Here is a 143,074-nt window from a genome sequence, read left to right as displayed (position 1 = left end):
AATCGTCGTTCCCAGTTCTTGGGTTTTGATGTCAAAAACCAAAAAAACGTCGTCAACAGCAGGGTTCGAACCTGCGCGGGCAAAGCCCAATAGATTTCAAGTCTATCTCCTTAACCACTCGGACATATTGACTAATGTGATAATTAGCAGGGTATAAATTATATATTTGCATACATAAACCTATAGTGGGCTATTACAAACGAAAGACAAATTTTTTTTTGATAAAACAAACGAAAGACAATTAGACATGACACATGAGTGCCAAACATAGTTTTAACATAACACTAGTTTTCGGGATCAGTCAATGCCCCGAGTAATTGTAACGGTAACATTTATGATCTTATGTATGAATATATCATGGTCCAATCTTTTTCATTTATTTATACTCCCTCTGTATTTATTTAAGAGATACACTTGTCTTTTCCGGCCATATTTATTTAAGAGATACACTTGCCATTTTTAGTAACTTATCAACCCCACCATCTAATTAAATAATATATCTACACCCCACCCCCAACCCCCCACTCCCTAAAATAACATGGTCCCCACTTGTTTTTCTTATTAAAATATCTACTCAACCCCACTTGTTTTATTACTTTATTTCATTCAATTATTTTTCTTAATACTCGTGCCCGACCAAGTGTATCTATTAAATAAATATGAAGGGAGTATCTCTTTTAAAAAGAATAACATGTAACTATGACATAACTTACTGGTAAATATTTTAACGTTTAAACCCGCTGAGAAAAAAGAGAGTCACGTGAAACATAAAATTGTTCATCAACGCTTTTCATATACTTCGTATATTGTAAGATAAAAGACAATAAATTAGCAAAATTAGGAGGTCAAATATTATGATATGGCATATAATGCTTACACGGTGATAATCGGACTACTAAAACAGAAAGGAATGAAATACAAAATCAGCTATAATCATATTAGTATATCTATCTATATTATTAAAGCGGAGTGGTGAGGAATGAAATACAAAATCAGCTATAGTCATATTAGAAATGTCATCTCGCCACATGTCGCCACCATTAGATGGCAAGTGACATGGCATAGCCACATCGACAAATAATATTTTCTTACAAGATGAAGAAATGCAAACATCAATCCTTGAACCCATGACATCATGTTCATAAGTTAGAACTTTAACCATTAATCCAATAATACAACCTATGATATTTAAGAAATTCAAACTATATAAGTTATGTTTATTAATACCCTATATTAAAACTTTAATGCCTACCATAATTATACATTTTAATAATTTTCTAATGAAACTAAACTATACTTAATTTTTCTTTTTCCATTTACATTTTCATTTAGGTTTATTTATGATTACGTTTTTTTAGCAGGCTAGTTCATGTAAGTTTACCTAGATCTAGCAATAAAAAAAGAGTATTAGAGCAAGATTAGCGCTGAAGTATAAGCTAAGACTTCCACATCATCTTTTTATTAATCAGATTCTTGTCGAGACCTCAGATTTACTTAATTTTTCCACTTCACCCCTCGTACTCATTCAAGACTCCTAAAATTTATGAAAATAAAAAAATAAAAAAAAATAATAATTAAGATTGAATTTACAATTTAAACGTCTTAAGTAGAGTCTTGGAATTCCAGGACTCTTGCTCAGACTTTTGTCATACTCTTCCACTTAAATGGGAGGTCTTAAGTTAATACTCAATAAGACTATTGCTCAGACTATTGCTCAAACCAGCGGTAATCTTGCTCTTACACATAACAAAAGACTACTCCATTTTAAATTTAAATTTAGTTTACTAAGATGTTTAACCAAATTTTATATTGAATCACCCTTACATAAATAAATTATAAAAATAAATTATGCACAAATATTTATCTCATATTATATTCAAGTATTTAATATCAAACTATTGTAATTATTTTTATTTAACTCAAATTTTAACAAGATTAGTTCTCAAATTACATACAGTCAACTGAGTCGAGTATATCAGTTCAAGATAATGTCACACAGTTCTTTTGCATCACAAATGGAGAATATAAGTGAAAAAAAAAAAAGTAATTTGTTATGACTTATTATTACGTTATTCTCAGGCGATGTGGGACTTAAATTTTTTGTATTATTAAACTTAAAATAAATTAGTCACTTACACTTTCTGACTTCCACATATTGTTATTCTCAGGCGATGAGGTACGATTACTATAATGCAAAAAATACGTCAACAGCAGGGTTCGAATCTGCGCGGGCAAAGCCCAACAGATTTCAAGTCTGTCTCCTTAACCACTCGGACATATTGACATTAGTTGTTTATTTAACTTGCTTAATTTGTTTTAACGGTAATATCCTCAGACCTAAACGAATACTTTAAAACAGGAAAACTTGCATGTCACATTTTTCTTTTTTAAAACAGGAAGACATATTGACATTAATTGATTGTTCTTAATTTTATTTAACTAAAAAAAATTATACTTATTCATAATGTACATTCATCTGCATCATATTTTAAAACAAGAAACTTGTCATATTTTTTAAAACTATAGCCTCTCCTAAATATTAGTTTAAAAAAAAGGGAAATTTGTTAGAAAATACATTTTATATCACATTTTTTGTGAGAAAAGACCTTATATGCTTATTTTACTTTATTTTATTAACACACCTTAAAAGTCGAATTTTGGCCAAAAAAATCAACTTTTTGGGCGTTGAATTCTACTTTTTTCTTTCAAATATATACGTTTATTACACTATTGACAATTATCATAGGAAACGGTGCACATAGTTAAAAGGAACAAATGAAAATCATTGCCCAAAAACTTAGACTTTTTGGTTGGAATAATGCCGCCTCAAGGTGTGTATGTAACATGCCTTAAGGTGTGTTTATGTAACAATATTAACATATACGAAGTATGTGTTTTTTCACAAAAAGTTTTAAACGGTGTTTCTTCACAAAAATGCAACCTAAAAGGTATTTTTTTCTCAAAATTTCCTTACAAAAACACTTAGTATCCATAACATCTATTTATTCATCAATATATGTATCTATTTAACTTTCATTTTATTTTTCCTCCAACTTCTCCATCAACATCTTTATTATCGCGGCCCTATAAAAAAAGATATAATCACTTTTTTCGTCTTGAATAATATAACAAGTAATTTATTAGATAAATTGGCTTTTGAATATCAAATCTATATGAATATAATAGTAAAAAAAATATGCAACTCAGTGCATCGCATGGGCTAAAAACTAGTGAGTAGAATGACTAACCCATATCACAATTCTCCCTAAAATACATTGCAACCGAAGTTGTCCATCAAAGATTATCAAGGACCAAACCTAGCATGATCTAAATTCTACTCAGTAAAATTGTAATCAAGTAAGAACCAATTGATTCTAGATTCTAAAAGAAGGCAAAATTCTAGAGCTTTGCCAGTAATTCTGTATTTTCAACATCAATATCTTGAAAGTTTATGCAACGGGACAACGCATCAGCAAGCTTCTTTACATCCTTCCTTGTATGTGCAGCGCTCAAAGTTATTCTCAGTCTACAAATAAACAACACAACACAACTTACTGGTGAGCCAACTCGAACTAAAAAATTACCCAGAAACTCAGAATGTAGAACAGAATGTCAGTAATAAAGGAAAAAAACTGAAAACCTGCATGAATTAGGAGGGACAGTTGGTGGTCTAATTGCAGTAACATGGAACCCAGATTTCAGCATATGCCTGCAGGATGACAAGGTTGAATAGTCAAGAGCTGCTTGTAATTTGCTGGAAAACAGAAGGGCAAAAGGGTACTTACCGACTGGCTAGCAAGGACTTCTCTTCACTTCCCACTATAATAGAGACTATATGACTTGTTATTGGGATTCCGGTGAGATCTCGGAAGTCTTGCACCCGTTCTTGGATTGCTTTTCTACGCCAGCCTTCTTTTTCAGCAACAAAAGTGGCAGCTGCGATGTAATGTCATTAGATTTCCTTACACTGTAGAGAGAATGCTATGCATTTGAAATACATAAACACCATATATACCCATATTTTTATACACTTTGCAAACACCTTGAAAGTACTCCCTTTTCTCCAGAAAACAAGTTATCTTCCATTTTGGAATGTTCCACAAAGATGTTAACATTAGCTTGTAAGTTTTTCTTCTCTACATTTTCTCTAAAGTTGGAATCCCCCGCATCCACGGTCCACTGACCACAATTCTAACTCTCCCCTTCGGCTCCGTTTCTTTCAACAAAAAACATTTTTTGAAGGAAATTTGTTTTCCTTTGTTTGTTTCCTTATAAAAAAAAATTGTAAAGAGAAAGAACATAGAAGTGAGAATGAGAAGAGAGAAAAGGAAATGTAAATGATTAGAGTGGAAATGTGACATTTCTTCTTTTCAAAGGGAAAGTTGGTTTTACCCTAAAAAAATAGTTTTCCACCCTTAACAAAACAACAACAACAACAACAACAACAACAATAACAAAGCCTTAGTCCAAAATGATTTGGGGTCGGCTAACGTGAATCGTCATAGGAGATCGTCATTGTGACCAATCAAACCAGAAAGGAGCGGGGAAATTAAAAGAATAAACAAGGAAAAGGGAGAAAGTGGAATTAATGAAAGTAAGATAAGAGGAAAATATTTATATTACAAGGGATAATAAAAATAAGTAAAGTTAAAATAAATAAAATAAGTACATTTCAAAATAGCTTTTAGAAAAAACGCAAGAAGTAAAAGTAAGAGAGTCAAAATGGAAGATGTATAAGTCAAATGAAGTGACACCAGCGACACATCCTTAACAAAACAAACAAAGGAAAATGGGAAAATCATTTTTTTGGGAAAATTGTTTCCATCAAAACAAAAGGAGCTTTACTCCATGCAAAAAGTAGATGTTAATTTGTTTAAAGGGAGGAGAGAATATATGTTTTGTATTGAATTATATTATGAAATTAAACTGTAATGGTGATACTAGAAGACCATTATGTGCATTCAAGATTCAGATAGAATAGTGTATCCTTAGCTACTATACCTCAAGAAAAATCTACTCGTGTACAGCAGGTAGGCAGCTGCGAATCAAACTAATAAAACAAACTGTTTTTTTTACAACAAAATCCTAAACTTGCATAAACAACTAGCACCATCATTTTCAGGTGGGTTTCAACACAAAAGATGGCCAGAGAAATAAGGTCGGCAGCTGCGAATGAAACTAATAAACTAAACTGCTTATTTTACCATGAAATCCCTAAATTTGCATAAATAACTGACACCATCATTTTCGGTTGGATTTCAACACACAAGATAGCAAGAGAAATAAGAGTAAAGTCACTTTACCATGGGCAGCGGCTGCCATTGGTATAGGCATAGCAGTGGAAAATATAAAAGATCGACCCCTGGACATAACAAGTTGTTTCCACCTTTTGCTGTCATTAAAAAAATTATGTGATGCATAAGTAACTCACAAAAGGCAATGGACAGAAGAAAAAGAGAGGAAATAACAGTATGGCTTTTGAAAAGTTGCCAAGGGTACATAATATCAAAAGAAGCTAACTTTTGCAAGTAAATGGAATTACTACAAAGAGAATTGACTCTTGACTGCTAAATAAATAAAATGACGGGCCAAATCCCTATGATGACAAAACTTTCATCAGCCAACGAGAGGTGTCAAGTTGCAGGAAAATGGAAGAAGCCTCTTATGGGTCAACAAGTTTTCCATTTCTATAACAGGAATACAGGATATCTCTACAGGGAAAAGTCTCTAACTGGCCAAAACTAGATACTTTGTTATTCAAGCCCACCAATTACCTTGCTATGCTAATTTCTAATACACACCCAACAACTCTAATTAATACAGATACTTGGTTTGATCCTTGAAATACACTCTGTCAGATTTGTTGGATACTTTTTACGAGTTTAACACTTCCAAAAAGTCTGAGTAACATAGACTTGTTTTAATAAGGATATGGCATATATCAAATTATAAGTCTCTTTTTACGATGCCAACAGCACAACACACACTCAGTGGTGGTCGTTTTTGTTTTTTCTTCTATGAGTGAGCAGCATCTTCACTTTCTATTTAAGTAGCCAAAAAACTTATACTTTTGAAGTTGATACCTGCATGCTATGAAACCTCCAGTGCAACCTGCTGCCTTACTTAAAGTGCCAATACATATATCAACATCACTTTCACAATCAAACTCTTGAGCCACTCCCCCACCACCTTCGCCACAAGTAAATGTTCCATGAGCCTGAAGTTGCAGATTTGCAACAGCGTTAAAGAAAGTTTATGTATCATTCATTGTATGTACATTTCCTGAATGCTGTTGCAAAAACAAAAAGTGTGCACTTACATCATCAATAACCAATAAAAAACTATGCTTCTTACGAAGTTTTGCTAGCTCAGTCATTGGTGCGAAATCTCCATCCATGCTAAACAAGCTGCCATTGCACCATAATCAGCCATCACTCATGAGAGAAGTAAAATACAGATGCATGAAATCCTTCAGGCATTTACTTTTAAACTCAAAGTAATCGACTAATATCTACCAAAGGAAGATAAAAAGGGAAAAGCATATAGGACTGACCTATCTGTCACAACCACCTTTTTAGAAATTGTACAATCTGATCTGAGAGACAACAGCTGGGAAGTCAAATCATATGAACTACACAGGCTTTTTTAGTTGCAATCCAACATAGATAGAGTTGGAAAGGACATACAGAAGTGCATCAAGATGGGACATATCACAATGTCGGTAGACAAACGTCTCTATACAATGTAGTCGTTCACCAAGGCGGAGGCCATCAATGATTGATGCATGATTAAGGGCATCAGAGAAGACAGCAACTTTTTCTGCTCTAGCAGGTATTCTGCCAGAAGCCGATAGAGAGGCAATGCTTCCTACTGCAACAATGAAGGCCATATTCGCAGCAAAACCAGTAGGACAAAGGAGACAATCCTACATCAATGTATCATACATAAAGCAAAGTGGACAATTCTCCAACCTAACATCTAAGTTCATGTATAATAGTCAGTCATAAGAAAACAGAATTCCATTAGCCTAGCATCCTAAATACCAGTATCGACAATGAATCGAACTTACATTACATGACTGTCATGAGACTTCCATGGTTATTACTTATTAGGTTCACATGCAATCAAACTCTAAGGACTCAGTGTTAGTAAATCTAGCTTAAAAGCTACTAAAAATTGACTAGACATAAATACTAACTGAGGAGCATGAACAAACACACCTCTTTCTTCTTCAACTCTGCTAAACTTGCCTCCAAATGCCCATGATAATCTGTGTAACCACATATCAAGGCAGAGCCTCTTGGACCCATCCCGTGCTCTTGAGCTGCCTAAGAAAAACGGTTCAAAATATCACCTCTAATGTCAAAAGTTAAGGACTCCAAATTATATGAAAAATAATAATCAAAAGCACCTTAGCAGCAGCCATTCTAATCGTGGGATGTGCACTCAAGCCCAAATAATCATTTCCAGAGAACAGCAGTAGCTTTTTGCCACTGCGAGAGCATGATTTTCCTACTACATTACCCTCTTCACCTTTAGGCACTTCAATAGCTCCTGAGCAATTCAATAATAATAACAAGTCAATAAGGTGTTAGTCTAATTGTTAACATTTAACACTGAAGTTTCCATAGATTATGTTCCGCGTTCTAATCCCCCCTCGGCCCCTCCTCTAACCAACGTACAGCTATTGTACTCCTCTTTAGTGACTGCCTCCTATGAAGCAACTGAATAAGTATGTTTCCAAAGTCCCTCCTATTGCTTCAACTTCAGTAATCTTTTGAAAGATCGATAACTCCTTCAATAATGCAATCCCCAAACAAACTACATTTAAGCTCAATGTGTTCGATTTTAAAAACCTACTAACGAGATTACTCTTTAATCAATTTCGAACGGGCACCTCGAAGTCCATCTTTTTTATACCATTCAATCACATTGTTTTTTCTCATACAAATTGAAACTTCCCAAGTAATGCAATTCATCCACTACACCACATACAAGCACAATGTGCTCAATTTTCAATCACAAAATTGTACAATTAATTCGAACAACTAACAGGAAAAATCAATTCTTGAAATACCCACAAAAGTTTGAGCAATAAAATAGAAAAAACCCAAGAACAAAAAAAAGGGAAGATAGAAAATACCGCAACTAGGAATATCATTGAGCCAATTTCGGAAAGTTGAATCAGAAATCGTGACTTCTACAGAAGTTCGATCCCATTGGCGCAAACTGTCGAACACATGGTATGCATGGCCATCAAAATTGGAGGAATTGTTGGAGACATTGATGGGTCTAAGAGAACGTAACAGTTTCAAAGATTCTAACTTGGAAAGCGCTGCTTCAACCCACTCATCCCAGTTCGCGCTCATCTTCTCTCTCAAAGATGAGGAGAGAGAGTGGAAAAGGTAGGGGAAGCTGAAGGTGGGAAATCACAAGTTTTGTTTTTACAAGCACTTCAATGGCGGGCGTTACTTCCCAAAATTAATTGGGACTCCTGTCCTGGTACTCTGGTAGATGGGTAGTTAGATACTTAGATTTACGCACTTTGGTAAAGTCAAAGGCTAAAAAGTCAAAGGTGAGATAAAGTTAGAGAAACGTTAAGTTTTGTTTGGTTCACTGTTCGGAGGCGTTTGGTTGGGGAAAAGATGGCTGTGGGGCGGGCTGGGCCGTGCTTCGTGTCGAGCCCACAGGTTGTGGGCCTAACCGTGCCGGGCCCATGTTGTTTCGTGCCGGGCCGAAAAGTTAAAAATAAGGCCCAGGCCTGGCCCAAGCCCACGTGCTTTCGTGCAGGGCTGGGCCGGCCCGTCGTGCCTAAGGCTAATTTCACTAAATTTAACATGCTTTGTCGTGCCGGGTCGAGTCGTGCCGTGCCATGTAGTGCTTTTTCCAAAAAAGTAAGGCCCACGGCCCACGACTTCGTGCCCGTGTCGAGCCGTGCTTTTTGCGTGCTCGTGCCGGGCCGTGTTTTTTCGTGTCGGGTCGGGCTTCGGGCCGGCCCGGCCCACAGCCATCTTTAGTTGGGGCTCTTTGGGAAAAGGAAAGGGAATCAACACCTCTCATTTCCTTTGTTGTCGTTTGTTTGTCTATTTCAATCATTCCCTTCACCCTATTATTCCCCAATTTTTCTCTACCATGATTCCCCATCCTCCTAGGGTATCAACCTTACCTCCAAAATCCTCTTCAATTCATCTTCCTTGACCAACATTGACCAACTTATACACCACACCACCACCCAACTCAAACACCACAACCGCTACCCTCAGCTCGCAACCACCACCACCACCCTCAAAACACTTCGAAACCAACCAGGCAACCACCACCTGCAATCACAATAGAAGAACGGCGGAACGATTCAGCCCCGGCCCAAACTAAATGGAGGCCCTGTGCTCATGTAAAAATAGGCCCTTAATTTTTTTTCCAACATCAACCGTTAGAAAATTTAAAGCACAATTGTTTTTGAAAATTGTGGTAAATTAAAAAAAAACAGTAAAAGTAGACAGTAATAAAGAAATTAAACACAAAAAGGAGCTCTACTCTGCAAGTTTTTCTGAGTCTCTGACTACAAAAAAAGTGACTGACTGCAAACAGTGCCAAGGAATTGGGAAAGACAAACGCAAAGGGGAGAAAGTAGTGAAGGGCCCCATAAAGTCATGGGCTGATCGCATTTTTTTATGGCCTTCAGCAAGTTTTATCACAAATTTGGGCCCCTTTAAATGTGAGGCCCTGTTCTGTGTCCCACCTTGGACATGTTCAAGGCCGGGCCTGGAACGATTACACGAGGAGGGAGAAGGAGAGGAAGGAGAGCAAAGGGCGGCAACGGGAGGAGGGACAAGGAGCTAGAGGAAGGAGAGCGAAGGGCGGCAGCGGGAGGAGGGAGAAGGAGAGGAAGGAGAGAGAAGGAAATGAACAGAGACACGATGAGGTAGAAGGAGAGGAAGGAGAGCAAAGGGCGGCGACAAGAGGAGGGAGAAGGAGAGGAAGGAAAGAGAAGAAAAGGGAACGACCAAGGCGATAGGAGGGAGAAGGACAAGAAGGAGAGAGGAGAGGAATGGCGGCGGCGGCGGGAGGAGGGAGGAGAGGAAGAAGGAGAGGAAGGAGGGAGAAGGGAATAGAAATACCACCCAAACAACCTACCAAATCAAAGGGATTTTCTTTCCTTTCCCCCTCTTTCCATTTGTTGATTCCATTCCCTTTACCCCGTTCGAACCAAACACCCCCTTAACTTATTTTGTTTGGAATTATTTATCCGGAATTATGTGAGTATAAGGAGTATCATATTCGGGTATAATTTATCTGGAAAAAAAACACTATCTTGTCAAAATTCTTGTTCTATTCGATTTATTTTGAATTTTTACTTAAATAAGATAAGTTCAAGAAAAATAAATTAAGTCAAGATAACTTTTCAGACAATTTTACAATAAATAGGATGAGTTCAAATAAATTCATATAACATATGCTCAGACAAAAATAGTCGAATCGAAAAGAGACTTAGGGCGCGTTCTCTTCGCCAGATGAAAGTTGAACTTATTAAAACTGATTAGAGTAAACTTGAGAGAATATGCATCAAATATCTTATAAGACCTAAATGCAATTTATCTGAGCTTGTTGGACCTGAAACTTACTTTTTCTATGGTGAAAAAAATGCACACTTTATTGATATTGTTTAGAGGGATAAGAAGGATAAGGGAGTAGGCTGGGATAAAATAATCTAACTAGTTTTTAGGATCGGGCGATGTCTCAAGTCACTACGTGAACAATTGGAATTATACAAACTTTTAGGAAAGACGGTCTAACGGTTAGACCACTTTTATGCTTGCACTTTAACTAATTAGTTAACCGCTGAAACCAAATAGTTAAGTTTGAAATTCAATTAGTTAAGCAACGAAACCAATTAGTTATGCAACCGAATCAATTAGTTAAACATTGAACCAATTAGTTAAACAATGAAACTGATTAGTTAAGATTTTATGAGTTTTAGTTATTAATAAGTTTGTTCGAAAATAATAACTATTCGACTCAAAATTTTAACTATTTGTCTTTATGCCTTAACTATTTTGTTATTCAATTAGTTATGATTTTATTACTTATAGTTATGTTTTACACTAGTTTAGTTAGTACCAAAAAAGTGGTCTAACAGTTAGACGGTCTTACACAAAAGCTTTTGAATTAATTATGCCTTTTGCAAAAATAACCATTATTTTTTTTATTAAAACAACTATTCTTTATTTATTGTCATTTACTATTTTTCCGTTTGCAAAAGATAACATCTGACATGATGATAGTCAATTGAATAAGTCATTAGTGCACAAATCATAAGGTATTGGGTTCAAATCCTTTAATAAATACATTACATAATTCTAATTTTGAATTACATGTGGATGATATGGAATGACATGTGTCAAATCAAAGGAGGAGAGCGCTACACTGTATGACATAATATTTTCTTTAAAACGTCTTTTAATACTTCGGAGTGGTGGTATAACGAAGAGATAAGAATTATAAGTGGTAAAAAGACAATCTTGTCATTCATGAAACAAGGAATAAAACTTATATTTTATTTTTATCTTTATCCCAATCTCCATTTCCCATCCTTATCCCACCCTTAAAATCCTTATCCCTCTTACCAAACACCCCTTTTATTTATATGTAAATACTTCGTATATAAGAAAATGTGTGTTTAGTTGGAAATTTTGGGATGAAGTTCCACTGCAATGTTTGGTTGAGCTCTTTTGCTATAGAATGTCGTACCAGTTTAACTCTATTTCAACCCCCTAAAATCTTATCCCCAGATGATTCTAACTCCATTCCTCCAAATTTTAATTATTGGCTAACTACGAGTGTAAGAGCTCTAGGTATATCTAGATGCACAACCACGAGTGTTATAAGACCATGAGTAAAATCACCACTTAGTTCTACCCCTTTATTAACAACATTACCAATGAGATCTTCGTATAGAGATTGAGGGCCTTGTGTATGATATATATTAGGTTCGAATCTCACGCCTTCATTTGTAATTTAAATTGACCTTGTGACTCATTCGCAATAAAGTTTTTTTTTTAAAAAGTTTTGGATTCTCTAGATGTCTAAAATAACTCTACAAGGTACAATTTGAGTAATATCAACCATTGAATGGAAAATCAATGGCTCATATATATCTTTCCAAAATCCCTTTCTCATTAATATCTACCCCGTGATTTCCGGATCCTCTAGAGTTTTAATAAAACTTTACAAGGTAGAGTTATATATAAACCATACATTTTATAACCAACTAGCTCTTAAGCCCGTTTCAAGAACGGACAATTAGTGGTTGTTCAACTGTCTTTTAAAATTCAATTTTTTTGAGGGCTAGCTTGTATTTGAGTAGGAATATATGATTTAAAAGAGGTGAGAAATTTGAAGGTTAAAAGAATATACTTCATAAAATTAAATTAAATGATGAAATTAATATTAAGTGTTAAAGAAAGAGATGAAGTGGAAAAGATTGAATAATGATCGATATATGAATTAAAATGGTAAATCGATGTTGAATGGAGAATATGAAGCGGAAAAAGGTGCTATAGTGGTAAATATAAGAAACAATTGGAAAAAAAATGATGAATTAAAAAAGGGGATGCCACATGTCAAAAAATGATGCATGAAAAAAGGGGATGCCACATGTCATCTATAGATTTATGGTTTTGCTTTTTAAATAATACAGGTATAGATAGATGACCCATATCAGTGGAAAGCCAAAATCAGTAGGTGGATATTAATGAGAAAAAATAAGGGGGTTTTGGAAAGATAATATATGAGCCATTGATTCTTCATCCAATAGTCGATATTGCTCAAACTCTACGAGTTATTTTAGAACTCTACAGGATCCAAAACCTTTCAATTAATATGAGCCATTGATTTTAAAATGTATGATTTAGATACAACTCTACTTTATAGAGTTTTTTTTATTAAAACTCTAAAAATTCCGGATTCAGAAAAAATTCAACATTTGTCGCCCTAACTTTGATAACAAATTCTTATTTATAAGGGGTGTACAATCAATATTGTACACCGAAATAAAAGTTAATTCAAAATGCTTAAAAGTTAAGGTTATATATGTAAAAGTTATCTATTTTTTAGTGATAATTTTTTTTATTTTAGTAAAACTTATTTTTTCAAAATCACTAATAATGTATAAAATTAATCATTTAACCCTTTAAAATATTTATCTATCAACTTTTTTTTACTAATATAAAAGTTAATCAAAACTAGGTTAAAGTTACAAATAAATAGGTAAAAGTTATCTTGGTGTACGATAAATTTATTGTACACCTTGTGCGCGCAAGACCTTTTGAACTTTGATATGGGCAACCGAAGCTAATTCTGTGGCCCGATAAGATACGGGCAACCGAAGCTAATTTCGTGGCCCAATAAGTTATTTGGGGCAACGAGGCCCCCCATTATTCTTCCTTCCAATTTTGGGCAATGAAAATAAATACTCCGTAACAACTTGTCGACCAGATCTTCTCTTCTTGTAGTGTGCGCTATCTGCCTACTCGCTAAATTAGTGTGACAACTGACAAGGGAGTATTACAGATGATGACAAAAATGTCAGAAAGAATATTTTGGAGAGAAGGGAAAGAACTCATTCACATTGATTGATTTGCATAATACCACATGAGTCCATACAAATAGTGCCCAGAAACAGAAGAAGACAAAATAACGTTAACATAAGGGGAGAAGTAATCAGGTGCAACGCAATACACTGTTACATAGAAATAGACAGCTAGATAAAGATCAAAAAACAATACAACTTCCCTCATCACTCCCCCTCAAGCTTGGTGTGGAGGATCTGTAACACCTAGCTTGGACATTAGGTATTGATGTTGAGAGATAGGCAGAATTTTGGTGAGGATGTCAGCCAGCTGCTCTGTGCTTGAAACATAGGAAGGCACAATTTGTCCTGCTTGAACTTTCTCCCTGACAAAGTGATGGTCAATTTCTACATGCTTAGTTTTCTCATGCAATACCGGATTTGCAGCGATGGAGAGAGCAACCTTGTTATCACATTTGAGAATAGCAGGTCCAAGATCTTTCAAACCTAGATCCTTTAGGAGAGAAGTCAGCCACGTAACTTCACAAGTGGTGAGAGCCATCGCTCTGTATTCAGCTTCAGCAGATGATCTGGCCACCACTTGTTGTTTCTTGGCTTTCCAAGATATAGGCGAGTCACCCAGCAGTATGCAGAATCCACTTGTGGACTTTCTTGTGATTGGGCAGCCAGCCCAATCGCTGTCACAATAAGCAGTGAGAGTGGCAGCTGAGTCACTTGCTAGGAGAATGCCTTGGCTTGGTGAGTTGAGAAGATACCTGAGCACACGTTTTGCAGCTTGCATATGTGCAGTAGTTGGACTTTGCATAAATTGTGCCAAAACTTGAACTGTAAAGTTTATGTCAGGTCTGGTGATGGTCAAGTACAACAGCTTGCCCACCAGCCTCTGGTATACATCAGGTGACGGTAATGGATCATCTAGAGTAGGCGTCAACTTGATGTGAGTGTCCATGGGTTGCTGCAATGGTCTGGACTTGGTCATTCCATACTCATTGAGAAGATCCATGACATATTTTTTCTGTGATATGAATATACCAGCAGAAGAGTGTTCTATCTCAAGCCCAAGAAAATATCTAAGGACTCCCATATCCTTCATCTTGAAAGTCTTGGATAGAAGTTGCTTTAGTTTATTAATTGCATGCTCATTGTTACCAGAAATCAGCAGATCATCCACATATATGAGGATAGCTACAAAAGCATTTGCTTCTTGTCTTGTGAATAGAGAATAGTCTGCTTTTGATTGAGTATAACCAAAGGACTTCAGTGCTTCAGTCAGTTTAGCGAACCATTGACGAGGGGCCTGTTTTAGTCCATACAAGGACTTATTTAGTTTGCATACTTTAGTAGATGTCAACTCCCCCTGTTCAAGACTAATTGGAAGGCCTGGTCCCACATAGCCTTGTGGAAACTTCATATAAACATCCTCAATTAAGTCTCCATGAAGAAACGCATTCTTCACATCCATTTGGCACGTGATCCACTTCTGCATAGCAGCCACAGCCAAGAGATACCTGACTGTTGTCATTTTGGCCACGGGAGCAAATGTTTGATCAAAATCAAGTCCTGGGATTTGTCTACATCCCAAGATGACCAACCTAGCTTTGTGCCTTTCAAATGAGCCATCTGAATGGTTTTTGGTCCTGTACAACCATTTAGTTCCTATTGCTTTCTTACCAGGTGGCAGATCTGTTATGTGCCAAGTATTATTATCCTCCAATGCATCTAATTCCTCATTCATGGCGGTCACCCAACAAGGTTGTGTGATAGCATCTCTGAAAGATGTAGGGTCTTTCAAATGAGACAGTGAGGCAAGGAAGCAATAGAAGTCAGCAGAGATGGATGTAAAGGCAAGGTTGGCAATAGGTACTGGGTTTTTGGCTGCTTGACGGGATTGATTTTCATAATCTTTCATCCAAACAGGTGGTTGAGTAGGTCTAGTGGACTTTCTGATTGGGGGAGGTGTGTTTAGTTTAGGTATATTTGAGGTAGGTGTAGAAGGTGAGGGTGGCAATGGATTGTCAGAGGAGAGATAAGGGTAAGGGTAGTAGTCTTCATATTGAAGATGAGTTGGTATTTGTGGGGTAGTGGTAGGAATTGGTTGAAGGATAGAATGTAAAGTTGCATTGTTGTATGGGAATATGCTTTCATAAAATTTGACATCCCTGGATACGAATCTGGTTTGGGTTAGAAGGTTCATGAGAGTGTATCCCTTGGTATTGTGAGGGTATCCCAGAAAAATACAAGGCACACCCCTGGGGCTTAACTTATCAGGGTGAGTAGCCGGGTTGTATGCAAAGGCTAGACAACCAATTGCTCGAAGATTGTCATAGACAGGAGGTTTTTTGTGGAGCTTTTCATAGGGAGTTATATTGCCAAGTATGGGTGTAGGCAATCTGTTTATCAAGTATGCAGCAACCAGTACACAATCTCCCCAGAAAGCCAAAGGTAAGCCCGCTTGGAACCTTAAGGCTCTAGTAACTTCCAGCAGATGTTTATGTTTTCTCTCTGCTCTGCCATTTTGTTGGGGTCTATTGACACACGAGGTTTGGTGTACAATCCCATACGTGGCAAAGAGAGGCTGAGCTTTAGTGTCATCCAACTCAAGAGCATTATCGGACCGAATGGTCTTTACTATTTTGCCAAATTGAGTTTTGGCATACTTCACAAATGTCTCAAGTATGCACAAGGCTTGAGACTTTTGTTCAATGAGATACACCCAAGTGGTCCTGCTAAAATCATCCACTATAGTCAAGAAGAACCGATATTTTCCTTTAGACGACACCTTATATGGCCCCCATATATCTGTGTGAATCATTTCAAAGGCATAGGTTGCTATTGATTTACTTAAGGTATATGGTTGCTTCACAAACCGTGCCATGGGACAAGTGATACAAGTGCAATCATAGACACCTATTTCAGCAGCAATAGAAGGTATCAATTTGAGCTTAGGTGTGGGAGCATGCCCAAGTCTGTTGTGCCAAAGTGTGTAAGATTCTACACTGGCCACGTTGCTACTGTAGCTAGAGTTACTGCCAGGTCCTCCAAATGCAGTAGTCAAAGTGTTGATATCTATGGAATTAACTGGAACATCGAGAAGGTAATACAAACCATTATGTTGTCTGCCTATACCTTTGATTTCATGGGTAATGTTGTCTTTAATGACACAAAATGCAGGTTGAAAAATGACATGACAATTGTTGTCCTTGCTCAACTTTGTCACCGACAGCAAGTTGTGTTTAAAAGACGGTACACACAGAACATTTTTGAGCAATAAAGCATTAGGCAAAGTAGCATTTCCTATGTGAGAAATGCTAGACACAGCTCCATTAGGCAAGTTAATGCTAGGAATATTATTCACCATCACAGGATTATGCAACATACTAACATGTGTAGTCATGTGATCAGATGCACCAGAATCAATAATCCAATTTGTCAAATCAGATGTCACATTACAACACGTAACCATACCACTAAAAGATTGATCCAGTTCATCGTCAGTTTCTGAGTGAGATATAGAGGATTGAGACATACCAGGCAACCCTTTCAAAAATTCTTTGAATTGTTGAGCTGTAAATGTGATTGAGCCAGCCTCTGTGTCTGCATTCCCTTGAGCCATAGCAACTGTTTTCGCTTCTGTTTTTCCCTTATTTTTGACCCATCTTTGACCTCCTTCCATGGGTTTGGATTGTCCTCCATTACCATTGCGTTGTTGTTGTCTGTATTTTGGATGCCATTTAGGATACCCAATTACTGTGAAGCACCTTTCTGTGTAGTGGCCCTTTCCGCCACAAGCATTGCAGGTAACATCTGATGCTTTGCTATACATGGCAGCCGTCTCCATTTCTGGTTTTATAGGTTTCAAAATTTCTCTCTGCGATTCCTCCTGCTGAATAGCAGAACAAGCTGTTTCAACACTAGGTAAAGGGCTCAAGAGAAGGAGTTGGCTGCGTTGAGGTCCATACTCCTCATCCAGCCCATTAAGGAACTGAAAGAGGTATTGTTCCTCTTGTTGTCTTTCAAGAGCTCTCAGAAAAGATGTTATATCTGTACCAGTTGTGGTGATTGTTGGCAAAGAGTTCATGGACTCCAACTCTTGCCATAAAGCTCGCAAAGCTGTGTAGTAGTCATGCACAGCAGCTCCATTTTGTCTAAGACCATACAAATCTCGACTGAGCTTATATTTACGAGACCCATTTGTTAACGAAAAACGCTTCTCTAAATGAACCCAAGTTTCCCGAGCAGTATTCAGAAATATAATCGAACCTTTAATGATGTCTGAAACAGAGGCATGGATCCACCCAATCACGGTGGAGTTGCAAGTGTCCCAAAGCTCCGCCTGTGTTGCATCATCAGAAGCGCGCAAAACAGTACCATTAACGAACCCAAACTTTCGCTTAGATTGCAGGGCTATTTACATCGAACGACGCCATGTTCGATAATCTGCAGCTCCGGTGAGTTTAGAGATGGAGATGGTATGAGAACCATCTGAAGGGTGGAGGTATAGAGGATTCGTTACCTCTATGATAGATCCTCCAGTCATGTTAACCAAGGGAGGAGAATCAATGGAAAAACGATTTTGCGATTTAGGTTAAAATTGATTTGGGGAAAAATCAATTTGGGGAAGAACAATTTTTGAATAAATCTGCAAAATAGGGTTTTCGAATAAAGTTACTCTTTGTACTCTCTTTCAAGGATTTTAGAGCCTTGGCTCTGATACCATGATGACAAAAATGTCAGAAAGAATATTTTGGAGAGAAGGGAAAGAACTCATTCACATTGATTGATTTGCATAATACCACATGAGTCCATACAAATAGTGCCCAGAAACAGAAGAAGACAAAATAACGTTAACATAAGGGGAGAAGTAATCAGGTGCAACGCAATACACTATTACATAGAAATAGACAGCTAGATAAAGATCAAAAAACAATACAGCTTCCCTCATCAACAGATGTTACAGAAACTATCTAGCCGATCTATATCAATTACTACGTATAATTTATCATATATTAGCTGGCTTATGTAGTCAAGGTAGAGCTGTCAAAACGGTTACTCGAGTCGAGTATGAGTCTGGTCACCTCGGGTCTCGGATTATGATCTGGTCGGGTCGTGTCGGGTTATCTTATCACCCAGGTACAGGTCGGGTTCAGGTCGGGTTCGGTCAGGTTGAAAATTTGTCGGGTCATGTCGGGTTATTTTTCATTTCGGTTTAGGTCGGGTTCGGGTCGGGTGTTTGTCTAGTCGGGTACAATTACGGGTTCGGGTCTTAACGAGTCGGGTCAAGTTCCGATCGGATAATTAGCGGGTCGGTTAAAATTCAGGTCGGGTTCACTATCGGACACGGGTTAAGACCGGGTACGATAGCTATCAGGTCTACTCAAGTTTTAACCTTATAATTAACTTTTATAAATTTGGTTAAATTTGTTTAACGCGTTTCACTTGTTCTAGATTAGGTAATTATAAAAAATAATATTAACTTGATTTAAGTTATTATTTAGTTAGGTCAATAACAATTCGGGTTGTCAACATGTCGCGTAAAATCAGGTAATGGATTGTCACGAATTGAGTCAATAACATGTTTCATCGGGTTATAATCGGTTTCGGCTTGACATCGAGACGGGTGTTGAATCGGGTTCGGGTCATTTTCCGGTCGGGTAAGCTGACTCCGTTTTAATTATCAAAAAAAAAAAAAAAAGCTTACTCAGTTTTGTTATCGGTTATATTTCGGTCGGGTGCCAGGTTCGGGTTCGGGTCATGTATTAACGGGTCGAAATCGGTTGTCGGTTTTAACGGGTGGATACGGTCGGGTTACAGGTTTCCTATTTTAACAAAATTTCACGTCTCGGGTCAGGTCCGGATCCTAAAAAATAAAGCTCGGTGCCTCGGTTTAGGTTGGTTTCTCAGATCGGGTCAATTTTTAACAGCTCTAAGTCAAGGTCTCGTGGAGATTATGGAATGAGGTGTTTAAGCATGCTGATGCAATAATGTTAATCCATATTGCAAGTCCCTTAGATCAAGTAGCTAGTTTAATTTGGTCTAATGGTAAATCTCGTATCAAACTACATCAAACAGGTTTAGACTTTGGAGAATAGACATTCCCTTGCCCTTCCCCATATCCCAAGAAGCCTTGCTCGCTAATTTGGGTTGATGTGATCGATATGAGGTTTCAACTAGAGAGATCACGGTTTTTGCAGGTCAAAATTATTGAAACTGAAGGAGTAATAAGGGATTCACACCTGACATTAGTGAGGTTTGATCTTATGATAATTAATAAGGTCAAAATATTACCACTATGCCAAATCTGATCATATACGTTTGTATAGTAAATATAAATTTCTTAACCATGTATGTACATTGTACAACAATACAACATACTATCACATGACCAACTAATTAATATGCACCGCCCACAAATCTATACCTAGTATTTAAAAAGGAACACCATATATTATTAGAAGTCATGTGGCATCTCTCCTTTCATCCATCATTTTGTTTTTTTGTTTTGTTTTTCAAATTTTCTTTATTGTTTCTATGATTTACAACTTCTAATGTCTCTTCCACTCCATTTTCCTTATTCAACATCAAGTTATTAATAGTCTAATATACTCATTAGTCTCTTCCACTTCACCCCTTTAACATCCAATATTTATTCAACATATAATTTTTGTATTTTTCCAACCTTCAAATTACAACTCTATTTAATTACCAAAAATCAGAAGTACTCACTAATTAAAACTTTAAAAGACATCTGAACAACCACTATGCAACCGCCCGTTCATAGAACGGGCTCAAAAGCTAGTTTAATCAATAAAAGGGAAAAACAAAGAGAAAGATCTATCAATCATTGATGAACATTCGAATTACCTCATTGACAACAAACATGAGTAGAATTGAAACTCAAAAACAACATACATGATACATGTCTAAAACAACATATACATTATACTACGTACATAACATAACATAACATAACATAACATGGATTGTTACTATCATAGGTAGGTCGGTCGGTCGATTTAAGAACAAGAAACTTGAGAAGAAAGTAGCCTGAACTGAAGTGGTAAAGTAGAAGCATAGGTAAATCCAACTGAAGTATATGGATAAATTGGATCCCCATTTTTCACAACTCCTTTACCCTTTGCCATCTTCACAATTGAGGGATCCACATTTTCTTTCAAGGTTCGAATCCCCGTACAAGCAATTTTAACATTTGATTGAGAGCAATAGCAATTATTCGTGATTGTCACATTCCAAACTCGCCCCATAACTGTATCATTATTCTTTACTAATTCCACCTTGCTTTGATTTATGCTCATATCCTTCACTGAGCACTGCCCCATGCCTGCATGTAAAACCCAATGTTTTCACTATTATAAATTTATAACTATCATCGTTAATTAATGAGTACACAGCGTTGTGAATAAGTTGTTGCGTAGTTGACATACACGATCACACACTCATGTAATATGATCATGACATCAAGAAATCACCTTTTATGTTTTTTTTAAACCAAAGTTGATTTATATGTTAGTCGTTACTTTTGTTTATCCTATATTAAAATTTTGAAATATAGGTAAATGTTACATAAACATATTAGCTTTACAAATCAATATAACTACCATAAACAATAGATTAATAAATTAATTGGTAAATGGGACAACAACATTAGTCAAATGAAATAAATGGAGTATAATATTTTGCTATAGATCTAATAGAAAGTATTATCTAGGCTCTAAACAACCCATATAATTTAATAAAACTTATAGTTTACAAAATATAAGAATATAACGTAAAAAGGGTAAAGTCTATACACGACAATTTGTAATTTCATAACAACTTAAGTATCATGTGTTACGAATTTACGATAGAGTTATGATATCTGTTTAATGCTTTATATCATAACTATACTAAGACTCTTAGCATAATAACGCATTACTCCATAATAAAGAGAAGCTAGCGAGTATTAAAGTAATAAATCGAACATACCTTGGACCGCGAAGCTGAAAAAGATAACAATGAAGAGCAAGTTGATTTTCCCTAGCGCCATGTTTGTTTGTAGTAAATTGAGTGTTATACAAATTGATGAGTTATGAGTTTATAACATTTTTAGTACCAAATATAAGTAAAAATAGATAGACAAACTTAATGAGAATTTATTGAAACAAACAAGAAGTGGGGCTCTTGTGAATTGTGCTTTTAATTTGAAGGTTCTTTACAAGGCCACTTGGCTTTTGATCCTGGATTTGCCAAAAGAGCAAAGTCGATAGATGTTAATTATGAAAGCAACTCTACTATTCTACTATTCTACTATTCTACTATAGTACTACTTCACTACTAACAAAAGTGACAAATTATAAGGACAATGGAGATATCTAGATACTTCCCTACATTATTGTATTTCACTGTTCCTCTTCTCTTTTCGAAATTACTCTATCCGTGACCAATTGACCGATCTAGGACGACATAAAATTAAACGTAATCTCCTTTATAAATGTGTTGCAAAATGCTTGGTTAATAGGATGAAAATAGTTCTACCTTCCCTAATCTCGGATTACCAGCATGCTTTCATTTCAAGATGATACATGGAAGATAATGTGCTAATTAGTCACGAATTACTACATGTCATAAACGCAAAAAAGAATTTGAGTTTGGCTGCAATAAAAGTGGATATGTCAAAGGCATATGACAGGGTCAATTGGTTATTTCTTTTAAAGGTTCTACATGCTTATGGCTTCCCTCGTCATTGGATTATGTTAATATCCCAATGTATTTCGACGGTGTCCTATAAAGCTCTTATCAACGGTAAAATGACAGATCAACTTCTTCCTAGGTGTGGTCTACTACAAGGTGATCCACTCTCGCCTTATCTTTTTCTCTTTTGCATGGACATTCTCTCTCGAATGTTATCATTGGCCGAAAGTATTAATCTAATTAGTGGGATTAAAGTGCATCGAAGGGCTCCTTCGATAACTCATTTGTTCTTTGCGGATGATGTTATGCTTTTCTTTAAAGCAAGTGAGTCATATAAAGGAAACAATAGCAAACTTTGGGATGATTTCAGGACAACAACTAAACCTTGCTAAATCTTTTGTTAAATTCTCGCCAAGAATGGATCCTATTTTAGTTGGAAAATGTAAGGATGTATTAGCAATGCAACCAGTTGAGACAATGGGAAAGCACCTTGGAGTGCCGATTGATCTAGGGAGGAAAAAGAACTCGAGTTTTAATTATCTAGTTGATGGAATAGCGGGGAAAATTTTAGCTTGGGCTAGTTTGAATTTGTCTCAACCTACAAAACTGAATTTAATTCAGAGTATTCTTCATAGTACTTGTTATCATGTGATGAAGTGCCTCAAACTACCGCTCTCGATTTCGAATAAAATAGACTCAATGGTGATTCGGTTTTTCTGGGCTTCAAATGGGACAAAAGGAATACATTGGGTAAAAAGAACTACAGTTGATCAACAACCAAAGGGGATGGGAGGACTAGGTGTGCGTGCTTTGGGGACTTTAAATAATACCATGCTTTTCAAACAGGCCGATCGCCTTCACCAAAATCCCATGCTTCTAGCATCAAAGATCATTCTAAACGCTACAGGTTGTTGGGTCTGTAAACCTCTGAATAGACTAAGAGATGGGGCTTCTTGGGGATCGAGACTTCTGAACATGGAAAGTAAGCTTTTCAAGAATGGGATGGCATGGAAAGTAGGAAATGGCTCTAGCATTATGGCCTCAAGTATGGCTTGGGTGAATGGGAAAGTGTCGGAGGTTAGGTCTAATCAGACGCTTGGTTCTTCTTTGTCTTGGAGAGTGGATGAATTCATTAACCATAGTACGTTAGAATGGAAAGCATACCTCATTAGACAAAGATTTGAATGGAAGGACGCAATGGAAATCATTGGGATGGAACTTCCCAAAGAAGAGAAGCAGGATTTCATATACTGGAAACATACATCCTCTGGCAGATTCTCTATCAAATCAGGGTATGCTTTCTTATTACAAAATCAAGACCTGGAGGATCAACCTTCTGACCCTAATGATTCAGAATACTATAAACTTCTTTGGAAATTAAAAATATTACCGAAATGGAAAATGTTCCTATGGAAATTAAGTTACAATGGTTTAGCTGCCAAGGACAACCTGGCATATAGAGGGATTGATGTGGATGCCTCTTATAATAATTATTGTGGTTGTGACGAAGAGACTATGCAACATCTCTTTAGATTCTGCTCGGTTTCTAGGTTGGCATGGCACCATAGCCCGTTGGTAATATGCTCAACAAAAAATAAAATGTATCCCTTGTAAAAATGGGTACGTAGCTATATCCTACTCTTTAATAGCGAGGATGGAGGAGAAACACAAAGACTTGAAATGTTTATAGCGATGCTTTGGGGTCTTTGGACTACTCGGAATGAAAGGGAATTCCGGGGTACTGGAGGACATGCTAGAGAGGTTTTGTGGAATGCTGATTTGAGCTACAAAAAAGAAGAGACTTTTAAAGGAGTTTGGCCAAAGGAAAACCATGATGGGCCAAACCAACCACCTGGTTTTCAGCTCATCCACTTGGGAATTGAAAAGATTGTTTGTACTAACTTTGTTTTGCAGGTTAATGGTTCATGGGAAAAAAAGACGAGACGTGCTGGGAGCGGATGGGCTTTCAAGGAAGGGGACGATCACCATGTAAAGGACGGGGAGGAAACTATGAGATTTGTGGTTCTGCGCTTCATTCAGAGTTAATTGCGGTTAGATCGGCACTTCTTTGGGCTAGGGACAAGAATATACAAGACATTAGAATTGATTCTGATTGTTCTAATGCGATAATTTGTCTTGAAACACCGGAGAAGGCGACAGCTGAGATAACTTGGAGCATACATGAAATTCGGAGGATCGCCTCCTCTTTCAGAAGATGCACGATCCTAAAAGTGGACCGTGACAAGGTTACAAGGGCACATGAAATTGCAAACATGTGCAGACGAACAGGAACGACCTTTAATAATTAGTGTTTTATTTTTCTATTTAGCTTTTGTCAAAAAAAATAAAAAAAAATTAAACGTAATAGAAAGCTTTGATTTTTTATAAGGGTATTTGAACTTGTGAACTATCATTTATAGTAGGAGTAGGCACGAATAGAGCTCGTAATTGTCCGTCTTAGGTTCGGTAAAGTTCGGCTTGATCATCTCGATTTACTTGATACTAAACCTAGCTTGAGCTTAAATTTGTAGTTCGATAACTAAATGAACCAAACTCGCTCAAATTAAATGTTGTTCGACTCGAAATCTCTTATCTCGTTAATTTAAGAACTATAATGCATATTTATGAGACTGTTATATGTATTCTTTAATTAGATTATGTCCAGTACACACACAGATGTTCGAAAACATAATTTATATATATATATTTTTTCTTTTTTACCATAATTTTTAGAAAACATAATTTTTTTAGAAACAACTGCTAACTGAAATAGTGGTTTACATATTTAAACAAATAATCCAGTTGACAATTTCGTGCTGACTGGTAAACAAAAAAAATTAGACCGGGTTGCTTGATTGCGTGGACAGTAGTATGAGAATAAACATAACATTGGGCATATTTTGGGAATTTTCGCATCTTCCAGAACAAAAAATTGTACCATTAACGGCGGGAAATCCCGTCACTAAAGGCCAATAATCATTGATTAATGACGGGATATATTTTCTATCGCGAATCCGTCATAAAAGGGGGCCGTCGTTAATGGAAAATCTCGTCGTTAACCCGTCGTAAAAGACATTTGCGACGGTTGTTCCCGTCTTTATTTAGACCCGTCGCAGAAAACTTTTGCGACGGGATTTTTGACCCGTCAAAATTAGATTGTCGTTAAAGATACAAATTCTTGTAGTGTTCTAACATTATTGCTGGAAATCGCTCGAACTTAACGGTACCAAAGATCATTTCTATTAAAATGAAATCATATCTATATATTTTACTAAAAGGGAGGAAATCAATGTGGTGATGACAAATGTAACTCATTGATTGACCTCTCTTATAGATATAAAAAAAATTAAACAAAAAAGTATTTTGTTAACTTTCACCTTGTAAAGTATTTGATTCTATTTTCCTAAAATAAAAAGATGTCATTCTATACATGGGAAATATTTTGTAAAATATTTTCTATATTTTGTTAACAAATATAACCAATATGATTATCTTTTTATAAAAAAAATAGTCCATTATACGGAGTACGTAGTAGGATATTTTATTTTTTTTAAAGTTAGTAATCTACCAATTTGTACTTACATAATATATTAGAATACAAATAAATTAGAAAATTAATACAATATGAATAAGAGTGTATAATAAAAAGTTATTGTAGTACTCTATATCTATATAATATACTAAAAGAGAGGAAATTAATGTGGTGATGACAAATGTCACTCATTGACTGACCTCTCTTATAGATATTAAAAAAAATTAAAAAATAAATAAAATACTTGATGCTATAATTATTTTGTTAGATTTTACCTTGAAAAAAATATTTGATTCCCTTTAACTTAAAATAAAAAAGATTACAATTTGTACATATAGAATATTTTTTAAAATTATAAATCTTTTTTATATTTGGTAACATCTTTTTATAAAAAATTAATCCATTGTACGGAGTACATAGTATAACTTTTACAAAAATTTAAAAGTAGTCTATTTATTTGTATTTCGTACTTACATAATTCGAATACAAATAACTTAAAAAATCAATCAAGTGGGAGTAAGAATGTATTAAAAAAATTACAATAGTACTCTACAATATTTTAACAACCAAATGCGATAATTATAACCGTCAATGATTGTACTATTTTATACGTAGTATATTTAGCAACTAAATTCGATAATTATCACCACTGTTAATAGTAATATTGTACTACTTTCAAAAAAAAATTGTAACGTCTTTAAACATGAGAAAAATTAATTGTATAACCTAATCTATCTACTATTTTACTACATAATTCCTAAATTTTTTAGATGTAACTATTTGATTTTTACATTAGCTGTTATATTCACACATACCTCTATTTTTTCTGTTTTTTTGTGATTATTAATATTTTATGTTGAACATAGTCATGTACTCCGTAACATTTTGTTGCATTTTTCTAAATACTTACATAATACTACTGTTTTTTAAAATAAGTTTTACTAAATGATAATTTAAGATATTAATAGTTGAATTTATTTTTAACAACCGTGAAAATAAAGTGGTTTATCCAAAAAAAGATGGAAGAAGTCGTACAGAAGAAAAATGATGCGCAACTAACACGTAATACTCTCTACTTAAAAAAACTTCGTCAAATATTTTAGGCTGACAAATGACTTATATTTTAGTCAATTTTTAACAAACATATGTATATGGAGTACTATACTAAAAGAGAGGCAATGTGGAGCTAACAAATGCCGCTCTGATTTGCCTCTTTTATAATATTGGTGAATGATGACTAACATATGATAAAGTATTTATATAATTTGTATATATTTTACCTAAAATCTTATATTTACTTATGGTAATAGTTGATTAAACGAATTACTTATTTACTCATGTCCATAAATTTCTTAATTTAAATCTATATACTCTGTACTATGCTAAAAGAGAGGCAAATCGATGTATGATTTCTCTCTCTTATAACATATATAATGACTAATTGTAAGTGCTATCAAGTTTTGTTTAGATATTGTGCCATATACTTAGTACGGACATGTTCGAACGTTCCTTTAATATAGAAAATCTTATAATAATTTAACTTGGACTATCAATTATATTATTATAATACTATCAATATTTTAATAATTTGTGTCATATAATGAATACTGGTATGCATAATAAAAGTTAACTATTGATTTAATGTATTTAATAAGGTTGTCTCAAACATTTTATAGGTCTCATTATCGTAATATTTTTATACGGAGCACGAATAATAATTTATTCGCTTATATTATTGAAGTCTTAAGAGTATGTTGATTGAAGTTTTGAATAATATATCGAAATCAACTATGTCCAAAGTCATAATATTTAGATGATTAAACTTCCATATTATTAATATGTTTGCAATAACAAAATAAGTTTTATGTATTAATGTAAATGGTTGCAGTATCACTAAATTTTGTGCAAAAAAATATTAATATATGTAACTGGTGAATCACACTTGATGATGGGGCGAGTTTGGATTTTAGATTGGTCGGACGACAAAGTTAAACATAGATGATTGACTAATGTTGACTAACAAAAAAATATATTTAGTGGATGGGTATCAGAATAACATGTAACCACCTTGGTGATGGGGCGAGTTTGGATTTTAGATTGGTCGGACGACAAAGTTAAACATAGATGATTGACTAATATTGACTAACAAAAAGTGATATTTAGTTGATGGGTATAAGAATAACATGTAACCACCTTGGTGATAGGGTGAGTTTGAATTGATCGAATTTAAGAACACTCACCAATCCTAATTATGTATGTCACTTTTAAATACAATTTTTTCATTTTTTTTTTCAATATTATAACTAATACAATAAATTTTAAAACTTCGTAATAAACTTAAGTCAATATATTTAAAATTTAGTTGAAAGGAAATTTGGATTAATTTATCGAATATAGGGATGTCTGATTGTCAGTGGGGAGGGTCTTTTGGGAGATCTCTATGTGCATCCGCCTTAATTGGGCGGCAATGGACGAAAGTTTATTGTTTAATGGGGTCAACAAATGTATTCGTGGCGGACGAAGGAGAGATGATGGATTTTAGATTGTACCCGTCTGAGTCGTTAATCTTTCATCTAACTTACATATTATAATGTTTTGTTTATTTGCTCAGTAACTCTAATCAGACAGACGAATTTTCAGAGGCTCCATAATAGAGTTTTAAAATTCAAACTCTCTTACCAAAAAAAAGTCGAGTTTAGGGGTGGGTGTGGATACACGGGGATGGGGGTGATGAAAAAGGTGATGGATTTTATTTTGTACCTCTCGAGACGGGGGTTGAGAGGGGTGGGTATCCTTCTTATCGTGGATGGGAGGATGAAGATGAGAATTGTAGGTGGGTGCGGGTGTGCAAGTCTTCTCCCGCCTCAAAGTCATCTCTAGCTCAATAAAGTACATGGTGATCTAGATAGATGTTAAGTGGCCGGGTAATCAGGTTGGCGAGTGACTGTGCGAGTATTAAGTGAGAATTAATAACGAAGTGAAAGACGGGTAAGATAACTTACGCTTGACACAAGTGGTGAATGAGAATGGAATAATTTTATCTATGTACCTTTATTTGTTTTAATTGTTTTAATAAGCAAGACACCGAATGAGTAATAACAATTTATCCATTATTAATCATTTTTTATTTGAAGAATATTTATAAACTCTATATTGATCATAATTATCTACCAAATTTCATAATAATTTATGTTTAGATTATAAATCGTGCATCGCACGGGTATTATACTAGTTTTATTACAAAAGAAGATATCATATGCAAATACAACCGTCCTAGAATTAAATCCTCCAATTTTTTTTAAGACAAAATTACCCCTAAAATAAAGAGAAAGATATCCTCCGATCATTTCTTTTTATAGAGAAATCCTCCAGATTTTTTTTACTTAGAAATAAATCCTCAATATCTTTTTTTCCGATGGTTTATTTTCATATTCTCAAGCACATAAGGAATATATATTCAAAAATTTAAAAAAAAATCAAACAAATAAAGAAAGTAAAATATTGTCAACCTAAGATCAGTTCTTCCTCCACTATAAATAGGTCAATAGCATCATTGGTAAAATCATCAAAGTCTTTCATATACAAAGAAAAATAAAATACGAAGGGATTTATCTAATTCCTCCCAACTATTGCAATGGCGGTACTTGTCAAATCCCTCGTTGCACTTTTCTTTTTCATTTGTGTAGTTCATGGAGGTAAGATTCATTTACGTTTGTTTTTCTCGCAAAATATTAAATATTTACGTAGGCATTGTTCTTTTCACCTCATTTGGTCTGACTTTTTTAATTTATGATATGGTCCGATATATCTGAATGTTTTATGTGAGTATTTTTTACTTCTTTGATCTGATATGATCTGATCTGGTCTGATCTAATTAGCAATAATAACAAGGTGAAGAACACAAAGTCATAGTCGTACATGGTATAACGAACATGATTTTATTTAATTATTTATTTTACAGGAAGTAGTATATGCACAAATGAGGACTTGAAAATCAATCAAGTGTCAACCGGAACACAAGTAGGAGGGAAGGCTGAGTACGAAGTTAGCATTGAAAATACATGTTCATGTGTGTTTGTGGATATAATTTTATCATGCGATGGATTTCAAACACAAGAACCAATCGATCATTCCATTTTAAACAAAGATGGCTCGGATTGTACCATCAACAACGGAAATGCTATTGCTCCAAGTTCTACCTTTAAATTCAAATATTCATGGGATCAAATGTACAACTTCTCTTTGAAGAATTCTCAAATTGCTTGTTCTTAATTAGTTCCGAGGAATATACGAACTAGTTTTTCGTATGATCCTATGCATTCGTGTATTTTCGGAATCGTTTTCACGTTTTGAATTAAAATTTACGAACAATCACACAGAGTTAAATTTGAAATGTTCCTATTCGATCCCTATTTTTGTCTAATTAAGTCATCATATCTTATCAATTTTTTTCGTAGATATTTTTTTTATTGATCTTCAGGAAATTGCAATTTACAGCATACTACTTCGTAAAATATAGTTTAGGTTAGGTTATTCCCTCAAAAAAAAACAAAAAAAAAAGGCTACACAAATTTCTCTCGTAGGCCCGCTTTTGTTTGAAACTTCTAGTTTGAGCACCGCTAACGAGCATGTAAACAACCTAAAGCTCGAAGTTGAGCTTAAGCGAAGCACATGGGGTGTACGATAATTATCGTACATCGAAGTTAAAGTTAACGTAAAATGCCTAAAAGTTACCACTACAAAATAATCATTTTATAGAGACGAGGAATTTCGTCTCTATATAGTCCAAATCCGTCTCAAAATGATGCTTAGAGACGGATTTGAGACGAAAATAAGGCGTCTCTATATAGAGCGTCTCAAAACAATTTGAGACGGAATTCTTGCAAATCCATTACAAATTTGAGACGGAATTTTTGAAACTCCCTATACAATTTCATCTCAATTTTAATTTAGAGACGAAATTTAGTAATCCGTCTCTATTTTGAGACGTTTGTTGTATCCGTCTCAAAATCCATCTCTAATTGATGCATAATTTTGTAGTGTACCCTTATATATGCAAAAGTTATTAACTTTTTTTAGTGATAAAATTTTTTAATTTAATAAAAAATATTTCTTTGAAATTAATAATAATGTATAAAATTAATCATTTAACCCTTTAAAATGTTTATCTATCAACTTTTTTAATAATATAAAAGTTGGAGAAAATTGAGTAAAAGTTAGAGAAAACTGGATACAAATTTGTTGGTGTACAATAAATTTATTGTACACTTTGTGCATACAAGACCTTTTGAAAAGGTTATGACCTAAGTTTACTACTCCGTATAGTAATCCTACATAATTACCGCGAGGTCAGTGTGTTATTTCTACTTCTACATTGTTTCTTTTACTAGCTTGATTTCCTGCAATTTCTAAATACTATTGAACTAATAGATCTTATGAAACCAACACCTTTACAATTTCTAGCAATAATAAAGTTCAATTATCTCGATGAGGGCAGTACTAGCTTATTTGTACATGAATTATTGTTGGAAATTCTCATTGGGAAACACAAAGGGAAAAAAGTGAGTGAAAATAAAAGAGTCCCACATGGAAAAAACTCTTCATATTCTCTTTGTTTATTAATTGGGGAATGAGTGTAACTCTTGTTTAAGAAAGCGTGAGAATGGTATGGGTGGACACATCACACACGCGCGCGCGCCGGGCCGGGCTCGGGCCGTGGGCCTTGGGCCTTGGGCCCTTGGGAATGCGGGCGTGGGGTGGGTTTTGTGGGTCAACCCTATTCTTTTTGGTAACTGGACTGTTTTGGTTAAGTCATTGTTACGGGAATCTGTATTGATTACGTAACCGTTGGATTAATTACCATTAATTACGTCCGTTACTACATTCAATGTTTCTGCCGGTTTTTGGCTGTTGCAATATTCATTCCCTCAGCCGTTTTTGTCTGTTGAGTTGCTCTCCTTCTGATTACTTAAATCAGAGTTTCAGTTTCCTTCAAACACAGAAAATCATTCACACAAATACGAAAACACATTCTTTCTCTCACACAAAATTGCTCTCAGTTTTGGGCATATGTTCTGACTCCATCCGGCTTTGTGAGTGCACACAACGTCGGAGTTGCGCTAATCCTGGAGGGCGACCGCATTCTGTTCTACTGCACCGGGAGGTAGCGCGGAATCGTCTTTTAGGACAGTGGGTGTCCACGACGCAACAATTGTTCTTCGTTCAGTTCATCGAATCAGATAAGTTTGTTCTAATTTTTGGTTTAGTCTCAACAATCTAAAAGACGATTCTTATGGCTTTGACTTCGAAATTCATGATTCCTGATATGTCTAAGTTAGAACCTCTTGATGGCAAGAATTATAAACGTTGGGCTGTTAGGATGCGATTTTATTTAGAACAAATTGAGATTGCTTATGTGCTTGATGATGTTGTCGAACCTGATGATGAAACTGAATTGCATGCTTTTGAGTTGAAATTTGCTAAAGATGATAGGACATGTAAGGGCATGTTGCTGCATCATATGTCGAATGCATTTCTTGATATCTATATGGGGTTTGGTCATGCTAGGGATATTTGGGATGCATTAGAAAAGAAGTATGGAACTGATGATGCTGGTACTAAGCGTTATTGTGTCAGTAAGTGGTTAGGTTTTCAAGTTCAAGATGATAAACCAATTATTGATCAGATTCATGCTTATGAAAATATTTGCATTGCTATGGCTGCCGAGGGTTTGGGTATTTGTGATATTACTCTTGTTATAGTTTTAATTGAGAAACTCCCACCCTCTTGGAAAGATTTTCGTAATCAGTTGATGCATAAAAAGAAGGACCTTACCTTAGAGGAGCTTGTAGGTCACCTGAAAATTGAGGAGGAAAATCGTATTAAGGATAAGGGTCAATCTGTGTTTTCCGGTTCCGCTAAGGCTACCCTTGTAGAACCTAAGCCTAATGCATATTCTGATAGGTTTAAGGGAAAGGGAAGTCCTTTCAAACCTCAAGGGAAACCAATGAAGTATAAGTTCAAGGGAAAATGCTTTGAATGTGGGAAAACTGGTCACAAGTCTGTAGATTGCAGATCCAAGAAGAAGCCTGATCAGAACCAAGCCAACCTTGCTGAAGCTAATGAAGTTTCTGATCCTAACCATTTTATTGCTGTTGTTTCAGAAGCTAACTTGACAGGTAATGTTGCTGAATGGATCGTTGATACTGGAGCAACGAGACACATCTGCACCAACAAAGACATGTTCACTACCTACGAAAAAATTGATGGTGAAAATGTCTTCATGGGTAATTCAGCTTCTGCAACTGTTCAAGGCAAAGGGAAGATCGTTCTCACTCTTACCTCTGGAAAACTTATTACTCTTACCAATGTCTTGCATGTTCCGGAAATGCGTAGGAATCTAATTTCTGGTAGCTTGCTAATGAAGGCTGGATTGAAGCTTTCATTTGATTCTGATAGGCTTGTTATTACTCACAATGGGGAATTTGTGGGAAAGGGTTTCTGTAATGGGGGTTTATTTACTCTTGATGTCAAACTTGAAATTATGAATAAGAATGCTAGTACTTCTTCTGTTTATATTGCCGAGTCTATTGATTTATGGCATGCAAGGTTGGGTCATCTCAACATTGCTTCAATTAAAAAGCTTAAACAACTTAACTTGATTCCCAGCTTTTCTAAAACTGATTTTGCAAAATGTGAAGTATGTGTTGAAGCCAAGTTTGCAAAGAAGCCATTTAAATCAATAGATAGACAAACTGAAGTACTAGAGCTTGTTCATAGTGACTTGGAGGATTTTAAAAATTATGAGAGCAGGGGTGGTAAAAGGTATTATATTACTTTTGTTGATGACTGCTCAAGATTTACCATGGTTTATCTTCTCAGGTCAAAAGATGAGGCTGAGGAAATGTTCCTCAAATACAAGGCCGAAGTGGAGAACCAACTTGATAGGAAGATCAAGAGACTTAGGAGTGATAGGGGTGGTGAGTATGACCCTAACACTCTTAAGGCATTTTGTGAGCAGAATGGGATCATACATGAGACAACGGCTCCCTACACACCCGAGCAGAATGGGATTGCTGAAAGGAAGAACAGAACATTGAAGAACATGATGAATTCTATGCTTATAAGTTCTGGGTTTTCTGATAACATGTGGGGGGAAGCTATATTATCTGCTTGTCATGTTTTGAACAGGGTACCTCACAAGAAGCTAGACAAGACTCCATACGAAAATATGGAAGGGTCGTGCACCTAACCTAAGTTACTTGAAAGTGTGGGAGTGTCTAGCAAAGGTGGCTATACCCAGCTTCAAAAGGGACAAGATTGGTCCTAAAACTGCTGATTGTATTTTTATTGGTTATGCTTACCAAAGTGCTGCATATCGTTTTCTTGTTAAGGGTGCTAACAATTCTTATGCAGGTGGTAACATCATTGAGGCAAGAGATGCCGAGTTTTTTGAAACTGCATTTCCTTTGAAAATATCTTGTATCAATGATGTGCCTTCTTCTAACACTTCTTCCAGTATGTCTGTTGCTGCTCCTCCCACCTCTAATGTGAATTCTGAATTGGAGCCAAGGAGGAGCAAGAGGGCAAGAAAGGAAACCAGTTATGGTGATGATTTTATTACTGCTTTCTTAACTGAACCTTACCTGATTGATGATGACTTTGTTTATGTCTTTATTTTGGAAGATGATCCTAGAACCTATGAAGAGGCTATGAAATCTGTTGATGCAGTGTTTTGGAAAGAGGCAATAGATAGTGAACTTCAGTCAATCCTAAGTAACAATACTTGGGAGTTGGTTGATTTGCCTAGGGGTTGCAAGCCCATTACTTGTAAATGGATCTTTAGGAAAAAATTGAAATCCACTGGATCCATTGACAAGTATAAGGCTAGAATTGTGGTAAGGGGATTCACCCAAAGGTATGGTGTTGATTATTTTGATACTTACTCTCCTGTCACTAAAATTGCTACTATTAGAACTTTGATTGCTCTTGCTTGCATTCATGATCTTGTTGTGCATCAAATGGATGTTAAAACTGCATTTTTAAATGGTGATTTGGATGAGGAAATTTACATGGTTCAACCAGAAGGGTTTGTTGTTCCTGGTCAAGAGAATAAGGTTTGTAAATTATTCAAGTCTTTGTATGGGCTTAAGAAAGCTCCAAAACAATGGCATGACAAATTTGACAAGACTATAACAAGTAATGGGTTCCATGTAAATGAAGGTGATTCTTGTGTTTACTCTAAGCATGATTCTGATGGTTGTGTGATTATTTGTCTTTATGTGGATGATATGTTAATTTTTGGGACTAACTTGGATCGTGTAAGTGAGACAAAAAGTTTTCTAAGTTCTAAATTTGAAATGAAAGATATGGGTGAGGCATATGTGATTTTAGGAGTAAAAATCAAGAGAACTCCAAATGGCATTTCTCTTAGCCAAGCTCACTATGTTGAAAAATTACTTAAAAAGTTTAACTCTTTTGACGTCGAGCCAGTTAGGACTCCCTATGATCCAAGCATCCACTTAAAGAAAAATAATGGTGATCCTGTTAGCCACTCTGAATATGCTAAGATTATTGGTAGTGTTATGTTTCTAATGAACTACACTAGACCTGACATTGCTTATTCTGTGAGTAGATTGAGCAGGTACACTCATAACCCAAGTCATGAACATTGGGATGCTTTGAAGAGATTGCTTAGGTACCTTAAGGGTACCATGGATTGGAGTTTGCACTACTCCAAGTTTCCAGGAGTTTTGGAAGGCTATTGTGATGCCAACTGGGTTTCTGGAAATGATGAAATTAACTCTACCAGTGGTTATGTTTTCACCCTAGGGGGTGGAGCTGTGTCTTGGAAATCTTGTAAACAATCTTGTACTGCTATGTCTACTATGGAATCTGAGTTTATTGCTCTTGAATTGGCAGGTCATGAGGCAGAATGGTTGAGAAATGTGCTTGCAGATATTCCGCTGTGGGGGAAGCCAGCTCCTTCAGTTGCACTTCATTGTGATTCGCAAGCGGCTATTGCTGTGGCAAACAACCATGCCTACAATGGGAAGAAAAGGCACATTCGCTTGAGGCACAAGGCCGTCAAAGAATTGTTGTCAAGTGGGGTGATATCACTAGACTATGTAAAGTCTGAAATGAACATTGCGGATCCGTTAACGAAAGGCCTATGTAGAAAACTAGTTTTGGAAACATCGGAAGGGATGGGCTTGAAGCCCATTGAATGAATTGTAAAATAATGAACTCCTACTCACAGAGTTCAAAGGACGACATTATGTTATAATTCGAAAGCACAAAATTTTATTTTTTGTCCATCCCCTAGATGTTATAATGTGCTTGCTACAATCGGAAAGAGGTTGAGCATACGGCTCTTAATGAACCCATACCATATGTTTGGTGGTGTGAAGGTAGCTCACGCTTGATGGGATTCACCTACGTAGGTGTGGAAGTGTGGCCGCTTCCTATGAGAATTGCGATGTGGGCTATTATCTAGAGCACCTATGAGCATATCCAGGTCGGACGTATGGCCTGTATAAGGCGTCACTTTATTCGCGGAGTCAGAATGTCATACATATTCAGTTGCGTGCTTTAAGTGACGGGTTTCTAACTCCCTATCAAGTTCAATACGAAAGTCACTTGGTAGGAAAGAGATCATAGCTTAATTGTCACTAAGTGTTAATTCAAGTCGAAAGACATTGGCACCTATTCAATTGTCTTGTTTTGCCCAAAACCAATATCCTTCTCCTTTTTCCTTTCTTTTCCGCATATTCGAACCTGTGGGGGATTGTTGGAAATTCTCATTGGGAAACACAAAGGGAAAAAGTGAGTGAAAATAAAAGAGTCCCACATGGAAAAAACTCTTCATATTCTCCTTGTTTATTAATTGGGGAATGAGTGTAACTCTTGTTTAAGAAAGCGTGAGAGTGGTATGGGTGGACACATCACACACGCGCGTGCGCCGGGCCGGGCTCGGGCCTCGGACCGTGGGCCATGGGCCTTGGGCCTTGGGCTCTTGGGAATGCGGGCGTGGGGTGGGTTTTGTGGGTCAACCCTATTCTTTTTGGTAACTGGACCGTTTTGGTTAAGTCATTGTTACGGGAATCTGTATTGATTACGTAACCGTTGGATTAATTACCATTAATTATGTCCGTTACTACATTCAATGTTTCTGACCGTTTTTTGCTGTTGCAATATTCATTCCCTCAGCCGTTTTTGTCAGTTGAGTTGCTCTCCTTCTGATTACTTAAATAAGAGTTTCAGTTTCCTTCAAACACAGAAAATCATTCACACAAATACGAAAACACATTCTTTCTCTCACACAAAATTGCTCTCGGTTTTGGGCATATGTTCTGACTCCATCCGGCTTTGTGAGTGCACACAACGTCGGAGTTGCGCTAATCCTGGAGGGCGACCGCATTCTGTTCTACTACACCGGGAGGTAGCGCGGAATCGTCTTTTAGGACAGTGGGTGTCCACGACGCAACAATTGTTCTTCGTTCAGTTCATCGAATCAGATAAGTTTGTTCTAATTTTTGGTTTAGTCTCAACAATTATGAGTATTAGTCAAGCTATATATTTCATTAACATGTAACAATAGGGCATGTTACGCAGTTCCAGACTGTTAATTCTTGAAATTACTACGGAGTATGTAGAATTTATTCAATTCCCGCCACAAAAATAATGTCACTAGACTGAAAAAATTAAAAAGAATTCAAACACCGTGGAAGGAATTGGAAATTGTAAAACCGAATACATAAACTTAATTAGAACTAAAAACAAACATTAGCTAAACTAGTGGTTCGACAATTAGGGCAAGATTGATTATTTGGAAGCCATTTGAACAAACAAGCTCCATGAAACACATGCTTACAACGAACCATCTTTTTGTTTTCCACTTCACTTGACATCTTCTCTAGACAAATCGAGCAAATACTATCTTCACTCAATTCCTCTTGTTTTGCTAATACTATTGTTGGTTTGATCTTCGATAAACTCTTTAGTAATTCTGTATCATCTTGCATAACCTTAGCGCGTTTGGATGCTCGTTGTACACTCTCATCTTTATCATCATGCTCTTCTTTTCGTCGATCCCACGACCTCAGAATGCCAAGAACATAGTTGAATTCTTCTAAATTGTTATCCTCAACACCTTCTAAGTCTGAACTCTCGTCACTAATTTCCGGTATACTAAAATCCATAAAGTTAGGGTTAAAATTTAAGTTTAGAAGATTAAGATTATGAGTAAAAGTAGGTAGTCCACGAAGCAACTCAAGCAAATGATCCCGTTCTTGTCGAAAATACAAAAAAGTAGCATCCTCTTCTTCATTCCTAGAAACTTCAAAATCGGCATTACTACTATCCACTCCTATAACATCATTGTTATTGTTGTTGTTGTTGTTGTTTTCTGCTATACTAAAATCCAAAAAATCACGATTGTTTAACTCAAAATCCAAAGCTTCCTCCCGGGCACCATTGTTACTATGATTATGTTGTTGTTGAAATTGAACCAAATCAGTAAACAAACTATTAATAGTATCAAAATTAACATAATCATTAGATTCCTCCTTTAGTATATCATTAACAAGAATATCCGCCACGAAAACAAGCCTGGGACGATCAAGAACAAGCGCAGTCGCCAACTTGGGACGAAAATTGAAGCAACTGATAATATAAGTGGCAACTTGTTGAGCAAGTTGTTCCGTTGTTTCAAGATCAAAAACTTTAGTTTTCGAAATTAATTGTTTAGCAAAAACATTATGGAATGGTTTATGGATATTACGGAGGGAATTGAGTTCGAAAGAAACTACGATAGGAGCGGGATCACGGTCTATTGAGGATGGATTTTCTTTCTGATTTGACGGGTTTAAGATGAACAGACCTTGATCAGGTGATACAACGTTGTGTTTTGTGTCGTCGTTCCAAAGAAAAACTCTAAGATTTGCGAGCTTTGCGTTGTTGTATGTCTCCATGTTTTTTTTTGTTTTTCGTGGGCAAAACTTACCAGCTATAATCAATGAGAGTTCAATGATGATTATATATAATTGTGAAGAATATAAACCAAGTTTAATTTTCTTAATTCGGATTATAACACATCTATAATCCGAATTGAATTCGGTGTTGGTCACTTGGTTCCCTACACGGAGTACCGTCACCTATATAAAGTTAATTTTATAATTTTAGTCCCATGTAAATGTAATCTATTGTCTATAATATATCTATACCTCGTATTTAAAAAGAATAATCATATATGATTAGATGACACGTGTCACCTCCTTCTTTCATTTATGAATTTTTTTTGTTAGATGACACGTGCCACCTCCTTCTTTCATCCATGAATTTTTGATTTTTTTATTTAATTTTTCATGTTGTTTGTTATACGAAACATTTTACAACTTCAACCCATCTTCCGCTTCATTTCCCTCATCCAACATCAATTCACCATTGAATTCATATTCAACATCTACTAGTGCATCTCCCTCTTTAACACTTAATATTTATCCACCATATAATTTATATATTTTTTCAACTTAGAAATTTGATCACCTCTATATAAATCATATACTCTAACTAAAATCACAAACCCTCAATAAAATCTATACTAATATATTAAAAGGCGTTAAGAAAAATGTCTATGTGGCACGTAGTACTCTTCCTTTTGCGCCACATCATCCACTCACCAAATGAGATGTTTACCATCTTAACCAACAACCATTTGTCGTTTATCTCTTCACATTAATTTATAAATGAATGTTAACCTGAAGTTTACAACAACTAAACTTTTAAGTGACTTTTTATTTTCTATTGACTATTTTGAAAAATAAAATAAAATAAAGAATTAGGACAAACATGAATAAACATGATGTCATAAGTCTCATACATCGACTACAAAAATGTCTTGCATGACTGCATATGTCTAATTTGGTGTTTGTTGATTTTGAATCACTTATTTCCACTAGAAAACAAATTATACAAATTGTAAGATGATGTAGTTGAAAAATTATTTCTCATGATAAATGACTTAGTGTGTTTGTGTAGTTGATGAACTTGATGAATGCTTTCACTTAATGCTATACATGTATCTTATCAAATATTTTGCTCAAGAAAAATCTAAAATTTTAACTATTCAATGTAGCAATCGGGGCATCACCCGAGCCACACACTAGTTAACACTTTAAAAAAACGGCTTGACAAACACTATATTGTTCGTTCTTTGAACGGGCTACAAAGCTAGTTCTATTTAAAAAGCAAGACCATAGCTAATTAAAAAATATGTGCCATCCTCTCCTCTCCTCTCATCCATCAATGTTTTTTTTTTACTTTATATAGTTTTCTACTCTCTCCGTCTCTTTTTGTTCTTTACGTTTTCCTTTTTGGGTGTTTCAAAATGTTCTTTACATTTCCTTTTATATTATCACATCAATGCTTAAATATTCTATCAAAATTTGTATTTAGTGATTATTTTAACCAATTAAATTCATTGGATCATTTAATCTCTCACACTTTTCCATTAGAACATTATTTTTTTTGTTCTCATTTTTCTAATATCAGAATTTTGATAAAAGTGAAAACATTATAAAGAAGCGTAATTTGCCTTGTATAAATAAAAAAAATAAAGGAATCTCAAAGCCCATTAATTAGTCGTTAATTAAAACACGTGCGAAATCCCAAACGTAAAGAACAAAAAGATATGAGGGGGTAAAGAAAAATCAAACTTGAATACCAAATGTAATTTTTATATTGCTCCATTTTCTTATATATTACTCCGTATAAAATTTTAGTCTGCCTTTTCACACACACATCCAATTCAAAAATTGGGCGTACATTAATTCACCAAATGACGACTCTCTCTTTTCTACTCCTTTGTTTTATCTTCAGCCTCTTCCATTCTCACCCTAATATATGATTTGAAATCTGAACTAATTCTAAAGAAGTTACGACAACGAGGGAGTAAGAAAAATCAAACTTGAATTTCGTCAGATTCATTGAGAAAATAATGGTAACTTTTAAATCTTGTTAGGGTATTTTAATAATTTTAGAGATTTATTGAGAAGACGAGTCCTCAAGAGTTTTAATAAGGTAGAGTTGTATCTAAATCATACATTTTAAAATCGATGGCTCATATTGATGAGGAAAATTAGGGGGAATTTCGGAAAGATAATATATGAACCATTGATTTTTCATTCAATGGTTGATATGTTCAAACTCTACCTCGTAGAGGATCTAACACCAAGAGAAGAAAAAGGGTAATTGTTTAATTTATGCCTAATAAGTCGCACAGTAATATTATTGTAAATCGGAGCACGGAAGTTTTTATTCAACATACAATCAAATTGTCCGCTAACTCCACTTTATACGTTCTAGAAGGTAGCTAGTGGTTTCAAATTTCCATCGTCCAAATTTCCAATGTCAAGACTCAAGACCCTTCTAGGCCAATTCTTCTTAAGACTATAGAATTCCTCATAATAACTTACCTTGTTTTGCCTTTGGTGACAAGGAAATTAAACCAACAATATTTTTAGTTATTTTATTTTTATAACAATGTTGAATTGGATTTTCTTAAACCATTCACCACCATTCACCTACATGGCAAAATTCTTCCCCCTCCCATAAAAAAAATAAATAAAAATCTTCTTAAAAAAAACCTATATGGTAAAAGCTTATCAATTTACAACCCCTTATAATATACTCCATCAGAATTTAATTAACAACCTTATCTAATTAGCTAAATTCAATATACAAGAAATTTAAGCATCATCAATGTACATTATCTCTTTCTTTGTTATGTTTTCATTCTTCTTACATTCTTCATCAAACGCTACAAACATCATCCCGGATACTTGCAAAGAAATTTCAAAGGATGATCCAGACGTAACATATGGTTTCTGCTTACGGGCACTCGGGTCAAATCCAAGGAACTCCGAATCAAAAACAACCTTAACAACAATTGATCAACTAGGGTCTATTTCCTTTAAATTGGGCATATCAAAAGCCATTGCTACAAAATCTAGGATAGAAAATCTCCTAAAGGATCCACATACCGACCCACGTAATACCCGGGTTTTAAAGCTTTTCTTGGAGCAATATTTGGATGCCCTAATGGATTTAGAAGGAGGGATTAAAGCCTTGCGTGTGAAGGATTACTTAGAAGCTAATAATAGGGCAACTTCTGCCACGATTTCGGCTTTAACGTGTAAAGATGATAGAAAGGCAAAGAAAAGAATTCCTGGTTTGTATAAGGAGAATGATGACTTCTTTCAATTGAATTCCATTTCCATTTCTATTACCAACATGTTGTTTGAAAGAGATCATGGAAAGATGACCTTTTGAAGATATTCCTTAATTAGCTTGTGTTGGTTTCATTTTTCTTGATTCTCGCATGGTTTGAGCTTTTTCTCGAACATCCAAACTTCAACATTTTTTTTTAAAGGTAAGACAGGAATGAAAAGTAATAGGAGACCCTCTTTACGAGGGAACATTTAGTACATGTTTCAAATCTAATTGGCTAATTAGATGAAGGGAATGAACCAGAAATTTTTTTAAAAAAAGTTACACGGCAAAGGTATTGTTTTTAATATATAAATCATATAGGAATAACAAAATTTCCATAGTTGGTATTCGGATGGAACACTACAAGATGAGGATGACTTGTATTTTGGAATTGTTGAAACTTAAAAGAAAATGTAGAAAATAATGTAAGAGAGAATTAGCATGGAAATCTTTTTGAAAATTATCAAAAAAAGATAAAAATTACGACCTCGTGGGATTTTAACGACTAGCTCTATTCATCCAGATAACAACCTTGTTACAACATAAGAAACTCTATCAACCTAAGTTTTCCATGAAATTAGGTTCCTAAACAATGAATATACCTTTCACGCTCAGTTGTGTTTCAAAACTTCACTTTCAAATACAACATGAACTCGCTCGAGTTCCTATCCCAAACTTGTTACAATATGTGAAGCGTAGAAGAACATAAGGAACTGAAATTTTAGTGGAACATGAAACTTTCAATGGAACTGACTCGTAAACGTAGAACAAATATATTTGTTTAAAAACCTTCCACGTGAATCAGACCCAATGGAAAGATACAAGTCATACACTTTCAAATGAATGAAACTCTTTGCTTTTAAAGCCTTAAAGAATGCTTTGGTCACTATTCCATGGTTTTAACCACTACATGTTATACATCCTAGTTTCTAAGCACGATCTTCACTATAACCAACCCACTTATATGCCAGTTATATATAACGTGTTGTTGATTATGGCTCATTGGATTCCCAAGTTAAATTATTTTAGTTATATACAACCCACTTATATGTCACTTATATATAACGTGATATATAGGAACCTAACTAATTAATTTACTAGTTATGTATATTATAAGCCTTGACCACCTAACATAGGATTCTCAAATTTATATGGCTCTGATTAACTAATTAACTAATTAACTAGTTTGTGCCCCGAGTGTTTCTCCGGGTTTTACTTTTAGTGGGATTTTCTTTTTGCAAACATGTGCTTATATAGGTGGTGCCGTTATCGGATTTCCACGCAAGATCAATGGCCAGTCAACAAACTTCCTTCCCTTATCCGTATATCAAAACAAAGTCGAGTCATCTTCATCATGATTAATTGATTATTATACCTCTGTTAATGTTTTCCTCTTTCGTACGATAATTACACTCCATTACACTACAATTTTTGTTGTTTAAGCTTAAGATGAAAAGAGAAGAATTGTACATTTATAAGTTAAGTAATTAATTCCCTTTTGTTTTTTTTTCGGTTTTTTTCTTTAATTCATTATTATTCATTTATATTTTATATTTATATGGAAAGATATAACATCATTGTGGTCAGCTAAGATGATAAGAAGTGTAACTTTTGATTCAAAAGGTCTAGTGTTCGATTCTTGCTACATATTTTTTTGGTTGTCAATGACATGTCATAATACTTATTAGTGGTGATGTGGCGTAATAAGGAGTAATCTACGTGGAACATGTACGTTATTATAAACGCCTTTTTAATATATTAGTATAGATATAATTAATCTATCCCAAACTATAAATCTGATTTTATCTTATAAGAATCCAAGACTTACTCAATTACCTATTTATTATAAGACTTTTAATCAAATTAAAACTCTTAAATAAACTAACCTAAATGCACGTTTATATCATAAACTAAATGACAACTAGATGAATAAATACTGACGTTTTAACACTTAGATTGTAGGATTCAGGCCAAATTTCTAGACTGATTTTCTCATACACGAGTTCCTGTTTTCTGAGATTGAAGTCTAGAATGTAAACTCAAGACCTTTTCTCTTCGAGTTCCCCATGATGAACTGCGGCTTCTCTTTCGGGTTCCTCCAGCTCGTCTGGAGTTCCAGTTCTTCCGCATGAACTATGTATCTTCCAACTTGTCTAAAGTTCATCCTTAGTAACTACTCTGCATTTCCAGCTCTGGAATTTATGTTCTTTGCTGTAAGAATCTACAATCATCAACCTCCAGTAAACTTTATATTTGATGATGTTAGCATAACCCTTCATTAATGATCATTGCACACATATAACTAGAAAACCACGTTTAGGGAGTTAAAGGTATCCAATGACATACGTCGATCAAGTCGTTATCAAAGATATTGTAAATAATATTTATTTACAATAATTTACGAATGCTAATATCAATATTTGAAGTCTTGAACCCATGTCTTCATGTTTATAAAGTAAAATTCCAACCATTACTTCAATGACACTCCTCATGATAATAATGTTAATGAAATGAAAAAGGCAGAGTACTTTTTTTAAAACTTCAATGTTCAACTTATACAAATTAATTACTCCCTCCGTTCTTTAATGTTATTCGCGGATGGAATTGTGGAGGTGATTAAGAAAAATGAAATTTTGTATAATTGAGTGTAAGATTAATGATTGGGTATAAGAGATTTTACTTTTTGGAATAAATGATTTGAAAGAAAGAGAAAATAATAAAGAAAGAAATGAAAGAGGTATATTTTATTAAAAACTCATAAAATGGATTCGGGACGAGTTCTGTGTGGATCGGTTTCATTCCCCTCCCAATTGTTGCAGCGGAGTCCTCTCTATCAAGTTCAGCCATAATCAACACTGAACCAACAGAAAATTAGTATCCTCGACACCTTGAGTAGTAAAGTAAGTACTCCGTACTAGGGAGTGTTACATTATACTCCCTCCGTCCCGGAATACTCGACCCGGTTTGACCGGCACAGAGTTTAAGGGACTTGAATTGACTTATTTAATTTAATAGGTAGTAGTTGATAGTGGGGTATTATTTTAATGTAATTAGTGGGGGGTGGGTTAAGAGGTGGGGTTGGGGGAGAGTAAGGGTTGAATTTTTAATTATTTTTTGTATGGAGTAGGGGGTAGGTGGGTTAATAGGGGTGGAGTGAGAAATAATATAATATTGTTAGAATATTTCCCTTTTTAGAAACAGGTCAAGTATTAAGGGACGGCCCGATAAGGAAAATAGGTCAAGTATTCCGGGACGGAGGGAGTAACATTAAAAGCGTAGGTAATCCAAAGGATTTTCTTATAGTGGGAACACGATCTCCTGGCTTTTCTACTTTTCAACGTTACATTATAAAGCCAAGTTTCTCTTGTAATTTTAGTTCTTACCCAACAAATTAAACTTTGTGGAAACATCCCCTTAATTAAAAAAAATCAATGGCAAAAGGTAATACAAGTATTACTTTCTGGTTTTTCGTAATTGTCGTTTTGGGTCTCCTACATACAGGTAACAGTTCTTATACCACCGTGTCTTGGTTTTTAACATAGCAGTTTTCGAGGGAGTGTTCTTCTAATGTTTGCTTATTTCCTTTTTAGGGAGTTTTGGTTCACGATAGCGTAAAGGGAAATTTTTAAAAGTAAAGACCTTTTACAGTCTAAATTTTACGAGAAATGACCTTATATAAAAAAATTTGTAAAAATATACCTTAATCTTAATTTTTTTTTGCGAAAGACAGCCAAAAGAAAGTTTTCGGCATTTGCCGACACTACAAGAAATTGTACTATTAACGGGGAAATCCCGTCACGAAAGGCCAATAATCGTTGATTAACGACGGGATTTCCTGTCGCGAACCCGTCATAAAAGGGGGCCGTCGTTAATAAAAAATCTCGTCGTAAATCCGTCGTAAACCCGTCGTAAAAGACATTTGCGACGGTTATTCCCGTCATTGTTTGGTTGTTAGCCCCGTCGCAAAAGCCTTTTGCGACGGGATTTTTGACCCGTCGTAATTAGGTTGTCATTAAAGATACAAATTCTTGTAGTGAATGAGCTTTTCCGACCATTGATTTACACGTGAGCAGCACACGTGGCTTCATTTTACATGTTAACTTTTGAAAACGAGCATATTTAGTGGAAACGAAACAACTTCCCTAAACGCGACACACTATATCAAAATTGAGCACTACCAAAATAAACATCACTTTAACAATGTGTTTTGTTGAAAATGTAACAAAATGAAGTCACACGTGCAAGTCAATTGCTGGAAAAGCTCAGTCAATGTCGGAAACTTCCCTCATGTTGTCTTTCGCAAAAAAGATTTACATTAATGTGTGATTTCGCAAAAAAAAACTATATAAGGTCCTTTCTCACAAATTTTAGGTTATAAAATGTCCTTTTTGGCAAATTTGCCTAGCGTAAATATTTTTTCTTCTTGGAGAGAGCCCATCAAAATGGAGATTATTCGATAGTGTAATTTGAACAATTAGTTATGTCACAAATCGGAAGCTATTTTGGGACAGAGGGATATAAAAAATAAATTTTGTAACTTTTAATCAAGATTTCTTTTCGAACTAAGTGGTGTTCTGGTGTATCCTCTCCATTTCCTAAAGTATGTGGATATCTGGATGGTATGTTTTCAAAATCAACGGTTGTGATTGCATGAAAGGACAATATGGGGGAGGGAGGGATTGGGAATTGTTCTTTTTACTAGCTTAAGTGCGCAAAATCTTAAGATAAGAAATGGAGAGAATCCCAACACCAAATCGATCCGTTTCACTGATAGTCATTTAGGATTCACATAACATGTTAGCAATATGTAATTATGTACATGGTCCTTGAACTACACTAGTGGGGGAAATAAGTGCATTGTCCATAATTGAACATGGTTAGATCCTAAGTGCATCAAATGATTTGTCCATTACATAGGAGTGAGAGAATAGTGAAAGGGAAGCAAGAATGGAATGTGACAATGTTACACACCTGCAAAGAATGTTCAATGGGAAACATAAGTTTTACAAACTGCAAAGATTGGCAAACTGTAGAATATGTTGATCCTGCTATTTTCTCTAAAAATGGGAATACTTGCCTTCTCAAAAACGGTCAGTTTTTGAAGCCAGGTGAACATGTCGACTTCTCTTATGCTTGGGATTCTGCTGTTTATTGGGTCCCATCACATGCTGATGTCTTATGCTCATAAATGGGGATAATTTTCTATCTTTAATTCTTTAAACTTTACTTTTTATTTTGTTGAGAATAAAATGTCTAGTGCTTCACTGTCTTTTACAAGAATATATGATGAGTACGCGCGGTTGTGAACTCTTACCCTTAAAGTATCATTATTTTATTCCCTTCGCTAATTCTCACCTCAAAACAAAACGTATCCATTTGTGGATAGCGGGATTAGATCTCGCCTACATCATTTGCAATACAGAAGAACACTAATTTTGGACCAAGATAATACAGATCCGGCATTATGAAGAAACAGGGGGAAAAGACTGAAAGAGTAATGTATTATTGTTGCTAATAGCATAAAGTGGAACTAAAAAGGTAATTTATTTTCTAAAATTGTTAACATCACATCAGTTAATACATCAACACTTCAATGTTCTTTTTTTCTACATTCGTGACAAGCTTAATCCTCACATTTGAACAAAGGCTACCCCCAACATTCTTCACCCATTGAAAAGACATAATTTAGAAAGGAAAAGAAAAGAAAAGAACAAAGGTTAAAAAGGGGGATTCTCTATTAAGCCCCTTTCCTCTTCTTAGATGGTGGCTCCTCTTGCTCTTCATCATCCTCTTCTTCCTCTTCTTCTTCTTCCTCTTCATCTCCACCATCCTCGTCATCATCATCATCGTCGTCATCTTCATCTTCCTCATCTTCATCATCATCTTCTTCTTCCTCCCCTTCAGCTCCTTCCCCGTTGGCCTCTGGCTCATCCTCCGCATCCCCTTCCTCGTCGTTCACCTCCTCACCTTCCTCATCTTCACCACCTTCAACGCCAGCCTTTTCATCATCACCTTCATCGTCGTCGTCATCGTCAGCATCATCTTCATCCGCATCTTTATTCTCTGAATCAGGTTTTTTTGTATTGTGGAATTCAGATCGTGGAAGCCTGCATAGACAGACATTGATATTCCAGTTATATGAACGTACAGCCTCATAGTGACAGAAATAAAAATGAATTAAGGGTTTAACTGACCATTTGAATGAATTAGGCTGCTGTGGCAGCACAATATCACCTCGTGGCAAAGATCCTAGCTGAATCGGACAAGATTACCAAGGATGTGCGTGTCAGTTCAGGAAAATAAAAATACAATGATAATACATGAAGATAGACAATAGTTGGACACTATATCAAGAATCAAGATTAGCTAGGATTTGAAGAATTCATTCAAAGTAGCATAACTTGAATCAGGCCCAGCACAGTGTAGACCTGATCTGCTAACCTATTGTTCTATTGACAATCGGCCAACTTCTCATCAGGTAGTCTCGGGCAAATTCCTCTTTGGATTATCGCACATATGACAGTTGCGGAGCATTTGGGCCAACGAATCCTCAATTCAGGTTATCAGAATAAAAAGATTACATAACTGAATTGCCTAGATTTTCCAATCAAAGCTAATGGAAATCGACTTCACCTGACACTGTAATTTTATCCCATGGTATGGATCGTCTTCACTCATTAATAACCTATTGTTCTGTTTGGCCATCGTCCAATTTCTCATCAGGTAGACTCAGGCAAAATCCTCTTTCGATTATCAGTTATCACATTTGTGACAGTTACAAAACATTGGGACCAATGTATCCAGATTTAGGTTATCAGATTAAAAAGATTACATAACTGAATTGCCTAAATTTTCCAATCTAATCAAAAGCCAATGGAAATCGACTACACCTGGCATTATAACTTTATCACATGGTGTGGATCCGCTTTACTCATTGGTAAACTAATTGAAAAGACTTGTGTGGATCCGAACTCAATATTAAACCCAAAAAAAGAACAGCAAACAATGAAACAAGGATGCTACTGGAAGCGTTCAGAACTTCAGCTCTAAGAAAATTCAGTTCCATTAGCATAATTACATAAAGACCAATTCCAAGAATCACCATCTTCATCATTCCAAATTTCTCAGATAAAATTGGCTTGGCTGCAACTCTAATCAATACAATCTCAAACCAAGGCTAGGGCCTAGGGGCTTCATGTCACATCAATTTAACATCACAGAAGCAGTGACATATCCATCCAAGGGAAATCAGGGAGATCACAGATCTCCTCATCCATACATCATTACTCCACAACTTAATAGCCTGCCCTCCCTCTATATCACAAATCACAAAGCTAACCAAGACTAATCCGATCAAGTACTGCATAGTGACCATGCTTACCCTAATGTTTGCTTAATGGTTGTACAACTTCCAAGAAATTGTCACTTATCAAATAGGAGCTCACCACCTATATTTTGACTAGATATGAAAGCAGGTAGGCAATCCTATCTCCATAAATTGCTCGTTGTTGGCAATCTTGCATGCAATTTTGTCACGCAACCAAAAATAGAAATGATAAGAACAACAAAACTTGATGAAGGTTCTTTCTGTCTAAGTCCTAAAGTAAACCCTTACTAAACTGAGTAGACTAAAGGAAACTTTAGATCTTCAACTTTCATCCTCTAAGAGGTTAAGTGCAGGACAACCTTCGAATAATCCAGCCAAAGATACAGCTGCAATTACCAGACAATGCTACAAACTTTTGCTAAAGAAGTAAACATATCACAACATGACTTCAAGTCTACCCGCAAGTGTGGTAATGCAACCTAAGTGCATCAAAATATTGACTACCGTTCTTGTCATTGTCAAAATATAAGTTTGGGTCCAATAAGCTTAAATTAGCTCAGATAAGGATTAACGAATTCAAACAAGTTAACAATAACACTAATATTTTTAAAAACAATTCATGTAAAAATTTAGTTCACAACAAATAATCTCATATCAAAGAGATAAGAAACAATGATAAGTTCATGAGTTTCATGACTGTTTTCATGGCTGCTTGAGTTCTGACTCTGACCGCGTGTGCACGTCACCCCTACCCTAAAATAAAGAAACAATACCCAAAAGGATAAACTCCTCTTGGTACAACAAAAAGAAAGAGAATATACAGAACCCCCCAGCGAGCACGAGTCAATTGAGCTTCAAACATGATTGAAACCCAGAAAAAATCTCAGCCTGTGATTACTTAAGACCCTAAAATCTTGTTGATAATCCTCATAAATATAACCCATTCTCCATTTACTCCCACAGCTGAAACATAACACGGGGAATAAATATATACTGGTCCACTGGATGACAGCTCAACTAACAAAAGGAAGAACATCTATTTGAGAAACCATTAATCAGTTTGTAGCTTGTACACCCATATACTCAAAAATAGAACAGATACTACACACCCCTTTCATGAATGGTTAAATTCTTTCATTAACGACTAAGAAACAAGAAGGATTTTCCTCTAAGAAACTATGCCAAGACCAAAATAAAACACCATCCATTAGCTCGAGTATGTCATTATCTACACATCCATTAGCTCGAGTATGTCTATATCTACAGGATGCTTCACCTTACTAGCTCACTTTGAGACCTCCACTGTTCCCCCAGTATGTCATTATCTACACATCCATTAGCTCGAGTATGTATACCTAGAGGGAGCTTCACCTTATTAGCTCACTATGAGAGTATGAGACCTCCACTATTCCTCTTCGCAATTTCTTACAGACTATAAGGAGCCAAACCAATTGTCTGACACAAGTTTTAATGACAACAAAAACCCAAACTTTTAGCGACCTGCATAGAACTCAGTTGTTACCGAAAATAGCCAACTCAGCGGCTCCAGTAACCTATAGGCTACATCAAACCTCAAAACCACTAAATTTTCAGGTATTTATCAAACCTTCATGAAAACTACTTGTACCGCAAACATAGACAAGAAGCAAAACTCCATGACCCAAGAATCAAGAAACCCCGTTTAGAGGAGCTCAAGTCCTGATCCCATTTTTCCAAAAACAATCTCCTTCAACTGTCTACAAAACAGGGCACAAGGAAACTTTGACCAACACAAGGCCAATCAGTTCCATCTTCCTTCCTCAAAACAATAACATTCTAAACCAAACAAAAACCTCAAAAATATTTACATGCTATCCACAAATGTTAAAATTCCCACAAATTTTCTTACTAACAATACCCGTAGACTAAATTAAAGTTAAAACATAAAATTTGAAGACTTTTGGCATGTAAATCATAATACTATTGCTCAGATCTGCACCCAAATATTACAAAACAAATACCCACGTTATTAAATTCCCTTCAAGTTTATATTTATAAAAACAACAAAATAATTGAATAATTCTACCGGCTAAATTTATAAAATTAAACAAAATTGCAGGAAAAAAAATTATATTAAAACACACAAAACCCAGCTTGAGTTAGCAGGAGCTAGAAATGTCACTAAATTAAAGCAAAAAAGTACTGAATTTTGCAATTAATTATGCCCAAAATTAGCACATAAAACATGAATTTATGCAAACAAAATAAATACATTAACAAGCAAATTAAGCTAAAATTGAGGTGGAAAGGAGTGAGGAGTGAGGAGAGAGAAATGATACCATAGCTAGGACAAAGGAGAGAGAGTGAACAGCAACTGCAGCAACAGTCTCCAGCACAAAACTCCGTAAAACGACATCGTTTGAGCTCGGCATCATCTCCATTGCAAATTCCTAAGAAGCTGGAAAATTCGAAGAGAGAGAAAATGTTGGAGAAAGAGAGAGAAGGAAAGCTCGAAGGAATAAATTCTTGGACAGAATTATTAAACCCTAACTAAAGGGGAATCGTATCAGGGACGAACAAAAAGGGGGTGAAATTAGGGTTTTTGAGATCTTTCTATTTTAAGTTTTTTAACCCCTTTTTTATTTTTGTTAATGTTACAACTTACTAGTACGTTTATTAATTACTGTAATTTGCTCATTTTAGAAACTTATCAAGCATGGATTACGAAGTTCTCGATATTATTTTCAGTCGAAATAAAACATTCGGAGTATTAACACAGTCATGGATTAAAAATATTTATATTATATTGAATTGTACCATCTTTTATGTTGGTTTTGATTATTGTCGAATATGAAATACCCTAAATTTCTTCTTAATAAATTAATCAAAACTTGATATTTGAAAACTATTGCATACATATTAGTGACTAATATGAACCTAACAAGATATTATTTGATTAAAAAAATAAATTATTATAGATTATTGGGTGCTCGTATATTAAAGTTTTGTTAAATTGAAAGATCAAACCAGACAACCGATCTGATCATATCGTATAAAATCCAAATCACAATGTATACCTTATTTATGAGAAAGAGTACGATGACAACAATGGATAAGAGTACAAATTAATAACATCAATCAAAACATGATCCTCTTATTATGTGTTGGATTTTTTTACTTCTTTTATTATGTACTACTTCCTCCGTCCTTTTTTATTTTTGACATAGTATCATGCACGTGATTTAACAAATAATTAAGAAGTAATATGGACAAAGATTTTTTTTTACTTAAACAATGCAAATTTCGTTTATTAATGTTTTTAATTTTATCAACACATAAGGAAAAATGAGAGTTGTTATTTAATGCTTAGATGAAAAAGTATGAAAGATTTAAACCCAGTAAATTTAATTGATTAAATAATCAATGGACTCGATTTTTGATTGAGTATGATGAACAATTATGTTGTAAAAACAAATATTTCAAACGTAAAGATTAAAATGAAATAAAAATAAAACGAAATACGAAGTATATAAGGAATAAAAATGGAGGAATGGACTCATGGAGTATCACTTTTTATTGGACAGGTAGATTTTACTACAAACATTAGTAAAAAAAAAAGTTAACAAATGAATTGGGCCGTGGATTAATTTCAACGGCTGCGATCGAATGTGATGATATATTGAGGGTTTAATTAGCAAGTGAGTAGAAGCGTGACATACTATTACTGACATAGTGACATCAATGTAAGAGTTCGTAGGAGAAGTCACATACTCACATATCAAGCGGTCCCCACCTACATTTGTTCTTGGTTGGAGTTGGACAGGAAGCTGTTACTCCGTAGTATTTTACATATGAGGGTTTCTGAGACTCTACCAACTAGAGTCTTTGAAGACTATACCAAGGGTATAAAGGTAAATGCAGGTATGATGGTGTTTGGCCCACTTTCAATTTCTTTCTCCTTTTTATTTCTCATTCTCTCTCTAAAATCAGCTTCAAAATTCAAAATTCAAAATTCAAAATTCAAAAATAATAATTTGTTTTCCTTTTAATTATTTTGGGGAAATATTGTTGGCAACTGTAAATTGTAATAACTGATGTAATAAAATTTAACACCCAACTTTTCACTCTCTCTCCTAAAACTTACCTTGGAAGCTTCAGTTCTTGCAGTTCGTCTCCCGCTCGTTTCGTTTCTTCTCCCTCCAAATTCGGAATCATCAATCGATTAACCGCCTCCCATTCTACAACTTCGTAACTGCCGTAAAACCGCCGCACTTCTTAACTGCCGTCCCGTACTATATAATTGATAGGAGGTTGAAGTTTTTTCTTGCGAGAGGAAGTTGGTGAATTGCGAAATCTCAGGTAAAGAGTTAATCTTTATTGAAGAATATTGTATAGGTATTCTGCTGTTATAATCTAGGGTTCATTTCGATTTTGGGTAAAAATCTGATTTTTATTAACAATAATATAATTAGGGTTTATAATTATGGATTTGGTATGATTTTTATGCAATTCTGATATAAGTTGGTGATTATTATGCAAGTTGTATGATTTCTGGAATATAGAAAGTGTTGATTTTTTACATAGTTTGGAAATTTGCATGCTATTGTAGTTGGAAATGACTTTGTACTCTGTAATAAATATTCTTTATCTGATTCAAGTTAGTAATGAATTTGTAGTCATAAATCTTTATCTGAATTATAGTTATAATACGTATTAATTAGATGGTTTGGAGTGGGTTCTGTTATAATAAATTTGATTAATAATCCTGAGGTACAAAAATTGTTCTTTAATTGTTATTCTGATTTCTGCTTATGTTGGTCAAAATGTTCTTAAAATATGTTAATGTTTGTGTATTTTGTCATGAATATCCCAAAACATGGTTACTCGTTTATTGAATTGTTATATAAATTGACCAAACGTAGGGTTTAATATTGCTTATATTTGTTATGTTTTGGTTATGTGTTCATCTGTTGCTTCTTATTCAGTGTCGTATTTGTTTGGTAATGCCTAGCTGTTCTGAAAGTTCAAAATCCTGAAGTAATTGTTAGTTCGTTATTCAGTTTCTTATTCACTTTATTGGCCCCTTGTAATTTCAGGATGGTCTTCAAAAAGGGTCACACCGGATCAAATAAGCAATGGGTGAGTGTTGTTAAGTGTTGTTTATATAATTTTATGATAGCCATATAATATTTTGGTTGGTATTACTTAATATTGTATATGTCTTTTCATTAAATAATCATGAATATGTTTGTGCATTACGTAATCATAGAATTTGTTTTCGTATATTAGCAGAAATTTGCAATGAATGAAGTTTTTAAGGATAAACCTCCCCAGGTACCCGGCACTAGTAACCGTAAGAAGTATGTGGAACCGGAAATTGATGAAGATGATGAAGAGTACGAGGAAGATCTCGTTGGATCAGGGGATGATAGTGAAGATACACCATATGAAGAGGAGGGTGAGGAGTTAGAGGACGAAGAAGAAGACGACGACGAAGAGTATGTAGATGAGGATGAGGATGAGGGGGAAAATGATGTTGGTGTAAAGTGTAAGTTGAAAAATCAGGGCAGGAAAACGGTAATGCTAAAGGAAGGCGTCCTGTTGTTGTAGAGGAGGATGATGAGTTTTATGATGATCTTGAAGTTGATGCTCGTGCTGCTAAGTTGAAGATGAAAGAGCGCAGTAGGAAGTATGCTAAGAGCAGGCGTTTAGCTAATGATGTAGAGGATGAAGGAAATGATGATGAAGAGGATGACGAGGAAGATGGAGAAGCTGATGTCCGTAGAGTGGGGAAGAAGCATCCGAAGCATGTTGGCCAAAATGTTAGGCGGTATCCAGAAGATGAACAACATGGGTTGAGGAAGAAACATTTGAAGGTGATTAGGAAGAGGCGTCGTGGGGATACTGATGACGAGGAAGAACAGGGGAAGCCTGTGAAGAAGAAGTTGTTGCTAAAGAAAAAGGTTGGTAAGATTGTTGATAAAGAGCGTAGAAAAGGAAAGTCTCCTCTTAAAGATAAGGGAATGACTAAGAGAGGCAAGAATAGGAGAGTGTTTCTGCGGGTATGAATGACATCTATACCGTTATTTTAATATGTATTCATTAAATTAGTATCAACTAGTTGTTTAATAATATGTTGTTGTACCCTCTGATCAGGTTCCAATCCCCCAACATCCAATATCTAGGGGTGAATATGCCAAGTGTCATGATGTTGTAGTTGCTACCCAAAGGGCTAATTGCGATCGCAAGGTATATGGTAATTTAATTCTTGAGATTATGATTATGTGATTGTGAAGCAGATATTATGTTAGGTTCTGACTTACTTAATGGCATGTTGGTAGCAACCGAGTGTTATATGCCGCACTGATGCTTTCTCAAAGATCATTGCTGGATTTGATGACTCTAGAAGAGCCTGTGTGCAAAAAATGGGGTTTGGAGGATTGTTGGAGTTGAAAATATCCAAGCTTCCGAGGCAGCTTTGTTATTGGCTGATGACCAGATTGGACGGAGTCAACAGTTATCTGGTAGGTGGTGACGGGCATGTGTTGCCGATCACACCTGGCCATTGGGAAGATGTGTTTGGTTTGAGGAACAGCGGGCTTCCCGTCCCTGAAAAGGATTCTGATTTGCCGGCTGGAAAAGCTCTAGTGTATGCAGTGAAGTATGGTGAGAAAAACCCTGCAAACAACAAGACCACAGTACTGATATCCAACGCAACTCGCGTGTTGTTAGGTCCCTTGGACAAGCTCGGCAACTTAGTGCCGCTCGCAAATCAACGTCAAAGGACTGAGTTCATGGAGAACTTCATGATTGTGCTAATGGGACAGATTCTTTGTCCTTCTACTGATGGTGCAAACATGTCGACGAAACTGCTAGGTGTTGTATGTGTTGCAAAGGACGCAGATCAGTATAACTGGTGTGAGTTTTGTCACAAATGGCTGCTAGACTACGCGATCACATGCCAGCGGAAGCTAGAAGTTCAGGGTTATGCGGCTGGGACTGGTGGTTGTGTTTTGTTTTTGTTGGTGAGTGCTCTCCTGAAATTGACATTTAATAAGTATGTTCATTATAAGTGTTGTATGTTGTAGTCCTTTTCTGGCATGTTTTAATTAGTTATCCATTTCTGGCAGGTTTTTTATCTAGATCGTTTATGTCGGCTTCCTGTCCGTTGGGACGAGTTCCCCAGACTAAAAGTCTGGACTGAGGAGGAAGTGGAGAAGGTGAAACTTCATGATAGGAAGCCTACTGAAGACTATGGGAGGTTATCGGTGTGTATTCTCCTGTGATCAATATATGTGGTGTTTGTTGCTTTAAATATGACATTGTTATTAGTACTTCTTAAATATATTCTTGGTTTTATTTCATTTCAACAGACGGTTGATGTTGTTTACCGGGAGCCCCATCCTCTATTTGGAGAAAGAAGGCCATTGGCAGAAGAGGTTGCTGATCTGGTATGAGTAGCAGTAGTTTGATATCAATTTTTCTGGTATTGGTATTAAACACATTCTATATGCTGTTGTTTGAAGGACGATATACAAGTGTACAAGTGTAGCTTCAGAAAGCTTATAATAATACCTTGGGAGGATTCTGTAGTCCAATGACAATGAAAGAATGGTGATTCTTTCATTTAAGGACTGCTTAATCCCCCAAAGTATTATTGTGAAGTCTTTTAAAGCAGATGAAAGACTTATGAGTGTCATGGTGGTTAAGAAATTTGGTACACCGGACTGTGTACCAAATAATAGAAACTGGAATATATTTGTAAATACTGAACGTGTACCAAACGGTATTATTTGCATTTTTATAGACTGTTCATTATTAATAATATTGTGTCAATGTATTAGACTAAAGCGTCCTATTTGTTTGACCTTGGTATTAGGTTATGGAAAGGATGGCCCCCTTACTGCAAGACCTCCGTGCCGTGATACGAGAACAAGTAATCATACGCAGGCTGGGGGCAAAGGAAAGTGTTGCTGAAAAAGATCCCTCCCCTGGTGTTGCTGAAAAAGATCCCTCCCCTGCTAGCAGTTCCCATCGCCAAATCAGCGATAATGCTTATATTAACGTGGATGGTGAGCCAATGGCGGTGGATAAGTCGGTCAACAAGGTCCTGAGTGAGTTAGATGTCATTGTACTGGAGGAGGATGAAACAGACAATGTGCAACACACAGTGGAACAACCATTGGGAGGTGAAGAAAATGTGTTTGTGAATTACCAGTCCTTGCCTGTGGAGCAGCCCGTGTTTGAGTTTCTGCATGTTCCAGCAGTGGTGGCCGTGCAGAATGAGCCTATGGAGGAGGCAGAGCAAGTGCAGCAGGCCCCCCCACAACAAGTGGTTGAGCTAGTGCAGCACTTGGAGGCCATGCAGAATGAGCCTATGGAGGCACTGCCGCAACACGAGCCACAACAAGAGCCACGTCATGAGCCTGTCCAGCAAGGTCATACCGAGGGAGACCAAGGCGGACCACAAGAAGAAGGGCCAGTGGTGCCTGTTGTGCAGCAAGAGGCAGACCCCCAGGGCCCAGTAGAAGAGCCACCACAACATGATTTTGTGGAGCCACAAAATGATGTTTTGGAGGACCCCGAAAACGAAGATGAAGAAGATGAAGAGGAAGGTGATGAAGAAGGTGGCGAGGAAGGTGATGAAGAAGATGGCGAGGAAGATGATGAAGAAGATGGCGAGGAAGGTGACGAAGATGAAGAAGATGTTGGTAATACCGCGGATCAAGATAAACCTGGTGATGATGATGATGAGAACCAAGGAGCAAATGGTGGTACAACGGGTCCGGTTGCGGGTGAAGCTGAAGGTGCAGATAATGCAGAGGGTCCGGGTGCCGATGGGACCGAGAATACAAGGGGTGGGGGTGAAGGTTTGGACCATGGTGCTGTTCATGGTTCCAATCCTGAAGATTTTGATGGTGCTGAACCAGGTGGTGATGGTCAGGTGAGAACAAGAATAAAGGCAGCAAGGCCTAAACCTAGTCCCAAACCCCGCACTGCGACAAAGAGATCCCGTAAGCCTAGTGAGAAGGCAATAGCAATGAGAACAGCTCGTCAACGACTAGGTATTAGAATGACGACGGCAGACAGTTCTATTTTGAAGTACGTAGAGGCTTACGACACCAAAAAGAAAGCAGGGTATGTTCGATTCTCTAAAAGATGATAATTACCCCACTGTTTGTTGAAATCTACTAAATCGTTGTTGTTTTGCAGAGGGGCTATGTTGATTGAATGTGATGGGAACGACGCAAACCAGCAGATGTGTTACTCGGTTGTTCACCCCAGGTCCTATGTGAATTCCCAGTATGTTCGTACAATTGCATATCTCTACAACCGGGAGTGGGCTAGTGAATTTCCAAAGAGTTGTCGCAGACTTATGCTTGACTCTATGTTTGCAGTGAGTACTAAAACTAGGTCTTTAATATACGTTATGTTTGATCCAGTTTATTGAATGCTAAATCCTATGTTGGCAGCATCCAGAGAAGACTGTTGGGAGGTTTGTTAACAGACCCAGGAGTTAGAGGAGCATCGCTGCTCTTTCTGTTGCCAACAGAAGCAGCACCACCGCCTTCGTTATCGCCCACTGCTGATGTAAGTACATCGCTCTCATCCAAACGTAGCACAGTTTTCTGAATCATCTCAATAACAATGTCCATTTTTTGCTCTGCGAGGGAACCACGCAGAGCAACCGGTTCTATGGCATTCATAATTTTGTCGTATCGCTTAACTTCCTCAGTCTTCTCTGGATCATGATACGCAACCTTGACAAGGGTGTGCTTACGTTGGATATCTTTCCTCCAACGATCAACAATATAAGCGGCAGGTACTGTTTCCACATTCTCCACGTCCAGTACCTTGATTATATGCCGGCACACTATGCCATGGCACTCAAAGTGTTTGCAATCACACTTCGCAACTGACGTTTCTTTGTTGAAGAGTACAACATATGTACGCTTTCTACCAGACAAGGATATTTCCTTCTTCAGAAACTTGGACCACACCCACACTTTGTCTGATAAAAGGTGTTCCACCTCCACGTCAGAAATCGGTTTCGAACTTATGGGGGAAACATAGCATACGCGCATGCACTGTAGCTGAACTTCAACAAACTTCGCGTCCGTGTATATCTTCTGAAACTTTCTTTCCACAGCAAACTCACCCACTAACGGTCTACTGAAACGACTACAGTTCACATCCGCAGCTCTTTCATCATTCGCCCTACTTTCCATTGCCTTGCAATATCTTGGAGCAAACTGATACAACCTCGTGTTCTTCTTCAAGTAGCCGTCGAAAAAACTATTTATGCTCTCCACCCTTTGAGTAGTCTGCATACCTGCCCAAAATATATGTTTCACATAAGCCGGTATCCACATTTCTCTCTGGTTGTACAAACCTGCCAGGGATCCAAAATGTAAGAGACAAAGTCTGCATTTTCATAAATCACAATTTGAAGTACCAACTTCTTATATATATAAGGGAGTACAACAAAAATATGTACCAAACAACACAAATAACGGAGTTTGGTACATCTACTTAGCACATGAAATTCAAAATTTTGGAAATTAACATACCTTCAAGCCACTTATAGCATTTCTTTGTCTCCTCCTTTGTGTCGAGTTTAAATGTTTTGATAGCAACCGCCCATTGCTCCTCAAACTCAACAGGAGTTAAACTATTGTATATGGCATTCTGTAACGCAACTTTTATTTGGGGGAAATCATTCAACGACCCTAGTTTCCGGCTAAACTTCTGCATTATGTGCCACATGCACCAGCGATGTCGAGTTTGTGGCATTGGCATTGCTATCCGAATCGCCTTCCTCATTGCAGCATCTTGGTCAGTCATCATTGCTGCTGGCGCTTTTCCCCCCATACAGGACAACCACGACCGAAACAACCACACAAATGTCTCTGCATCTTCGTGGGATAATAAAGCACATCCTAATAATATGGTCTGCCCATGGTGATTTACCCCAACAAAGTTCGAAAACGGCAACTCATACTTATTTGTGAGGTAGGTCGAGTCAAAGCAAACCACATCCCCAAAATACTTATACGCTTCTCTACTACGAGCGTCAACCCACATAACGTCCCTCAACTTCCCTGATTTATCTACGCGGTGCAGATGGAAATTTTTTTGGTTGTCCTTGGTCATTCTATCTAAATAGTTTATCATTGCCGCAGCATCTCCGTCTCTAAGCCTCAATCGCATCCTCTTATTCAAAATATTATGCATATCTTTTTTGGTAAACCCAATATTCTCAACCCCGTTCCGTCTACCAGCTAAGTTGTTGAAAATCTGTGTAATTGGCGCCCCTGAATCATGATCATTTACAATCTGATTTAAAATTGTATCAGTAATTTTCTTCACCCTATACATCGATATATGATTAGACTTTGTAGGTGTTGGATTGTGATTCACGTGTTCGTTTACAACACTCTTCACCACCCAACTATTATCCTGCTCACGAGCACCATACAACATAGCAGGGCAATTACACTTTTTGGACTTCTTCTTCACAAGTGGATCCAAGGCCAAACTCACTTTTTTCCCATTGACCATGCGCCTGTAAGTGGTTCTTCCGTAACACTCGCACCTCCACACATAAGTTTTTAGGGAATTTGATTTCCCATTTTCTTGTTTTAATTTGGGACAACTTCTTCCCCCTACACAGACTACACCAAATCCTTGTTGTTCCCCATACAAACGGTAATAGTTATTCATACCTTCCCAACTAGGAAATGACATTCCAACTACAGGGCTGGCTAATGCAGGGCCTTCTCTCCTCCTTGTAGGGGTTGTATACACTCCAGAAATATTTCCTTTCAATCCACTACCTTGTCCTACAGCATTACCCACACCTTCTCCTACTAATGAGTCATTTTCTTCTCCATCAACATCATTTTCAGCTTGATTTTCAGCATCAACAGCATTATCCTCTTTAAGGTCATCGTCATTACCCATGAAAACTTCCTCATTCAAATCTTCTCCCACATCCAGTTCCTCATCATAATCATCCCCACTATCATAATCATAAGATTCATAACCACATTCATCTTCAGCGTCTTCTTCATCCACCTTTCTGTATCCATTACCATTTTCATCGGCTAAATCTTCACCACTTTCATCGGCTAAATCATCACCACTTTCATCAACACCTTCACCACTTTCATCGGCTAAATCATCCCCACTTTCATCAACACCTTCATCACTAGATATATCACATTGTTCACCCAACACTTGGAATGTCATTTCATCCAGTTCACTATCATCAGCCTTGGGGAACATGGAAGTTTAAGTTACCAACAGCACATCAAAATAATCTAATACCAAATTCACATTGTTCACCCAATACAAACACTATACCAAATTGCAATATTCATAAAATTGATATGATTAAACAATACCAAATAAGTTAGATCATATTAATTTTCCTATACCAACTTACACTTTTTAATCAAGTTTGGTTTTACTTGGTACAAACACTGAAAATAATTTCCATAATTTCCATCAAATTTAGAGCGTATAAATGTCATCATTATTATATATTAGTTATCAATTCATTTACTCGTACACCAACGAAATGATTTTAATTAATGTTTCAACTATGTATGTACTAATTATCCCTAATAATACACATTTACAGTTGCCCCAAACCCTAAACCCTATTATTGATTAGTAATAACAATAATTAACAAGAAAGAACTGATGTAATATCTGTTGTGTATGGAAACATAAATATAATTAATTTGTTCATCCATACCTGATTATCTAGCTGTAATCTTCTCCTTCCGCCGCCCACAGCGTCTTTCGCCATTGATAACACAGAGTTCACTCACAGAACGGTTATCGATAGATTTATTGAATTCGAGGAGACTAAATCAAGAGTTCCTCCATCGATTGTTTTGGGATTTTTTTGTGACAAACCCTCATCACGAATCTAAGGGAATTTGAGAAATTTGAGTTCCAGAAATGGTTGATTGTATCAGATTGATGAAGAAGAAGAATATGTGGATTACAATTCACCTTGTTTTTGCCGCCAAACAATTGGACTGGAATTTTGGCGCTTTGGACGAAATTTTACTTCTCTCACTAACTTTGAGTTAGCGCCAGGTAATATCATGGTTTCCTTTTTTTTTTTCTGTTGTTTTTGCCCCACTTTAAAGTTTATTATTATTATATTCTTGGTATAGTTTTTAAAGCCTCTAGTAGGTATAGTCCAAGACTTTCTCTTTACATATACCCAAAGGGTACTAAATACTTCATTGGTTGTTTTCACTTAAGCAATCTTACATGGGATTAAAATTTAAATCTAAAATAGCATTATTTTAAATATTTGGATGATTAATATTATTTTAATTTTTATCTAATATTTATTTTAAAATATATTTAATGACATGGTCATCCTATGTGGCACTCCGAAATCTATAAGACTTAGGAAACCTACGATAGGTAGAATTGTATAGAAACTTAGGAAACCTACAATGAATAGAAGTCTATATGACATAGGAATCTAGTTTGTAATATAAATAGAGGCGTACACTCATGAATAACAGGAGGCAAATCAAATATAGTTTCCCCCATATTTTAGCAAGAGGTTTAGGGAAGAATTTGATCATCGATCTAATGGAGGAAAGGAATGGAGTTTTAGCACGGAACATTGAGCTCATAGTTGGGTACGAAAAGAAGCTGCGGGAAAGTGCTGAATCTGTGAACACAGCTGAGGAACTCACACGGAAATTGAACATGGAGCTTTATGTTGTAAAGCGTGAAAAGGATTTGCTTCAGAAGTCTGAGAAAAGAGCTCATGAAGAAATTGATGATTTGCGTAAGAGGGTATACAGACTCGAAACTACTTTGGAAGCCTTACTAAATAAAGAGCAATGAAGATTGAAAGACAACGTGCTTAGGTTTTCTAAGTCCTATAAACTTCTGTAATCTATCTCATATTCATATGATATTTTATTCTATAGGATAGCTATTTTGATTCTTGTTTTAAAGTACGTACGGTGTTAATTAAGATAACTCTATCTCATATTTTGGAGATGTTGATTGTTGTTTTAACGTATGTGTTAAGATTGTTATGCATTTATGTGTAGTTATGTAATAGTAATATGCAACTATTTTATTTTAAAAAATAAATAAATTGCGAGATTAATTTTGGAAGTAGAGGAACAATTTCTTTACATATACGCAAAGTAACACGTTCGTTTATAAATAGGTCATTGAAATTATAAGCAAGTTACTTCATCCATTACACTTATAAAGGGTTGATTATCCAAGCTAATTAATAAATAAATAAATAATTAGATAATTAAGGTGTTTGTATGAAAATCGAGCTAATTGCTTATCCAGTTATCCAAGCTAATTTTAATTAACATCATTAACGTTATTAAAAAGTTTATCAAATGGATGACTGATGTATGTGGCTACCAATGGATGTACATGTCATCTTATTCTTAATCCCATAATTGACTCATTTATCATCTTGCAATTATCAACGTTAATTACTACTTATCTTCTTTAATTATCTTTATCACCCTATGTCATTACTATGACTTTTCCCTTTTTTTAATTATAATATTGTACCCTAGGCCTAGCTTGTTTAATTTTTGTTTAGTAAGGTTTATAAAGGGTTGATATGTAATCAATCTAAGTATTACTACGTATGTAGCTATAGTCTCAAATAATATTTCAGATCACAACATCTCTATCTTGTACCTTGGTATACTTATAATCAACCCTTATTTACCAAATTACTCCCTCCGTTTCTTTTTTTTTGTATCCGTTTTCATTTTAAGCGTTTTATATTGTTGTATCCATTTAGAATCTATTCTATTTTTGGACATACATTTTATCCTAAAATACCCTTACATTTCTATCTAATTACCAAAATACCTAAAGATTCTACCCATATTCCCACCTAATTTTCCCCACCCATAATATTTAATTCTTTTCCCTTCCCCATATACCCACTCTCTCACCTCCTTTATCACCCATCATTATCACTCCTCTCTCTTACCTTATTTCTTTATTATTTTCTCACTCCTTTATTTATTATAATCTCTTACACCCAATCATTTCTCTTACACCCAATCATTACACTTATACCCATACAAACCAATATTCCAATTTTATTAAAAACCACACCAGATTCCAAATGGATACATCAAAAAGAAATGGAGGGAGTACGATTTAAAGCACCTGTATTTATAATTTTTCTTATTCCATTCGAGTTTATTTAACTACATTTATCATTGTGAAATTCTGCTAATTTTCTAATTTGTGTTTTACGTGTTACATAAAGATTCTCCCCATTTCTTTTAATCTATATTACTCCCTTGTTCCTTAATGTTCTTCCCACGGAAGAATTTTTTTAGATTTTTTCCAATGTATAAGAAAATAACATAGTCATGTTGGGTCTTGTTTGATTCGTTTCAACGAATACCTTAACAATATGAAATTTTTATAATTTTTAATTACACGGGATTAGAGATAGATTTGTCTCAATGAATACCTTAACAATTTAAAAATTTTATAATTTTTAACTACACATGATTAGAGATATTAAGGATATAAAATGTGCATTGACAAATGTGCCAAAGGAAAATTGGAAGAACATTTAGGAACAGAGTGAGTACTATTTAATTTCTTTTAGAGGTTGAAAAAGAACCCTACATGTATTTTTACAAATGTTGATAGCTATAGTCGTAACTGTCGTATGTCTTAAGTATTAACTAGTTTTTGGGTCCGTTCGATGAACAAGTAGGTTATATGTTGGTAGTGTAATGGAGTTGAAAAGTTCTGTTGTTTTTAAGCAGGTGTTAGAAGGTGTTTAACCCAAATGACAATAATAAAACTTTACGACCTATGTAGTCTTGTCTTTTTAATCATTACATTTTTCTACGTATGTTCATCTCCCCTGAAAAAATAGACCCACTTTAAATCACTTATTACCACCAATAACATATCATTTGTACAAAAATCAAATAAAATTGTTACACTGTACGACTATACTCATGATATCCAATTAAGGGAAAGGCTTAACAAATTCTAACTATTAAACTATGTTGACAAAAAATTTCTTATAGGAGAACTAAATATAAGTTCTCTAACAACAAAAATATACAAATAAACCACCTAAAATTCTCAAAATGTTGAAGACGATTTGCCCACCTTTAATCATTTTTACATAGAAACCATACATTATAATATTCTCCTTCTCTACAAAATGAATTGCAACTAATTAAGCAAGAAAAATAAACAACATATATACTTCCAATATGCTTAAGAAAAAACCAGAACAACGTGCAGAGAGAGAGAGAGAGGGGTGGGGGGGGGGGGGGGGGAGGTGGTACTACAACTTGAATTGCATGCATGAAAATAAAAAATCAAAATGTTGAATTAAAACACCCTATATATAACCTCCTACCGTTTCAAAAAGGATCAGTACAAAATTCTACTAGTGGGAGGTTAAATTTTGAATGAACTCTACAGGAGAATGAGATAAGATTTGGGGATTGAATTAAATTGACATTGAAAATAATTAAGGTTGGAGAGTTAATGGATGATGAAAAACGGGACTGTTGTTTAGGAATAATCAAGTTGATTATCGATACTAATTTTTGGTACTCCATCCATCTCATTTCTATATTCCTATTTCTATTTTGAGCGTCCCAAAATTAAGAAAAGTCAAGAACAATGTGCTTAGAGAGAGAGGGATAGCGCGGGGTGTGGGGGAGAGAGGTGGTAATACAACTTGAATTGCATGCATGAAAATAAACAATCGAAATGTTGAATTAAAACACCCTATAATATCTTGTCGTTTTAAAACGGACCAGTTAAAAAGTATATTAGTGGGAGATTAAATTTTGAATGAATGCTACAGGAGATAGGTAGAAGATTTGGGGATTAAATTAAATTGACATTGAAAATAATTAAGGTTGGGGAGTTAATGGGAAGTTGAAGAACGGGAATATGAGGTAGGGGACGGTTGTTTAGGCAAAATCAAGTTAAGTATTAATCCTAATTTTTGGTACTCCCTCCGTCCCATTTTTATAAAAAAAAATTCTATTTTTAGCGTTCCAAAATTATGGTCATGCATGTTTCTATTTTTGGCCATTAAATTTTCCACTTTCCCAAGTAATATATTAATTTAAAATGCATTGAAAATCCAACAAAACTTTTCCCCATGTCCTATATTTCAATTCTTTATATACTATATTCTCTTTTCTATGTACTATATTCCACTTTATCATACAAATCAATTATCAATGTACTCCCTCCGTTTATCAATGTACTCCCTCCGTCCTTTAATACTCGCATCGCTTTCCTTTTCAATTCGAGTCGTCCCTTAATACTTGCACCGCTTTTATAAATGGAAATTTTTACCAATATTATATTATTTATCAACATACTAACCCACCTACACCCCTACTCCCTACAAAAAAATTCATTTAAAAATTTACAACCCCACTCACCACTCCCCACCCCTTACACATTTCCCACTAACTATATTAAAAAAACAACTCACCATCAGCTAAGATCAAGATTAGCGCTAGTATAAGCTAAGACTTCCACGTCATTTTATTTATTAATTTTTATTAATTTTTAATTAATCAGATTCTTGTTGAGACCCTTTCAAACTTAATTTTTCCACTTCACCCCTCGTACTCATTCAAGACTCCTCAAACTTATGAAAATAATAAAATAAAAAAGAATAAATAATAATAATTAAGATTGGATATACTGTTTAAACGTCTTAAGTAGAGTCTTGGAATTCCAAGACTCTTGCTCAAACTTTTGTCATACTCTTCCACTTAAATGGGAGGTCTTAAGTTAATACTCAATAAGACTATTGCTCATACTATTGCTCAGACTACCGCTAATCTTGCTCTAACGCCCATTAAATTAATAAGTCAATTCAAGTGTCTTAACCTCCGAATCGGTCAAACCGGTGCGAGTATTAAGGGACGGATGGAGTACTATATTCCAATTTTTCCTGTACTATATTCCATTTTTCTTAAATCCCGTGTTTTTAGTCAACATGGGTATAAATATGGGACGGAGGGAGTATAATTCTAATAAATTAAAGAGACGGAGATTAGTAGTAGTATACTACATGAAAACTAATGGCAATAAAGTGGCCGGAATAATGAACAAATTAATAAGTTATGGACACGTGTCTAAAATTAATAAGGTATGGACACGTGTCTAAATACTGAGAACATGAACAATTAGCAAAAACAAAAAATAAATAGAAAAATTAATAAGGTATGGACACGTGTCTTCAAGATGGTGTTCTTGTGTGTCATTGAAATGATGATGGTTATGTTTTTTAAATACTAGGTATTGATTGATGATACTAGATTTTAGCCCGTGCGATGCACGAATTTCATTAAATCGTTAAGTTAAAATAAAAATCCTATTACAACTGCTATATTTTAAATATTAGATTAAATTAGTGTTTGATTTTGAATTGAATTTCATTATTTATTTGTTTATTTTAGTTATTAGCGTGTTTGATTTTGGATAGAGTTGTATATATAAGTAAATAGTTAATTAAAATATCTACGTGACACCTAATTATTTATTTACATGGCACTCGACCTTTTTTATTTCAAAAACAATTTAGAAATCTTATTGGCCGAAATCATTAGATTTCCTATGTGGCGCTCTAATATTGGATTAGTGTTTGACTTTGGACAAATTTTTATTTTATATAGGTACGTTAGTGTTTGATTTTGGATTAAATTTTATTTTAGATTTATTTTTACTTATTAGAGTATTTGATTTTGGATGGAGTTATATATATTATTAATTAATTAATTAAAATATCTACTTGGCACCTAATTATTTATTTAGTGTTTGACTTTGGACAAATTTTTATTTTAGATTAGTGTTTGATTTTGGATTAATTTTTTTTTTTAGATTTTTTTTTTAATTATTAAAGTATTTGATTTTGGATGGAATTGTGGAGTATTAATTAATTAATTAAAATATATACTTGACACCTAATTATTTATCTACGTGGAACTTGATTTTTTTAATTCGAAAATAAATTAGAAATCTTATTTTTCATTGGCCGAAACCCATAGTAATCCTTGGTGGCGCTCAAATTTTTCATCAAATATGCCTCATTTATATATAATATATATACATTAGATTAGATTGTCTACCAGATTTCATAAAAAGTTATATTTAGACTAGATTTTAGCCCGTGCGATGCAAGGATTCTATTAAATTGTTAAGTTAAAGTAAAACTCCTATTTATATTAACTGTTATATTATAATTTTGGATTGAATTTTTTCATTTTATATTTATTTTTTAATTATTAGAGTGTTTGATTTCGAATGAAATTGCATATGCGTAATATTAATAATTAATTAATAAAAATATCTACGTGGCGCCTAATTATTTATCTACATGGCACTTGACATTTTTAATTCAAAAATAATTTTGTAATCTTATTTTTCATTAGCCGAAACCATTAGATTTCCTACGTGACTCTCTAATATTGGATTAATGTTTAATTTGGATTGAATTTTATTTTAGATTAGTACGTGTTTGATTTTGGATGAATTTTATTTCAGATTTTTTTTAATTATTTGAGTGTTTGTTTTTATATGGAGTTGTATATATTACTCCCTCCATTCCTTTTTGTTGTTCCCATTTCCTTTTTTGGCGTTTCTTTTTGTTGTTCCCCTACTGAATCTTTACTATTTTTGGCCATAGTTTTTTTACCAATTTACCCTAAGATTCCCCAATATTTACAAAAAATACCCTAAGATTCTACCCTTTCCCACCCACTTTTACCCCACCCACCTTATTTAATTATTTAACCTAACCCTACCCCCCCTCCCTTTATTACCCATCCCTTTCATCCCTCTGATTTCACTCTCTCATTCTGATCTCTCTCTCTCTCATTCTGATTTCTCTCTCTCACCTCTTCGGATCTCTCTCTCTCTCTTATTTCACTCTCTCTCTCTCTTAAAATCCCTCCCCTGTTCTTGAGAAAACCCTAGGTTTTCCGCCTCTGATCTGGGTTTTCCTCTCCAAATCTCACAAATCTGAAACGTTTTTGCCGAAAAACTTTCATACAAATTACTCGGATTGATTTTCCGATCAGATCCCCTCTATTTTTGTCCCCTTTTTGGTCCCTAATCGTCGCTGATCTTTGTTTTTCTGGTACGTTATGGGTTCTTCTTTTTCTAGAACTCGAGGTGATTCTGGGGTGGGAACTACTGGTCAAAGAATCCCCGATTCCAACTGTGATTGGGGATCCAAGTGCAACTGTCCCAATAACGAGCATTCCTACTCCGCCGAATATAAAAACAATCTGTATTTGGCCCAAAAAGAAAATACGAGTACTCGAAACTATTTGGAAGAATGGTTTCGGAAGAGGGAAGTGGAGCCAGGAGAGGAGGTTGAGTCAAAATATGACGATCGGAAACCCACTCCCTCAGATCTGCGTTTTTTCGGTGAAGGAGATTCCGATGAGGTATTACTTTTGATTTTTTGCGATTTTTTAAGGGTTATTGATGTCGGTTTTAATAAAATGGTTTGATGATTGTTTGCATGTGTAAAAAAGTGGGATTTGATAAATGTTGGATTTATTTGGAGTATTGTTCATTAAACTCGGATTATTTTTTGGATAAGTTGGTCCGATTTCCCATTGCATGTGTTAAAAATGCAGATCTGGTATTATTTCGAAATTTAAAAGAATTTTTTGGAGATCTGTTGGATTCATTCGGGCTTTTTATGTTATTCTTTGCTCTGTTTTCTCATTGCATGTTGTTAAAATTGAGTTCTATGGGTATTTTGTGATCTGTTTTTTCATTGCATGTTGTTAAAATTGAGTTCTGATTTTATTTGGAGGTATTTGGAAATTATTTGAAGAAAATCGGAATATTCCTGTGTTTTGTTGATCTGATTTCCCATTGCATGTGGTTAAAAATGGGATCTGGATGTATTTGCTCTCATTTATCTCATTGCATGTGGTAACCATGGTGATCTGAAATTATTTGGAACTTTATTTTGAGTTGTTTGATTAAATCTGATTTTAATTCATGGTCCCCTGTTATTTTATGAGGGCACTAATCATGTTGTTTGTCCCCTGTTGATTGCAAGGAACCAAGTGGGTCTGATTCATTTGATCTGGTGTATGTTGGAGAGTGTGAAAATGAGAATGGTGATGCTGTTGGGTCTCCAGGACAACTTTCATCTGGTTATCCCTCCTCAAAGAAAGGAGGGAAGGGAAAAAAATCGGCTTCAGCGTCTGATGATGCTTAGATAAGTCTGTCTCCTTTCTCCCTTTTTTCATTTTATTGAATGCTGGCTAGCTGTGGAGTCATAAGGTGGATGCCAACAACTGTGATCTGTTGTTGGCCAGGGGTGTTGTTGTTTGGATGATGATGTTGTGATTAGTTGTATGGATGTTGATGTTAGATATTGATGTTATGGAATTGATATTGATAATGATGATTGGATGATGGTGTTTCCATATGGTTATGAAATTTTGTGGAATGTTGTCTGTGTGATGAACATGATTTGATGGCTTAATGTCCCCTGTTTTATGGTATGTTTTGTGTATGATAAATATGATGCTTTGGTGAGTATGAGATTTGATCAGTATAACTATGTTTTGGATTAGTCAGGGCATGAAATGATCATAATTTGGGGATAGGGTTTGGGTTATTTCAGTCCTCTCAGTGTGGCCTGGTGTTGAATGCTTAATGTCCAAGCATGTCCCTTTAGGATACAATAATGTCCCTTTATTTGTTGTGATCGATGATGAGTCTTTTTTTTGCTGAGGAACAAGTCCAACTAACCACAAATGCTCGTGCTGCCATTAGTATCAGTAATGATATTTCTCGGGCGCTAAGTGTTTGTGGTTTGGAGTTGTTTTAATGATGCTTGGGGACATTCTGAGATCAATATTAGGAGGTTTGTGATCTTCAATGATGTGATTGTTGATATTCTGAGATCTTTGTTTTGATAATTGTCCTTTAACTTCTTTTGTCGAACGGAGTGAATGTCATTTCACACAATGGAATGTGAATATCAATCATTCCGTTCGGCAGAAGAATGTTAAAGATATGATAGTATTGAAACTACTTGATCAATGATGTGTGTCAATATGTCTGAGAAATGAAACCCTACATGTTAATGATCTGTTTAATGCTTCATGTCCCATGAATCAGTGGAGGTCTGTGATGAGTCTTTCATTTGATGAGGTTCAAACCCTATGTTTTGATCAGTTCATGGTGATCTGATGCATTGTTGATTGTTATTGTTATGCTTGATCTGTGATGAGTCTTTCATTTGCTGAGACTCAAACCCAATGTTCCAATAACACTTGTGCACCATTAGCATCATTGATGCTCTTCCGGAGCTAAGTGTTAGGGGATAGGGTTTGTGTCAATGATGCTTGGGGACATTCTGAGATCTTATGTCAGGTTAGACAGGAGAGGCAATTCATGTATTGCAAAACATGTATAATGTGTTTCTGATATTCAATGATGTTAGTGTTGATATTCTGTGATGTATGTGTTGATAACCTGAGATATTTGATTCTAAACATGTCCCTCACCACCAATCAGCAAAGGGAATACAGATCATGTCACATCATTGATTGATCTAGTATCCCCTTTGGTGAATTGGTGGTGAGGTTGTAAATCATTTAGAAACAAATCTGTCAATGATGTAAAACAACTTAACTGAGAGTCAATGATGTTGCCTTGTTCATTGCTTCCTTGTTTTTACTGCTTTGTTCTTGTTTCCTTGTCCATTACATCTTTTGGCACATCGGCATCCAATTGGGAAGAATTTCCATCTGAAAATGATGTGATATGCATTCTTTCCATTTGGATGCCGATGTGTTTAGAGATGTGATGTGATAAAGTTTTTGTACTTATGCCTTGTGATCTGTGATGAGTCTTCATTTTATGAGTGTCAAACCCTTTGTTTTTCAATCAAACTCATGCACCATTAGCATCCATGATGTTTTTCAGGAGCTAAGTTTAATTGGAAAGGGTTTGATTCAATGATTTTTGGGGACATTCTGAGATATTTATGATTCTTTGTTTATGTGAGGCATATTCCATGTGTTATCAATGATGAATTGATTGTTTTTGTCAAAATTACATCTTTTGACGCATCGGTTTCAGAATGGGAATAATTTCCATCTGAAAATGATGTGATATTATTATTTATTTCCATTTTGAAGCCGATGTGTTTAGAGTTGTGATATTGCAAATGCTGCCTTGTTCTTAAGAACCCAATGCTGCCTTGTTTATAGTGTTGCCAATGCTGCCTTACCTCTTGTGCCTTGTACTTTTTCTGCCAATGCTGCCTTGTTTATTGCCTTGCCTTGATTACTCTATATTGATGTGAATAAGAATGAAGAAAAAAACTTTACTAAACTTAAACATGAGATTCATTCATTGATGCTTCCAAAAGATATGCTTACAAAATGTTTTGCCTACATGTTATGCTTGCATTTAAGCTTACAAAAGTGACACATTGGTTTTACTTGTCAATTTAAAAACATGTCCCCAAAACACAAAAAGTTATCTAATTGTTTTCACTTTGCTTCACTGGTTTGCTTTCCATTCATCATAGAGTTGCATGCATTCATTAACTGCCCATATAGGTGCTTTGACTTGCTCTGGCAGTCTGCCTTCATCTTCTAAAATCTTCTTCTTGTTGTGTGGAAGTTGGTAATCATTGTTGCCTTTGTGTTTTAGAATCTCATTAGAAACAAACTGTAATGTCATCCACACATTAGACAATGTCTTAGGATGCAACTCATTAAAAGAATCATACACTGCTCCACTTAAGTCCTCCACAGTTTTAGGCATTTTCTTGTGCATAAGTGATTGTATTGACCTGAAAAATCCCAAGTCCAAGATGTTGCAATCTGGACTGTTTGCTGGCTGTTGAGTCAACACAAAAGTGAACCCATCTTGTTTGTAGTGTAGTTGCCATTCAGGATCACTTTGCAATATATGTGCCTTTGCATTATCTTGAATGATATAGATGACCTTTTCCCCTTCATGTGGTGGCCACTTGGCCTTGATTGCTGGAAGTAGGTTGTTGATCATCATTGCCCTTGTCTCTATTTGATTTACAGACTTCACTGGCTTTGTTTCAATGGTCCCCTTGAGTCTGTTTTTTGATGTCCTCTTGGCTGCAATTGCATTTGTGAATGGAAATATGCCTATTTTACCATCAAATTCACATTCCCCATTTTCACCCCACCTTGGTCTGGCTACTGCTGCCATGAACATGAATTTTGGTATCTTGGTTCTTGAACTTGCACTTCTGTGTGGATAGGGTTCATTGTTTGCAAGATAAACTCTCTGGTTTTTTTGAGTCAAATAAAACCACTTCTCATCAATATGAATGAAGTCATACATGCTGTAATATGTTGGTTCTTGTGGTATAGTGTAGTCCATTATCAGTCTGATTGCCCACCTTATCCTTGCCATTTTGCATGCTTCTGAAATGCCTGGATGCAAGGGACTTGAGTGTGGCTTTATAATTTTCCTCTTGATGAGCCTCCATACTGTTGTTGGTCCCAAATTCAGCATTCTTGCAAGATCTACGATGCATGTTCTGTCCCCCATGCCTATTTTTGCAATTGAGTCATAGGAGACTTGAACCTTTTTCCTTCCACATCTGTGATATTGGCTTTGCACAATATATGAATTCATTGCTGCCTTCTGTTTCTTTGCTTTGTCCCATATTTTGCCTATGGTTTTTCTGGTGTAATCATATTCTATGACTGCATCCCTTATTGCCCCATACAACAAAGTTTCTGAATCTGGAATCTTTCTATTGAGCAGGAACACCAATATTTCTAGCCTCAATTCATTATTTATTCTTGGAGTCCTTGGCTTGTGATGATCTGTTGTGTGTGTTGCTGTTTGATGATGATGAGGTGATGCATTTTCTGATGGTGGTGGAAAGTTCAAATCAAAAAGAAAGGGTACCTCTTGAAAGTTGGTAGTTTGCTGCTGCCCTTCCCCTTCTACTTCTGGTACTTGCTGTACATATTCAGTGCTGTTTGGTACATCTTCATTAAACCCAATGTCCCCAAATTCAGCAGCAGTATTTTGAGAAGCTTGTACCAAGTCAGCAGCATCATCACCTTCCTCCGAGTCAGAATCGGAGTTAATGCCGTCGCCTTCATCATCAGAAAAACCGAGGAAATCGTCATCCTCTTGATCTGAAGCCATTAAGTCCCCTGTTTTTTGGCTCTTTAATGCTGAATTGAGGAAGAATTTTTGGTGTATTTATTGAACTTGGTTTTAGTCAGATTTTGTTCTTTTGTGGGAGAAAGTGACCCTATTTATAAAGGGAATTCACTTTTACAACCCCTCAAAAATTTGGAGGGAAAAATGTAATCCCCTGTTTTTTTATTTTGGGAAAATTTTGGAGGGAAAAGTGAAAGTCAACAGTTTGGCCAAAATTTCCAGCCAAAAAAACGTGATTCATTGTTTGCTGCTTTCTTATTGGTCCATGTAATCTCAGATGGGTCCCATGGCCCCATGTGACTGAATTTATTTGCTGATTTATTTCAATACTTTAATAAATATCTACTTTTTCCCCAATTAATTTAATACTTTCTCTCTCTTTACTTTATTATTTTTCTTACACACAATCATTATTCTTACACCCAATCATTACCCATATCCCAATACAACCCAAGATTCAGTTTTCTTAAAATACCCCCAACATTCCTTATGGGTACAACAAAAAGGAATGGAGGGAGTAGTAATTAATTAAATAAAATATCTACGTGGCACCTAATTATTTATTTACGCGACACTCGACCTTTTTAATTCAAAAATAATTTAGAAATCTTACTTTTCATTGGCCCGAACCATCAGATTTCATAGGTGGCGCTCTAATATTATTTGTATCAGTGTTTGTCATTGGACAAAATTTTATTTTAGATTAGCGTTTGATTTTGGATTAAATTTTATTTTAGAATTTTTTAAATTAGTAGTATTTGATTTTGGATGGAGTTGTACATATTATTAATTAATTATCTAAAATATCTACGTGGCACTTGATTTTTTTAATTCAAAAATAAATTAGAAATCTTATTTTTTATTGGCCGAAACCAATAGTAATTCTAGGTGGCGCTCTAATATTTCAGCAACTATGTCTCCTTTATATTTTAGCCTGTGCGATGCACGGTTTTTATTAATTTGTTAAGTTAAAATAAAACTCTTACACCAACTGCTATATTATATATTATTTTAGATTAGTGATTGTTAATTATTTTTAATTATTAATATATTATTTTAGATTAGTGATTGTTAATTATTTTTAATTACACCAACTGCTATATTATATATTATTTTAATTATTAGAGTGTTTGATTTTGTACGGAGTTGTATATATTAGTAATTAAATAATTAAAATTTATATCTGGCACATAATTAATTATCTACGTGACACTCGAATTTTTTAATTCAAAATTAAATTAGAAATCTTATTTTTCATTGACCGAAACCAATAATAATCTACGTGTGCTCTAATAATTCAGCAAATATGTCTCCTTTTAATTTTAGATTATAAACCGTGTGATACTATACTAGTTCTCTAATAAAAGAATAACCTAAAGCATCATGTCGGATGATCTGGTCCAAAATCGTTTAAAATCGTTATTTCTCCCCTCTACTGCTGCGACACTACAAGTTACTCCGTACGATGGTCTAACTGTTTGTACTTCGGTATTTGATCACCCGATTCCGAAATATTTTTCCACTAAAATTCCGACGAAAATGTGTTCAGAACAAGCAACCATCATCTTCCCACACTTTTGCGACGATAAATTATTTAGTTCAACATAGTATAAATTCAATTGTTGATATTGGTTGGTGGATGATTCTCTACCCCTCATGGAGTACTCCGTAAGCAATTCCCCTCCTTCTTTAACAAGTTTCTTTCTCCTTAATTAGTGTCTACTTAGTTGGTAATTTTGAATTAATGCTGATTTTGAGTTTAAAGGTTGAGTAATTCATAGTTTTCTGTATTAAATTTCTCTACTTGTTTTTGTTTTACTGAAATTATGACGTAGGTTTTGCTTTAGTGAATTACCCTGTGATAACTTGATGTTTAATTGCAGGAATCAGAATTTAATTTGGTACTAATTCTGGTTATTATTTGAGAATAAGCAATTCAATTAGGTTCAGTTGGGTAAAAAAAAAATCTCAAATCACTTAGTAAGAACATTATAGTTGTAACTTCTAATTATTGGTTTAAAATTGGTTTATGGATAATTAAATAGTCACGTTGATAGTGTAATTTGAACTAGTAAGAAGATAATTTGTTCGGGCTTGGAGAAGTAGGACAATGTGATTCTACTTTCTCGATTGAAGGTGAAATGTGACATTCTTTAATGTGAACTAGTTGCTTAATTTAGGAAATTGGTGTTTCATGACTAATTAATTAGTTTTGCTCATGGAATAGAAAGCAAAGCTAAGTTGATTGTTGTACATCAATTATAGAAGGTAACCTGCTAAGGGATCTAATCACTACACTATTACTCATTTTCTCTAGGAAGTATTGAGTAAATCTCTCAATATGTTTGGTGTACGTTTGGACTTGAGAGGTTGATTGTAAATTGAAGTAAATGGTGTATAATAGTGATGCCGAAAATTAGGGATATGGCAGGACGGTAAAGATATTGACCATTATATTGAGGTTAGTTTTGTAAGGGAAATTCTGTGAGTCAATGGCAAATTCGATGGCAAACTACGTGTTTTTCTTCACATGTTTTCTTTACCACCTCTAAAATGGTAATGATTCTTATGAAGAACGAAAAAACATATTTAGGGGTGGAATTGCATAACCATAGACATTGAAATGGAAATTTCCTTGCAAAAGTAAATATGAACTCATCAACATTATTATTTATTACCACCATTACCCCAATCAGACAAGTCAAAATTAAAAGAAATTTCCTGTGAACACATATCTTACTGATTTCAAACTGGTAGTAATCATCTCTACTTGGTTTGTGGCACCATATTAGAGTCATACTTAAAGTGCTCCGGAGAGTCCAATTCAGAACATTTACCAGAAAGGAAGTTTGCATATACTTCTATCTCTTGGCAATTGGCAGAATACGTGTACCTTTTTCTTATTGTTTTTTCTTTGTATTTGTAACTAACAGATACAAGTCATTGTGCCCACCGAGCCGGGGATGGAAGATGACCAGTGAGGCAGTGAGATTGATGTGGATACATCGTGCAACAAGATAGATTTGAAGGTAGTTCACTCTTTCACTAGACTGTTGAATGGATTTTGGATACGTCGTGCAAGAAAATAGATTTGAAGGTAGCTCACTCTTTCACTAGACTGTTCAATGAGAAACTGAAAGGTAAGATTCTTTGGCATTCCACACTTACTATTGAATTTGAAGGTAGACACGGAGTTCTAGTATATGCATTTGTTGACTACGAAAAATGGGGGAAGGAACTAGTAAATACTCTGTCAGGAAAGGAGCTTTTTGTTTTCCGTTGGATAAAAACTCATCATGGATGTTTTTCACAGTAGGGAGTGACAATTAGGCTCCGTTTGGTAGGGCGTACATTTTTTATGGGAAATGAGATGATGAAGTTGTGGTTGATGGATTCTCGCAGTTGATCAGAATTCAGAAACTGTCATTGATATGCTTTTCTGTGAAAAGAAAAGGACTGCGATAGCGTAGAAAGGAGAATAATACCTAATTTATAGTTGACTAGAAAGGCAGCTAATTTCAGGAAATGATGGTTAGTAACACCATTAATTACACTGTGAAAAGAGACTAATAGGAAAAGGTTTAATAATTAAGCATCTGAAATCTGTATTTGGTAGAAAGTTATGCTTTTAGTTCTCTAAGGTAATCATATAATCTCTAGATTTCTCTATGGTTATATATGACAGGAAGCCTACAAATTGATGGGTTACCTTTCACAAGGGCTAATTACCCTTCATTATTTGTTGTTTAAGCAATACATTGTCCATTACCCTCTTAAACTAACCATTTGCATTATCTTTGATTAGTCTCTTATACTTCTTTTTTCTTAATCTGATTATACAAAATGGAAAGTGAATATATTTCCAGAAAGCACTTGTTTGATATCAGTAAGTCAAAGCGAACCAGAAGAACGACATTGTATCTGACCAGAGTTGAGGAAGATGTCATCGCTCCAAATCCTTTACCAGATTCAGATCAGAAGAACGAAAATGATCAAACTGAGACCAGTGAGAAGGAGAAGCATGAGCGTGTAAAGCTGAAGCAGTTTATCAATGTTGATAGCAAAGCAGACGACGAGTCATCTGATAAAGGTAGGGCTGAACTTGGTCAATATTTTGCTGATGAAAAGCAGCTTCAGCTGGTCATAAAACAGCCTAAAGAAGATGGGCGCCAAGGAGTGAAACTCAAAAAAATAGTCAAGGGGTATGTTAAGGCCTTAAGCCAGATGGTCAAGTCTAAGCGTAACCAACGCCTGGAGAAACCTGCTCTCCGTCTTACTATGTAAATTCAAAGGTTAAACATCTGAGTATAGTTTTGGCAGATCCATAATATTCCCATATATATATATATATACTTTTGGAGCTTTTTCAGTTCATATGTTGGGAGTATTATTGTTTTAGCTTGAATAAAGAAAATTCTGTAATTTTTGGGCCTGTACTTTGCACATTCGAATGGAGACGATTTTCAGCTTGCTGCATATTGGTGTAACATAAAAACATATTGTTATATGAATGAGATTATACAGATCAGGAACTTCCTTTCTCCCTTCGTTTGCTGTACTATAATTATGTTAGCTGACTTCAGTAGTTCAGTTTATGAATAATGCACTCATATTCCCCTTAAAATAAATATGTGTTGTTCGATTATTAGGGTGGAAAATGGTCGTAACCAACGCCTAACGCCTATAGAAGCCTGATATCCGTCTTAGGCTCTGTTCTCTTCGTCTGGTCTGGTCTGATTTTTCATTTTGCTGGTCTGGCCTGGACTGGTCTGATTCATGCTGGTCTGGTCTGGTCTGATTTGGTCTGGTCTGGTCTGATTTAATAAGGTCTGATCTAATAAGTAACAATGACAAGGTGTAGAGAACATGGCCTTACTATGTAAATCCAATATCAAACATCCGATAATATTTTTTGGCAGATAAAACAGTTATCCTACTCTGGGAGTATTTGATGCTTCAAACTTCAACTACTCTGTAAGATTTTCTATAACTATAAGCTATGTAGTAGAACAGCTGAAAACAATCTTAGCTTCATCTCCACGCCCCCAGGGTGAAAACTGAAAAGCCTGATATATAGTGTATTTTATTTTGGAAGAATGACATTCTACTTGTTTCATGGATGATAAACTTGTAATTTCATCTAGAAGTTGAGTTTGGTAATAGTAGTACTCCGTACAAAATAACAAAATAACAAATGTTGTAAACATTCTGAGCTGCTACACAGACACAGTTCTACCGAGCCAGATGGTATATTCGAGTTCAGCTTTACTTGTCTGCTGAATAATTCTGCGAATGCACCAATCCAGCAAGGTTCCAACAGATGCAGCTATCTGAAAATTTCTTATCTTTTTGCAGGAACTGATATAAACCAAAATTAATAGATACTCCAGTTTCTGGAAAAAATTTCATTATTGATGATAAACCTTTCAACTGCAGTACAAATGGAAACTGAGTTCTGGCTTTGAAAAAGGAAGGTTAGAAATAAAGTATGAACAGATAACAGACTTCCAAAACAACCTAAAATGCATATAGCAGGAGATGGGTGGCTAGTCCTTGAGGTTTCAATCTTCTACCTTGGCTGCAGCTGAAGCATAACTTACGCTACTGTCTCTCATGCTCTTGCATTGGCTTGACTGTTCATACCGCAAGAATTTAATCTTTATCTTCGTTGAAGAACTCGTCAACATCTGAAAAATTCAAAGATATAGATAATAAGAGAAAGTAGACAGTGAAGCGATACATCAAGCATTAAGACTGATATCTTAGCAGTAATATAAAAGAGAAGAAAAAGGAACTGCCACCAAGATGAAGTAATACTCATAACAGGGACTTACATGAAGGAAAACACTAATTGGATGACGACCACAAATAGTGTTGTCATATTTGGATAAATACTTCTTGAATGCATCTGGATCTCCTGTTTCTATAATATCCATCCCCATATGATCCAATGCTTCAATAGACTTGTGGATGGCTCCATGCTTCTTGTCATAGTAAGTGTAGTTGAAGCTAAACCAAGGAAGAAAAACTACGTGCTATAAGTATTTAGAAACAGACTCAAGGATAAAATTAATGAGAAAAATCCTGCATCATATTCAGCAAAAGTGAAGTAAGAAACGGGTGAATGGACATACCGAGACCCCCAGTGACAGAAGTCCGACGATACTGAGAAAAAATTACTGGGATCATCAATATATTTAGCCAGCAATTGACCGTACATCGCTTCACTTTCGGCACCAACAGCACCAACTAAGATGGGAACAACTTTTACTGGATGTCTGCAATATTATTATTATCAGATGATGAGACTCGACAAAGCAGATAGTTTGGTCCATGGAAGGGACTGACATATAAATAAAAGGTACCCTTCAAATACTTTAGCAAGATAAGGCAAGTGCATCTCCATGCTGTGTTCAGCCTCGTCAACCCGAATATCCATCATTTCAAATTCCCCAGTTGCCTTAAGCTCCTCAATGACTGGTTGAAAAAGAAAGAGGATACAAATGTGAATACACACAAGCATATATTAATATATTCTTATGTGAGAAATTTGACACAAGGTATAGAAACGGCAAGTGCGAAAAAATTAAAATGACAACAACTCTTGGAAACCATCCAAGCAAACAAGTTAGCCAAAGAATATTGAAAAGATGGTGTTACACAAATTCCTTTTCCGAAAACCTCCAGCGATTCTACTTCTACGCCCTCAGAAGTCAGAACCCACCCCCCCACATAGACCAGCCTTCCATAAAATTCACAAGATACGCGTTAGGGAGGTTCAAAACAACACCATTACTATTCCAGTTCCATCAGTCCATCAAAGAGGTTCAAAACTAATTTCGATCCCCAAATATAAGTTATTAAAAATAAATAAAGAATATATGGTCAGGGGGCACCAATATTTCCTTGGATATGGGATTTTTTTTTTTTCTTAGCAAAATCAACACCCTTTAGGTTATTTAGTTTTCTAGCAAGTTTCTTAGGAAACCTAAGAAGGTAGCAAATATTTAGAGGTACACTTCAACCAAGGGTATCCCATGCTTCTGGAGATATGTTTTTTTTTCCAATGTATCTATATATTTCAAGGCAAAAGTTTCCAGGAAATAAGAAAAAAAAGAAGAGAATGTATGAAGTGATTTATCATACCTTCCAAATCAATGGGAAGATCTCCTATAGGGGTCTTGTAGACAGTGGCGCTTGAAAGAGCACATTTTGGGGTATAGTAGTGATGCGAGGGACCCAGAAGGAACACTCGTGAACTGGAACAATAAAATTCTTTAAAAGCAGCTTATACATAGTAAGCCCCCACACCCAAAAAAGCATTTAATGCATGATCACATAACTAGGTTGTTGTTCTCATCAATCTGAAAGATTTACTTCCCTTTTCAGTATAATATAGACATAAAAAGGTGAAAATACATATAAACTATTGAAATTTGAAGAAAACACTCACATGTTTGTGGGGTCTATGTTTCCAAATGCATAGGCTGCAGCGCGGCCCGAATATGAATATCCTGCATGCCTGATCATATGGCATTTCAAAAAGTGAGGATTATATCCGTCCCAGTACTAAAATGCCGTTACAATGATGGTGAAAAAAAGACTTACGGAGCAATAACACCTCGGACATCAGAAGATTTGCTGAGGCCAGCTTCATTTAGCCAGCCTTCAAGTTCTTCAGCTAACTTGCTAGCTGAAAAAGAGACATAAAAATCTGCTTAGAAAAGATGAAATATTTAAACACAAAAGCAAAAAATAAAGATGTGAAAGACTTTAAACAGCAAGGCATGATTATAGAAATCAAATTTCTAACCATTCAATCAACAATATCATTCTCACAATCATCACCCTATTTGGGAAATATCACAAGCTTAAAATAATAAAAGCCACAAAAAAAGCCCTTCCGACAAGAACAGTTACGCCTTTTCCTAATTTACTAACTAACTAAAACACCAGGACTTAGCCTTCCCCCAAAAAGCAGAGCTTTAGCGATTACATACCTCGGGTTTTCAGAGCTAGCTATTAGGTAGCCTGGCGGAGCTGCTCGAAGAGGGGAAAAAGAAGGGAATCGTATTCAAGAGAATGATGTATCCTAGTTCAGCACAAAAAAGAAGGCAATCGTAATCACTAGTGCAAGCACCATGATAGAGTTAGAACATTAGCCAAACATCAAAGATAAATCTCTCCAATATGTACCTCTGCTTTACAGCTTCTTTGGATAGAAGGATTTGGAGGAAAAAGGAGGGAGGAGGGATACATTTTCCTTTGTTTGGATAGCAAATTGGGGGGTTGGGGGAAATGAAAGGGAGGGAATTTATTAGCTTCATTGTTTAAACTCCAAAATTGAAAATATCTGAAAGGAAAATGGAAACATTAGGCATAACAATGATGAAATGACTTATACCCTAATTAGTTCCATTGTTCTTCCACAGCTATTTCTCACTCTCTTGTTTTGTTCTTCATTCTTCGTTCATCCACAAATTCCTTGCCACTTTCTCTCTCCCCTGCTCTACAATTGAGAATCGAAATACTTCCCCAATACATATTAAAATTTTCAATTTCATATTTGATCAAGAAATCATGTTGCCGACATTAAGACGAAATATTTGATGCAATTAACACTCATGTCGGAGAGATAGTGGTCAAAGGCGATTTGATCGGTGCCCTAACCTCTGTCTGTGGGGAATTAGAGGAGTGAGAGGAGATTCGAAGGCAATGGTGAATTTGGAGTATTAAATCTGATTGATCAGTTTTTCTGAGCTCTATTTCAATGGCTACTTCCTCCACTGATGGTATGTGTGAATTAGCAAGGGTAAATTGAAAGCAAAATAAACTCAAACAATGTTCCCTTTTCTTCCCTTCCATCATGCTCTTTTCTATCCAAACATAGGAATTTGTTTTCTCCTTCCCTCCCCTCACTTTCCCTTCTAAATGCCTATCCAAACATATTGTTTGTATATCAAACATCCATAAAGGGTTCTCCTATATTGACACAGCCAATCTTAATTGAAACCATTTGCTACAAGCCTACAACAACCTATCTTAAAGTGGAGAAATTAAGCAGGATTGAACAAAAAGATCAGAACAAGAAGAGGCTCCATAAGTGGTTCTCCTCTATCGCCATGGTCAATCTTAATTGGAACAATTTGCTACAAGAACCTATCTTGAAATTGAGAAATCAAGCAGGACTGACGAAACAATTTAAATCAGTTTGCAATAATGCATGTTCTCGACCCACATAAACAATCAAAACTAACTCAGAGGAAAGGAATCATAAGTTCCACACTAACTTCAGCAAAATCCAAAAACTCATGTCAAATTCAATTACTTACTAGTTACTACAATAATTTAATGCTTCATGAACAGATGATCAAATTCTACAGCAGTTATGGCGATTATCAACAGTTTGATCTTCTCTGTCCTAACAGGCATATCAAAGTTCAATAATCTGAGCATCTTAATTGTCTTAAACTAGCTCCTAAATTTCATTATCAATTTATCACCATCCCCAATTTCTTAATCTCTCAAATTATAAGCTGATCAGCTTAACAAAATATTTGCAACAAAACAACAGCTCCAACGTACAGATTCCCAGAAACACCCAAAAATTTAAATTGAACCCAGAATAAATTTTCAATCAAAGTTGAAGTTTTTGCGTTTTACTACAGTTTTTCAGCATTAAAGGGGGACTATATGAACAACAAAACCAAACCCAGAAAAAAAAAAAAGGATTAAACAACAAAATATTATAACTTTTGAGATTATTGAGATTGAAAGATGAAACATACGGTTGTTGGTGTACCATGAACCAGCGTGGGAGGCTCTTCTTGCAATCTCCATTGCCGAATTCACGAGGAGAAAGAGAGATAGAAATTTAGGGATGAAAAAGAACCCTAAAGAGAATCAGAATCAAAATTTGGTGGTTTGATTTAGAGAGTGAGCAGGAATAGCTGAACAAGTGTTGAAGATTAAAGATGCTTCTTTTTTACTCTGAGTTGCCTTGTTGATTGATTACAATAGTACAGTTAATTCCTCTCTACCTAAAACTCTAAAACGCTCAAATGACTGAGAAATTCCGAGTTAATGTCGTGATTGGAAAAAATTTCCACTAAAATGGCATTTTCGTAAATATTATGCTCGAAAACTGTATATGGTATAATGTTAAGTGTTGACTGTACATTTGTAGGTATTGACTATTTGTACAAGTAAATTAATCCGACATGTTAAAAACATGAGAGAGAAACATGAGAGGCCCAAGTTTTCTAGAGAGAGAAAGAAAAACCTAGGGTTTCCCAGCCCCTTTCCCAAGCCGTTCTTGCCTTCCCTTGCTAGTTTTGCTCTGCAAAACGCTTCGTCTTCCTTCTTGTCCTTAGATCTGAATGAGATTCCCCATTTAATCTCTAGACCAAGCTTTAATAGGGGTAATTATAGCTTCTCAAGAAATGGGTTGGTGCTTTGTTTGTATCGAGGCGAAGTTCTTCTTTTCCGATTAACATCTTGGCTTAATCAGCAAGTCATCGCTGATCCAAGGGTTGTGATTGATGCTGAGTCACCTAATTTTGGGGTTTGCAGCTGTAATGATGACTTTAGTGAGTTAAGTAAAGGGTTTACTCCACTAACCCTTATCCACCGTCTTAATTGGGCCAATGAGGTTTGCTTATCCAAGATGGAAGTTGTAAGATCTCCTGTTTTCCCAAGATTTTCCCCAGGGAAGTCTCTCTCCAAGCTTTGTTTTACTTTTTCATTTAAGTTCTGTCATTTATTGCTTGTTTTTGCTGTGTTTCAATGCATGCATGTTGTTTTTTTGCGTTTAGTTTGTTTCTGGGTGATGATTACTTCTGGTTTTTTTCATTTGCTTTGTGTTTTTCTAGATCCTTCCTATCTTAGACTTGGTGTTATGTTTACTTGCTCTTTGCTCTTTGATCTCCCCTGCCTTCTACTTTGCTACTATAAATACGGACTTAGAAGCTCCACTTCTTGCACTTCCAATTCCATTCCTAGTCCAAATCTCTCAGCCTTGTTCAGCTCTAGTTCACATTTTCCTTATTTCTCTATAGTTAGCTCTTCTGATCTGGTGTGCCTTGGTGGTCTGTCTTTAATGTCAAACAACTCTAATAATCCTAGCTATGCCTCACTTCTTAAGAAGAACCCAGCTCCACTTTCCAATGAACTTAGACCTGCCAGCCTACCTGGTAATTCAAGTTCTCCCAGCTTCTTCAGCCACCCCCCCCATAGCTCCGTTCTCCTGGGAGGTTGCAGTGTTAATAATGATACCAATTCCCCATCTAAGGACAATCCATACCATTCTACACCACAGGTTCCTAGTTCGAATAACGCCACCATCACCCTAGATGCCCCTAAGCTTGATCATGACCAAATCCAACTCATGTCTGCTACTTGTTTTTTTGGGAAAGTCTGGGGGGAGTTTGTACCTCAAGCTGCTGTCACTTCTAGGATGAAAAAGGATTGGGTTTTTCTAAGGGGTGAAGTGTCTTTTAGATTCATTGGTAATGGTTGGTTTCTTATTAAGTTTGCCAACCCTCTTGATAAGGATGAAGTTTGGGAGAATAGACCTTGGTTTGTCCAGGGGCTGAACTTTGTGTTAGTGCCTTGGAAACCATCTTTCAAAGCTCAGTTTAACTCCATAACTCATGTTGACCAATGGGTTAAGATCCCCTTCCTCCCCACAGAATATTGGACTTGGCACTATCTGAACCAAATTGCTAGCTGTGTAGGGAAACCTATTAAGCTTGACAAGTTCACCTCTGAAAATGCTGATAAGGGTCAATTTGCTAGAGTTTGCCTCAACCTAGACATAACTAAGCATGTGCCTAGGTCTATCACCCTTAATTTTGGTTATGATATCCAAGAGTTTTTCTTGTCTTATGAAGGAGTGTGGGAAGTCTGCCCTTTGTGTGGTGACCCTAACCATTTCCTCAATGCTTGCCCCAAAAGACCCCCACCTTGTATGGAATTGGTAGTGGCTCAATTTGATGAGGCTAATTTGTCTGTCAATATGGCTGGGAGGAATGAAGGCCAAGCTGCTCCTACTGATTGGTTAGCTGTGGTTCCTAGAAGGAGGGCTAAACCTAGAGCAAATGTGAGAAAAAATCAATCTAAACCTTTCAAAACCCACCCCAGTGTTGGCCATGCTAGACCTGAGCCTTCCCCTAGTCATGGTTCTGAAGCTGGTCTGCCTGTCATTCCTCTTGCCAACAGTTTTCAGAGTCTACAAGAGTTCCAAGTTTCTACTGGTGATACCATTACTTTAAACCCTCCAATGGTGCAGCCTTTTGAGGATGTGCTGCCTGATTTTGACCCCATTGATCTAACCACTCAAGTTGTGGAGGATGCCCAGGGTGATCAGGACTTGGACATGGACTTGGAAATCTATGATGGAGATGGGTTTGATGAAAATGACCCTATCTTCTCAGAATGTATTCCTCCAAGTGATGCAGAGAACACAAAAAGGAGAAAGAGAGATGATGGTGATATCTCTCCCTCACCTTCAGCAGGATGATTAGGTGCTTCCAGTTACACTTGTTTTTGGGTTGGTGGTTGGTTTTTGGGTCCTTTCTAACCAGACTTTTTTGGTTGCTTATGCCTTTAGGGTTTAGTAGTGCTATTCTTCACTATACTTTCTCCTTCATGTATGTTCACAGGCTGTTATCTTCCAGCTTTTGTATGCCTGTTGTTATTTGTGTAGGTTGGTATAGCACTACTGTAATAGTTACTCTGCTGATGCAGTTTTCAAGTGTAACTCTTTACTCTTATTGCAATGATAATTATGTTGTTCCTTCTTATTTTGACTCTATCTTAGTTTCAAGTGGCTATGGTGTCCATATGGTTCATGATATCTTTTATTACTGTTTTAAGATCAGTTTACTTGCCTTGGTTCGAGTTATGGTATTACTTTGGCCTGCTTGTAAGACCCCAACCAGATGGAGGTACCTTTTGACAAGGAAGCTCTCTGTGAGGGGCTCTGCAACTCGAGCCAAAGGGGACCTTTGGTCCAACTCCAATGATGATGTAAGATACCTCCTAAGTGTCTTACCTGAGGACTTTGTGTCTATCTCCTTTTTTATTCTTGGTTCTATCCTTGTGACTTTCAGTTTTAGGACGAAGTTTAATCATATTCAAAGGAACTTTTTTATTGCTGTAGCCTCTCTTTTTCCCTACTTGCTTTGGCCTTGTGGCCTAATCGAAATAATGCTCTCTTTCCCTCTCAGTGTCAGCTCTTGGTGTACTGGTGGGAGTGGATCATTTCAATGTTGGGACTTCTTCTGCTGCTCGAAGTGTTCTAACATGGCTACATACTTTTTTGTCATTTTACTTGTTTTACTGGGTTGCTACCAGCATGGCCCTAGTTGGAAATTAATGTTTTCCTTGCTTATTTGTGTAGTCCTGTATTCTCTTTGTAAATATTGGAACCGGCCTTTGAGCCGCTTGGAACTTTTCGGGTATAAGGCCCTTATTTTTTCTAAATCTTGTATATGAAAATACTCACTTGGAATATTCAAGGAGGTAAGAAACTCCAAGCAATCGGAGACATTAAACAGCATGTTACTACTTTTAAACCTGACATACTAATTGTGTTAGAAACAATGACTTCAAATTCCACGAGTAAGACCGTAACTAGGGGTTTTCGATTTCAAAAAACCCTAATCATTGATCCTATTAATCATAGTGGTGGTATTTGGGTATGCTGGAATAACGATTCTATTCTAGTACAGAACTTCACCTTAGCTGATAGATGTGCGCACTTAAACGTTTTATTTAAACCCACGAATGAACAATTCCTAGTATCAGGAGCTTATTTCCCAGCACAAAATATTGATAAAGATCCCTTCTGGGAATCAATGTCCATCTTCTATGAAAACATTCACCTCCCTTGGGTTCTAGTCGGGGATTTCAACGAGCTATTAAATCCGACGGACAAAATCGGGGGCAATCCAATCACTATGAATCAGTGTCAAAGACTCCCTCGTTTTCTCGCTCGGACAGGAGCTACGGACATTGCTTGTCTTCAACAAACCTTCTCCTGGAAGTCACAATCTCACCCGGGCCTTGATATATGCGTTTTATATAGAGTTTTTACCCCCGTCCCTTAGTACTTTTTGATCTCAAATAAGCTCTTCGGAGCGATTTTAGTACTAATGTGCTCCTTGTAGTGTGTTTGTAGTTTCAGGTTCATCATTGTAGGAATTAGCATATTTTTGTGCATTTCCTACTCATTTGAATCAATACAAGAGATTATATACTTTCGAGAGCGCAAACATTGAGTTGGAAGAATTTTCATGCAAAGCGAATAGTGAAAGAAGTAGAAAACTGAATATCGTCCACTCTTTTGATCATAACTCGAGTTATACAACTCCAAATGAAGCGATTCAAATTGGGTTGGATTCTAGACTTCAAGAGCTTTCCAACGAGTGGTCATTCGCCTAATTCCGACTTATAGCGAAGGAGATATGGTGTTTTTAAGATAGAGGATCGTGCAGTTTCAACACGCGCCCGATCGGGCGGGCTTCGCCCGATCCGGATCGGGCGGTCATTCTGGGCGCTGTTCTGGGCATTTTGCAACCGCCCGATCGGGCGGAATTTCGCCCGATCGGGCCGAGTATCGAGCACATCGCCCAATCGGGCCAAGCGTCGCCCGATCGGGCCACGCCAACCTCCATCGTATTTCGCGAGATTTTATTTCCGATTTTGGGCTCTATTTTGGGCAAACTATAAATACTAGCCCCTTATATTTTTAGTGACATCTTTTATTCTAGTTTTCTAATTACTTAGTCTATTTTAGTTCTCTCTATTTTCTCCAAACACTTAGTTTTAATTTTTATCAAAGATTCAAGCTTTATTATTCCATTGTTCTTCAAGTCGGTATTGTTTCTTGCTTTAATTTATCTTATTGCTTGATCATGTTTTCTATTATGTTAATTGCTTTGTTATTTATTATCATGAGTGAGTAGTTTAATTTCTAGGGTTTAGGGGATCCATGAATGCATGATTGGGATTATATATGGACTTGATTAATTGATTGATTGATTATAATTTCTATAGCTTATTATTATTGCTCGTCAGTTCTGTTCGGCCGGACTATTTTGATTTGAGTTTGATTAACCTTAGATTATGCGCCGAGAGGTATAAATATGATGTTTTTTGGTCTGTGGCTATTAGATAGGAATTATTTCTAGTACGTAGCGAGAGCCCGCTAGTTGTTGTATCCTAAGGAATTCATAAGATTCGAGAGATGCATGTTTTCCTAATTATGATTGTTCATTGATTGTTATTGTCCGTTGTCCAATCCTGCTCTGCATTTGTGGTGAACCGCTGCCCTAAATTCCCTTAATATTGTTATATTCCAGTTTGATTATTTGCCTTAGCTTAATATACAAACCAATCCAATTCTTTATTACCAGTAGTCTAGATTAGTTAATTAATAGTAGAAAGAACATTGTTTCCCTGTGGATACGATCCCTGCTTCCCTTGCTATATTTTTAGTTGGTGAACGTTAGGTTTATCTTTGATAGGAGTGCGATTTAGCCTGTCAGGCCTCTACCAACGGCTAGATAGAGCTATTGCTAGCAATAGTTTTTTTGATAAGTTCTCAAATGCAACAGTAAAGTATGGAACGTTCACAAGTTCAGACCATGCTCCAATGTTCTTTGACTCCAATAGCGAGACATTACCGACCAACCGAATGTTTAAATTTCAAAACTCTTGGACCTTAGAAGAGGAACCAATTAAAATTATTAAGGCCAAATGGAATGTTAATACTCAAGGTTCCAGGTTTTTTAGAATTCATTCGAAGCTTAAAGACATTAAAATTGAATTAAAATGTTGGGCTAAACAAAAGTTCACTTTCAAGACTACACAATTAATTGCAAATGAAAATAAAATTCAAGAATTGGAGGATAAACTAGTTAAACAATCTTTTAACCCTATCTGGCAAAGTCACCTGCATAGAATGCTTAAGCAACGAGAAAGAATTCTTTTGTTTAGGCAGCATAGGTGGAAAAACGAGGCCAAGAAAACTTGGTTAAACCAAGGAGATAGAAATACTAGATTTTTTCATCAAATTATGAAGCATAGAGCAGCCAGGAACCATATTTTCAGGCTTAAGAACTCGGAAAACCAATGGGAAGAGGGACAAGACAAGATTAAAGAAATTCTTTATGAGTCGTTTAAAAATAGATTCAAATCGGCAGTGACACATGGCCGTAGTATCAACCTGGACTTCCTCCCAAGCCTCATTACTGGTGCTCAAGTAGAAAGCCTTATTGCCCCTTTCTCTGATGAAGAAATAAAAGACAGTTTCTTCAACATGAATCCTCTAAAAGCTCCAGGTTCGGACGGCTTCGGGCCAAAATTTTATCAAGCCTATTGGAAGTTCATTGGGACTGAAGTATCAACAGCTGTCAAGAGTTTCTTTTCTCACGGTAGGCTTCCCCCTTTCCTGAATCACACTCTTATTGCTCTCATTCCAAAAAATGAAAACCCGAAAAACCCTAATCATTTCCGTCCGATTAGCCTGTGTAACACTATCTACAAGGCCATTTCAAAGTTATTAGTTTCAAGACTAAGTCCTATTCTGCAACAACATATTAGCCCCTTCCAAAATGCTTTTACCCCAGGAAGGTCCATTCATGATAATCTCTTACTAGTTCAAGAAATACTAAACGTATTTAAGAAATCAAAATCTAGAGTTGGTTGGTGTGCTTTAAAACTTGATATGAAAAAGGCCTACGATAGAATTGAATGGGGTTTCCTCTGGGCAGCCCTTCTCAAATTGGGTTTCCCTACCCAATGGATCAATTGGGTTAAGGCATGCGTCACATCGATCTCCTATTCCATTAAAGTTAACAACGCTACCACGAACATTTTTACCCCTTCGAGGGGATTAAGACAAGGAGACCCTCTGTCCCCTTACCTGTTTATAATCTGCATGGAAGTTTTTATCATCATGCTAAGCAAAGTGAGTGCTAACCCCAGCATGGGCTTGGGCTTTAAAGTGGCCCCTCAAACTACTAAAATCCCATGCCTTATGTTCGCGGATGATAGTCTTCTCCTATGTAAAGCTACTAACTCTGCGTGCCAAAATCTTCTGAAAGTCATTTCAGACTTCTGTAAGTTGTCAGGTCAACTTGTCAACTTCCACAAGTCTGCAATAATCTTCTCGAAAAACATCACTCACGCAAAAAGAGATGCTTTATCTAGCATCTTTAACATGACCAAGTCTATGGCCCTTGGTAGATATCTGGGCGCACACTTTTCAAGTTTCACCCCTACTCGATTAGACTTCGCCCGTATAATGCAAAAAAACGAAAACCGAATCAATTCTTGGCAAGCTAATCTGCTCTCTAAAGCGGGAAGAACGACTCTCATTCAGAGCAATCTTGAAGCTTTACCATCTTATATTTGCTCGTCCTTTCTCCTACCTAGGAAAACGTGTCTACAACTAGACAACATTCATCGTCACTTCTTTTGGAAACAGTCTAAGGAAAGCAAAGCTTTCGCAATGATTGCATGGAGAAAGATCTGCCAACCTAAGGACCAAGGTGGACTGGGGTTAAGAAGAACCTACCCTTTAAACAGAGCCTTCATTGCAAAGCTAGGCTGGAAAATACTCACAGATAATAATAATTTATGGGCTAATATAATGAGGAAAAAGTATCTGCAGAATAACAACTCTTTCTTTACTTGTAAAAAGAAATCACGGGATTCACTGGTATGGAATCAAATCCTCAATCAACGTGAAATCCTACGTAAAGGCATAAGATGGAAACTAGGTAATGACAAATCTATCAACTTCTGGCATGATAACTGGATTGGACAGTATGCCCTAAAAGATCTCACTACCACTCCCCAAAATAGTATAGACAGGGAAGAAACTGTAGCCCAATTCATAGACGAAAGGAAAAAATGGAATACGGGAAAACTTTCGTCTATTCTCCCTCCTGACCTCGTCCGCAAAATTAAAGGAATTCCCATTCCTATTTGCGACCTTCCTGACAGCCCTATCTGGGGATGTACAAACTCGGGAGAGTTCTCTGTGAAATCAGCCACCTGGCTGGCCCATGAACTCCCTACTCCTTGTGAAAAATGGGACTTTAAATGGATATGGAAGATTAACATCCCTCCCAAGCTACAAATCTTTTTGTGGCAAATCTGTCATAAAAGCATCCCGGTAAAAGAAGTCCTCTTCCACAGGAAAGTGATCCCCTATAGCTGTTGCCCACGTTGCAATTTAGACAGTGAATCGATTGATCATACCTTCCTCGCTTGTGAACACTCCAAAAATGTTTGGTCGCATAGGCTAACTAAAACCTGGTTAGGATGTAACTTACCTATGGTTAACTTCTTCGATACCTTAGAATATATCAGACGATACAAGAAAGTCCTTCAGAAATTTATTTACCTTTGTTGGTCAATCTGGAAAGAACAAAATGCGCTAGTGTTTTCTAACACCCAAGTCTCACCCTGTCGTTGCTATTTTAAGGCTGCTCATGCCTTCAAAGAATGGGAACTCAGACTTCTTACGGACTCCCACCAACTTAGAGGTACCCCCTACACCAACCAGAGCCATTCAATCACTCTCCCAACCACTTCAACTCCCATTCTGGTTAGGTGGTTTCCGCCCCCGATGGGCGCCTTCAAACTTAACTTCGACGGTTCTTGCAAGTCTTCATCAGCAGCAGCGGGCATCATCATCAGAGATTGTAATGGGAAGACCATTTCAGCCCGAACTTTCAACCTTGGTAGCACCCAGGTTTTCATGGCTGAAGCAATGTCTCTCCATAAAGGCATTCAAGAGGCCATCAACAATGGTATTAAGGAGATCTACATCGAAGGGGATAATCTACTTGTTATAAATTCTTTAAAAGGAATCTGGAAAACGCCCTGGAAGCTTCACAACATTATTCAGGACTGCAAAACTCTTCTTCAACAGTTTAACTCGGTTCATATTCAGCATATCTTTCGGGAGGCAAATAGAGCTGCAGATTGGATCGCAAATGTAGGCCATTTAACTGTTGACACTATGTATATTACTACTAGTTCTAGCCCAAAATTAGAGGAGATTGTAAATAGTGACTACTTAGGTTGCACCCTCGTGCGGAGGGGTTCCTAAGTTTCTTTTTCCTTACCTTTCAAAAAAAAAAAAAAATTGACTATTTGTAGTTATTCACTATATATTACTCATTGTTGATTGTATACCACTTGTCGTTGGCTGTATATTTTATGATTGCTGATGAATTACTAAAATACAATGTTGTTTATTGGTAAGTGATTGACTGTATATTTACAGTTGTAGATTGTTTATTAGTAGAAGCTTATTGTATATTGTAAGCTGTTGACTGTATATTATATAGTTGTTGATGTGTTAAGAAAATACAATAATGACCGTACATGTGGTCCACCTTTGATGACATGTCACTGTACTTTAACCCACATTTAATGGCATTTTCGTAATAAAATCATCAATTATTTACGAAAATGCCATTCAAAATTTTCCAATCAATGAGATTAACTCGGAAAGGCTCCAAATGACTCCTCTCTTCAACTACAAGAACAAATTTGCAAGTTTTTCCCCTATTTTGGTTCAAAAGGTCTTGCGCGCACAAGGTGTACAATAAATTTATTTTACACCAAGATAACTTTTACTCTTTTTTTGTAACTTTAACTTAGTTTTGATTAACTTTTATATTAGTAAAAAAAGTTGATAGATAAACATTTTAAAGGGTTAAATAAACATTTTAAGTTGATAGATAAACATTTTAAAGGGTTAAATAAATAATTTTATACATTATTAGTGATTTTGAAGAAATAAATTTTATTAAAATGAAAAAAAATTCACTAAAAATAGACAACTTTTACATATATAAGCTTAACTTTTAAGTATTTTGAGTTAACTTTTACTCCGGTGTACAATATTTATTGTACAACCCTTGTAAATAAGAATTTGTGATTTCTTTTTCTTTTCTTTTTCACTTTTTCACCCCATTACAGGCTTTGTTCTTATTGCTTATTAAATGAGATCAGTCTAGATCAGAAATTAGAAAATTCAGACCAGTTTAGGTGTATAGAACAAGACCTTGATATACGCAAGTAACGCGACCCTATAATGTTTCAAATAGGGTGCTTGGTTCAAGCATAGGTTATGTTCGTTTGAGTCGGATCACTTTTGGATTTTGTTCACCATGTTGCCTTTTAGATCAAATCGATTAGGGATCAAGTATGGATTAGACCTCTTTTCCAAATCGTTATTAAGCCTTACTTATAAGCACCAAAAATATTTCTTAAATGGCATAGAGTATTACTTGTAATTTAGAAATTTATGACAAAATTACACGAATAAATGTAAATGCCACTTATATAATCAATTTTTAATGTTTATGCTAGGTGTCACGGTCCGAGTGTTTTGACACCGGATCGTGCGGCGCTCTCTTGCCTACGGGGTGGCAAGGGCGCAAGCCTAGTACGGAAAATGAATCTCAATGCCCAGGGCACGAACGGATTCTTGCTTTAGAAGGGGCACTCTTACCTATTGGCGACAAGAGCGAGGGTCAAGGGTCGATCGAGACGCTTGTGGGCGCACAACAGGCACAGCGGGACTGACAACGAGAATGTATATGTTTTGAGGGAGACTTTGTTGAGTCCTAGAAAGCTTAAAAACATGCGATAGCACAATATCTATAAAGGCTAGCAACACCGCAAGTGATTAAGCAAAGACAACTTCTGATGAGATGTATTGGTACATACTCCTCATAGAGGTTTATTTTGAATTAGCTAAAAACTGCTAGTGAGCACTGGAATTACAGTAACATGATAATTCTCTCTAAAGCCTAGAAAACTATTAGAAAGATCCTTGAAAGCAATATAAAAGAGAAATACAATTAAAGGAAGGTTGGATTTTAACATCCTCCCCCACTTAAGCTGTCGACTCCCTCGTCGACTTACAAGAGTTGCAATAGATAAAAGAAAAATCTCATATCCTAAATTCTGCAGTCTCTTTCGCGCCGTTGGTTGATGGCGGTTGCTAGAGTCTTCTTGAACCTTGTTGTGTCTTGGTTGGTTGGTGATTTCTTGTGGGAGTCTTAATGAGTGTTTCTTTTTGGAGTTAGTGCTTCTTGTGAATTCAAGCATTCTTTGTTTTTGGTTTGTTGCTCGGAGCTGCTGGGCTTGAGCTTGCATCTTGATTCTTAGGTTTGTGGCAAGGGGGCATTTGAGATGTCGCCTTCTTATGGGGCTCCATCACTCGCATTGCCTAAAGATATCGGCCCTTCTCTTTTCTTTCTGTGGGAGTACCTGTGCTTCGAACCAGACAAGTTTGTCCACCTGCTACAAGCAAATAATTTAAGTGAGGCATTACAACTGCTTTGCTGGTGCGGAGGAACTCCAATCCAAGTACAAGGTTGAAGTCGTCCATGTTGACGGCAGTGAAGTTCATTTTTCCTTCCCAGTCTCTCAACTTTGTTTCCACCTGTTCTGCCACACCGAGGATCGGGTTGGCTTTAGAGTTGACAGATTTCATGCTACCGCCTCCTTTCTTGAGTAACAACCCCAATCTTCGGGATTCTGTTTCGGTCACAAAGTTGTGAGAGGTGCCGGTGTCAACTATGGCTCGAGCATTCCTCTCATTCACCACGAGGTCCACATACATCATGTTTGCGGATCCCTCTCTTGTCTTCAAGGATTCTTTCCCCATTGCATACATCATGTAGACGGAGCTCATTCTGCGGGGCTCATCGTCCTCACTGCATGCTTCTTCTTCTGTCTCTTTCGGGGTTTCCTCCACGGACATGGCCGACAACTTCCTCTGTAGGTTGTCGATCTCCCCTTTGTGCTTTCACTCCCACCATTTGTGTAGGCCTCGACATAGCAATCAGTTAAGTCTACTAATGTTTCCCGAGGGCGTGCTGATCTTGGATTCCTTTGTGGATAAGGAAGGTGATGGTCATGATTTCTGCGAGTCTCCTCCCCCGTTTCCTTAATTGAATCCCTCGATTGAGCTGGACGACACCCTTGAGTCACTTATCGCACTCTTGGGTGAGCTTGGAGTTGGGCCCTCCAAACTTTCAGGCGTCCCCCTTGGTTCTTCTTCCGAGCGATGACCCTTCCCTGCCGAGTAGTCCATTAGTCGCTCTACAACAGTCATGGAGGCCGAGAGGGTGTCAACCTTCGCCCTCAGGACTTCACGCTGCGCCCATTCTTTCAACATGTGAACAAAGTTGAACAACCGATCCTTCTCATTCATGTCTCGGATGTCCAACATACAGGTCGAGTATTCCTTCACATAGTCGCGTATGGAGCCCTTGTGGAGGATCTCTTGTAGCTTCATTCTTGCAACAAACTCGGTGTTCTCGGGGTAAAACTGATCCTTGAGTTCCTTCTTGAACTCTTCCCATGTGTCTTTCTTTACTTTCCCTTCTTTGATATCGGCGTGCTTTGTGCGCCACCATAGATTCGCATCATCAGACAAATGCATGGTCGTGGTATCCACTTTTAGATTGTAACTCAGCTGACAAATTTTGAAATACTGCTCCATGTCAAAGAGGAAGTTATCAACTTCCTTCGAGTCTCTAGCGTCGTTGTAGTCTCGAGGCTTTGGAGGTTTGATTTTCATCGCACCCCCTCCACTCGAGTCAATCCTTGCAACGCGCATCAGGGTCGTGCACTTGTCTTGGGCGTCTTCAACATGCCCTTTGACAAAACTAAGCTGCTCATGCAGTCCTTCTCTTTCTTGCATGAGCTCCTCGACTGCATTCTCGAGTCTCTCTATTTCTTTGGCTTGGCTAATCACAATTTCCTCGAGTCGGGTCCAGTTCTCTGACTTGCCCTCTAGCCAGGCTAGTCTTTCTTCGATTAATTCCATCTCAAATTGCTTGCTCGGGTCTCTCGATGCTTAAGTTTGAACCTTGGCTCTGATACCAACTGTCAAGGTCCGAGTGTTTTGACACCGGATCGTGCGTCGCACTCTTGCATATGGGGCGGAAAGGACGCAAACCTTGTGTGGAAAGTGAATCTCAATGCTCGAGGCACGAGCGGATGCTTGCTTTAGAAGGGGCACTCTTGCCTATGGGCGACAAGAGCGAGGGTCGAGGATCGAGCGGGGCCCTTGTGTGCGCACAACAGTGACAAGAGGGATCGACGACAAGAATGTATATGTTTTGAGGGAGACTTTGTTGAGTCTTAGAAAGCTTAAAAACATGCGACATCACAATATCTTTAAAGGCTAGCAACAACGCAAGTGGTTAAGCAAAAACAACTTCTGATGAGAGGTATTGGTCCATACCCCTCATAGAGGTTTATTTTGAATTAGCTTAAAACTGCCAGTGAACACTGGAATTACAGTAACATAATAATTCTCTCTAAAGCCTAGAGCACTATTAGAAAAATCCTAGAAAGAAATAGAAAAGAGAAATACAAGTAAAGGAAGGTTGGATTCTAACATTAGGTATACCTTTATTGTACTTCTCTCATTTTTTAATATTTGCAACAGTTTGACTTTTGCAGTATTCATGCATTAACGTTGATGACGTTTTCTTACTAATATAGAAATATATGCTATTGTTAGATTAGTCTAAATGTGTATTTTTCAAATACAAATTAATGTTATAGCGTTTATAGTCTTCGTTCGTATTGTTTAAGAAAATGAATAATGTGAATGTTAACTATCTTAGTTGGTAAAATCTTGAGCAGTGATACCCTGAGATCCAATTCCGTCTACACCATTTATTGTATTGCCCTTTGTGGCTTTCTATCAAAAAAGTAAACTAGTCAAAAAAAAGTTGAATAAAAATCAATGAGAAATGGCAACATGAATCTTAAATAAAAAGCATAATACTAAGTGGAACCCTTTCACTGATACATTGTTGCATTACAATTGACAAATCATCTATAAAATTGCTATGTGAAACCAGCAATTTGACAAAAATGAATGAAAAGAATAACACCAGAACCACTTCCAAAATCCTATATGCAAATCTTCCATGAATGACTTTACAAATTTCAATTTTTGACTCAAGTAGTATGCAAACTATGACAACAAATCATCTATAAAGCACAAAATATCTGTGCCATTCTTCTGTAATCCTGTGAGGAAACAGCAAGCTTTTACGAACTGGCGCCGCAGCCCGACCACACACTTCAATTACACCAATGCTACGACCAACGCTTGTAGCCTTGTATACGCTAACAAACCAAAAAGCCATGGACAACAAAAATATTGTCCTGCTCCTTGACCACAAAAACCTACAAAACCGAATTGTACATTACTCGAAAAGGAATAGAGAATTGATTTATGGTAAAGCACATATAGTCAGTACTGAAGTTTCTGTAATATATAGATCAGCCAAAGTCAAGTAGAAAAAAGGGTTTAAAAAATGCCAGAATAACCTTCACCTCCCTAATTTTTTGGAATCAGATAGTCTAAAATTTGAAGAACCAACTAAAAGTGACCGACTTCTTATCAAAATCCATCAGACAACATAGCTCCATTCCGGAAACTGATTTTGGCACACGGCACCTCTATGTGAGTTAGGTACAGTTTCTTGTGCTCTCACAATAGATATGACAAAATCACTTCACCTCCACTACAAATACTTGATGCCGCAAGTGGCTCAACAAGGGGAAAAGGTAGATTCCAGATAGCACAAAATCATTCAATTATCACTAATGTCAAGGTGTACCGTACATATCAGATCAATGGTCGATTGGGAACAGCCTCTTGATTGACAGGGTAAGGCGGCATACTCCCCTTAACCCAAAAAAGAAACCAATATAGAAGCATTGGGGGAAATTTAGATACTGTCACTGATGTAATGGTGTCATAATGCCATGATAATCATCAATCACTCTGCAAAAGCACACAACTCAATCCAAGTAATGTTTACAACAAATCATCAAAGTAATCTTTATTGAATAATAATTCAAGAGGGCTTATCATCTATATGAGACCCATAACCTGAGGTGGTCGCTATTTAACCATGAGAATTGGTCGAATGACTGACAATCCTTATATGACCAACTTAGTTCTCAAAATTTGCATGAACACGCCCACAGATGTTCAACGGTTGACAACTCATAAGAGAGGTGGAAGAAAGGATACTGTAAAGCTCTAACTATTTATTTCTCCTTATGGAGTATAGAGTTGTTACATAAGTGAACCAATAGTCAATTAAGAGAGACAGGCCAACTATCCATTTAAAATCATCTCACAAAGGTTTCTAAGAGAAAGAACCCTTAAGCTAGAACTGACATGCGAAGAAAAGGGGGGAACAAATAACATTATCCAGGCACAAAAACATTAGAAATTTGATTTGTTTCTAGTGCATCTTTGACTATATTTCAGGAACATGTACAACATTAAGGCTCCGTTTGTTAGGGTGTAAAACATTTTCATGGAAAACAGTTTTCCACTATTTTCAATTTTACATTGTTTGGTTTGCAAAGGAGTGTAAAACCATTTTCCCTAGGAGCAAAATTGCTCTCCCAATTTCACTTTTGAAGGGAAAATGGTTTTCCTTCCTTTTCCTTATCTCTCTTGTACACTCCTCTCACTGCCTGCTTACTTTCCCTTTCATTTTCCTTTCATTTCACCAGTTTTCTTACATGGAACCAAACAACGGAAAACTAATTTTGGAATTGTGTTTTCCATTGTAATTGTTTTCCATGAAAATCATTTTACACTGAAAATGTTTTACGCTCAATCAAACGGAGCCAAAGTGCCAACCAAACCAATGCCCCAACAGGCAAGTTCAAAGTGGGGAACAGGGGAAATTCAATAGGTAAACAAAAAAGAGTGGATCAAGAATGAAGAGCTTACCTATTCTATTAAGGAACAGCAGTCAGCAAGCTGACCCTAATTTGCCATGTCTAAACATTGCAAATCTTTACCAACTTGCTCAAAGATGCTCCAACACTTGATGAAGTCTAGGAACTCGCCGGCGAAACAATGGCTCCAACCTGTTAGATGGAACTCCAAGCTGCCACCTCTTTGCATCATACATCTCATTCCATGCCTGAACAATTTCATCGATTTTGAACCCCAGACCTAAAGTTACAGCAAAATATTGTTAAAGCTTAAGTCTTCATATTAAATACTTAGTATAAATTACATCTTGCATTATTTCAAGTCATAAAAACAAAGGTACAAGTAATAGTCAAGACTCAAGAGGTTATTTACCTGCTGGTGCAGCTTGGTTCGAGCAATGATTCTTTATCATAACAGTTATATCGGTATGGGAAGCACCGGCAAGTTCAAACTTCTCAACTGCAACCTCTAAACATTCTTCCCAAGATGGTAAACCCAACTTGAATTCGACAATTGAGCGCTCATATAACAGTGTACCCCATAAAATATATATTTGTGATCTCAAAATTGAAGCCTGTTCAGTAGCTTCATCTGCAGATAAATCTCTCAGCAAACCATCCAATCCCAATTTCTGCAGCTTAGCCTTGTACTTTTCTTCCTTGGAGAGTCCATTCAAACGGCGTTCCTCCATTTCCTCCCATATCTGCATACCTGCTTCCATGCTATCCTCTGCTTTATTATAAAGAAGAAGAATCTCCTGAGTTATACCAGAATCCACATCAACCTTGTCCCTTTGTGCATAATGCCAGCAAAGCTTAGCCAGTTCAAACTGCTGCTGCCCAAGAGAAAGATGACCTTCATAGAAATCGGGTTTAATCTTAAGGGCTTCTTCATATTTCGAGCATGCCTTTGTGTACTCCTTTTTTGCCCATTCATAAGCTGATTTAATCTGTAAAACCATCGATTCACCAGAAGTGTCCTCTGAAACAGGAACCTGCTTTCTTGCCTTAGACATGTGAACATTGCCCATATTGAACAGAGCCAAAGCTGCCATTTCTTGAAACTTATCAGAAGCAATGTCAAAAAGTTGTTGAGCATCTTCACTTGAAATAGTGTCTTCTATTGCCTCTGAATATAGCTTCATTCCAATCTCATGTTGGTCCAAGTATGCATCAGAATCAAACCCAGCATAGTTTTTGAAGAGCTGAGCAAATTGGATAATCCAACTGTCTATTGTAGTTGAATCCTTCTCCTTGCTATCACCATTTTTGGATTCTTCATTCTTTATGTCATCGTAAACTTTCTTCTTAACCTCGGAAACATCCCAGTCATCACCGCCTTCATAAGTAGGTTCTTGGTCAGGGCTAACTTCTGAAATGTATAACCTGAGAGAACCATGTTGATCCCCAGACCCTTCAGCTTTCCTCAATTCATCTGTAGTGGTAATAGTCACCAAATCACCTTCTTGGTCCTTATATTTCACAAGGAAACCCTCCAAACTCGGAAACCGATCACGGACAACATCCCTCATCAATAATACACTACAGTTGATAGGTAATTGAGCATATCTTATATCATCACCAAAAACTAACTTGACAGAACTTGCAACCATTTTCGCTTCTTTAACCACAACCTTTTCTTGAACAACTTCCTTATCCTCAGATTTTGGCACATCTTCCTCAACCTGTTCACGTTTTGACCTAGCATACACCTTCTTCTCCTTAACTTGTTTACCGGTTGACTTAGGCTGCACCTTCTTCTCCACAACTTGTTCAGGTTTAGGCTCATCCTCCACCTTCTTCGCCTCAACAAGATCATCCTTAGCATCCTCAACTCTCATGCTTCTCCTCTTCTTCTTCGATGACTTCTCCTTTGTTAATGTCTTCGCTTTTGCAATTTTGCGAGTAGGTGTGCCACTAGGGGAAAGAGTGTGTTCAATGGCCAAAGCAATTTCCTTCTCATCCAGTTCAATACCCCTCTCATCCATGGTCTTCTTCAGGCTATCACTGAGCTCCAAAGCGGTCTGGTTATTAGGTTCCATATTCAACACAACACTCACATCCCTCCAAGCTAAATCCAACCTATGCAAACCCTCAAAACACTTAGCCCTCCTCAAAAAAGCTTTGCTATACTTAGGTGCAACCTCTAATGCCAAATTACACTCACTAATCGCCCTCGGGTATTCTCCTAAACCCATTTGCATATAACAAGAAGCCATGTTTGTCCTCAAATTAGCTACATCTATATGATTACTAGGAAGCAATTTAAGGGCCTTTTCAAACTTCAACATGGCCCCTTCATAGTCTTGCTTCTGAAACAACTTGCTACCCTCATCCTTAAACTCCTGAGACATGTTAATGAAGATTGCTGTATCTTCATCAAACGCTTTCGAACTTCTATCAGAGCCCTTGCTCGCCTTCGTCGAACTCCCTTGCTTAGGATCAGATTCAGGCTTCTTCTTACCAATAGGCTTCCCCATCACTAAACAAACTACTCAACAATTGGAGCTCTACCCAATACCCTAATCAAGATAATAACCAATACCCAAATTCCGAAATCAACCAAATATGCACAAAAAACACAGAAATTTCAAGTTTTGGGCAAAATACCCAAAACCCCACAACCTAAAACTGCTAAAAGTAGCAGAAAAATACCAACTTAGAAGAACAACAAAGCTATAGTTTGAGCAGAACAAACATGAACAATTAGAACAGTAGAAATTTAACAGAAGCAATAAAACAGGAGCTCAAACTATAATAACAGAATTCAAGAAGTAATTAAACAGGGGATTTTTGGAGGGAAAAAGAGGGGAAATGATTACAAGTGATAAAACAGAGAAGCAGCTACCACCGGTTTTGCAGAAGAATTCAAATGAGAATGAATAAAATAAACAGTTTTTGTTTGATATTCCAGATAAAAATGAGGATTTTGCTATCTTGGTGGGAAGAAGAAAGTATAAAGAAATGGGAATTTAATTAATTTGCGCAAGAAAGACCAAAACTTGAAGCTACTGTTTTAGGGTTCTTTCTTCTTTCAACAAGAAATGTCAACTAAACGCAGTTTTCGGACCCACGCGATAATTCATGCGTGTGGAAACTTTTTCCTCCTTGATTCGTTCCTAATGTCCGAATTAGCCACAGTGACATGGTAGACTGTAAATTTACAACAACAAAAAACATTGTAGACTGTAAATGAGAAAGAATATCCTATGTCAAAGTTCAATTATACTTCCTCTGTTCTTTTTTAAATGACACAATTATTTAGACATGTTTGTCAATACTTCAAACATCATTATCTCTCATTATAGAAAATAAAAAATTATAAAAAGTTGATAATTAAAAACTATTTATTGATACGAATCTAATAAGATCTCACATGACTATGTTTTTTCTTATGTATAAATCACAAAGGAAGTCAAATAAACTTGTATGAATAGTGTCAAAAACTCAATTGTGTCATGTAAATGAGAACGGAGGAAGTAGCATTTAATATGGGACTGAGGGAGTGATTTTTTTTTCTTTTTTACAAAATAGATACGGCAACTTGAAAACTCATGCTCCCTCTGTCCTGTAATACTCGAAACGGTTTGACTTTTTACACTATTCACATAATTTGTTTTGACCTTATTTTATTTATAGTATATGAAAACAAGTGTTAGCATATACTCCGTAATGTATTGTTGAGTTCATCCTAATATATATTTTTAAAATATTAATATTTTATAAGTTTTTATAATATATAATTAAAAATATTAATAGTCAAAGTTGTGCATTGACAAGCGTATCCAGCCAAAACATTACGAGTATTCCGAGACAGAGGGATTACTACAACTCTACAAGAGGCGCACGCGCCATAAGAGAGACGATTGATGATCCAAACAACAATATGAACAAAAGAATGATAAAGCCAGAGTATTGGAGACAAGTTACAGCCTGATTCTACAACACACCATTCCCCACCTTTTTTAAAATTATTTTTGTTTCTTTTAGGGTTTGGGTTTGGTGAGGTTTGAAATCGTTAAACCTCATTTTTGGTCCACTAGTACCGACAATATAAATCACTAATCACCCTTAAAATAAGATTTTATTATTATAAAATAAAAGGAATATCCCACCACCCCATGACATAAGCATATAATATATGCTTCATTTTAATTTAGGTTAAGCTTTGTTATGTGGTAAGTGGGCTTGCCCAACTCATAGTAGCTCATTAGCTCCACTACTGAGATTTTGCCAAAAAGTTGATGGCCCAAACGGGCCAAACCCCCCAAAGCTGTCTTAATCATTGAGCCAATTGCGTAATTATCTACCTTGGCTACCTGTTCAAGTCTCTCCATTTTTCCACAATATTCAATGGTTTATTTTATTTTTATGTTGTCATCCTCACTTTGTGTAGGAATGATCTTGTTGTCTATGATAATGAATTTCTGTATAAGATAATAAGAGTATTAGGTTCTTTTCAAGATTGGACCTTTGACTTAGTTTGTTTAAATAAACGAGGGTAAAAACTGACTCGACCTAATTACTCGATCAGTATCCGAAGTTAATCTGACTTGTCCTGACTTATGTTCGATACTAGATGACTCGAACACATCCTAACCTATCGACTCGACAAAAATAATATGTACTCGAAATGGACTAGTTTCTAACAGTGGGTTAATTTTTAATAGACCCAAAATTGAAACCCAATCAGAATGGACTCAAGTGAACCGCAAATTTTTGGCTATACCCGTGTATAGCCAAAGCTGGCTGTACCCGGGTATAGCCAAAGCTGGTTGTACCCCTATCCAGAACGATGTCGTTTTGTGTTGTTTAAAATGAACATTAATATACTGGTACAAAAATGAACATTTACTATTCCGGAAATGAACATTTATTTATTTATTTGGAATGAACATTTACTATTTTGAAAATGAACATTTATTTATTTATTTGGAAATAAACTACAAAAATGAACATTTACTATTTCGGAAATGAACATTTATTTATTTATTTGGAATGAACATTTACTATTTTGGAAATGAACATCTATTTATTTATTTGGAAATAAACAATATAGGCGCTTGTAAAAACATAAAAAGACCAATGAAGTGAACAATTTCATTATGAACATTAACCATATATTTATTGTGAACAAACAAATAAACAAGAAAAAACAAATAATTCAACAAAAAAGAACAAACAATATAAAAAAGAACATAAAATTTCAGAAAAAAGAACAACCAATACAACATTTATGAACACTTTTATGATGAATTTTAAAGCCAACATGAAAGAACAAACAATACAACAAGAAAGAACAAATACTGGTACAAAAATGAACATTTACTATTTCGGAAATGAACATTTATTTATTTATTTGGAATGAACATTTACTATTTTGGAAATGAACATTTATTTATTTATTTGGAAATAAACTACAAAAATGAACATTTACTATTTCGGAAATGAACATTTATTTATTTATTTGGAATGAACATTTACTATTTTGGAAATGAACATTTATTTGGAAATAAACAATATAGGCGCTTGTAAAAACATAAAAGACCAATGAAGTGAACAATTTCATTATGAACATTAACCATATATTTATTGTGAACAAACAAATAAACAAAAAAGAACAAATAATTCAACAAAAAAGAACAAACAATATAAAAAAGAACGTAAAATTCCAGAAAAAAGAACAAACAATACAACAATTATGAACAATTTTATGATGAATTTTAAAGCCAACATGAAAGAACAAACAATACAACAATAACTTTGATGAATGAATTTAAAAAACAACAAGAAAGAACAAACAGTACAACAAGAAAGAACAAGCAATACAAAAAGAAAGAATAAAAAGATTAATGAAGAGTTTAATTATGAACATTAACCATATGATTATTATAAACAAACAAATAAACAAGAAAGAACAAACAATATAAAAAAGAACATAAAATTCCAGAAGAAAGAACAAAAAATACAACAATTATGAAAATTTGATGATGAATTTAAAAAACAACAAGAAAGAACAAACAGTACAACAAGAAAGAACAAACAGTACAATAAGAATGAACAAAGGGTACAATAAAAAAGAACAAACTGTCGACAAGAATGAACAAACAATATGAGCGCGTCGTTTTAGGGGGTACAGCCAGAGCTGGCTATACCCGGGTACAGCAGTTAACGATTGCAAATGAACTCGTACCCTTCATAGAAATCTCCACAATGACCCCATCTGAACAACTCGTTTGCCTGCCCTCAAAAAAAAAACAACTCGTTTGCCACTTGTAGACTCGCCTATCTCAAATAAACCTATTCAATTTCATGAGAAGTACTCGTCTTGTGATTAATTTAGGCCCGCTTCGTTATCGTTTTTTGTTTCTAGTTTCCTATAAGACTAAAAATCAAAATATGAAAACTACAAAAAATATTTTCCAGATTTTTGTTGTCAGTTTTCAAAATCAATATGATTATTATAAGTATGACTAATTTATAATTCATGATTCAATCAAAATCATATGTCCCTTAAAACCAAAAACTGAAAACAGACCGTAATACCAAACTAACCCTTTAGTTATTCGCGAAAACTTAAGAAAGCAAGGATTTAATAGCGAAGTACTTGAATATCGCAAAGAATGAATCGAAAAAAATAAATAAGCCACCGGAGACTGGACCAAGTCTAGTGTTCACTTTCACGCAAGATGAGAAAGTTGACCACAATAACATCAAGAAAGACAAAGACAAAGACAAAGGCATTTCTTCTTCGTCTTGCAAGATTCCATGGAAGATGTGAACCGTCAACGAAGTTGTTCGGTACAAACTACAGAGTCTTGAGGAATACGGTCATTTTTTGCAGGTGTTTTTTTAAGGCACTTTAGAAACCAGAAGGTGAGAAGTGAGAACAGTAGAGAAAAAAAGTGGCTAAAAAACAATAAAATCAGGGAAGCATGGATGAAAATAGAACTATATTTATATATGCCATTTACTTTAACGGCTTGAACGTAAAACAGTTACATGCTTAAACCTGGTTGCAAGGGAAATGCATGAACAAGGATATATCTGCAAAACTAAGTATTCTTAGTATTTCTTACACTACCGTTTTGAACAAAATTTACAACCACCTGTATTATGATGGTAGAGACTTGTATATCATCACGAGCTATGGTTTCTTCGTCAGATTACAAGTATACAACTAGGTATTAATCTAGATTATATCCGTGGTTAAAAAAAGACGGGATATGATGACCACCTTCTCCTGCCTTTCTGTACCTCTTAAGCCTCGACTACCTATTGTCACTTTCTTTCAGCAGTCAGACAGATCAGTGAGGCTAGGTTCAAAGTTTCCACACCGGGTTTCTATGTCATGGAACTGAAGCTTCATTTTGCAGTCCGTGACATCCAGAACTTCAGTTTTGAATCAAGAAAATAGCCGGGAGAAGGAACAATTATTTGCACAGTTACGGCAGCATGACAAAAAGCCCAAAATTCCAGTCTCATTTGGTTGGGCAATGTCTCTTGCCCGTTTCTGAAGAACTCTCAGAAATTCTTCGGCACACAAGTTCCCATCACGGTTTGCATCAAAAACATGGAAAACGATATCCACCACATTGTCATTCAGATCAACACCACACACCTGGCATCCCAAACCCAAAAAAGTACATCAAACATCCGGAAAAGGAAATAGGTTACATAAAATCTCAAATTGTATCACTTGGGGCGTTAAATCAAGCTTATCAACTTCTTCATTGCCCAAGTAATGGAGTAGTAATCAACAAATCATGACAGTAGTACCATATTTTCCTTGCTCTGTCGGTTGTAATATGTGAAACCCGGATTTGGCATCCCTTGCCAGGAAATATGGGTTTCTTAATGTATGCTGTTGTCTTTTGTGTACTCGTGGGTTATATTTGAATACTATCTATAGTCTTATTAGTCTAGTTCTGGCTGTTGATTAACAATTCATCTTTCTGTCGCAGTATTAGTTGTCTTTTCAACGTAAATCATACTGCAGAGTGCAGACAAAACATGTATATAGCGACATTCACTAATTGAACATTTTCTAAATTTCTAGGATTCCTAGTTTCACAAAACCAACAAAAAAAATATATCAGAATCGTCAAGATTCATGGACACAATACTCAGGAGTCAGCAATGCAATACCTGAGATGCGGCTCGTTGGAAGTCCTTTCTTGTCAGTAAACCATTAACTTTACCATATGCCAACAAGGCCAAAGAAAAAGGCTCCAGCTTTGTACGTAGTTCTGCAAATTTGCAGAATTGGTCCTCTGAGATGCGTGTACTGCTAAGCTCTGGGCAATTGTCTAATTCATCAACCCGTTCAAGCAACTTGTTTACATGATTTAAATCAGCAGAAGCTACCATGGAGAGAGCAAAATCCTTTGCTGATATAGTCCCTTGTGATTTATAATCATAGTGGGAAAACTCTAATCTCACAATCTGCAACATAGATCATTGGCACATTTCAATACTCAAAAAAACAAAAATAGAAAATTAAAAAATGGAGATGTGTAGTCATATACAATTGGCTTACTTCATCATGTAATTTTCTTAAAAATCGGACAAATCTGTCATAATGTAACTGCATTTCACCAGTTTCGCCAAAGAAATACTCAAGTAAGCCCCCGTTTTCCACAGAACCTCCTAGCTTGAAACCATGTCTAAGCCCATCACGGTGAGTAGATCCTTGCCTGTTTTGATTTCTCATCAGAGCCATGACTTTTTTGAATTCATCCCTGTCAATCTCTCTAAAACCATAAACATACACACCCGGTTAATGTATAGTAAATGGTTAACTATTTGGGCGATTTTTCAAATCGGAAGCAGAGTGCAATGCAGAACAAACGACATATACTCACCCGTTTTTATCAAGATCAAACATCTTGAAAGCCACAGAGAAGCTTGATTCAGGAATGCTGAGTAGGGTCACAAAAAATATGTACCTGACACAATGACATCTCAGAACAATTCTTACCCATCTCAAATCAAAGAATTGGCAGGAAATAGAGTACATGGACTGGACGAATAAAATTCACGAATATACAAAAGTAAACAAAACTACTGAGAATTCTTACACATTGAGAAGTATCAGAACAACTCACTCTTTGAAAGAAATTAGTCCATCATTATTCACGTCAAACAGCATAAAAAACTCAGAAGCAGGACATCTTAACTCGCCAGGACACCTCTCCCCTGAAAGGTACCCATCTCGGACTAGACCTGACTCAGATGGGGGGAAAACAGGGACAACAGCTCGCATCAAATCCGATGGCGTCATCAGTATTTCTCCAGAAGAACTTTGAACAGATGCAAAGTACTCGAACACCTTCATACAGTGCATGACAAGAAAAGTGAATTAAGATTAAGTGCAAACCACATGGAGGACTGATAACACGCCTCATCAAAAGTTACAAAATTATAACTGGATAATTATATAGTTTATGTTATGGGATAGACCATTAGAGACCTCACTCAGACTCTGGCTACTGGAATTAGTATGATGCCTAAAGAAAATTAAGAAACTTAGCCAAGGTCTTTGATTTAAATCCTTTGAGAAGGCATGAACAACCAAAGACTGACCAATTAAGGAGCTCCAGAGGTCATCCTGTGCAATACATTGTCTCCATGCACACAATTCCTCTCCTAATAATAGCTTGGCATATTATATTTTAAACTACTCCGGTAGATAGCTGCACAAGAGATTTTAAATCTGTTTTTTTTTTAGAGGGAATACATTTTAAACCTTGTTTCAATGTCTTAACCCCAAAATCACAAACCAGCAGTGAAAGCTTCCTTAACAAGAGTAACAATTTTATCAATTAGTTCACAATAGTCTATAGTACGACGTTTGGTTGTTTGGCTATCTCGTCGTCCAAAATGCAAAGAAAGAACATAAAATTAGAGCAAACTTCCAAGAAAACTACTTCTAGAAGAATCATATGATCTTTCATAGATACCTTCTCTGGAGGACTTCGCATCCTCATACGTTTCTCATACTTAAAAAAGACCTTCCTCCTAAACGCATCTGCCAGAAAAGAAAGAAAAAAAAACAAAAGGAGGAACTAAATGAGTATCAAAGGTATTACACAAATTGAAATTTAAAATAAAATATCATGCACCTATCCTAATAAAATGAATGAGGGAATCAACCCCAAGCACTATGTTTGAATTGGAAAGCAAAGCAGGTGACAATAATCCAAATAATGGAAACAACCTCTTTGCAATTCCAAAAGGCTCCAAAGGGTTTCTCTGCAATGGAACAAGCGTAGTATCTCTCTCTCTCAGACACACACATACGAAAAAAAATAGAACTTAACTGGAACCAAGGAAAGAGTCTCACAGTGCATTATTCCCTAAATTAAGAAAAATGGAAAGCCTTAAAAACCTCAGCGCCTACCATTATATTAACAGAATAAAAGGTTGCGGTTGTAGTCACTGTGTAAGTGTACAATATACTGTAGTATGGAAAGACAATAAGACAACAACAATAATGAATGATAAGGGGGGAAATTCCAGTTATACGATGGAGATGCATTTTGTTACTCAGGTTCAGCTCCAAAGAAATTTCTCTAACCCAATAAAGCAGCAAAGTCCACCAATTTAATCCTCTGTCAGGCATTGATTTGCAGCTTAATGTACCCATTCTACGAGGCAGATCAGTGCATTTTTCTTGAACAAAATATTTTTGAGGATAAGTACAAGCAATAATTCTCCTATTGACCAATTCCGGGGGGGGGGGGGGGGGGGGGGGGAGAATATTCTCAACTGGGTTCTTGGCTACGTCGAGGAATATAGTTAAGCTAAACAGCCAAGGCCTCCTACATAAAATGAATGTGGAGGATGTGTGCATTGTGGTGATGCACACAGTGAACTACTGCAAGATGTTGTTAGAAAATAAGATTGAACTATTCCAGTAGAGCACGCCTTTCGAGGGGCCAAAAAAAGCTGCGATGGGTTAGCCAAAAAAGGAGTGGAACAAGCAAGCACCATAAACAAAGATAGTCAGGACATTGCAGATCAGCCATTTCAATTTACACACCTCTCCTTCAAAATTGTCAAGAAATTGCAGTTTCTTAAGTACATTTCGCATGAAACCACAAAGATAGCTTCCTAAAGTAATCCAGTATTCCATCATTAACAATTGAACATGGATAAACCGCGATATCTTCCCCCCATTTTACTGTATTCACTCCTTCCGAAGAATTCATTTTGCAATTAAACATACCTAATTCAACAATTCTCAATTTGCGAAATTCAACAAAACACCATGAAGCCATGATCAACGCAATTCGAGCAAACATGACACATCCACAATTGTACTATGAAACCCATATTGCACTATGATTTCCCTATCATAATATCAAACATAACCAAGACCAGTTTCAGGTAGCATCAACGCAAACTACACAATGCCCCAATATGGAATACAACAAAACAAGTCAATAGTCGTTTAAAGAAATAAAGACTTGTGGGTGTTAATTAAAACCCGATGTCAAATCCCGCCTACATCATTGCTCCTATACACCAAAACAAAACCTAGAATCCTTCACCCAATCTAAAAACATTTTTCCACGTAAAACATTATAGATCATGACTGCGAAATCCGGAAATAGAAACAAAAAAAAACAAAACGATAGAAGACATACCCGGAAAGAGAAATCTGGAATTCTTCAAGGAGAGAGAACGAGGTACGGAATCCAAAGAAGAAATGGAAGTAGCTTCTGTGGGAGCAGATGACCAATCAGCAAAAGTCAACATTGATTTTCCTTTAAAATAATCAAAAACAGAAGATGAGGAAGAAGATGAAACATTATCATTAACATCGCAATCATGATTAGGCGAAACTGGGTAAAATAAAGCCCCTAAGCTTGACCCAACTGCAATTCCAGAAACCAATTTCAGAACCCATGATCTGGGGTTGGTTTCGGAGGAAGACGGTTGTGGATCCCCCTGAATAGCGCCACCACTCGCGGCGGTGGATAGATGGCGGACAGGGAGGCGTTGGGTGGTGGGGATTAAATTAATTGATGATTTGGCTGTTCTTAGAATCGAAGAGGACGACATTGTAAGGTTTGATGATGGCGGTTGACTGGTGGGAATTGGGGGGATTGAAATGGTGTTGGTTGAAATGTGTGGGTAGGAGAGATGGAGTTTATTTCTTGAGAAGATGACTATCAGACCACAGAATTTGGGGTCGCGGCTGCGATTCTGTGAACCAAACCCACAGAATTTAATTGATATATTGTTAATTCCTTATCCGAATTTATCCAAACTTATTACGGAGTACTTCAAGTTATATCATTTTCCGTGTAAATTAAATTTAGATGCCTTTTTAAGTAATGACATTTTAAAACTTATTTCTCCCCGTCGAAATAAAATTTATTTACAAATTACCGTCCATGTAGAAAATATGTTTTATGTACCCCGGGTGCACAATGCTCACTGTGCACCCTGTTTTTAAATGGACATGTAATTCAAATACAAAGAACATATATCTCATACCCAAATAACATATAGCCAATGAACATATAATTTAAATATTTCACTAGTACATATACATTAAAATGATTCTCTATGTTCATTAGATTTTCAATAAATGTTCAACCAGTAAAATCGCTACCTGAAATAGCGGTTTAATAGTATAATCCAAATTGCGGTCCACGTAGGATCGGAGTTACATTTAATTTGTTTTCCTGACTAAAACCGCTATCTCTGATAGCGGTTACACCCAGTAAAATCGCTACCTAAAATAGCGGTTTGACCCAATATAACTACTATCTCAGATAACAATACTTTTACCCAGAACAACGGCTTGCAAACCAAAACCGCTATCTCAAATAGCGGTTTAATAGTATAACCGTTATCTCAGATAGCGGGTTTAAGTAAAAAATAACCATCTCTAGTAGAAGCTTTTTGACCAAAACCGATATATGAGATAGCAGTTTTACTGGTATAACCGCTATCTGAGATAGTGGTTTACTGGTATAACCGCTAGTTTTAGTTTGGAAAAATAAATAATAAAAACGGATTAACTTTAACCTAGCCTACGTGGACAATAGTTTGGTAAATAAGTTTCATGTTGATGTAGAATGGGAAATCTAATCTAATATATATATATAAAGGGGAGTTTTTTGGAGAGCATTCGGAGCGCCATGTAGGAATGTCCAGTCACAAAATCATTATTAATATATTTTAATTAATTAAAAAAAAAGATAAATTAAAACAAAATCATTATTAATATATTTTAATTAATTAAAAAAAAGGATAAATTAAAATTTCCATTGGATCAAAGTTTCCGTTGGAATGTTAGGTATCAAAATCTTACTTTATGTTAAGAATCCTAACACCATAAGAGTGCTAACACCTAAAAATTTCGTTAGAAGGTTATTTACATTTACATTAGAATTTTATTTACATTATAATTAAAAAAAAAGATAGATACATAATATGATAAAGATAGATTTCAACAAAAAATTATCTTACTTTTCTTTTACCTTTTTGTATATATATACATATAAGCTCATGGCTACCAAAAATCCTACTTCAACAATCCACAAAAACTCACGGTTGATGGTATAATTTTAGTTAATTAGGTCCGTGTAGCCGTAATTAATATACGAGCACACAATTATATACTGAGTATTTTCGTTATTATATAATGGTATACGAAGTAGTTTGCATGGTTCAAAGGAACCTTCATGTGTTTGAAGCTTTCATCTTAATAGCCTTCACAATTTTAGTTGAAGTTGCGTTATAAATGCCGTGACTTGAATTAGAGTTTATATGAAGTATAATCCTAAAACTGTGCTGATGATTAATAAAAGTAAATTGGTTCTCTCCTTAATTGCTTGCATTTCCTTTTCCTTTAAAATACTATAGAATTCCCTTAGGTTCAATTAAGGAGGAAGACTTTGGCCAAACTCCTCAATTGTTTCATTTTTTCAATTCTCCTCCTACCTTCTCAGATCCCTCTTATTCTTTAGATGTTTAGATATCTGGATATTTCCTTTTTTAAGCAAGTCCATTATGTTGGAGATAAACAATTTGTATTTGTTTAAGCACTGTAAAGAGAGAACAAAAACAGATTCAAGATCATGTGCTGCATATATAAACTAATGCTGCAACAATAGGTTTTCCGTATATAAGATGTACACTACAAAAGCAAGGTGAACTCTACCCTAATATCACACATAAAACCGTTAATCACAACCGTGAGAGGTGATGGATGAAAAGAGGTAAACAAGTAAACCAATACGTAAACACAATTTAATTTTAGCCTAAACGGTAACAACTTTAATTGATATAGTTTAGGCTACACTTTAAGCTATTAACAACGTTGTTTTTAATAGTTGGCTCCAACATATTATACTAAACCAAAATAATGGTCAGCCTGAACATAAACGAATCTAAATTTGGGGTCTTATACTGAAACAATAGACGAACTATTAAAAATAATGCATGGTGTGATAGCTTCTAATTAATTTTTAATAAGTATTCACTTCTCTAATGTATGGTGTGATTATGATCCAACTTTTTTTCCCAGTTTGGATTGCGTTTTTCAGTTGGAATTTGAGTCAGATAATGCTAATACTTTTTTAAGGAGTCTATAATTAACATAGCATCATTATTATCTTTAAAATATTCCATATGAAAAATGTTCTAACGAAAATTTATCATATTCTATCTCTTCCATGCTTTATATTCTATATATGTTACCCGTAATGATAAGATAAATATTATAAAAGATGATAACTAAAATAGCATTCTAATTATCTTTAAAATACCCCATACGAATAAAATATCCTAACGAAAATTTATCATATTCTATCTCTTCCATGTTTTGTACTACGTGTAAATTATCCATAGTGATAAGATAAATATTTGAAAAGATGATAACAAACAAAATGATAGTAGATTTTCAACGTAAATTTATCCTACGTACTTCTACTTTTTAACATAATAGAGTTTTACTTACATTAAGCCTTTGATATTCGTAACATAGAGTGTAACCCGTGATTTAAACCCCTACAAGACTACAACTCTTCAAGTGCTAGATGCGAATAATTAATTCAAATGACAATTACTAATACATTATTATAGTCGTATACAGTATTTAAGCACGAAATTACCAAGAAAACAACAACTAATGTTTCAAAGCTGGTAACAAGTAGGTAATGACAATTACTTTACTAATACATTATTATAAAAGTGCGATAACATACACATGATATACGATTAACTTCTATTTTTAGATAATTATCAAGCATGTAATAGAGTTTTATTTATATTAAACGTTTGATATTTGGATCAATTCATATCATAAATTTTAATTATGATAATTATTATTAAGTATTTAATAGAGTTCTAATAGCATCACATGAATAACTAACTCGAGTTTTTCCATTATTGAACTAACCATTTTATAAACTCGGTTTTTCTATGAGACTCTTATGCATAAACATTTTCAATGTTAAGAAAATATTTATATTCTAACTTGAATAGGGATCTATTTTAACTTTCTATTATATGTGTAATTTATAAAACACCTATTTATATATGATAACACATGTTGTAATGATTTGGCGGGTTTATTTAGAAAAATGATCTAGGAAATTCTTTAAATTGTTTTTTAACAAATAATCAGACATTACAGTTTCTATTTTTCATGTTTGCCAATACGTATTTTGTATCACTTTAATCTCTAATAATACATTAGACAAAATAATAACATTGATATTCTTAATGTACCCATAAAAATGGATCAAACAAGACCCTACATGAATATGTTTTTTCTTAAGTATTGGAAAGAGTTTAGTAGATTCTCTTCAATTATGAATACCGTTAACATTCGAAAGTGTAACATTAGAGGCAAAGGGAGTAGTTGTTTTAGCTTGTTATTTATCCATAGTAATAACTAATAAGAGTTAAAAAAATAAAAGTACAAATTGGATCTCACAATTAAAATAAAATAAAATAAATGATTAACGCAATTCTTGATCACAATAGTAAGTGAGTATAGTTCTAAGAACGATTAACAAATCATATTTAAAAAAAATCGTGCATCGCACGGGCTTAAATCTAGTATATATATATATATAAAGGAGGCGTATTTGCTGAAATATTAGAACGCCACCTAGGATTACTAATGGTTTCGGCCAATGAAAAATAAGATTTCCAATTTATTTTTGAATTAAAAAAATCGATTGCCATGTAGATAATTAATTAGGTGCCACATACATATTTTAATTAATTAATTACTAATATATAGAACTCCATCTTAAATCAAACACTATAATAATTTAAAAAAAAATCTAAAACAAAATTCATTAAAAATCAAACACTAATCTAAAATAAAATAAATAAAATTCATTATCCAATATTAGAGCGCCATGTAGAGAATCTAATGGTTTCGGCCAATGAAAAATAAGATTTCAAAATCAATTTTGAATTAAAAAAGTCGAGTGCCACGTAGATAAATAGTTAAACGCCACGTAGATATTTTAATTAATTAATTAATAATATTACGCATATACAATTTCATCCAAAAACAAACACTCTCATAAATTTATTTATTTTTAAATAAAATGAAATTTAATACAAAATCAAAAACTAATTTAATGTAATACGAAGTATATAAAATTGGTATATACATAACAATTTAATAGAATCCGTGCATCGCACGGGGTAAAATCTAGTAAGTTTTAAAAGAGGCTTACACGTTACATTTTCATATTTCAGTAATCTTTGTTCATCTGAAACTGGGATACATTTGAAAATTAAATTTGTTGAGCACCTTGTTTTTCTGGAATCTATCTTATCCAAATTAATTTCCTAAAAGTAGGTGAAAATAAGGGAGGCATGAAAATATTTTAAATTGTTTGAGTTCATTAACCTTAAACGAACTTATTAATATTAAAATACGCAAGTAACTGAAAATAAGATAAGCATAAGATGATTTTAATATAGGGAGTTTGCGAGATACTTTGAAGTTTGAACCCAATGCATTTTACTTGTTTTGTATGTGAACAATTAACAATGCGCTATTTGCCTATTTAGTCGTAATAAAGTCATTTTAGGTGCTTTCACTATTTCACACATATAATTTCATAAAAAGTTTGTTGAATTTTCAGCTTGCAAATTTGCATGTATAAGATCTTTGAAAACAATCTCAATTGATTTTTTTCGGATAGAACATGACAATAAAGCACCTATAAATCCATTGTTTCAGACAAATGAACAACAAAAGTTTAAGATGCATTGAAGAATTAATGAGGTTTCGATAAATAAAAAAAGGGCATTCAAGAATGAGGGGAAAAAAAAGGCATTCAAGAACGAGGGAAAAGAATAACTAAAGTTCCCTCCAAAAAGAAAAAAGAGAATAACTAAAGATGTTTTTTTTTTTTTGACAGGAACTAAAAATGTTGATTGTACTGTACTTTCTAACTTTCTTGCCTTCCCAATAATTATCGTAAGGGTAATAAGGACTCTATTCTAGATTAAGATATGGGGCGAAGCGACTTTGTCCATAAATTATGGGCTCGATGGTCAAAATTCTTGGATTGGGCTGGACTCGTATTTGGACTGAAATGTATACGTAATATTTTTTGGGTCGGACGAATTTTGAACTATAAGGTTCATATTTTAGCCCAAGTTTTTAGAGAATAATAAATTCATGGGACCTTCCAAGTTCCATCCGCATGATCCACATATAGCACAAAACCCACACATATATATGATCGGTTCCCAAATTGAAAAAAAAAAAGAAACTTACTCTTTTTACCTCACATAGTTTTTTGGTGTTAGCATCCGATTCACCCTTAGGGCTAATCCAAATTCGGGGCGAGTTATGGGTGGATAGGTTTCAGTCCCCTCCTAATTGTTGTTGCGGTGGATCGAACACGAGTTCTCCCTACCAAGTTCAACACTAATCACCACTGAACCAACAGGCAATTGATTTTTTTACCTCACATAGTACCACACTGTAATGATTTGTTAGAAGACAAGAGATGTGGGTCTAGTCTCCACACACACGTGCATCGGGACTGGGCGAGGGCGTGTGGCGTTGTGCATTCACGGGTGTGGACCGTTATATTTTTGGATCGTAAAATGAGTGTTTTACGTATCTATTGCTTATTTAAGGGTGTTCTTAATATGATTGTTCATCGTACACCGAAGGGTATATTGGAGAGTGTTTCAAAGGAATCGGTTGGTACTAGTCCGCGTGTATTTAGCGGGGAACATTTAACTTTAAGGCATTGATTGGTGTCACACCACGACATTGTTACAGATAAAATCATTCTGGTTTCTCTTTAGTCATAGTACCTAGTCCTACAAAGTGGAGTAATTGTTTTCAACATGAACAATCAACATTGACTTCTCAACCACCTTCATGGCTTCATCCCTCCCTCCCCCGTCACACACAATGACACACAAACAACATAAAATACCAACTGCCAAAGTAGTTTTCCATTTTCTCCCTATTTTCTCGTGCAGGCACAAATGGTGCTCTCCGTTTAAAGGACACTAAGTAGTTATGTACTATCTCCGTCTTTAAAAAATTGTTTCATAGGAAAATTTTAATTTATTAAAAGTTGGGTATAATTAAAAGCAAATGGAGTATGAGGAATTGAGGATCACAAAATAAATAAGTTATGAGACAAATAAATACGTACATCTAATTGTGGTACATGGACAATATTTTATTTTAGAGACAAAGGGAGTACTCCCTAATGTGGAGTACATGTCAATGCAACAACGACAAAAAAGAAAAAAAAGAGGATATTAGGTGCACCCGGGTGAACCGTGTACCCTCTCACATTTTTCCTTTAATGTGAGGAGAAAACATAAGAGGGCTCACCAATGGACATAAATTATTCTTCGATGCATGGTATACCGGGTGCACTTAATAATTTACAGGGATGGTAAATTTTGTGATTATGTGTTAGGCAAATTAAATTTACACGACTTATTAGGAAAGTTAAAACTTAGAAGTTATTTTAAAGTAATGAAGATTAAAGCACTTTGCCTTTATAGAGCTTGAATGGCCATTTGAGCACCATATCAAAGTGAGGCCAAATGTACATAGTATATAAATGTTGAATTTCAAAATTATATTAGAATATGAAGTCATTCTTTTTTATAATTGGTGGGAGGCGGTCATATTGACTCATTCATCTTCAAAAATTTTAATTTTTATATGTCAAAGTTTATATTATAGAAACTAAATTTCTAGTGAGCTACAAACTTTGAACTCAAAAGGTCGGCAAATTTGGCGATTTATGAATTGAAACTTTGGAATCTTCTTTTGACATTTACTCCAAATACGTTTAATTTATGAATGGAAACTTAAAATACATTTGATTAGGTCATATAAAGTCAAATTTGGGGGAGATATATGTTGACTTGTCGACTTTAATTAGCGTAAAATAAGAAACAAAGGTATACGCAGTGTGTTAATTTTTTTTACTACTAGTTGTTCTAGCTATGGAGGCAGTGCGATGTTATATACTTTGACGATGATAATGTGCATTTTAGCAGTGTGCGTCCTTGTATTATATTTCCTTGTTAAAAAGAAATCTACTAGCTAGAATTTCGTAAAGGTTATCATTTATTACTGTTTGAGTTGTTGCATTTTGTTCAACTAATTAATAGCTACTCCAATACTCCATATATACGGAAGTAGTTTTTTATGTAATGACTTCATGTGTAAAGCTTGCTAAACTTGCATATTAATTTGCATCCATTACAAAAAAACCTACAAAACACTCCACCAATCAATTGATAGAATTCCACATTACCATTACGAAATGGCATAAAAAACATTCTACTTTTTTCTAAGCAGTTTATGCTTCGTATATGCTCAAACGAAGTATCATTAAGGACATACTATACGTGAAAAAGTTAATTTGCATAAATACTTGCAGAATCTATGCCAAGCTAAGTGATTCGGAATAATTTACAAGTTATTCTTGAAATGTTGGTATCAATAATAGATCATACTGTTATCCCACTTTTTGGACTAACGACATAACCGTTCTAACGTTTGATCATGTCGTGTCAACCAGGTCCTGTCGTGTCGCAGGTAAACACAGCTCCAGGGAGATACGTCCGACGTAGCATCGTACGACGAGGTATAACCGACGAAGGACAGGCGACAGAGTACAGGCAACTGAGACACGTCCTCGAGAAACGGGTTGATGAAGATAAGTTGACCTAAAGCCCATGATAGGCAGCGCCGTCAAGCTAGCAAGAACGAGTCCAAGACACCCGCGAGAAGCGCGGAAGCAGTTAAAGGTTGAAGAGTCGTGTGACAAAGATACTCCTATCTTTGTGGGATTTCCTCAACCGATCAGACCGTTGAGAATATCCTATAAAAGGACGAAGATAATGATAAGCAAGGCACGTTGATTCAAGCAAAAAGACTCTTAAGCTATAAACTGTTTCAGTATTCATTATTGTACTTGAGATTTTTGATATCGATTCTTAGAGAGAAAAGCATAAACAATCATATAGAATACTTAGTGGATTGATAGCCTCATAGCTATCCGCGGTTTTTTACCTTATTCCTGGGTTTTCCGCGTCAACACTCCTCTGTGTCGTGCCTCTTTATTTGTGTCGTTGATTCTTTGCTTAGTTAGTGTCGACCCTAGCCGAAAGTCGCCCCCATACGAATTTTGGCATAAACAGTTTGGCGCCGTCTGTGGGGACATTAACTAGGTTTTACACAAAAGCACCCCTTTCACCATGGCTACTGGAGAGATGACGATCGCAGAGATGAAGGCGGCTTACGAGAAAGCCCAAGCCGAGCTAGCCCAAGAGAGGGCATCCAATGAAACCCTCCAGAAAGAGCTCGAATCTGTAAAGAGCAACAAGCACCAGTCCCGCTACAAAGGTGGGAAGCCAAAAAAGCTAACGTTCGAGATGCCCGATGACTTTGAAGATGTGACCGACGATGAGGAGGAAACCCGTGAGGAAGAAGACAAAGAAGCTCCCGATCCGGTGACCCAACGCCTGAACAAGATGGATGCACGCATGACAAAGCACTATTCCCGCCTGATGAAGTTGATGACCAGGTTCCCCGGGGCACCTACACCAGTGGAGACCGAGCCGACCGACGGGTACGCCGCGTCGCCATTCTGCGAAGCGATCGCTAGGGTGACAGTTCCGCACACACTCCGACTCCCAACCTGGACCACCCTGTACGACGGGACGTCCGACCCCCATAGGCACGTCAACTTCTACAAGCAGCGCATGTGGCAGATCGGGATTCCGCACGACCTAGTAGAACCTGTTATGTGCAAATCATTCGGCGGCACCCTTGATGGAGCAGCTTTGGAATGGCTCACGAACGTCCCTCCCAGATCCATCTCCTGTTTGTCCGACCTCATCAACGCCTTCTACCAACAATTCGCCAGCAGTCGCCAGTTAGAAAAACAAACCAGTGATCTCTATCGGTTGGTTCAAGGGCCAACCGAGTCGGTACGCGATTATTTTAACCGTTTTAATTGTGAAAAAATTGGTATAAAAAATTGTGATGTCAGGACTGCTATTGAGGCGTTCAAGAGAGGCCTCATCCCCAATTCGGAGCTATACCGGGAAATAACCAAATATCCCTGTGCAACTTTCGAAGAGGTGCGATCAAGGGCCACCGCCCAGATGCGAATCGAAGACGACGAGGTTATCCGAACAGCATCTCAACGATCGATAGGGGGCAGCAGCGACAGAAGATCGTACACCCCAAGGAACAACAATTGGCGACACCAACCATATGTTCGGCAAAACCAGGTACAAAGTGTCAATCAGTATTATGATACTAACAATGTTTACAGGAACGAACGGGTCGAACACCCTAACATCTCCGACTACGGCTTCAACGTCGACATTGGAGGTGTGGTAAACGCCCTTCAAAATGTAGGTGGAACAGTCAGATGGCCCCGGAAGAACGACAGACCGGACTCCATGAAGGACATGAGCAAATGGTGCGACTTCCACCGCGACAACGGACACACAACCGAGGAATGCATCTCCCTCAGAAAGGAAGTCGCATACCTCCTGAAACGGGGGCATCTAAAGGAACTGCTGAGCGACAAGGGAAAAGAAACATTTTCCAAAGAGCAAACCACCCTGCCCGGCCCAGCGACAAGCAGCGAGCGACCAGACCCACCACCATTCAGTAAAGTGGTAAATGTTATTTCCGGTGGTTCAGATATTTGTGGGCTAACCTCTTCTGCAGCTAAAAAAATTAACAGGGGCGAATCTGAGACCGTTGAAGAGGGACAAACCGAAGACGAGGCCGCACTACACAGGTCCCTGACCGCAATGGCTATCACTTTCGACGATTCAGATTCTGTAGATACACAGCGGGAGCACCACGACGGGTTGGTAATATCTCTCCCAATAGGGAACGCATTGATCAAAAGGATACTGGTCGACAACGGAAGCTCAGCCAACGTACTGTTCTTGGAAGCACTACAAGAAATGGGATTAGAAGAGAAAAACATAGTACGGAGATCAACAGTCCTGGTAGGGTTCAGTGGAGAAGCACTACGGACGGTAGGAGAGATATCGCTGCCTACATACGCAGAAGGCGTCAACATGATGACCAAGTTCAACGTCGTCGATTGTCCATCAGCGTACAACGTCATCCTAGGACGACCATGGATCCACAAAATGAAAGCAGTGCCATCAACATATCACCAATCAATCAAGTTTCCAACCAAGTGGGGGGTCATGGAAATCAAAGGGCAGCAAAGGGATGCGAAGAAATGTTACGAGACAGCACTGAAACCATCCAAGTCACCCATCTAGCAATTACAGCCAGGGTCGACGTCGGACGACCCCGACGACCAACAAATCGACGAGATAGTACTAGACCAGACAAAGCCAGACCAAGTCATAAGGATCGGAGCCTCACTGCCTGACAACATCAAAAGTCAGATAGTGTCGTTTCTAAGAGAAAACTCGGACTGTTTCGCTTGGTCGCACGAGGACATGACAGGAATCAGCCCAGACGTGATTACCCACAAGCTCAACATCGACCCCAGCTTCAGACCGGTAAAACAGAAACGACGTAAGTTCGCACCCGAAAGGAATAAAATCATAGACGAAGAAGTCCAAAACCTGATAGATTCAGGGAAGATCAGAGAAGTCAAATATCCAGACTGGTTAGCAAACGTCGTCGTCGTCAGCAAAAAGAACGGAAAATGGAGAGTCTGCATCGACTTCACAGATATCAACAAAGCTTGCCCCAAGGACCCATTCCCTCTACCGCACATCGACGCCCTGGTCGACGCCACAGACGGACACGAGCTACTCACATTCATGGACGCCTACTCAGGATACAACCAAATCCTTATGCACCCAGACGACCAGGAAAAAACATCTTTTGTAACAGATAGAGGAATTTATTGTTATAAAGTCATGCCTTTTGGTCTTAAAAATGCAGGTGCGACGTACCAAAGATTAGTCAACAAGATGTTTAAAGACCAACTCGGAGACACAATGGAGGTATACATTGACGACATGCTGGTGAAATCGAGGAGGGCTGACGATCACGTGGAACACTTACGACAATCCTTCGACATACTAAAAAAGTACGGTATGAAACTTAACCCGACTAAATGTTCTTTCGGAGTGTCCGCAGGAAAATTCTTAGGTTACATCGTCACCCAACGAGGAATCGAGGCCAACCCCGACCAAGTGCGCGCGATCATCAACATTCAATCCCCGCGGAACATAAAAGAGGTACAACGCTTGACAGGGAGAGTGGCGGCACTGAACCGTTTTATATCACGGTCGTCGGACAAGTGTCGATTATTTTACGACGTCCTGCGCAAAAACAAGGGGTTTAACTGGACCGACGACCACGAAGCAGCCCTGCAGAACCTCAAAAAATACATGATGTCGCCGCCCCTACTATCCAAGCCAAAAGAAGGAGAAGTCTTACAACTCTATTTAGCCGTTAGCTCGACGGCAGTGAGCGCGGTCCTAGCTCGAGAGGACGAAGCACAACAACTACCCATTTATTACATCAGTAAGTCACTACTGGAAGCAGAAACCAGGTATTCTTCCCTCGAAAAACTCGTTTTAGCACTCGTTACCGCAGCCAAAAAACTAAGGCATTATTTTGAGACTCACCAAATAGTGGTGATGACTAACTATCCAATCAAGTCCGTGATGCGTAGGCCAGAACTGACAGGTCGAATGGAGAAGTGGACAATGGCACTAGGAAGGTTCGACATCAAGTATCAACCAAGGACGGCTGTAAAATCACAGGCCCTAGCAGATTTTGTGGCAGACTTCAGCCCCGACTTAGAGAGGACAGCAGACGACGAAGTCAAACTCATCAACAACATAGAAGGAATATGGACACTCTTCGTCGACGGCTCATCTAACTTTCGTGGTGCAGGTTTAGGCGTCGTACTAAAGTCACCACAAGGGGACATGATAGCACAGGCAATCTGCTGCGATTTCAAGGCAACTAACAACGAAGCAGAATACGAGGCGCTAATCGCCGGAATGACATTAGCTATGGAATTAGGGGCAAGCGGACTCAACATCTTCAGCGACTCACAACTAATCGTCAACCAGATTAACGGCGACTACGAAGCTAAAGACCTAAAAATGACCTTGTATCTCGAGAAAGCAAAAGAGTTAACTTCCAAATTCAAACCCTTCTCCATCAAACAAGTCCCAAGAGACCTAAACACGCAAGCCGACACCCTTGCCAACCTAGGATCCGCACTCAGAAAATCACCATTCTCGACCATACCTCTAGTACACCTACTGTCGCCCGCCGTCGAAAAAGACATACCACAAGACGCCAGCCTCGTCCTATCAACCTCAAACACAGACAGTTGGACTAAACCCATCTTCGATTACCTAAAGCACGAAACTCTACCCGACGACAAACTAGACGCCAGAAAGATACTTTTCAAAGCTTCACGATATGTTATTTTGCAGGACGTACTATTTAAGCGATCAGCAAACGGAATGTTGATGCGATGTGCCGAAGAGATCGAATGGGAAATACTATTGAAACAATACCACGAAGGAGAATGCGGAGGACACGAAGGAGGACAAAGCTTATCAACCAGAATCAAAAGAAATGGATACTATTGGCCAACAATGCTTAAGGACTCCATGAGGTACGTATCCAAGTGCGACAAGTGCCAACGACACGCAGGTATGACACATAAACCATCCGAATTCTTGCATCCAACCCTAACTCCGTGGCCTTTCATGAAATGGGGGATGAACATCGTTGGCAAATTGCCCGTCGCCCCAGGACAAAAGGTCTTCATGTTAGCCCTAACAGATTATTTTTCCAAGTGGATAGAAGCAGGTGCATTCCAACAAGTAAGGGACAAAGAGGTATGCTCGTTCATATGGACTAACATAATATGCAGGTTCGGAATACCGTCAGAAATCATCTGCGACAACGGATCACAATTCATCAGCGACAAGACAAGAGCTTTCTGCAAAACATGGAACATCGAGCTAAAGACGTCGACGCCCAGATACCCCCAAGAAAACGGACAGGCGGAATCCAGCAACAAAACGATCATCGCGTCGCTGAAAAAGCGGTTGGACGACAAGAAGGGGCGATGGGTAGAAGAATTGCCATCCATCCTATGGGCCAACAGGACGACGCCTAGGACGGCGACGGGACAGACTCCCTTCTCACTCGTTTACGGGTGCGAAGCGGTACTTCCCCCTGAAGTGACGTTGCCCAGTGCACGATATGGACTCATGACGCCAGAGCAAAACGACGTAGAACTCAGCGAAAACCTCGACAACACAGAAGATCTCAGGGAAGCAGCATTGATAAGAATGGCGTCACAACAACAGATCGTGGCAAAATGCTTCAACAAAAATGTCAAAGTGAAAATGTTCAAAGAAGGAGATTGGGTACTGCGCAGAGTATTTCAAAACACGAAAGAATTAAACGCGGGTAAGTTAGCACCAGCTTGGGAAGGACCGTACTTGATCGACAAAATCGTCGGAAAGGGGGCATACAGACTCATTACCAAAGATGGCAAGTCAGTCCCCCGAAGCTGGAACGCAACACATCTTAAACTCTACCATTTTTGAAATCTCGTCGCGACCAATTTTATCAGTCGTCGTATCGTCGTCTTTACTTTTCTTTATCGCTTTATTTAAAAAAAAAAAAAAACCATTACTGACTTAGGCATCGGAGGGCCGTTGGCATCCCCAACGGCCAATCCTCCTAGCGACCCCTGTTTTCTTTTGCAGAATGCAAGACGCACGACGAATGACATCCATAAGCAACAACGTACGACTCAGAACGAGATCGCAAGAGACAACGAACTAACAACGCAGGTATGATTTTACACATCAGTCGGTTCAATACTTATTACTTGCAAAGCATTTGCTACACGAAACTAAGACATCAAAACGCGACGGGATAACCATAAAGAACAGACGACTAAGGAAAAGAAAAACAAACTTAACATACACGACGCGCGACCCCTAAGGCCACGACTTCCGAAATTCAAACACAAAACATTATCCAAACACCGCGTCGCCACTACCGACGACGAATAAAAACATTCCAAACACAGAAACAAAACACAAGTCATCCAAACCACCTCGTCGCCGCCATCGACGACGAGTAAAGAAGTTCACCAACAAAACACAAAAACCAACAGAAATTCGAAAACTACAAACTATTACATCCCTTCTTCCTGAGTAGAGACCGCGGCTTCCTGCTCCGACTCTTGCTCTGGGGGCACGACTGGCGCCTCCACCGACGCCACGTCCAACGTCTCGTCTTGAGAAACGACGACGAGGGCCTCCTCTTCGCACCCAACAGCTAAAACCTCCCCCTCTTGGTCCGGAACAGGCGCACTCACCACCAACAAAGCCGCATCCACCTCCGTCGCCTCAGTACTAGCAGTATCAGCCGTCTTAGCCAACTCCTCCGAATCCACCACAGGCACCGACAGGTCAGCCATAGTGCCGCCATTAGCCAGATAGTCATCCACCTCCTTTTGACACGGCCAAAGGCTAGTCTCCCCAATCAGGCAGGAATACATCATCTGCGCCCGCGTCCTCCATATAGCAAGAGCCTCGACGTCCTTCGCCTCCTCCTGCAGGGCGTCGTACAAGCTCCTCAATCCATCCAACTCCTCCGTCGTCGAGGTCAACTCCTCCTTCACTTTCTCCAGATCTTTGGCCACGTCGGCTAACTACTTATCCTTACCTTTCAATTGATCACCCTTGGCCTTAACCACCGCAGCAAGATCCACGACCTTCTTCTCAGCAGCTTTCCACTTCGCTTCCCACGACGCGGCCGCCTTCTTCGCCGTCGCTGTCAGCTGCCTTGCATTCGTCACCTCATCACACAGCAACGAACACTGCCTGCGTACAGCCAAGGCAGCCTGCGACGCCTGCGCAAAAACCAATGCCAAAACAGATTTACACAACATACATCTTTCGCAAACAAAAAAGAAGAAAAAACTAAATAAAACTCACCCGCAGACTAAGCTCAGCGGCGTCCGACGCGACAGGAAGAGGATCCACCTCGTGGTATCGTCGATACGTCGTAGGCAAGATCAAGCGATCAGCGAAAGGCCATATAACCGACGCCTCTTCATCACCCAAGAAGCTTGGGGGCAAAGTGATAACCGTCTCCTCGACAGGATCCGTCTCGACAGGTCGCTTCTTGGCCGACGAAGTAGACACTTTACTAAAGTCGACAGCAGCAGACGACGCCTTGAACGGCTGTGGAGGCGGCGACGAAGCAATCGGATGAAAGCCTTCGGCTCCTATGACGACAGGCGTCTCGGCCGACGAACCTATCGCAGAAAACCGAGGTACGACCGTCATACCTCGTCCACCAGAAGTCGAGGAAGACCTCAGTCGCTTCCTTGCACGCTCCTGAATCTCGCTCTGAGACATCCTCGACACAGGACGAGACGAAAGAGTATGCTCTACACCCAATACAAAAAATAAAGGTCAAACATTATCCAAAGCAAAAACAAAAATATATACAAACCCCGAAATAAACAAACGACAAATACCTGAGTTGTCAGCCATATCACCTACTTCACCTTCGGCGGACGATGAGTTTGCCACTACCTCCTCAAGCAAATCCAACCTTTTCCGACGACGAGTCAGTTGACCTGATTCCTCGTCTATCTCCTCCTCCTCGGCAACGTCGCCTGACCGGTCCACCTCCTGCTCGTCTAAAAACTCTCCGTCGCGACTGAAAGACCTATCCTCGACAGAATAACCCAAGAACCTCCGATACTTATCCTCAGAATCAGCGTTCAACTCAGTCAACGACGACGCCTTGACAACTGCAAAATAAAACCAAGTAAGGCGACGTTCAGTAAAACGACGAGAAACAAAGATAAAACGACACATTTACCTTCCATCGTCCATCCCTCGACCAGAAACCGCCCTTTATCTCCCAGAGAATCTTTGCCTACAAAGACAAAACGACTCTGCCAACCCCTGTCGTTCACACCTAAACCAACACCTAAGTTCGTCTTCCCCTTCTTCGTAACCAAGGTATACCTACAACACTTCTGCAGTGCTAGGTCGTAAGTGTACATCAAATCAGACAGGTCAAACGGCGTACGCCAGTTCGCAGTAACTCCGTGCACCACCGTGAAAACCCGCCATATCTGGGGCATCAACTGACCCGGACTCAAATGGAAAACCTCGATAAATGACCTAACTAGAGGAGTGAAAGGAAACTTGAAGCCAATTGTGAACGGATACTCATACATAACCACATACCCCTCTGGACAGTCAAAGGCTTCCTCATCCGAGCCGGGAATCTTCACTTCCGCCGACGGCGGCAAACCAGCAAGTTCAACAAAAGCCGCCGGATCCACCACAGTAGAATATATCGGGTTAAGGGACTTAACCCGAGTGGAACCCGACTCCCCCTTTCCTCTCGCTACAACCGACTTAGATCTACCCATCTCACTTACAAAAATCTACAAGGAAATCGAAAAAGAAAGCAAATTTTACCTGAAATCGAACAAACTCAGTGCGAAAATCGACTTCGCTTTCTCCCTCTTCTCTCTCCTGCTTTCGGATCTAGAAATTTTTTGAAAAACTTGGTGTGAAGAACTTTATTGCATGTCGTGAATTGGTATTTATTACTCTAGAATTTTGAACGGTTTTATCCCACGAACTAGGCAGTTGAAGACGGTTTTTTAACTTGAATTGTTTCTTTTGCTCTGTGTGACTCCGCAAACTCACAATTGGGGGCAAACTGTTATCCCACTTTTTGGACTAACGACATAACCGTTCTAACGTTTGATCATGTCGTGTCAACCAGGTCCTGTCGTGTCGCAGGTAAACACAGCTCCAGGGAGATACGTCCGACGTAGCATCGTACGACGAGGTATAACCGACGAAGGACAGGCGACAGAGTACAGGCAACTGAGACACGTCCTCGAGAAACGGGTTGATGAAGATAAGTTGACCTAAAGCCCATGATAGGCAGCGCCGTCAAGCTAGCAAGAACGAGTCCAAGACACCCGCGAGAAGCGCGGAAGCAGTTAAAGGTTGAAGAGTCGTGTGACAAAGATACTCCTATCTTTGTGGGATTTCCTCAACCGATCAGACCGTTGAGAATATCCTATAAAAGGACGAAGATAATGATAAGCAAGGCACGTTGATTCAAGCAAAAAGACTCTTAAGCTATAAACTGTTTCAGTATTCATTATTGTACTTGAGATTTTTGATATCGATTCTTAGAGAGAAAAGCATAAACAATCATATAGAATACTTAGTGGATTGATAGCCTCATAGCTATCCGCGGTTTTTTACCTTATTCCTGGGTTTTCCGCGTCAACACTCCTCTGTGTCGTGCCTCTTTATTTGTGTCGTTGATTCTTTGCTTAGTTAGTGTCGACCCTAGCCGAAAGTCGCCCCCATACGAATTTTGGCATAAACACATACCAATACCATGCATAAGTTATTCTAACCAAGTTGGTCTTAGCAGAAGATTGAAGTGGTGGAGTAGTGATCAAGATAGTTGTGGGTCGGTTCGGCACGAGCACGAAATAGTGGGCCGTGGGGCCTGACCCGATTTTATGGGAAAAAGCACGACAAGGTAAGGCACGACTCAACCTGACACGACAAAGCACGCTAAATTTAGTAAAATTAGGCTTAGGCACGACGGCTCGACCCGAAACGAAGGCCTGTGGTCCTGGGCCCTGTTTTAAACTTTTCAGCTGGTTTGGCCCAACACGAGGTCGGGCGGGCCTGACTCGAACCCGACCCGTTTAGTCCCATGGCCCATGAGCTGGGCCAAAACCTGACGGGAAGCGACCCATGACAATCTTAAAATAGTGATATCGCTTTCCACCTCATATCCTCGTGGTCAAGGGATCAAATCTCATGTGACTTATTTGAGGAATTTTCCGTGGTTTCTCATTTGTTTGGGTTTCGAATCCTAACCTATGAAAATGAAAATAGATCATTGACCGACCCTTTATCCTTAACTGAAGCACGCGAGGTGAGAATGAAAATGTTAGTTACGTGGTAGACACTTTGATGATACAAATAAAATAAAATAAGGATGCATTGTGCCCTTATGCTAATGTTACACATGTATTTATTTGTTTAAAAACTTATTACTTAATTAAGCAAGTCCATAAGTCCCTCCACCAGTGACCAGTCCAGCCAAGGGAAAAGAATCAAATAAATGAAATTCCTCTTTAAGGTCATAATGTTGTAATGGCTCCTTGCTTTACTCTCCCTTAACGCGTAATCTTTGCATTATTTGAAAAAGTAAGCATATATTTCTCCAACGCCCCCCTTCCACGCAAAGGTATTCTCCGTACTTGTCTCAGTTTTGTCCATTCTCATTTTCCCTTACTCCACTCCTTCTGGAAACCATGGAAATTGCCTCTCAACTGTGGTTCAAAATTTCGCATTTGTATTATTCTATTACTGTAATCATCTTTATTACTTTTTCTTCCGTATGATTATATATATACCTATCATTTCATTTCATTTCATTTAATTTAGACACGTTCGGTCACGTTTGTTCACGCATAAATCTATATTATTAGTATGATAGTATCACGACACGGAGTACATGTAACATGTTTCCTCCATCTCCACGGATCTGTTAAATCAAAATGTTTTATTGTATTAGGGAGTACGAATTTACCACGGCATATCGGCAACTCTGCAACATATTAACCAAAATAGTTAAACCATGAAAAAAGGAAAAGATAGAATAAAAAATGAGGTCAATTAGAACAAGAAAGGTAAAAATTGAAAAGGAAGTACCTGAAAATGGAGGCAACCTATAGAACAGACGGCGAGACCAAATCAACGACGGCATTCGTCCAAACTAACAAACCGAACAGAATACGCAATGACAAACGGAATATGTCCCCCAAACGTAACGGCGAACGTAACGGAAACGTCCAACGTCTCGACTGCACACAAAACACACGCACGCTCAATACGCTTCGATCAAAAACACAAACGAAAAGATTGATTCAAATTCAACAACAACAACAACAACAACAACAACAGCAGCAACAAATCAAACTCCACAAAATTGTTCTAAAACAGAAAATTCTACTAATATTAAATCTAATTAATGCTTAATATTGATTAATTAGATTTAAAATCTCTATAGATTTTTTTTCTCCTTTTTTTGTCCACTAAGTTATGTACAAACTACAATGTCCAAATTGTTCCTCATCAAATTCAGACATTCAAACCAAATATCTCCAGAGTTTGTCCAGAATCTCAGATTCACCATAATCACCCTTCACCAGCAGATCGTTGCGAAATCGAGACAGAAACTCGCCAAAAATGGCGGAAAAACTCAATTTCAAATTTCAACCCACCTTGTACAATGAAACAAATCAATGATGATCATTATCGCCAGATTTCGACATGATAGAGAGACGACTATGTCGATGCTGAAAATCGAATCGCCTTTTCTGTTGATGAGATGATGGACGAATCAGAGCCGTCAGAGCACGTTTCACCCAATCTCCTTCAACGGTACCTATTCGCACGAGCGAGTTCGTCATTGCAGATCGCCGGAGGTTAAGTCGACCAGGCGAGCACGAGGCCGAGTGAGAATCTCGTGAAGCGTTTCTGTGCATCGAGCAACGAAACGAGCCAGGATGACTGGTAGGAGAGCACATACACGTCCGCTTTATACTCGCCGGTTTCGAAACGACGTGATCGCGTACCGAAACGCGGGAGTTAGGGGAGTGTGATCGGCTGAGGGAGATGCGAAACGGAGCAGGGGTAGTAGGAGAGAGATTAACTCTGGTTGGAGACGAGGGACGGTGGAAGAGGAGGGAGGAGGACAGAGAAGATGACGAAGAGGATGCGAAACTGGATGGTAGTGATGAAATAGAAAAAGGATCTGACGGATGAGACATGGAATTTGTGGAGTGAGAATATTTACGAGGAGGTGAAAGTGAGCGTTGGAAGCCGGAGAAAGTAACAGGGAGAAGAACTGGAGCATTTGAGCGAGATTTTGAGGATGCCGCCATTGATGAAAGCTTGAAGGTGAGGAGAGAGAAAAAATGGAGGGAAGGGTATTTTGGGAAATTTAAGGCCCCAAGGTGGGGAGATGGTTTGGCAAACTGCGTAATATGAGATGGGAAAGTTGATTTATAGAAGGGGAATGGGGTGTGATTAGTAAATATTGCAGGGTTTTGAGGGTGGTTTAGTAATTTATGGGTGGACAATTAAGGACGTGGTTAGTGGTAATAACGGGGAAGTCAGGGATCTAACGGCTAGGATTGAAGTCATTGAAGTGGGCAAGTGGGGTGTAAATGTGAAGAGTACGGGAATTCAGGCGTTTTTTCAACGGGTGCTCGTGGCTTTGCTACATTGGTCGCCACGTCTATGAGTTTTCTACGAAATTGATCATTTTTTCTTAAAGATGATTCACTTTCACGAACGAGTATAATTAGATATATTCGTAAATGACCGATTAGTTAAGTTTAGCTAAATTCAAATGAAATTTAAATTCGTAAATGGCCAATTAGTTAAGTTTAGCTAAATTCAAATGAAATTTAAATTCGTGAATGACCAATTAGTTAAGTTAGCTAAATTCAAATGAAATTTTCTCCTTCAAGACTTATAGTTGAATTTCATCTACAACAATACAAAGCACGCAATAACGTTTGTCCCCTATGGAAGCCAAGACGTCGGTTATACATTACATGGTGATCAGTTAATGAGAAAGTGTAAACCAAAGTGCTGGATGACAGATGAGTTTCACCATATCATACCAATAACGTGATGATGTCATGATGGGTGTGACTATTGCAATTTGCCTATGGAGTAATGTCTATGAATCATGTTGACAGCAAGCTATAGAAATTCATAGGAAGCTTCCTAGTACGAGTCATCAAGAAAAGGATCAACATGTATTTTTGTGCACATGACTCTCTTTTGTCACCTTGTGTGTGCTGTCCTATGTGGTGTACTAGGTTAGAATAATTGATCAATGATTGTAAGAGGAGCCACACTATTTAAGAAGTGTGCCCAGCAACATTGCAGCTGGATTGGAATGAAATGAAATCAATGCTTATTCCTTCCTACATTTCTGCTGTCTTTCCTTCTCTTCTTATTCTCTTACTGTAATTTTGTCTTCATGGTATCAGAGCTATGGCTCAGAAGACTGCAGAATATGTAGAAGCAAATGATTCATATATCCAATCATAAACACACAAACACATTTCTGAATCTTCTCCCTTCTTTTCTTCTATCTTGAAAGCTTAAGCCTTTACTAGTGAAATGGCTACAATAGATGTTAACAGTCCTCTGTACCTTCATCCATCTGAAGGATCTCACTCAATAAATGTGGGAAAACTGACTGGACCGTCAGATTATAGAACATGGAAAAGATCCATGGAAGTAACTCTCTCATCCAAAAGAAAGCTTGGATTCCTGAAAGGAACTGTCATCAGAGAAGCAGCAAAGGCAGAACAATGGGATACCTGCAATGACATGGTAATATCCTGGACTTTTTCTTCTGTTTCAGATAATATAAAAAAGTCCATTATGTTTCTTAGTACTGCAAGAGAAATGTGGATAAATCTGGAACAAAGGTTCTCTGTTGTGAATGGGTCTAGGAAATACAAGTTAAGTAGAGATCTGTATGAATGTAAACAGAATGGAATGCTTATTAATGACTATTTCACTAGTATGAGTGTAATATGGGAAGAACTGGAATCCTTGAACATTCTACCTAAATTTACTGTGTATAATGCTGAAATCAATGCCTTTTTGAAAGCCTTAGATGCTCAGAAACAAGAGCAAAAACTATTTCAATTTCTTAATGGCATAGATGAGGAATATGGACCACAGAGGAGTCAACTGTTGTTAATGAGTCCTCTACCCACAGCAGATGTAGCCTGTGCATCTTTGCAGCAAGAAGAACAACAGAGAGATGTTCTAAAACACACTAAATTAGACATTGAGTCTGCAGCCATGTGCAGCAAACACACTGAAACATCTGCTATGTACAGCAAAAACACTGGTGACAGTTGCACTGCTTGTGGTGTAACTGGTCACACAGCTGAGAAATGCTGGACTATTGTTGGTTATCCAGCATGGCATCCAAAATCTAAGAAGTCACAAAGAGGAAGGGGAGGTGGAAGATTCTCTGGTAATAGAGGTGGTAACTCAGGTCCATACAGTAAGTGGCCAAAGGGAAAGCATAATACAAGCTCAAACATGGCTCAAAATAGTCAAGGAAGCAGTGACAATGGTGCTATGACAAGTCAACAACTTCAACAACTAGAGCAACTTATTAAGTTGCTCCCAGTTACTTCAAGAAATACCACTCAAGGTGGATCTGAAACTGAAGATGAGATTGATCACAACTATGCTGGAATGGTGTCCTGCTATCTGGCAACAACAATAATGAGTGAGTGGATCATTGACTCTGGTGCATCTGATCACATGATCAGTGATTTTGAAAAATTGAGTGATCCAGTGGTGGCAAGAAATAGTCCAAAAATCAACTTGCCTAATGGTGAAACCTCCACCATCAGTCACACTGGAAATGTAACACTAAGCAATGGTTTGAAGCTGAAAGATGTTCTCTATGTGCCAGAATTTAAACACAATCTCCTATCAGTTAACAAGCTTGTATCACAGGGTGATTGTAAAGTTCAATTCACACCATCAGCATGCATTATTCAGGATACAACTACTGAAAAAGTGATAGGAATTGGAAAAGCTCTCCATGGCCTTTATTATCTGATAAATGAACCCTTGAGTTGTATTGTTCAAAAAATCAGATCTCAAGTTGAACACAAAGCTGATGATGACTTGAAGAGAAAGACTCAAGCCAACAATGTCAACCTGAAGCTAGGAATTTCAAGTGTAGCACCTGACACAGTTAAACACTCCAAATCAGTATTATGGCATCACAGACTTGGTCATGCACCAATTGAAAGAATCAAGCATGTGATTGCTATTGACAAAAAGGATACTCAAAGCAATGGAGTCTGTGTTACTTGTCCTCTAGCAAAGTTCACTAAACTGCCATACAAGGAAAGCAAGTCTCAGGCTGAGAATCCATTTCAGCTCATTCACTTAGACACTTGGGGCCCATACAAAGTAACAACCAGAAGAGGTCACATATACTTCTTGACCATTGTGGATGACTGTACCAGAACAACCTGGGTCCATCTGATGAAATTCAAATCAGAATTCTTGGAAGCACTGGAAGAATTTGTGAACTTTGTTGAAAAACACTTTAACAGGAAGGTGAAAATTGTGAGAACAGATAATGCTCTGGAGATGGATGATGAAAAATGCAAGGAATTCTTCAAAGAAAAGGGGATCTTACATCAGACCAGTTGTGTTGACAGACCACAACAAAATGGAAGAGCAGAAAGAAAACATAAGAACATTCTGGAGATGTCTAGAGCTTTGAGATTTCAGGCAGGATTGCCATTGAGTTTTTGGGGAGATTGTGTGCTTACAGCAGTACATATCACCAACAGATTACCATCTGTAGTTCTGAACAATCAATCACCTTATGAGAGATTGTTCAATTCTAAACCTGACTACTCACAGTTGAAGACATTTGGTTGCTTGGCTTTTGCTTATAACCCAGAGAAACACAGAGACAAGTTCAAAGCCAGAGGAGTACCTTGTGTTTTCTTGGGATATCCCATCAAACAGAAGGGATATAAACTTCTGAACCTAATGAACAATCAAATGTTTGTGTCCAGGGATGTGAAATTCCATGAGCACATATTTCCATATGGTCTCACTGCTGATCAAATGCACAGCTTACTGCCCCAACAAAACACCAATGAGACAGAATGCAACATAGAACAAAGAAGAGATTGGGTTGACATTGATACTGTTGATGATGTGAATGGTACAAACAATGATGAAGATGTTGGAATAGAAACTGATACAGCAGTACCAATCACTCAGAGTAGCTTACCTGCTCCAATTGTGAGAAAATCTTCAAGAAATACTAGGAAACCTGGATTGATGGATAATTATGAGATCAATTGTGCTTCCAAAATTGAACAAGTAGCAGAAACTCCAGCTAAACACTCTTACTTCTATTTCTTGGCAAGAATCACTCATAAAGACAAGAAACCTGATCCATATTGCTTTAAACATGCAGTAAAGTCAGATCACTGGATACAAGCTATGAATGAAGAGCTTGAAGCTCTTGAAGCAAATGGAACATGGGAGATAACTGACCTACCCAAGGGAAAAAGAGCTATAGGAAGCAAATGGCTGTATAGAACAAAGTACACAAGAGATGGAGACACTGAAAGGTATAAATCCAGATTGGTTGCTCTTGGAAACAACTAAAGATATGGTCTTGATTATGATCAGACCTTTGCTCCTGTGGCAAAACTCACTACTGTGAGATCTCTTCTTGCTGTTGCAGCAATGGAAGGATGGTATGTAGATCAGATGGATGTAAAAAATGCATTCTTGCATGGAGATATTAAAGAAGTTGTGTATATGAAGTTCCCTCAGGGATATAGAGGACCAGGTAAGAAGATAATTTCAAATCAGGGGGAGCATGTCAGCTACTGTGAGGAGAATCCCACTAAGGTCCTCAAACTCAAGAAATCTCTCTATGGTCTTAAACAAGCACCTAGGCAATGGTTTGCTAAATTATCTTCTGCTTTGCAAAGTTTTGGCTTTGATCAATCAAAAACAGATTACTCCTTGTTCACAAAGTACAGTGATGGTCACTTTGTTGCCATTTTGGTGTATGTTGATGATCTAATTTTGGCTGGAACCACACAGGAAGCTATTGATGAAGCAAAGTCTCTTCTATCAGCTAAATTCAACATGAAAGATCTTGGTGAACTCAAGTACTTCTTGGGAATAGAAGTAGACAGAACTCAACATGGCATATTCTTGTCTCAAAAGAAATATACCATGGACCTTCTGCAGGATTTTGGTGCATTACATTTGAAGCCATTAAAGCTACCCATGCAGACACATCAGAAACTTCTAAAAGATTCTGGTGAGCCACTCCTTAATCCAGAAATCTATCAGAGGTTGGTTGGGAAATTAATCTATCTCACTCTGACTAGACCAGACATTGCATATACTGTGCATGTTCTTAGTCAGTTCATGCACTCTCCAACTGTAACTCATTACCAAGCTGCAAGGAGAGTTCTGAGATACCTAGTGGGTTGCCCAGGACAAGGGATACTTCTTGCTGCAGACAACAACACCATTCTATCTGCTTACTGTGACAGTGATTGGGCTGGATGTCCAGTTACAAGAAGATCCACCACTGGATTCTGTGTTCTCCTGGGTTGTTCTCCCATATCTTGGAAATCAAAAAGGCAAACAGTAGTAGCAAGATCTTCTGCTGAAGCAGAATACAGGTCTATGGCTGTTACAACTTGTGAAGTTCTGTGGATTTGTGAGCTGTTGAAAGAACTAGGTATGAAGTGCCTACATCCTACTGTTCTCAAATGTGACAACAAAGCTGCAATCTCTATAGCTGCAAACCCTGTGATGCATGAGAAAACTAAACATGTGGAAATTGATTGTCACTTTGTCAGAGAGAAGCAACAATCTGGACAGATACAACCAGAATACATTTCTTCTAAGGAGCAAGTAGCTGATGTTCTTACCAAAATCCTACCAGTGCATCAACACAACTATCTTTTGCACAAGCTTGGAGTTATGCCTAAACCTCCACTCCAAGCTTGAGGGGGAGTGTTGACAGCAAGCTATAGAAATTCATAGGAAGCTTCCTAGTACTAGTCATCAAGAAAAGGATCAACATGTATTTTTGTGCACATGACTCTCTTTTGTCACCTTGTGTGTGCTGTCCTATGTGGTGTACTAGGTTAGAATAATTGATCAATGATTGTAAGAGGAGCCGCACTATTTAAGAAGTGTGCCCAGCAACATTGCAGCTGGATTGGAATGAAATGAAATCAATGCTTATTCCTTCCTACATTTCTGTTGTCTTTCCTTCTCTTCTTATTCTCTTACTGTAATTTTGTCTTCAAATCATGAATGTGACTAAAGTTGCAATATATGCTTCGGCTTCGCATCGAATTTCCTTTCAAATCACTTGTCCAATGTTTCAAGGATTCACATTCAAGCCACCTTCAATCTTCGTAATTGAAAATAAATATCTTGGTGTTGCTAACTTCACACGTAAATCGTATTTGATGTAAGCAACAAACATCTAAAAGTTTGTCAATTATGTCTTGCCCTAATGGTTACGAATGAGAGTTTGTGTACAATAGGTCTCATGATCAAATTTTTCCGCCCCCATTTGTATTTATCTAAGAGTTATAACCCTGTAATATAAGTATGATGATAAAGGTCGCAAGTTGCGACAACATTTAATTGTCACAATCATACGTGTCGCAGTTTAATTGGTACATATTGAAGGAAATAATGCCCTTGGTCCAAGTATGCATTCTATGTTAAGTCTAATAAATGCGGTTCAGTATTAATTAACAAGTTAATAATTCAGTGAGATCAAGTGAGCTGAATGCCTAGCTAGAGGCCGCTTCAGTTCAAGTGGAATTAATGATATTAATCCACAGCTTACTCTTGACTGAACCCGTAGGGTCACACAAATAGTACGTAAACGGATCAAGTATTTAATGGCATTAAATACTCCATCTATGAATATTCGGAACCGACGGATCTTGGTTTCAGTGGGAGCTAAGATCGTCACAGGCAAGAAATGAATACTCCGGAAACGATGATATTGCCGGAAACGGAAATATGGATCGTATCGGAAATATGAATATTATCCAAGTCGTAGATGTTGCCGGAAACGGAAACATGGTACGTATCGGAAAATATTGTTGGAAATGGAAATATTACCAGAATCGGAAATATTGCCGGAAACGGAAATATTGTCAGAATCGGAAATATTACCGGAATCGGAAAATAATTCCGGAAACGGAAATATTAAATATTTGTTCGAAACGGAAATTAATTCCGGAATCGGAAATATTGAATATTGTTCGTATCGGAAATAGATTCCGAAAATGGAATTTTAATCGGAAGCGTATCGTACGAATTAGCATCGGACGAGGCCTGCCGGACGAAGGCCCAGCACGAAGCCAGGCCATCGCCCAGCAAGCACGCACGCCACAGCCCAGCGCGCACAAGGCCGCGCATGCGTGGGCCGCGCTGCGTGGGCTGCTGCTCGCATGCGTGGGCAGCCCTTGTGGCTGCCGTGTGTGTGTGAGTTTGAGCTCATGCGAGATTCCTGAATCTGCAAGAGTCAGTGTATGATTAAATGTCTATTCCTATTGGATAAATTGATTAAGTAGAATTCATGTAGAATTCTAATTCCAATTAATTCGCATCCTACTAGGATTACGATTCCTTTTCCATAACTCTATAAATAAAGGCCTAGGGGTCATAATTTATACATAAGTTTTCAAAGTATTCAAAAGTGAGGTTTTGAGAGAAAATTCAAACACCCATCTTGCCCCAAAAGTGCCGAATTTTCTGAGTACCTTAAGGGCGATTCTAGTTGGTCAATCTTAAGGCGGATCCGGACGTGCTGTGGACTTTCTACGGAGGGACGACACTTGGAGTCCTAAAAGACTTGTTCTTGTTCGGTTCGGGCGCAGCTAGGGAAGGCACGCAACAAAGAGTATGCATCTAATTATGCTATATGATTATGTGTAAATAATATGTTTCCTGGGTTAATGGTTGTTTCCGCATGATCTATGTAAATGTCATATGTATCATAACCTAACAGTGGTATCACGAGCCCCTTATTATTTTCATAATCTAAATTGCATGAACATGGTTAAATATTACAAATTTGCAAGAATTAAAAGGGGTGATTAATTTTCGTAATTGTTAATTAATTGCAAATTGCGTTTATTTAAATATATGTACGCAGTTTTTCGGCAGTTTCTTCATTACTCATCCGAATTGAGTGATTTTTGTGTCAATTCCGTATGTAAAAGGCATTCTAAAATTTTGACAAAAATAGTATTTTTCTGCCGAACCCAGAATTCTCAAATTCGAAGCCTAACTATGACTTTTCGAAGGTTTTAGTTTTTCGGATGCAAAATTTCGTAAATTTAAGATGTTAAATTAAATATTTGCGATTCCTGTTGATAAATCTTGAATTTTTGATTGACCTACTGCATATGTTTAACAAGTTTGAATGCCTAGTCTTTTTAATTATGCAATCTAATTTGTAATTATGATTAATTTGTTGAAAATTAGAATAATTTAGAATTAATTTGATTTTCATAATTAATTGTAATTTAATTAGAAACCTATGATTAAAAACCACCATAAAAATTGTAAATTTACGATAAATTTTAAATTTTAAATTTTTATGACCTAGACTTGAATCCATATCAATCGGAAATCAATTGGATAATAAATTTTCGATTTTTCGCCCTAAAATTATGAAATTAATAATATTTATTAATTTGTCATTAATTTTAAATATAAATTTTAAATTTTTTATGCGATTCGTTCAAATAACTTGCACGCACGAAGCAATGGACGCTTCGTGTTACCCTTAAGGGGTGTTGTATAATGCGGGCATGCGACGACGAGCAAGGGAGCTCGTCGCCCGTGCGGCACGAATGCAATGAGCAAGGGCGTAGTGCACGAGCACAAGGCAGCAGCCCTGCCTTGTGTCGTGTGCCACGAGCAATGAACGGATGGGCAAGGGCGAGGGGCGAGCCAAGGCAGTCGCGTGTGGGCAGCAAGCGAGCTGCGCCACAGCGCGCGCTGCCTCGCACAACAGCGCGCAGCCTCGTGCGCAGCGAGCGCAAGCTCGCGTGCCACGAGCGCTGCGCACAGCATCACTCGCGCGCACAGCGCGCGACGTCGCCCGCCCAGCGAGCGATGTCGCGCACCAGCGAGCGATGGCTCGCGCGCGCGCAGCGAGCGATGGCTCGCGCGCACCAGCGAGCGATCTCGCGCGCCAGCGAGCGATCTCGCGCGCCAGCGAGCGAACCAGCGCGCCCAGCGAGCGATCTCGCGCGCGCACTGCGAGCGATAGCTCGCGTGCGATGGGGCGCTGTGCGGAGGCTTGCGTATGGGACAGCAGCAGCTATGCAACGAGCGCATGGGCTGCGCGCACATGGCCAGCAATGGCTGTGTGCGTACAGCCCATGGGCGTGCAACGCGTAGGGTGTTTGCGTTTCGATTAGATCGTTTTGAATGTTTAATTTGAAAATTTCAGTTCACGTAATTTTAATTAATTTTAAAATTAATAATTTGAATTAATTTCTTGGATTTTAATTTTGAATATTATAATTATAATAAATGGAATTTATTCTAATTATTTTACTAAAATTAAAATCATGAATTAATTTAAATGCGACTGAAATTAAATTAAATTTTGGATTCAATTATAAATTTATATGAGCTTTAAATTTTAATTAAATTTGTATGTTTCCGGTTAGACTAGAAATACAATTTTATGTTTAAAATTAGTAAAGCATATGAATTTATTGGTTTGAGTGGGAGCACTTTTTAGTCATAAACTCTTGATTAGGTCTACAAATCCTTAAGGTTAAAACAACTCGATTAGAATTAATAAGGACTGAATAATTGGTAGATTATTGGTGCCCTTGATTAATTGCTGCAAATGTTTACGTGATGCATAATGTGTTTAACTAACCAGCTATGTGGGCCATTCATGATAATGAATGGGTGAATGGTATATATTGTATATGTACTGTTTTGCAGGTTATGAAGTGACTAGTATGGCCCAAATAGGATAGAAAATATGGTCTGCGTACCATTAATTTGAATGTAATTGGTCTAAAGTACCAAAGTTGTTTTTCAATTCAAATATGGTCTGCGTACCATCAAATAGTTGTAATTAGTTATAACTTATCCTATTTGAAGAAAATGGTGCCTCCCACGGAGATTTTCAAGACGGACTTTGAAGTCAAAGCTTCAAGATGAAGTCGGGCCATACTAGATCACAAATATCTTATGCATGTTTTAAGTTATTTATTGCTTTAAATATGTCTTAAAATGCATGAGATCAAAAGCTTGATTATGTTGCATGATTAAGGATTTTAGTTCACTTAAAATCTAACCAACATAGTAAGAGCCTTAAGTTCCAAACTTAAAAAATTGAGTTAAAAGGTGCCAT

The 143,074-nt window shown here is 36.9% G+C and overlaps 15 protein-coding genes and 2 non-coding genes across 20 annotated transcripts; 6 read left to right on the top strand and 11 right to left on the bottom strand.

The window, feature by feature from the left end:
* Positions 1-50: 50 nt before the first annotated feature.
* Positions 51-132, bottom strand: TRNAS-UGA (transfer RNA serine (anticodon UGA)). The gene has a single exon. It is a non-coding gene; the product is annotated as a tRNA-Ser (tRNA).
* A 2,070-nt stretch (positions 133-2,202) lies between these two features.
* TRNAS-UGA (transfer RNA serine (anticodon UGA)) lies at positions 2,203-2,284 on the bottom strand. Its single transcript has one exon. It is a non-coding gene; the product is annotated as a tRNA-Ser (tRNA).
* An 832-nt stretch (positions 2,285-3,116) lies between these two features.
* On the bottom strand, positions 3,117-8,515 carry LOC110801181 (8-amino-7-oxononanoate synthase). Of its 2 annotated transcripts, XM_022006507.2 has the most exons (11): positions 8,144-8,515; positions 7,412-7,554; positions 7,221-7,328; positions 6,687-6,925; positions 6,554-6,595; positions 6,320-6,407; positions 6,084-6,217; positions 5,304-5,392; positions 3,786-3,936; positions 3,641-3,709; positions 3,117-3,526 (listed from the first exon to the last, which is right to left on the bottom strand). In XM_022006507.2, the coding sequence occupies exons 1-11, from the start codon at positions 8,367-8,369 to the stop codon at positions 3,400-3,402; spliced, it is 1,416 nt and encodes a 471-aa protein (XP_021862199.1). In that variant the 5' UTR covers positions 8,370-8,515; the 3' UTR covers positions 3,117-3,399. The 2 variants fall into 2 exon arrangements, with proteins under 2 accessions (XP_021862199.1, XP_021862200.1); XM_022006508.2 differs by lacking the exon at positions 8,144-8,515 and having other exon boundaries at positions 7,221-7,324; positions 7,412-7,552.
* An 11,905-nt stretch (positions 8,516-20,420) lies between these two features.
* LOC110801164 (uncharacterized) lies at positions 20,421-21,773 on the bottom strand. The gene is made up of 2 exons (XM_022006490.2): positions 21,572-21,773; positions 20,421-20,927 (listed from the first exon to the last, which is right to left on the bottom strand). The coding sequence occupies exons 1-2, from the start codon at positions 21,630-21,632 to the stop codon at positions 20,602-20,604; spliced, it is 387 nt and encodes a 128-aa protein (XP_021862182.1). The 5' UTR covers positions 21,633-21,773; the 3' UTR covers positions 20,421-20,601.
* Positions 21,774-29,385: 7,612 nt separating this feature from the next.
* On the top strand, positions 29,386-30,218 carry LOC130466102 (uncharacterized). Its single transcript, XM_056834825.1, has 2 exons — positions 29,386-29,503; positions 29,770-30,218. The coding sequence occupies exons 1-2, from the start codon at positions 29,443-29,445 to the stop codon at positions 30,078-30,080; spliced, it is 372 nt and encodes a 123-aa protein (XP_056690803.1). The 5' UTR covers positions 29,386-29,442; the 3' UTR covers positions 30,081-30,218.
* Positions 30,219-41,567: 11,349 nt separating this feature from the next.
* LOC110801150 (putative invertase inhibitor) lies at positions 41,568-42,137 on the top strand. Its single transcript, XM_022006476.1, has one exon. The coding sequence runs from the start codon at positions 41,568-41,570 to the stop codon at positions 42,135-42,137; it is 570 nt and encodes a 189-aa protein (XP_021862168.1).
* Positions 42,138-47,602: 5,465 nt separating this feature from the next.
* LOC110801163 (uncharacterized) lies at positions 47,603-51,978 on the bottom strand. Its single transcript, XM_022006489.2, has 3 exons — positions 51,723-51,978; positions 48,272-48,330; positions 47,603-48,184 (listed from the first exon to the last, which is right to left on the bottom strand). Exons 1-3 carry the CDS (start codon positions 51,822-51,824, stop codon positions 47,815-47,817), a joined length of 531 nt encoding a protein of 176 aa, XP_021862181.2. The 5' UTR covers positions 51,825-51,978; the 3' UTR covers positions 47,603-47,814.
* A 1,254-nt stretch (positions 51,979-53,232) lies between these two features.
* On the top strand, positions 53,233-55,194 carry LOC110801185 (uncharacterized). 2 transcript variants are annotated; one of them, XM_056838702.1, is made up of 4 exons: positions 53,233-53,294; positions 53,542-53,742; positions 54,480-54,522; positions 54,718-55,194. In XM_056838702.1, the coding sequence occupies exons 3-4, from the start codon at positions 54,481-54,483 to the stop codon at positions 54,991-54,993; spliced, it is 318 nt and encodes a 105-aa protein (XP_056694680.1). In that variant the 5' UTR covers positions 53,233-53,294; positions 53,542-53,742; position 54,480; the 3' UTR covers positions 54,994-55,194. The 2 variants fall into 2 exon arrangements, with proteins under 2 accessions (XP_056694680.1, XP_056694678.1); XM_056838700.1 differs by having other exon boundaries at positions 54,676-55,194.
* LOC110801149 (uncharacterized) lies at positions 55,053-58,834 on the top strand. The gene is made up of 7 exons (XM_056834418.1): positions 55,053-55,445; positions 55,540-55,632; positions 55,725-56,408; positions 56,514-56,651; positions 56,757-56,834; positions 57,263-58,521; positions 58,597-58,834. The coding sequence occupies exons 1-7, from the start codon at positions 55,053-55,055 to the stop codon at positions 58,832-58,834; spliced, it is 2,883 nt and encodes a 960-aa protein (XP_056690396.1).
* A 10-nt stretch (positions 58,835-58,844) lies between these two features.
* LOC110801146 (protein FAR1-RELATED SEQUENCE 6-like) lies at positions 58,845-62,200 on the bottom strand. The gene is made up of 3 exons (XM_022006473.2): positions 62,147-62,200; positions 59,955-61,659; positions 58,845-59,776 (listed from the first exon to the last, which is right to left on the bottom strand). The coding sequence occupies exons 1-3, from the start codon at positions 62,198-62,200 to the stop codon at positions 58,845-58,847; spliced, it is 2,691 nt and encodes an 896-aa protein (XP_021862165.2).
* A 13,836-nt stretch (positions 62,201-76,036) lies between these two features.
* On the top strand, positions 76,037-79,184 carry LOC110801162 (uncharacterized). The gene is made up of 2 exons (XM_022006488.2): positions 76,037-76,311; positions 77,577-79,184. The coding sequence occupies exon 2, from the start codon at positions 78,487-78,489 to the stop codon at positions 78,925-78,927; it is 441 nt and encodes a 146-aa protein (XP_021862180.1). The 5' UTR covers positions 76,037-76,311; positions 77,577-78,486; the 3' UTR covers positions 78,928-79,184.
* Positions 79,185-80,033: 849 nt separating this feature from the next.
* On the bottom strand, positions 80,034-84,692 carry LOC110801177 (uncharacterized). Of its 2 annotated transcripts, none has more exons than XM_056838693.1 (8): positions 84,432-84,692; positions 82,252-82,357; positions 82,097-82,165; positions 81,790-81,902; positions 81,009-81,120; positions 80,778-80,921; positions 80,478-80,652; positions 80,034-80,330 (listed from the first exon to the last, which is right to left on the bottom strand). In XM_056838693.1, the coding sequence occupies exons 1-8, from the start codon at positions 84,481-84,483 to the stop codon at positions 80,205-80,207; spliced, it is 897 nt and encodes a 298-aa protein (XP_056694671.1). In that variant the 5' UTR covers positions 84,484-84,692; the 3' UTR covers positions 80,034-80,204. The 2 variants fall into 2 exon arrangements, with proteins under 2 accessions (XP_056694671.1, XP_021862195.1); XM_022006503.2 differs by having other exon boundaries at positions 82,252-82,336; positions 84,432-84,690.
* A 13,776-nt stretch (positions 84,693-98,468) lies between these two features.
* LOC110801187 (protein PHOX1) lies at positions 98,469-103,480 on the bottom strand. Its single transcript, XM_022006517.2, has 3 exons — positions 100,829-103,480; positions 100,469-100,696; positions 98,469-98,895 (listed from the first exon to the last, which is right to left on the bottom strand). The coding sequence occupies exons 1-2, from the start codon at positions 102,933-102,935 to the stop codon at positions 100,548-100,550; spliced, it is 2,256 nt and encodes a 751-aa protein (XP_021862209.2). The 5' UTR covers positions 102,936-103,480; the 3' UTR covers positions 98,469-98,895; positions 100,469-100,547.
* A 3,913-nt stretch (positions 103,481-107,393) lies between these two features.
* On the bottom strand, positions 107,394-112,684 carry LOC110801133 (calcium uptake protein, mitochondrial). The gene is made up of 7 exons (XM_022006452.2): positions 112,107-112,684; positions 110,418-110,485; positions 109,563-109,786; positions 109,320-109,403; positions 108,995-109,208; positions 108,604-108,900; positions 107,394-108,076 (listed from the first exon to the last, which is right to left on the bottom strand). The coding sequence occupies exons 1-7, from the start codon at positions 112,522-112,524 to the stop codon at positions 107,861-107,863; spliced, it is 1,521 nt and encodes a 506-aa protein (XP_021862144.1). The 5' UTR covers positions 112,525-112,684; the 3' UTR covers positions 107,394-107,860.
* Positions 112,685-121,203: 8,519 nt separating this feature from the next.
* On the top strand, positions 121,204-123,267 carry LOC110801144 (uncharacterized). Its single transcript, XM_056834417.1, has 2 exons — positions 121,204-121,913; positions 122,001-123,267. Exons 1-2 carry the CDS (start codon positions 121,204-121,206, stop codon positions 123,265-123,267), a joined length of 1,977 nt encoding a protein of 658 aa, XP_056690395.1.
* A 3,439-nt stretch (positions 123,268-126,706) lies between these two features.
* On the bottom strand, positions 126,707-131,897 carry LOC110801156 (uncharacterized). Its single transcript, XM_056838679.1, has 5 exons — positions 131,746-131,897; positions 128,855-131,641; positions 128,505-128,783; positions 127,957-128,414; positions 126,707-127,871 (listed from the first exon to the last, which is right to left on the bottom strand). The coding sequence occupies exons 2-5, from the start codon at positions 129,414-129,416 to the stop codon at positions 127,671-127,673; spliced, it is 1,500 nt and encodes a 499-aa protein (XP_056694657.1). The 5' UTR covers positions 129,417-131,641; positions 131,746-131,897; the 3' UTR covers positions 126,707-127,670.
* Positions 131,898-131,939: 42 nt separating this feature from the next.
* LOC110801154 (uncharacterized) lies at positions 131,940-133,101 on the bottom strand. Its single transcript, XM_022006481.2, has one exon. It carries the CDS (start codon positions 132,978-132,980, stop codon positions 132,336-132,338), a length of 645 nt encoding a protein of 214 aa, XP_021862173.1. The 5' UTR covers positions 132,981-133,101; the 3' UTR covers positions 131,940-132,335.
* Positions 133,102-143,074: the final 9,973 nt, after the last annotated feature.

Source organism: Spinacia oleracea, chromosome 1 (genome assembly GCF_020520425.1).
Source record: "Spinacia oleracea cultivar Varoflay chromosome 1, BTI_SOV_V1, whole genome shotgun sequence".
In the NCBI taxonomy this organism is placed as follows: Eukaryota; Viridiplantae; Streptophyta; class Magnoliopsida; order Caryophyllales; family Amaranthaceae; genus Spinacia; species Spinacia oleracea.
The sequence above is the reverse complement of the archived record's forward strand: the minus strand, read 5'-3'. Positions and strand labels throughout refer to the sequence as shown.

Coding starts and splice junctions, on each gene's coding strand:
- LOC110801181 (XM_022006507.2), bottom strand. CDS start 8,369: ATGAGCGCGAACTGGGATGAGTGGGTTGAAGCAGCGCTTTCCAAGTTA. Junction 3,937..5,303: donor AATGGCAGCCGCTGCCCATG/GTAAAGTGACTT, acceptor ATTACATCGCAG/CTGCCACTTTTGTTGCTGAA. Junction 3,527..3,640: donor GTCCCTCCTAATTCATGCAG/GTTTTCAGTTTT, acceptor GTTTATTTGTAG/ACTGAGAATAACTTTGAGCG.
- LOC110801164 (XM_022006490.2), bottom strand. CDS start 21,632: ATGGCGCTAGGGAAAATCAACTTGCTCTTCATTGTTATCTTTTTCAGC. Junction 20,928..21,571: donor TTTCAGCTTCGCGGTCCAAG/GTATGTTCGATT, acceptor TTTTACATGCAG/GCATGGGGCAGTGCTCAGTG.
- LOC130466102 (XM_056834825.1), top strand. CDS start 29,443: ATGGCGGTACTTGTCAAATCCCTCGTTGCACTTTTCTTTTTCATTTGT. Junction 29,504..29,769: donor CATTTGTGTAGTTCATGGAG/GTAAGATTCATT, acceptor TTTATTTTACAG/GAAGTAGTATATGCACAAAT.
- LOC110801150 (XM_022006476.1), top strand. CDS start 41,568: ATGTACATTATCTCTTTCTTTGTTATGTTTTCATTCTTCTTACATTCT.
- LOC110801163 (XM_022006489.2), bottom strand. CDS start 51,824: ATGGAGATGATGCCGAGCTCAAACGATGTCGTTTTACGGAGTTTTGTG. Junction 48,331..51,722: donor TCTCCTTTGTCCTAGCTATG/GTATCATTTCTC, acceptor TGTCCGATTCAG/CTAGGATCTTTGCCACGAGG. Junction 48,185..48,271: donor CAGCCTAATTCATTCAAATG/GTCAGTTAAACC, acceptor CTGTCTATGCAG/GCTTCCACGATCTGAATTCC.
- LOC110801185 (XM_056838700.1), top strand. CDS start 54,481: ATGGTCTTCAAAAAGGGTCACACCGGATCAAATAAGCAATGG. Junction 54,523..54,675: donor CCGGATCAAATAAGCAATGG/GTGAGTGTTGTT, acceptor GTATATTAGCAG/AAATTTGCAATGAATGAAGT.
- LOC110801149 (XM_056834418.1), top strand. CDS start 55,053: ATGAAAGAGCGCAGTAGGAAGTATGCTAAGAGCAGGCGTTTAGCTAAT. Junction 56,409..56,513: donor GTTGTGTTTTGTTTTTGTTG/GTGAGTGCTCTC, acceptor CATTTCTGGCAG/GTTTTTTATCTAGATCGTTT. Junction 56,652..56,756: donor AAGACTATGGGAGGTTATCG/GTGTGTATTCTC, acceptor TCATTTCAACAG/ACGGTTGATGTTGTTTACCG.
- LOC110801146 (XM_022006473.2), bottom strand. CDS start 62,200: ATGGCGAAAGACGCTGTGGGCGGCGGAAGGAGAAGATTACAGCTAGAT. Junction 61,660..62,146: donor GATTACAGCTAGATAATCAG/GTATGGATGAAC, acceptor ATGTTCCCCAAG/GCTGATGATAGTGAACTGGA. Junction 59,777..59,954: donor ATGCTATAAGTGGCTTGAAG/GTATGTTAATTT, acceptor GATCCCTGGCAG/GTTTGTACAACCAGAGAGAA.
- LOC110801162 (XM_022006488.2), top strand. CDS start 78,487: ATGGAAAGTGAATATATTTCCAGAAAGCACTTGTTTGATATCAGTAAG.
- LOC110801177 (XM_056838693.1), bottom strand. CDS start 84,483: ATGGAGATTGCAAGAAGAGCCTCCCACGCTGGTTCATGGTACACCAAC. Junction 80,653..80,777: donor TTCTGTCACTGGGGGTCTCG/GTATGTCCATTC, acceptor TCCTTGGTTTAG/CTTCAACTACACTTACTATG. Junction 80,331..80,477: donor CAATTAGTGTTTTCCTTCAT/GTAAGTCCCTGT, acceptor TGAATTTTTCAG/ATGTTGACGAGTTCTTCAAC.
- LOC110801187 (XM_022006517.2), bottom strand. CDS start 102,935: ATGGGGAAGCCTATTGGTAAGAAGAAGCCTGAATCTGATCCTAAGCAA. Junction 100,697..100,828: donor GAACCAAGCTGCACCAGCAG/GTAAATAACCTC, acceptor CTGTAACTTTAG/GTCTGGGGTTCAAAATCGAT.
- LOC110801133 (XM_022006452.2), bottom strand. CDS start 112,524: ATGTCGTCCTCTTCGATTCTAAGAACAGCCAAATCATCAATTAATTTA. Junction 109,787..110,417: donor TGCGAAGTCCTCCAGAGAAG/GTATCTATGAAA, acceptor CACTGTATGAAG/GTGTTCGAGTACTTTGCATC. Junction 109,404..109,562: donor GGACTAATTTCTTTCAAAGA/GTGAGTTGTTCT, acceptor TCATTGTGTCAG/GTACATATTTTTTGTGACCC.
- LOC110801144 (XM_056834417.1), top strand. CDS start 121,204: ATGGCTACTGGAGAGATGACGATCGCAGAGATGAAGGCGGCTTACGAG. Junction 121,914..122,000: donor CAAACCAGTGATCTCTATCG/GTTGGTTCAAGG, acceptor TTGTGATGTCAG/GACTGCTATTGAGGCGTTCA.
- LOC110801156 (XM_056838679.1), bottom strand. CDS start 129,416: ATGGGTAGATCTAAGTCGGTTGTAGCGAGAGGAAAGGGGGAGTCGGGT. Junction 128,784..128,854: donor CGAGGGATGGACGATGGAAG/GTAAATGTGTCG, acceptor TTTATTTTGCAG/TTGTCAAGGCGTCGTCGTTG. Junction 128,415..128,504: donor TGATATGGCTGACAACTCAG/GTATTTGTCGTT, acceptor TATTGGGTGTAG/AGCATACTCTTTCGTCTCGT.
- LOC110801154 (XM_022006481.2), bottom strand. CDS start 132,980: ATGGCGGCATCCTCAAAATCTCGCTCAAATGCTCCAGTTCTTCTCCCT.